The following is a 143413-nucleotide window of genomic DNA, read 5'->3' on the forward strand; positions in this document are numbered from 1 at the left end:
GACAGAGCAATCATGTGTTGCTCAGCTCTAACGCAACAGTAATTTCACCACCTCCTTGTTACACGATTGTGATAGGCAGTCTTGTCTTCTTGACATCTTCCAGAGGATTCTTGCTTTCTGTAGGAGAGGTTCCCAGCTATGCAGTATTTACAAGCTGCAAATCCACACCAGACCTTTCAGGACACTTGCTAGACCACGCAGGGATGGAGGAAATGGATGTGGTTTGATTTGCCTGAGCTGGGTGGGGTCTCAGTGGATCTCAAATGGAATTGACAGAGCAAAGGGAGACCTTTGCGTGCTTTTCAGTCTCCAAGTGAGATTTCCAGCATTGTTTCCAGGCTGCAATCGGAGAATTACCCGTCATTATAATTCCATTATAATAACTGGAGGCATGTTCAGTAGCTCAGCGTGTTTCCCATTCTGAGGTGGAATGTTTGCACACCCGTGGGTGCTGCTGGCCAAGGTGTTCCCTGGGACACAGGAGCTCCCCCAAGGAGGGCTGGGAATGCAATCACATGTGCTTGGATGGAGCATCCCAAAATTCCTGTGCGGCATCCTGCTGACCTCCATGGAGCCCTCCCTTTGGAAAATAGAGCCAAAAAACTCACTAAGAAAACTGGGTATCACCCTGATCAGTGTCTCCTCTGTGTTTCTTTGGATTTTCCCCTCCATCTGCACCCCCTGCCCTTTGGACCATACCTACAGTGCCACAGCAAGGCCACACTTGCAGGAGGGCCTGGCAGGTCCCTGGGCACTGCTAAGGTGTCCAGGATCATTAAACCACCTGGGTGCTCTTGGAATGGGGAGCAGCAACATGATTTAGAGAGAGCAGCAAAGGGGAATTGCTGGGATCAACCTCTTAGGTGCTGCTTTCTTATTTGAGCTTCAGCCAATGCAGAGTATGTGGCTTTAGCAGCCCCAGGGTTGTGCTGATGTGGTGTGTTGGAAGTTTTACAGAGTAAACTTTAATAGATTAATGTTTGTGCTTTGAGTTACCACAGGATGAGGGGCTGTTGGGGGAGCCTAACCTCTGTGTAAGTGGCCTGTGCAAGGCACCACTACAGACAGTAAATTGCTCAGCTTGGGAACAGATGCCAGAGAATCTGCATCCCAGTCCTTTCCCTTCATGAACAATCAGTTTTTCTCCTTTGCTGTACAGAACAATTTATAGCCTACCAAGAGGCACTGTGTCTGATGCTGATCAGAATTCTTTTCAAAGAGTCTTGCATAACACGGATGAAACCAAAACTACAGTGTGCTACAAACAAAGGTAATCCCAAATGCAGTAAAAAACAGAAACACTGGGATTTCCCTAAGACAAGTCTCACGTGTCCAGGCTTCACAGGAGTGAGATGACAGCTAGAAAAGAAGGCTGTGATGCCTCTGAGAACATGACAATAACCAATTTGTTTTGAATTATCTTGCATTCAGTATTTTACAGTAGAAACAAGACAGGGCATAAGACAGGAAGTGCAGAGTAAAAGCCCACTAACCACAAGTTTTCTCAGCAAGAATAAATAAATTTAAAATAAACCAAAATCAACAGCATTAAACCTCAAAATATTTATGTTTAAATATTATATTTATCCTCTCTTTTGAAATATTCTTGTTTCAAACTCAAGAGGCAGGGCTGCTCACATGCCCAGCTGGCAGCATCTGTCCTTACTAAAGCAAGAGTTGTATCAGTCATCTGATTCCCATCTTACATAACCCAGAGCTCTGCCTGGCCACACTGCAGCTGGGCAGAGGGAAAAGAACCTGAGCTTTGCTGAAACACATTGTCACAGTGCTGCAGCAGTGTTGGCTCACCACGGTGTTTCCAAAAGTCAATTTCAGTAAAGATGCACAGGGTGTTCAATCGTGTCAGGAGTTCTCTCCTCCAGCTGTAAAAATTAACAGGAGCTTGATTGCTCTGAAGTCTCTTGTTCTTGGACTCATCCTTCCATGTGGGCTATCCCTTTTGGAAAGGCCGTGTGCCCCAGGTAACCTGAAAGGTAAAGCAAAGGTCTCCAAAAAGGACTCAGCTGTCTCTTGCACAAAGAATGTTTTCCCAAGGCAGTCTGGCCAGCTCTCATGCTCCAAGATCCCTGGTCCTCAGAGGCTGAAGGACAGAGCCAGGGCCCATCCCTGGGACAGCTGAAAAGCACAAAAAAGGTTTCTTGGTTTGGCTGCTGCCCAGGACCTCCCCTCGCTCATAGTCTCCCATACCACTGCCATGCCCACAGCTTGTACCCAAAGTTTCCCCATTTTGGTTAACAAAGATGGCCTGACCAGGAGGAAATGAAGCTCTTCCTTTTTTCTTTTGTTCTTTTATGCAATCATGCATCTGTCTCTCTTGTCCTGTCACCACAGAGATGTGGTTGCTGGATCCTGCAGTTGCCTCCCGCTGCCCTCTGAAGCAGCCATAGGGGACAGTGCTGTGACAGCAGGAGGAGCAGCAGGAATTCCAGTCCAGCCACAGTGTGGTCTCACAGCCTCCAGATACACGTTCCTCAGTGGTCCTTGAGAGCCCTTAATGTAGGTGTAGGTTTGTGAACATGCCCTGTTACATTATTTGTAAGAGTCCCCTTTACTCTTAGTGCTTAGCACTTTCTAGAGATCTGAATTTTGCTTGTTAAAAAACCCAGCTTGCTATTGTGTAGAATCTGCATAGGAGCATCCCACTTCACTCTAGAGTTGGTTATATTTTAAATTAGAAAGCATTCATCAGGAGTAAGGAGAAGCATCTTTTCCTTACTTCCATTAGCTTCAAGAGCTCAAGGAAATCTTTCTCACAAAAGAAGAGCAAGACTTGGGGCTTTCTCCTAATGCTGCCTTTGAAGTGCCAGCTCTTTGTCTCATCCACAGCAGCACCTGTACTTGTTGGTGTATCCTCAATTGACTAATTTGTCCTGGTATATGAAATTCAAGCCACCCTGACTCACCTTCTGCCTCATCACTCAGATATGTGTCCATACCACAAGAACTGAGCACTTCCCAGGGCTGTCAGCCCTGCACAGGTAAATGCTGCTCAGCTCATGGAGCTCTTCAATCCCTCTCCTTTTCCAAGTGGAGGAGACTTTACTCAGGAAAGGTTTGCACAAGGAGGGGTTTACATCTCAAGTTTTTTCACTCTCTGTGAGCTTTTGCTTCTCTCTAAACACAACACTGAAGCTCTGCACATTGCTATTCTACGGATAAACCCAGTCTCCTGAAAAACTTGCTTCTCCATTGACCTTTTCAATCCATTGAGCTTTTATGTGACTTGGATGCTTTCTTTAGCTAAATATTTATACAGTAAACATACAATGTATGGATGATTGTTAGAATTGCAAGCTCTGTGGGACAGAGGCTGGTTCCCTGTTTTGCACCTTGCACAGCCATTGCCAACACAAGGCACAGCTACAGCAACAACATTCCTATGGCTTTGGAAGGCACAGACTGTGACTGGCTTTGTCAGGCACAATGGAGCTGCTATTAACAATTCCTCTGAGAGAGAAGTTTCCAAATTCACCTTTCCTGCAACGTCTGAGGAGAATGGAGGGGGTGTTGAATTCTATCACGACAATATTAGAAAGAAGATGAGTCAAATACGCCACAAGGGTGTCCATCAAAGAGCAGAGATAAAAGTACTGAATTCCAGCAGCAAATTGTGCCTGGCAGCCAGGATGAAATAATGCTGCTTGAAGGGAGTGAGGGGAAGTGTCAGGGCACCCCAGGTGTCAGGAGTGCCTCTGTGAGCTCCACAAGAGTGGAGTTGTCTTTGCTGCGGCGCTGCAGACTCTCTGTCTGACGCTGAGTGAGTCACTGGCGTGTGGCTCACTGCAGGAGTGCAAGTGCCTGGCTGCTGTGGAAATCACTGCAGGTCAGGTGCTGAAAGAAATGTAAGGATCTCAGTGTCTTCTCTCCTATGACGTGCAGATAATACTTCCTCTATTCCTTTGTGTGGCAAGGTCTTTGAGGAATTAAGTCATTTATGCTCAACACTGAGCTTTGGGGATATTCTTCTCTGCTACTTTGGTGCAGCAATAACTGGGGAAGTCCAAAATTTGTTCTGCTGTTTGTGGAGAAGCTTGTGGACATTTGCAGCCCCAGCACAACCTCTTCTTGCCCAGGCAGAGTGGGTAAAGGCCCAGCGGGGTCCAGGTGATGCCCAGAGAAACATGACCTGGCACCCTCAATGGCCCTACCTCTGCTCTGGCACAAAGGCAAGGGAGCTCCGCTGTGCCCCACTTCATCAACAGGACTGCCACGCTCCTGGAGGGGCAATGCTTGGGTTTCTCTGTTGCAGAATGATGGCAGAACCACTGTGGCTGGGAAATCCTCCCCAAGGGATCATCCCTGTCTGCAGGGCACACGCCGGGCGGCCCAGGCCTTGCCAGCCAGCCCCGGAGGAAGCTGCCTATGCTGTGAAATGAATTTTTTAACCAAGAAACAAGGTTTCCTTTCCTGTAACCCCAGACTTATGAGTCAGCTTTTCACACATCAATTATTTACAACAAAAAGCAAGAAAAGCAATTTTAAGATTTTGTAGGATGGAGGGAAAGTGGTGATATAGCCCACACCACTCCTAAGTTAAATGTATTCTCTTTCACTGCTTTGCAGGTCCCCAAGAAATTTTCTTTATCTTTGCACCATCTTCTGCGTGTAGCAGCTCCAGGCCTCCATTTATGTTTAGCCCCAAGGTCAGTGCAAAGCAAACCTGTTTTACTGTTAGGGAAAGGGGTCTGAAATAAGAGAGGTCTGAAATAACTTGGCAATTCCTTTAATTCCCCATACCAGCTATGTCAGGATCCAAAAGCAGCATGTGTGCATTCCCTCCTAGGAGACACAGGAATTCATATAAGGACTCCTATCCTGTTTGTGAGAGGTAACTGAAGGCTTTCATTTATGCACCCTTGGTAATGAGTGCTCACTTCTGGACTGTAAATGAAAATTGCTTTGAGTCACAAGGAAAATCCATGCAACCCTCAAGCTGCATGTCTGACTGTGCTGCTGAACGTGGAGCCACAGGGGCTAAAGGGGCCTTCCTTAAGTGGCAGAGGGATCCTTTGCTGCCTAATGTATTTTCCAGCTTCCAAGAGCTGTTTGGCTGTGGTGATGATGTTGTGAGGTGGTGACAAAGGATGCAGGAAGTTCTTATGAGGAGGACGCCATGATGAGGAAGCAAACAAGATGAGCTGTTAATGAAAGACAAAAAGCACTGAGATCCCTCAGAATATGTGGGGATTTTTCTGGTGAGTAATACCAACATTTTAGGAACAGAAAAATGAGTCACTCATACTCCACATGAACTCCTCTCATCCTGCCATGATTCAAGAACAAGTGTATTCCCATAGAGTCTTTCACCACGGGATAGAGTAAATGATCTCTCCTGCAGAGAAGACAAAGTTTCAGCATTTGCCTCAGTCCCCTGTGTCCTGAGATACCTGCAGGTGGGAAGAGTCATTAGCAGCCCTAAGGGAAAATGTGAAACACCTGTGGGCTCTGTCCAGTGAGAAGAGCAGCTCCCCTGTTCTCTCCCCACCCAGCTGGCAGCAATCTGCACCAAAAACTACATAAGGGATTATGTTACAAGCACCTTTCCCTCTCTTCCTCCAGCCCTCAGTTGCTTGGGTGCTGTTGGATGCTGTGGATGTGAAAACTCCCTGCCCCATCTTGCTTGGAGAGATGCAGCTGCTTGAAGTAAGTTGGGTGGGTGAAGGTCTTTGTTATGATGAGCTGGTCATGGGCTCTTGCACAGGCACTCACGGGAGGGCTGTGAGCAGTATCTGTAAACAGGTTTCATGCAAACATCGCTATCCTTGGCAGCTGCAGTGAAAAAGCTGTGGCTCAAACGAGCGTCTGGTTCCTCAGCCTTTCCTGTGCTATGATCTCATGTTACAATGTGAGCAAACTTCCTATCTGTAAAGAAGGGAAGTAGAGAAGCCTCTGGGGAGCTGAGGTGGATTTTCCCTTCTTCCCATCAGGTGCTACTTTTAGCACAGGGCTGTGGTATAACCAGGAGCCTGGCTCAGGGTTAATCAGGGCTCCTTGCAGCCCTGCTGGTGAGATGCTGACCCTCCATGCTTCTTGCTGAGCTGCTGCTGTGCAAGGTGCAGGTGGTGTGGCCCCAGGGGTCCTGCCTGCTTTGGGACCCTGCCCTGCCTCATTGGAGCTGGGTTCCCTTGAAGAGGAAGGCGTGGGAAGAGGTCAGCATGTCCAAATGGAGCCTCCAAGAGGCACGGAGGGGCTGCATCAGGCTAGCTGTTCTGGCAAGCTGCTTTGTAGCTTTATTTTTTTCCCTAGCCCAAGATCTGGGGCTTTTATTGTGCTTAGGGGCACCCTGGTCGTTCAGGGAAGAGGGGAGGGTCTGTGTATTCCCATACAGCAGGGATCCTGGGGACCCATGGCTTCCCAGCTGGGCACAGTTGGGAATGGGTGAGTTTCATACCATCCTGTGCCAGCCAGCTACAGCAAGAACAGCAGGAACTTGTCGGGATACCTTTGGGATCCAGGTGTTTATTTTGATAGCGTGGCTGTGTTTGGATTTGTGCTCTTGCAATTTTTCTTTTTTTAGAAGCAGAGTGGATTAGTCCTGGCTTGTGCAATTGTTGTACCACATTCTGGCTTTGTGTTGTACAGGGCTCGGCAGTGGTGTCAGGAGACGTGCCCCTTAAGTACTCTTATTATTTATCCTCATTGTGCAAGCTGCACCAAATAAGTACCAGGCATTTCCAGAAATTGCTATTGATTGGGCAACTGCATTTACAAAGCTAATCAATAAGTTCCCCCCACCACCTATTTATTTGTGATACAACTGCTCTCTTTGTGTGCCTCGTGTGCTTTCCAGAGTTTGTAATTTGTCCAGTGTAAATAGCTGATTTCATTCTTTTTCCTGGGGAAAAAATAGCCCAGCTATTATAATGCCATGTCTCTTCTGGTGAGGGAGGTGTATGTGTCTTCCTGCCTTTAGGGTGGGTAATCTCACCCTTCACAGGAAGAAGATGAAGGGATGGGAAAGAGCCTTGTTGTTTCCTGAACACCAGAGTTACTGAAGTCTCCTGTGGATTTTTGTCCTTTGGCCTTTTCATCCTACTTCTGTTTCTACCATAATAAGCCCGGCTCTTTTCACACTGCTCTTCCTGTGGCTCCGTCACACGGAAGATAACGTAATGCTGGAGCTGGGACAGAGCTGGGCAGGCTCGGCTTGGCCAGGCAGGACACACGTGTGCTTGGCCAGGCAGCTGCTCCCCAGGGCTGCTACCACGTGCCCTTCCACACTGGGAACTCCTCTGGATCTCTACCTCCCGTCCTCTGTGGGTTCTGCCAATTCCTGTGGACACTTGTTGGTGAAATTTCTACCACTCTTCCAAATGTGACCCAATTGAGTCAAAACCTTCCGAAGTTCTTTGATAAGGATGGATGGTGGATTATCTGAGTGTCAGTCCAAAAAGAATCCTTTGTGTGGATGGCTGAATTGCCAAAATATTTAGCGTTCTAGTTAGGTTTCAAATTAAGAAGAATTTGGACATCTTCCTCTTCTGGCCTCAAATTACTTTGTTTATGCTGCCCCTCCAGGCCTGGTTTGCCTATGGTGAGAATGAGAAAGCACATAAAGCCCTTCTAAAGGATTTCCCCACAAACTGTAAACACTAGAATTTTGCAAGATCTTATTCTGTATTGTGGGACTACTACTAAAGAAACATTGGCTTTTCCTGGTCCACTCTGACTGTGCCCTGTGTGAACTTGGATACATGAATGTCCCCAGCTGTCTTCTCCATTAAGGAGAAACAAACCTACATTTGATTTTCAAAACCCCATGTATCCCACATTTCTCTCTGAAATTTCCCAGTTTGATCTGTGCAGTCACCACATTCAGCCCTATTTTGCACAATTCACTTTACTCTCACACACAGATATCAGCTACTGGATCTAGGATGGGATTTAAATCAACAGGCTCACATGTTGACAATATTTTTCCAAGATTTTAAGAGATTTTCTTAGGAACTACTGCCCTGGCCACAGTAGTAAGCAAGGCCAAAACCAAAGTAGTGTAGAATGTGGTGCGTAAGAATATAAATTATTTTCAAAATAGTAACACTGGTATCTTTATTGTGTTCTTTCAGAAATTGTAGAACCAGTTGATCAGCCAACCTAAACAGGGCAACCCAAATAATCCTTGTTACAAAAGCATCTTGAAAATCGATGGCAAGGCAATAGAGTGCTCTGTATAAGGGACTCAGGGAGTTTTCAAAAGTTATATGTGCTGTTTGGACAAGTGGGTGACTGTCCAGCTAGAGCACAAATAGCCTAAAACAAACCACAGTAAATGCTGTTTCTTCCCCAGATGATCCCTACAGGACATGGGAAGAAGTTGAGTGTCTTGGGAAGGGGCAGAGTTTTGAGGATGCTGTGGGTACAGGGCTGTACCCACAGCATCCTCAAAAAGGAATCTTGAACCACTGAGCAAAGGGAAATGTGGGGGACAGTAGAGTACATGTGCTGGTGGAGGGAAAGAATGTGGGGTGAAAATTCTTAGATTGTGGAAAGAAGAATCTCAAGGCCTGAAAAAGCTTGGAAGACAAACAAAGGTGTATGATGAAATACTGTGTTTCTCCTTCTAAAAGTACTCCTATTGCCCATTTTCATGAGGTTTTTAAACAACAAAAAGAGCTTTCTTTGGCACTAGGTACAGTATAATACCATGTCCTGAAAAAGTCAAATTGACCTGTGTATAATTAATGTTTCTTTTTAATATACATGAAGGCTTGCAGCCAGTGGAGCTAAGCTCTTAAAATGTGAACCTTTGTCTTCTGACTTTGGTTGAGATTACATCAATTCAAGGCTGTAGACACAATTAAAATTAACTCCAATTCCTTCCTTCTGCTCCTCTGTACACTCAGTTGCTTGTCCACACCCTCAGCTTCTTGGATCATTGACTCAGATGTTTAAATGGAAAAATACTTAGCACAAGTTTATTGCAATGAGCAGAAGCAAAGAGGGTCTCTGCAAATATCTTGGTTCTTTGTATGCAGCTGGGTTCCCCTTTGTTTACTTGACTTCCCAAGTTATTTTCAAGCCTCTAAGGTCATTGCTAGTTAATAGTTGGCTAGAAATCAATAGCCAGAGAGATGGTTAAAGATAAGTTTTAATAATGGGTGCAATCAAATTCTAGCAACTTTTTATCTCTCTGCCTCTGCCAGTGGTGGGTGTTTTTTGTGCATTGACTCCATTTATCTTCCAGCTGTACAAACTCCAGGCAGGATTTTTATCTTTGTAAAACAAAAAGTAGAAGCCCACCCTGGTGCTTAGTGCCCTGCTGCAGGAGAGCTGAGCCCAAATGTGCTTCAATGCTTTCCATCAGTTTTCACAGGATTTTCATCCCATGTTCACCATCACACTGAGGAAACAAAGCCCCTGTACGAGGGACTAAGAGCATCATCATCTTTGGACTGCTCTCTGAATGCATGGGGCATCTCAAAGCCTCAAGGAGCTTTGCTAGTCAGTTCAGTTGTTAAGTGGCTTCTGCACCTCTAAATGAGCATTTTGAAGCCAGATTTTAAAATCTTCATCTTGGAAGAGAAAGTGCTGTGATTTGATTTATGCCTTTAAACACGGGGCTTGCTTAATTTGGAGTGTGTGCAGGGCACTGCAGAAGTCTAATAGTTATCTCTTGCCAGCTGGACATCACCACACACAAAGCAGATCTCTCACAAATGCCTCTGGTGTTGAGTGAACCCTTGAACAAGTGTGCTCGAAGTGTGCTGCAGACAGTGGCTGCTCTGGGCTCACATCAGGTGCTGCATGATGCTGCTTGTCAAGAGTTTCCTTGGTGCCCACAGCTCTCCTGCTGATCCCATGCCTGGCACCAGGCTCTGTTCCTGAGGGCTTTGCAGAATTTTATTGGGCTGTGATGCAATGGCATCCCATCCGTCCTGCTGCAGCACATTCACCCACAGAGCTATGGCTGGCACTTCCATGCCTGCTCAACCAGGTGAGAGTCTTGCACAGTGCACCTAAAGCCCTGCCAGGTGTTTTCACAAATATGGCAAGCCATTGGCATGGCCTGGGCTTGGGGTGCCTGCAAAGAATTTGAGAGACTTGTGCTCAGTTCCCTGTTCTGCCCCAGACTTCATCTTCTGTCCCAGGCAAATTACAGCAGTGCTGTGATTCAGTAGGAGTACAATGGGAATAGCAGGAGTGCCCCAATTTGTGGGATTATTGTGGGGATAAACTCTTCTTAGACTCAGGATCCTGTGATCAGGACAGCCATATGAGCAAGGGTATAAAAAGTTACTTGATATGCCAAATCTTCAGGGAAGGGTTTTGGGAGTGCTAAACCTGCCCCAAGGTGTGGGAAGGGACTCTGTAACCATCTGGGTGCTCAGGACCTTCTCCTGTGAAACCACTGGCAAATCCTGAAGGCGTTGCCATGCTTGCACGTCAGCTGAAAACTTGCAGAAGCACCACAGGCACCTGAAGTTCCCCTGTTGTAAAAGCTCTGTCCAGGCCATGAATCAGGGAAATTAATTTAGCCTGTGAATTCAGGGCTACGGATTCATTCTGTGAGTGACAAAGAGCTGCAGGGCATTAATTAACTGGCCAAAATGACCTGCTCAGGAATTGCCAAGAGCCTGAAAATGTTTTCAGCTTCTCCAGAGTACTGAGACACTTCAATGAATGCAAGGGTTGGCAGGACCTTGCAAAAATTACCAGTGGCTGCACTGCCCTCTTAAAGCTTGCACTCTCCTTACACGCATCACATCTCCAGAAGAGTTTTTCCTCCTTCTTGCCACCTCCACCCCTCCCTCCTTTCCACAAGAGTTGTTCTGCTTGCAGAAGCCAATGGCACCACTTGTCAATCCACTACGGGCAAAAGCTGGTTTGGCAATTTCAGCCAGCCCAAGGGACACCTGTTTGGGTAATTGAAGAACACCAGGGCATTACTTCCAATGATTTACTGGTGGATAAGATGTGGACTGTTCATTACAAGCCCTCCTGGAGATGCATGTTCTCAATTATTCTAGTAGTAACCTCTGAGTAACTGCATAAGGTATTAGATAAATGCAAAGTGGCACAACAAAGAATGCTAGAATGTCTTGGGGGGTGACTTGTTGAACACCCAGACAGCATATGGAGTCTATTTTCATTATGACACATAAATGAAAACTGTTCACACATAGAGTATTTCGCATTTATATGTAAATAGAGTATGCCATTTCAAAATTATTAGGTGAAAGCTGAGTTACCAGTTTGTTGTTACTAGCTGGCAGTAACAGGACACCTCAATGGATTTGAGGTAGTCCTGTTTATATGGGTATCCTAGGATGCAACCTCTCTGCAGTGGCATTGTCTAGGAATTATTTCCTAGGTAGCTTACCTCTTGTGTATAATTTTCAGTCCACTTTAGGAGGTAAAATCTCTGCATCAATGCTCTTGATAATACATTAGAAGAGACAAATGTCTTGCCCCAGTTTTATCAGCCTTTCTTCACTATGGATTTTGGCCATAAAGCAGTAAAATCAAAATACAGCTGAGAACCTATTTCTGCTTTCAGTGGGCAAATCATATCATACCTCTCAATCAACATGCTAAATATAATTTAATTCCTCCTGATCCATCTTCTGAGGCTGTTTGTTTGTCCATGAGGATCAGCAGGTGAGAGCAGAGTTTCCTGGTGCTTCTAAAGGACAGCCTGTAAGCCTGTGCACGCTTCGTGCCCCTGCCTCTGGTGCTGTGTGAGTGCTGTGTGTCCAGTCACACCTGGCACAGAGCCACACCTGAAACCCAAACCTTTGCTGGGCTGATAAGCCAAGTCATGTAATGAGAAAGGAACGCTCTGCCTTGCTTTTGAACACACTCAAGGACACACACAAAGTCAGCTTGTCCAAAGGCAGGAAGGATTTGTTTGAAAAGAGATGCAGGGAAAAAAAGTAAAACCCATATTTTTTTTATACTGAGCAAACAAAGTGAGGGTTGGGATGTTTGTGGATTAGGACTTAAAATCTGTGAGCATTAAGCTTTCATTTGTTTTGAATAAGGCCAAGGTCACAAACGACCTGAAGTTGTGGTTGTGTTGCTTTGCATGAAGAACTGGTTTGGGTTTGTGAATGAGCAGTAAATTTGGCTCAAAACTGCTTCTCAGAGCCCAAGCCTATTTGCTCCTTAGCATCAAATACGGTTTGAGTTTTGGTCAAGGCAAGAATAGGGATGTTGGTACTAAATGCTTTCCCTGGTTTGCAGACAGCATTTTGACTTCTGTTTCAAAAGGATATTTTTGATGCACAGAACTTTGGTTTGAAAGTGCGGAAAGAGGGAAGGCAAACTCCAAACACACAATGTTGCTTGTCAAATTAAATGTTTTGTACTGAGCCTCAAGTAGGTTTCCCAATAACCATTGTTTGTCTGAAATGGTGTGTTTTCCGCTTGGTTGTCAAGGCTGAAGAAAGGAAAGTCTTCCTTGTAGTCCCACCTTAAATGAGAGTATCAGGTAGGAGATCACATAAAGGTTCTGGGCTCATTACTTTGGGTGCAGCACAGGCAAGTAGCAAAAACAACCTTCCCCTCCCTGATGAACGCCTGAACAGGAATTAGACAGGATGCAACAAGTGGACAAAACGCAAATGGGAGTGCTGGAGGAGGATGAAATGAGGAGGAAGCTGTGCCTCGCCATGGGCGAGCCCGCTGCCAGATGGGTGTGAGGGGTAGGCTTGTGGCAGAGAGGTGTTCTGAGGAGCTGTGTGAGATGCTACTCTGCCTGTTGGTGTGAATTTTGAAGCCCACATGGTAAAAAATAATCTCTGCTGTTTTTGGCATTAGTGACTGGTAGTTTCATCAACAAGACCTGAATGTGAATGCTGTCATGGGAGTTTCTGTTTTCTTCACTGTCTCAGATAGTGCTGTAAGTCATGCTCAAAGCTTGTTGACGTTGTCTGGGCCCACTGCCAAGGCCCATGCAGGAACTATCTGGGGGCAGGGGGCTTTCTCTCGTGGGCAGTCAACCCAAAAGCTTTTCATCTTCAGAAAATGTCAGTTAACAGATCGAAGATGCTCAAAAATGCCGATTGCCCCTGGTTCCTGTTGTCTGCAAACTGGAGTGCTGGGTGCTCAGGCCATGACTTGAATAAACATCAGAGTAGGATTCCCTGCAGCAGGCAGATGCCTGAGCACTGTGCAAACCAGTGGCTCTCAGACACTCACAAAGATATTCTTGTTGATCCTTCGGCAAGTGCTGAGCTGGAGACTTAGATCAGACTCCTGCCTGGAGCCTGTGATTCTCAAAGCAGCTCCAGGAAGATAAGGCAAACTTTTAACTTGGTTCAACTCCCTTTGACACCTCTGGAAATATGCAGCCAAGGCAGAGAACAGGGATGAAATGAGAGGCAGAGCAAGGTAGCACTGCAGCTACCAAATAATGGTTCAACACTTTTTCTTCCAGGGTAACCCACAGCTGATCAGTAGAATCAATTAAAACTGTGGTCATGATGAAGCAGGTGATTGATACCTGCCCCCTCAAGATTTCATAATTCTGTTGCCATTCAGGGGAGGACCCTCTTAGTGTGTTTCTCCAGAAGAAATGAGAAGAGTTGCTACTAAATTAGAGGAAAATGTTATTTGCTAACCACAGAATCTTGGGCTGATAATTAAGAGGAAGTTTCTTGCAGAGTTTGAAATTTCTTCCCAGTAGGAGCAACCAATGTAAGAATGCCCTGCACAAGGATTGAAAAACTTCAACAGGTTGTCACAATTATAAGAAAAGGTTTGCAATAGCAAAAGCTTAAAAATAGTAATCTGGGGGTCTTTCCAACCTCCTGTTCCAGTTGTGATCATACTGTGATATTAGCTTTTTTTCCAAAGCAAACTGGACTAAAACTGAACTCCTTTGTATCCTTTTTAGTCTATTCCCATCCCTAACCAAGCTATTAACTTGTAGTATTGGTTATTAAAGGCACCTCTGATCCCCTACAAATCTCCAGAGCCAACTGACTGCCTACTTCTCCTTCCTGATCTGGTTTGAGGTCAAGATCTGAATATGCTCCAGCACTCCAGTCCAATTAAAAAATTCAATTTGTGTTTAAAATTTGTTTGGGGGGTCTTTAATTCCCTGCCGTAGATTCCTCCCTCCTTGCAAAGTTGTAGGGAAAAGCATGTTCAGTGTTATTAAATGACTCACCAAAGTAGCCCAGTGGCTTAGAGGGCTTATGTGAGGCTTAGTGTACTCAATGGAGCACGGTGGGATGCCCAGCACTGTCTGCCAGGTCAGGAGTTGAATTGGAGCTATCTGAGTGATATTATCAAGGATGCCTGGGGACAGAGGAAATTAAAAGTCACTAACGCTCACTGCCCTGAGCCAAGACTCAATTGCAGAAGCACCTGCAGGGTTGGCCTGCACACCTCCTGCCTCTTTTTCTTCTTTTTTTTTTTTTTTTCCCTTGGTTGACTCTTAAATGCGTTTTTATTTCCAAGCCAGTGGATGGCATAAGGCTGGCTCTGGATGGCTGAAATAGTCAGGGATGAGGCAGAATGGGATTCACTGATGTGCAAAAGACCTTGGACACTGTTGGGAGTGAGGGAGAAGAGTGATGGGAAATGAGCAGCTCTCTCCCTTTTGACTTGTGATCTCTAAGCCTACAAAAAATAAATGTGGGTGATGGGCTTTGCAGCCTGACCAGGAAGGGGTGAGGGAAGCAAGGCAGAAACAGACTAAAGCTGTCCCAAAATTTTTATTACAAGGTTTTTTAAAGGAAAATCTGGGGTTTCAACTGACCATAATTTTACTGGGAGAAATATCTGCTCTTGAATTCCTTCCCCCCCGCTTCTTTTTTAAGCTGGAAGTTAAAATAATGGAAATCATTTTGGATCAAATGAAACATCTCTCTTTTGTTTTTTGCACTTTTTAGAAGATAATAAAAAGTTTTATTTAAAAGATTAGTGTAGAATGTGAAGTGTCAAGGTGAGCTGAAAGTTCTGGAAAAAAAAAATTCTTCAGTTTGACTCAAAATAAAACCTTCAGATTATTCTGAACTGCCGGTGAACCGAAAAATCAGTCATTTGCACTAATGATAAGTAACTGGCAGGTTGTTTTGCCTGTCAAATTCTGTGTCTTGTGGAGTGAGCACATTGTTGTCTGCTGACATGATCTACTGAGCTGTTAAAAAAAAATCAAATGTGGCTCCTCTCTGTTGGCAATAAGGCTTGCTGACAGGTGCAAGGCACTCACATTCTCATGTCTGGGCTGTGGGGATGAGGGACCCCAATCTCAGTTGTGTTCTCAGAAACCACCCTGGCCTAATAAACACACCAAAATTTTCCTCTGAGTAGTGATGTTCAGAGACTGTCACAGCAATAAGCGCTGATTATCTGGATGGCAGTGGCATCTGCACGCAGCCACCCGTGCCAGGGCAGGACACAATACCACAGTGTGTCCCAACGGGGAAGTCAGAGCACAAGGTGCTGGGGGAGGAGGAGTAACTGCGCTTTTCTCAGCCCTCTGCTAAGGGCTGGTGTCACCCACCATCACAAACAAGGGCAAATGGCAAAAATCAGCTGGATTGGCCAGTGAGGTAAAGAAAAATGAAAAAAAAAGAAAAAAACCCTGTGTGTCTCCTCATTCCCCTTTCTAGTGGGAGATGGATCTGTGTGTTGGGAAGAAGACCAACTTTTCCCACAAATATATGTTACATACCCCATGTATCTTGGTACTTGTACCTCGGTGCTTGTACTTGTTTACCCCTGGGTGCCTTTCTGGTAACACTGCCAGGGGAACAGGCTGCCTCACAGACTTCATGGACAGGAAAGAACAGGGGAAATGTAATAACTGTAATTTCATGGTACCTCTACCAGATGACCCAAGACTCACTGAGTGAGGTGGTGTCTGAGCTGGAAGGAAGTTCTGGGAAACTGTATGAAGGTCTGGGTTTCACCTGAGGTGCATCTGGTGGTTGTGGTTAAGGCAGAAATCTGGTAGTTTGGCAGCTAAACCAAATCAGAGTTTAGGGTTGTGTGTGAAATGAGCTGCTGGTGTGGGCTAGACCTCTCATCTTCATATGGTTCCTCCTGTCTGCTGTGCTGGTCCCAGGGGGTTTGTGGCCCTACAGAAGCAGAGCAGCTCAGCAGGAGCCTGCCCAGGGCAGCTCCAGGACTGGCTGCTGGTGAGGCTCTTGGCAGCTTTGCCATGGTGTGGGCACAAGCCTGAGGCTCCCATCTCAGGAATGGGAGCTGTGGGACTCAATGGTTTTGATAGTATAGTGCATTTAAGTGCTCCAGGGCTTAGGTTCTGTCTGGTGATTTGGTGTTCTTGGTCTGTTAGACCCTGCATGGCTGCTGCCCTAAGGAAAGGGAATCAGTCTGGCGAGCAGAGCATGCACAGGAGCCAGGTCTAGATCTACCACCAGCTTGCTGTCATCTCTGGGATCCTCTTTTGTTGGTAAAGAGCAAAACTCAGTAACTATAAAGCTTATTTCTCAGAAAAGTCAGGCCATGGTACAAATAAGTATCACTCTAGAAACTAAACAGGCTGCTGCAAATCGGAGCAGAGTAACACATGGGGCTGTGCTCCATCCCCTGCTTGAAGAACACAATTCCTTTCATTTTCCTTCCTTCACTTAGCTTTATTCTCTAAAACATGAGGTGCCAGGTCCATGGGATGCCTGTGAAGAGGCACAGTCACAGCTGGTGTGGTAGGGGAAGGGAGGGCAGGGCTGGAGCAAGTACCCGTGGTTCATTTGCTCAGAAGCCATCATGCGCAGTCTTCTCTGTTTGTTGGGGTTTTTTTCCTAACTTAAAAAATCCAAACCACTGTCTTGGGTCCTTGGTGCCTGTTTTCCCAGAGAAGCTGGGTACCAAATCATGGTGCAAATAACACCACCAGTAAATGGCTGCTTTCCCGGGTGCCCCCATACTTTGTTCCCAGGAGAGCAGCATGAAGGCTGCAGGAGCATTGGTGCTCTCTGCAAACCCCATCTGAGGCTGAGGAGCTGGGTCCAACAGGCAGCTCTGGCTGCCAGGTCCTGCCCTGACTTTCTGGTTGCATTTCCTTATCTGGGGATGGCTCCTGATGCCAAGTCCTGACTGCCCTCACGTACGCTCGCAGCTTCTGCCACGAACATGACCCGTGCACGTGCTCCTGCTGGGACCCGACCCTCGTCGTGGTGAGAAAGGACAACAAGAGCCAGCCTTTCATCTTCAGAGGTGCTTGGTATTCACACCCTGGGTGCTATGTCATGCATGATAATTACCATGCCCTCCTCAATCTCACTCCTGTTGCCTTCCTCCTGTTACACTTGTCCCTATTGGATTTTCAAGCTGAAGACATAATTTCTGGTTTTTAAGTTACATGGGTTAACACAGAACAAAAACTACATCTCTTTTTACCTCTTTTCTGTTAGTCACTCAACAGGATTCATCTCCAAATAACCCTCTAGCCCTCAAGGATCTAACCACTTGTCTCTTCTGCTTCCTACCCTGCCAGGCACAGGCTGCCCACAGTCCCTTTCTGACTCAGCTCTGCTGAGGGTGAACCAATAGCTGCCTTCCTTGGCCACTTCTGCCAAAGGTGGAACTTTCCAGATGGATTAGAGTTACAGCTTAAGAATTACAGCACAAAGTGTCTGTTGTGCTTTGGTAGTCTCTGGAAAAAGAAGCCGGAGCAAATTAGTTTCATTTGTGGAAGGGCCGTTTCTCTACTGTATTTCTAAAAATCAATACAGAATAAATCCCATGTGTTAGTGGAGAGGTATATTAGACTGCAGCTATCACTATCCCAGCTTGAGGTCAAGAACTCCCAAAGGGTTTGGTGAGTTTCCTTAGTTACATTGGGCAGGATAAAAATACTTGGGGAATTCGTGCTCCAAGAGAGAAATCAGCTGCCCCCTTACCAGTGCCACCTAAGGCTTCTCTGTGCACCAGGTGCTTCATGAACAGACAGTTTGCACCATCTTAAGAGGCAGCAGGTATTGACCATGCAGGTCCTGGGTGGCAATTTTCAGGAGAGAAAGGAATAAGCTGTCCACAGCAGCCAAATAATTCATGACACCCAGGACAGTGTGCTGGGTCAGTGAAACTTGTAGCATCTGGTCCGTGCCCTGTCTCTTAAAATAATAGGCTCTGCTCTGGAAAACAGATTATAGGATGTAATTCTGCACCACCAGGAAGAGGACAAGGCAGGATTACTGGGTCTTTTTCACTTATCGTAACCTGTGACCTATTTCTCCAGAAAGAAGGTGACTAGGTCAGGCCAGAAGGGTGACAGCTCTTTCCATAAACCTTACCCAGCTTGGAAGAAATTGTCTACACAGCAACAGGAAGGAGTTAAACCCTAAAATGCAAAAGGGATGCAAAAAAAAATCTTCACTGGACAAAAAAAAAGTGTCATGCTCTTTAATTTTTAGCTTTTCTTTATGGAATTTGCAGGACTTTGTTTACACTCAATGTAAAGCCTAACCAAGATCAGCATGTCCTTGATTTTGCTTTGCATGTTAAGTGCTGCATATTTACCCCTTGCCACCTAATTTGTGAATTTGCCAGGAATCAAAACATCCATTTAAACTAGCCTGGCAGATAGCAAAATATGAATGCAGCTAGATCATTATCTAAGGCATGGTTATGATGTACTGGGGCTGGCATTTCAAAGTCTTATGAACTATAAAAATTCATCTAGACATAGGAGAGCAAAACACACACAAAAAAAATTAAAAATAACACCACCACTATTCCCTTTCCCTGTGTAAAAAAAAAAAAAAAAAAAAAAAAAAAACCAACCAAAAAAACCCACAAAAAAGTGTTATTTGGTCCAAAAACTGATTATTGGTAGAAATTAAACTGGAACATTCCAGGTTAAAAAAAAATCTTAGTGGAAAAGCAGTAGAGGCTTGGGAACTACCCAAGGTTGGATGTTGCATCCTGCTTGAAGCAGGCCCATGGGTGAATCCCAGCCTTTGCTGAAACTCTCTGGCATATTCCCCAGGGGAGAAGGAGGCTGTAATTCATCCTTGGGCTAAAAACCTGGTAGGAAATGAAGTCCTTCTGGAGACCAGGGGAAGAGAGACCCCCTAATCTCCTAATCTCCAAATTTTGTGCAAGTCCGGGGTTTTTAAGGGGCAGAGGAGTGAGTGGCCAGCATGGGGTGGATGTGCATAGAGACTTCAGGATTATCTCTTTTTGTGGGTGCAGTTGGTCTGATTTGCCCTGAGTTGTCTGTCTTGATGAAGGTACCATGACCACGTAGAGAAGAATCTGTCTTGTTTAAATTGTTCTTTATATTTGGTGGGTTTCCCCCTAGGAACAATCTGATAGGGAACAGCAGGTTTTGAAGCTAAACCAAGTCTTTATGAGAAAATACTGCTAAAAATGGGGTTTTTATACAACTTTTGGTTTTAATGATCTTGGAGGATTTCTGGCTTTTCGGTTCTTGCACGTTAATATAGCTCAAAGCATAATGTTCAACAGGGGATAAAAAAGGTAGTCTTTGTTAAATCTGAGACTATCAACATTTTATTCTGTTTTTCCCAGGTATCAGATAATGCAGGTGTTGGTCCATTAAAATACTGAACTGGGAATAGCTGCTTGATCTGTGCAAGTGTTGGGATGTCTTATGACATCTGGTGCCTTAGTTTCCCCACTTGTAGAACACAATTTTTTATGGTTTTCTTCTGTTTTTCAAACACATTTGAAAGCTGGACAGCTATGCCCATATGATGTTTTAGTAAGCAATTCACAAAAAAAAAGGGCAAATGAAATAAAATAAGCTAAACGCAAAGTAAAGGAGATTTTTACTTTCTTGCTGTTTTCATGACCTGTCTTACAAAGGAAGGGGAAATCCTTCTGCAGCTCAGGTTGCAAATTGAGCCCAGCTGCATTATTAGACATCAGAAAATCCAGCCTGGCAGGAGCAGGAGGAAGCCAGCCTTCCTACGCATCACTGTCAGGCAGCAATTGCCTTCACTCCAGCATGGTGGGAATGAATTATCTCTGGAACTCCAGGCTTTTATTTCTGCATGTAGGCTCTCAGGAAAGGAAAGTGCACAGGATTTTCAGGGTTGCTAAGAAAGCAGCAAGTGACATCAATCTGAATCTTATATTGTTGATGCACCATGGAAGTTAATAAGGTTAGCTGGAAGTGTTAATTGTTCTACACTGCTTGCTGTCTATGCTTGCTCTGGAAAATTCATGCATAGCAGCAGCTGAAAACTCAGCAAAAAGTGCTTTAACAGAGGAAATGGGCAACATTTGGCCCAGTAAAATCATAATGCAGGTGGCTGAGAAATCACTCACTCAATTATATGCATGAGGGGGACTCCATTTAAGAGCAACATTTGGAGCTTTATGGGCAACATAAAAGGAGAGAGAATGAGGTTTTTATATCGCTGCGCTCAGTTGTAGAAGAAGCAGGAGGTTGTTTCCCACCCTTTTGCATATGCTTGGACTGTGCAGGGAAAATGAAAACGTCTGCTCAGAGATTTGGATGACACCTGGGGAGGATGGGCTGGAGCTGTTCCAGAGACCCCCTGTACACACCCTGCTACACCCCCTGTTACACAGAGATTTTGTGTGATCATGACTGGGTAATGTCAAAACAAAAACCATACTCAAAAAGTAAAACCTTTGGCTCCTTTACTAACAGTCAACCCTCAAAGCAAAAAGAAGTTTAAAAAAACATGGTCATAATTAATTGCTGCTTTTCTTGTCCCATGGCAGTTGTTACAGCAAGTGAAGTTAGATTATCTCCCAGCACACACAGCTCCTCCCATTTTTATCATCCTTCTGTCTTCTGTAGGGACCCTGCCCCTGGAATTCACAGCTAAATCTCTTTATTAAAGTTTCTTTTCTAATGCTTATGTTGGCTGAGGGAAAAAGCACAAGTAAGAGCACACACCTTCTAAAGCAAAGTATTTGTATTTTCCTTTGCTTTAAATTCTTCTAGTGCCTGAATCCGTGATTTTTGTGAGGCTGGGCTGACAGCGTTGCAACTTTGACACGGCAGCATCTGTGTCCATCCTTTCCTCCAGGCATGCCAGTACCTGCACTCTCCCCATTGCTCCTTCCTACTGGGGATTAGAAGAACCAAAACATTTTATTTTCTGCTGCCATAGATAGTCCTTTTAATCTGTTTAGAGAAGGTTCATCCACTAGCTCAGTGCTGTCTTTGCATTTCTAACAGAGAAGTGCCTAATTTATTTTTCTATTAAACAAAATACAAAACTACCCCAGATACCTTTTTTTTTTTTTTCTGTAAAGCTTGACATCTGGGCCTGTAACAGCTCATCAGTGGATTTGTGAGATGAAGCAAATGACATTTCTATATAGAGCACTGGCTGCTATAGGAGTCAGATGGCGAAATGGAACTGCAAAGAATTTGGTATTGAGTGATGCTCTTCATGCAGGGATCTGGGAGTGCAGGAGTCCCCAATTTGCTGACACAGGTGATGGGTGGCTCACTCCAGCCTGCACGGCAAAATTGGCCTCACAGCTGAGTATCTCTGGAGACCTGCACACAGAGCACTCTGGAGCAGGTCTCACATCTCGGTGTTTCATAAAGCTCTTTGTTGTAGCAAGCCTTTGACCCTGGTGTGGACAGAAGTGCATCTGCAAGCGGCTGTACATGAAACACCCATTCCATCCTTGGCATGCATGCAACCCACTCGGGTGTCTGCTTGCTCCAGTGCCTTGGCACAAGAGAACTTGCACTTTGCTTCCCTACACATGTGCTGTTTGAGCTCTATTCTGTATAAACATTGTTTCTGTGTGTTAAAACACAGCATGAGATCACGGCAGCGCTGCCCTGCCCTGCCCTCGGCAGCCCCACTCCAGAAGAAAGGCTGCAAAGCAGTTCCCAGCAGAGCTGCTGGGAGCACAGAGCCAGACCAAAACCCGGTGCCCTGAAGCAGCTTGAAGATGAGCCTGGTAAAGTCCTGGGATGTGTTTACTTCCAGCACCAGGAGACTGGACTCAGGAGCCTGAGCCTCCCCTCCGTGCCCTGTCTGTCCTCCTGGGGGCTGGTGGCCAGGTCTGTGCCCCTGTCTGTCCCCTGGGGGCTGGTGACCAGATTTGTGCCCCGGGAGCTGGTGGCCAGGTCTGTCTCTGTCCCCATAGGGGCTGGTGCAAGGTCTGTGCCTGTCTGTCCCCTGGGGGCTGGTGGCCAGGTCTGTGCCCTGTTTGTCCCCCGGGGTCTGGTGGCCAGGACTGTGCCCTGTTTGTCCCCCGGGGTCTGGTGGCCAGGACTGTGCCCTGTTTGTCCCCCGGGGTCTGGTGCCGGTCTGTGCCCTGGCCGCACCCGGTGGATCCTGGGGCTGAGTCCGGGCTGAGCTTTCCCCTTGCCGCTGGTGCTGAACGGCGGCCCCAGCCCCGCTCCCCGGGATAGCTCCGTGGCTGGAGCTCAGGGAAGCGGCCCGGCGGCGCAGAGGGAGGGAGTGCTGCCCCTGACTGCGATGCCCTTCGCTGCAGGAGCCTCCCGGCGGGGGAGCACGGTTCATCTCCCTGTAAGCAAGCTCAGCGAGGAGGCGCGCTGCTGCTGTAAGGATTTTGTGTTCCCCGGGATTGCTTTGTTCCTCCCCAAGTGCCCAGCAGGGCTGTGGCTGTGATGATCCTGCTGTTGCCTCTCCCGTGGGATTCACTCTGGCAATGCCAGGCTCTTCACAGCATCAGTGGAGCTCAGGGATGCTCCTTACACAGGCATTTACCACTGCGTGGATGGCAGGAAAGGTTGGAAGGAATGGGACACACAATTAAGCTCCCCTCTTCCCAGTACCAGCAATCTTCATGTGATGAGACCCATGAAAATATTTTGATTATCACCAATTACAGCACCTCTGTGGTTGTGGTGCTCCTGAACAAATCCTCCATCTCTCCTTTTAACCTCTGGAGTGGCTGGGCACTGCCTGGCAAATTCTGCCTGTGATGATGTGCATAAACCTTGTGCAGAGGTAATTAATGTGCTTCAGTGAAGGCTGGAAATCTGGTTCTGTGCTCCAGCTTGTACATTCAATAGCAAAGATATTCAGATCCAGCTGCACCATCTCAAGCCACATCTGATCAAATATAAATCAGCAGTGAGAACTTGCTGACTCCCAGAAACTCCAAGCCTTGTAAAGAGATAGTAGTGATGGCTGTCTGTCAGCCAGTCAGTCAGCACTGCGCTCCAGACCCTGGCAGGACATGGGGCTGTTAAATTGGTGTCTTAAGAGGAGTCCAGGATATTCATGGTCATCAGGAGCTCTACGACACTCTGCTGGAGAAGGAACATTTGCATGCTTCCTGCTGCCCTGCATTCTGGGGAGTTACACTGGCTTTTTGCACTTTCAGCTGAGCCTTCTGTTGCAAAGAATTGAAAAGCTGTAAGAGTCCTGTTGTTACTGAGATTTTGATTTTGCTATGATACAAGAAAAGGTTCTGACAACATTCATCTTCTATTTTTTTAATGAAACTTTTCAACATTGATTGCATATAAATATATGTGAAAACACAGGCATGTGTATATGTGATCTATTGGTAATTAAACATAATCATAAAATACAGCTGGTTGGAATTTATTTTCTGGAAGATATTTCAGTGTGGTCCCTTTCTGCCTGGAGCCCATGCTGTGCTGTAACACTTCAAATTCTCCTGTGGTGCTGAATACATTTCTTTACCTAGCATGCAGCTCACCTGCCTGTTAAAGGCCTGGATGGGGCTGAAGCAGATTTATGGCTTCAAAAATTACTTCAGAAGCTGTTAGGAGCTATGTGGGTATTAATGGCAGCCATCTCAATACCTGTGAAGATGTTTGCTTGCTGTTGGACCCTGCTGTGTTCTGTTGAACTGAAAGGGCTTTCCTGTCTATACTTGGTGCAAACACAAAGTTCAGCTCAAGCACAGGCACTTGGAAGCAGGAAAACTCAGCTCTGTTCCTGCTCTTGTTGTGAGCTTTCAAGTGGCCATTGCTGTTTCATTAGAGAATCTGTAGGCGAAGGCATGCTCAGAGTTTGGTGCTAGAGGTTCTTTGCAGTTCTAAAAGCAAATCAGCGAGGAGCCCAGGACAAACTGGGTTTGCTTTCTGGAAACATCCACAAGGACACTGCACCGAAGGGGCTCTGAAATAAGTAAGACCTCGAGCAGCATAGGAGGAGGCATGACAGCTTGAGCCTGTCTAGAGAAGTGCCAAGTGATCTGTCAGTGGAAATCCACAGAGCTGCTGTGAGGTGTCCCCTGCAACCCAGCACTCAGGCACTCTGCGCCTGACAAGGCCCCATCACTCCCCTAAGAACAAGGGAGATAAGGAAAAAAAAAAGAATGCCAGAAAATGGCTTTATCAACTGGCAACTCTGTGTCAGGTTTTCATTAAAACAGTGGAGAGTAGGGCCAGCAGTCTGGAGCTTTGCTTGATGAAGAGATTTCTAAACATATCAAAAGAAAAAAACTGTAGCAAACGCATTACCTTTTGTCTCTGTTGTACAATAGCACCAAGTGGAGAGTATTAGTCACTTCTGGAAGTGGGAAAGGAATTTTACAACATAGAATCACATCTTGCTTCTCTCTTCCTTTTTCCAAGATTTTGTCCATCTGTTCCCTTTTTCAAAAACAAACAAACTATTAATACATTGCTTTGATGGAGCCTTCTGTTCAAGGCTCTTAAAGGGCTGTACAGATATTCATTATTTTATTTGTCAGGAAAGGCTCCAAGAGATAAATATTAAATTCCTTGCTTCCCACAGGGCAGATGCCAGAGAGGTTGTGTGTGTGTAGTACTGACATCATGACTGGCGCCCTGACTTTAGGCTCTGGAGAACTTGCTCAGTCCCTGGCTTTATCTCAGCATTCCTTTTTCTCAGCATGTACTCAGGATTGTACACTAGCTGCCTATTCCATCTGTGTCTCAGTTCCCCTATTTGTAAAACACAGGCATTTCTTTTCTTTTGCTCTTCCTTGCCATCTGCACACCGTGACCTGACTTCAGCTGCTGCACAGGCACACTGTGATCCTCTCCCTGTGGAACTGCCCTTGGCTGGGAGTTATTTCTGCAGGGTGGCATAACCAGAGATTTTTATTAACAAAATACCTGGTGCTGACCTGGCTGGGCTGGCTACCAGTATCAGTGTAGTCCTGGCAACAGCACTCGCTGCTACCCTAATGCTTGCTGGGATTCCTAGGCAGGTTTTCTGCCAAGGCCTTTGCTGCTGTGTTGGTCCTACAGGTAGCTCAGAGGGGCCTGCCAGAGCCGCTGCTGCTCCTCCATCTGCATCCACACCTCTCTAAATCCCATGTGGTGCAAGGACATGGGACAGTGCAGCTTGTGGAACCAGGACCCCTGATCCCAAACCTTGCTACATTTTCTTTAATGAAGGCACTAGTGGCACCTGTAAAGCACCAGAGAAAATGTACATGTGTTGGGGACTGCAGATTGAGGATCTCCCCTGGAAATTACTTCCTGAAAAATCTCCTTGTTGCCTGAAACATCAGAGCTAGGGACTGCCAGCCTGGGACTGCAGCCCAGTCATGATGTTGTCTTAGTCATTTTTTTGGTCCTTTTTGTTGGTGGAAGAGACAAAAGGATAAATTGCATAAGGTGCCCCAGATAGAAAGCTTTTGTTATCAGGGAAAAAGCAAAGGCATCCAAGAAAGGAAGGAACCAAATGTATCCAGCACTGAAATGCATTCAGGAACATCCCAATTGCTGCTTATCAGAAAACAATGGCATCTTAAATCCTTTAATGAGAGAGCAGCCAATGTGAAGTTTTGGGTTTTATAATGGAAGATACTCTTCTCTTCTGACTCTGTTTTGAAATAGAGCTCATGACGGTTTCCAAAATTCACTCTGCAAGTCCAAAGAAGTTGGCTTGTGAGCCATTTATCCCAAACATAGACTCATAAATCTGACCTGACCCAAATGAAAATGGTTTTCAGCAGCACTGGCCAGTTCCTGCATTCCCCTTTATTGCAAAATTCTTACAGTTGGGCATAAGTGGCAGCTTCTTCTCAGGAGCCTGGGTTTAGGGGTGTGGTGGGGACTGTAGGATGTGGTCAGTGTAGCAGACAGCCCTTGGGACAAGGAGAGTAAATGGGCAGAACATGTACTAACATGGAGGGGAGGCTGCTTGGATGGTCAGAGTGGCCATGGAGGACAGCTGGATCATTTACAGGAGGGCAGATACCAAAATGTCTCCAACCAGGATGAGTGCAAACAGTGGTGGAAGCACTCAGTGTCTGTCTAAAGCAGATGTTCACGGACAAAACCTACTGGATAAGAAGACACTTGTCTGGAAGGATCAAATGTTTCTCTCTTTGCCTCAGTAAGAGTCAGTCTTGGGGGGAAGTGCCTTTTTATCACAAGGTAACTGGGGGAGGCAAGGCTTCTTTGCTCCAGCAGAAATCCCAGCCTGCAGGACTCAGGTGCCTGCATCCACACTTAAAGTGCAGGGATCTACCCTGGTTTTTGGTTTTTTTTTTGGCTTATGAATATGCCACATGTAGGCAGAGAGGACTGAAAGAGGGAATATGGGTCTGGTGCCATTCCAGAGTAAACAGAGAGGCACTGCTGGAGAGCAGGGATGGAGAGACTCCTGGGCAGCGTGTCCATCCCTGCAGGGGTGGGAGGAAATGAGGCTTCAGAGGTCAGCTCTGCTCCTCCTCTGATCCCTCACCACCTGCCACCACAGAGCCATGAAAGCCACTGAACCTGTAAGCAAAGTCTCTCTTTTATGAGATCTCATGACTGCTTGGTGGCAAATGACAAGATATTCTCTTGTTCCATGGCAAAACAAGGTATTTCAGGACAGGTGGAGAACAGTGAGGGCTCAGCACAGTGTGTACTGGAGAAATTAAACTAGACACTGTTGTGCAATTTCTTGTCATGACTTGGCATGACCTCCATTATACCCATGAGATCACCTCCAGTGAGTATCAATAGTCTCTTCCACTATGTCTTAATGTATTTTTAATACCTTGTAACTGCCAGAAAAATCATATTGTTTCTGGAAGCTTTCACTGCAACATTTAGTTATGCATTTATCCTATTGTCTGTGAATTCAGGATCCTTAGTTACCTGCAAACAGAAAAAGAAGTTTAGGAATATAGCTCCACTCTAGTTTTAAAATGACACTGAAAGTCTTAATTATCTGTCCTTGTTGAGTACAAAGTCTGATACAAATGATGAAAGGCAATTCCCAGCACCTTGACTGGGATATTTTGACTGGGATATTTTGAATTATTGTAACTTAGTCATGAACTGGTCAGTTAAACCTTTCACATGGCTTTAGCTCCACCTTTTTAAGTTGCTTACTAAATACCACACCTTATCCTAGCACACAGATATTCTGTAGCATGTAAATTTTATGCTCTCCATGAGATGTAAGCTCTTATAGGTTTTTTTGCTAGGTCTTTGCTTAGCTAACACCTTAGGATGCAGTGTTGCTCATCTGAATCAAAATTAAGTGGGATTTATGAGGCTGTATAAGGGCCCGAAATGTTCCAAGCAGTAAATATGGATTGGTGAGAAGAGCACACATAAAATGAGTGATGATAAGGACTGTGCCATAAATATAACTAATCATACAGCTATTATCTCTAGTTCAGTTGACTATGACAATAACACTTAACACTCTGGATCAGGGGACCTCAGGTTGCTCTGTAAGGAATTCTTGCTCACATTATATTGGCAGTGAAAATTCGTATCTGGGATATATAGTGAACATCTGAGACTTGAACAAACCACTGCATTTTGAAGAATCATGGAATAATTTGGGTTGGAAGAGACCTTTTGAAGTCACCTAGTCCAACCCTCCTGCCAGGGGCAGGGACACCTTCCATTATAGCAGGTTGCTCAAAACTCCATCCAATCTTGTCTTGAACACTTCCAGGGATGGGGCATTCACAAATTCTCTGGGCAATTTGTTCCAATCTTATATTACTCTCATTATAAAAATCCTTCTGTCTAATCTAAACCTGCCCTCAGTCAGTTTGAAGTCACCCCCCTTGCCCCATTGCTATGTGCCCTTGGAGAAAGTCCCCCTGCAGTTGTTTCATAGGCCCCTTACGATATGGAGGAGTGCAAATCTCATTTCCCTGTACTTCCAGAGTGATGTCCTACTCACTGGACCATGGTACATGACTGGGTGGTATTACAGACACACCTGTAAGCAGAGACAGCTTCAAAGCAGAGCAGAAACATCCCAGGCATCCCAGCCAGGGCCAGAACTGCCTAGCTGGATGGCATGGGAAAGAATTGGGGAGATAAAAGAGGACCCTTTTGATGGTTTTCCTGAAAAGGTAATGATCTGGAAGGCAATTTTTTCATTTTCTCTGAGCTAAAATCTCACAAACTTGGGTGTTCTGGTCTTGCTAGAACAATGTCAGCAGTGGAGCCTTGACCTGAGATCTGTTTGGGCCTCCCATGTCTTTCCCTGGTCTTTCTCTGTCCTGTCTCTTTGGGAAAGTACTGCTTTCTGATGTCTCCATGCCACTGTGGTGTAACCTGCATCTTGTGACCAGCTCAGCAGATGCTGAAGGGATGAAAAATTCCCTGCACTGAGGCCTGGAGTGGCTGGCAGGAACAGGTTGATAGCCTGATTCAGCAGCGACAGCACTCCACCCTCCTTCTGTAAATGCCTCCCCATCTCCTGCTGCCAGTCAGTACAGAAATAGAGACTTAGCTTTTCTCAGGAGGATCTAAATGTCCTGGTTGCTGCTTGGTAAGGGGCATATTTCTCCAATTAATTATTAAGTGGAGCTCTGGCTGGAAGAAGGGGTCGCAGAGATGTCAGAGTGAAAAGGGGAGAGTGTTTTAACCTTTCTGGAGCTCTCTGCAATCAGCAGCAGGTTTGCCTTGTGGGTGCTGGCCAGTTCTTGTTCTACAGCCCATCAGCAGGGCTGGCCAGCAGAGAATGGCCTCACGGGGACTCTGCCAACTTCCATGGCCCCTGGGCCATCTTTTTTCCCTCCTGGCAGCAGAAAGATGCTGCAAGGAACCTGCTGCCTACAACTCATGTCTTCATCCTGCCCTTGTTCTCCTGAGCTGCATGGAAAGTCCTGGCGGTGTAAGCAGCAGGGGAAGCAGACTTGGAAGAGCAGTTGTAGGCACAGGGGGAAGATTCATCACCTGAGAAGGAGCAATGGGAAGGGTCCACTGGACATGGTGTTAGACTGGAAATCCAGAGACCTGAGCTTTTATCAACCTGGTTTACAAGGACAAAGAAGAGTGCAGTGATCAACTCACACCATGCACTGGCCCTCATTCCTTGGGAGTACCACGAGAATCATGTGTATGAACATTTTGGTATTTTTGTGCATTCAAATATTCAGTCTTCCCTACCTGTGCCCAGGAGAGGTGCAGAAGAAGCCTTGACTTGTCCCTCAGCATGTTTTTCATAGTTACATCCTGGCATGATTGAGCTTCTTGCTCCTGCAGTTTCTCTTAAAACATTTCTGAAAAGGGAGCACAGAGGCATGACGGGGGTGAACAAGGTGTGCAGGATGGGTATGAGCAGAGCCAGGAGGATTAAAACCTTTAACCATTTTCTGGGCATTTTGGACAGAATGTCAACTTCTTTGAGAGGGTGGAATCAGCTGCAAGTGCCAACTCCCAGCCAAACCTCTACAGCTCTTAGGGCCAGTGCTTTGTCATGTATGAGAATGAGCAGTCACAGGCTGGCTTCACCTGGGGTCAGCATCGTGTTCTCCTCAGAAATCCCTGCTGGGGCCATCCTCCACTCACCCAGCTCAGGGGCTTCCCCTAGGCTCAGCTCCTGGCTGGCTGTCAGAGCACCCCTGTGCTGCTTCCTGGCTCCAGCTGCTGTACCACATCTGCACAGACAGGGCTCACCACTGCCTCATCTGTATTTTTGTAATGCCAATTTTTCTAATCATGGGCCTGTGGCTATCAGCCAATCGACTCCATCTTTGAGACTCGTTATTGGACTTTGGATGTCAGGCTGAATTTTTCCTAACTGTCCATAATAACAGTAATAGCTTGACTTCCACCATGAGACAATTAACCTTCTTAAAGTTTAGTGCCTCAGGCTGTACCTCAGAAAGATTCTCTCTACAAAGCAGACAATTACCTTTACTTAATAACCTTTCTCTTTCTAATCTGATATTAGTGCCAAAGTAAATGTAAAGGGCAGTGCTCTATGTCCCCTCTTAAGTACTTTAAATGCCTGCCCATGAAAGCTAATGAGCTGCCATTTTGCTTAATCTAGATTTGCTGTGGATCTAACAGTACTCTGCAGCATCTTCCCTTTTTAAAAAACTTCATAAAAGGATATAGAACTGTTTTAGTTTGTATTGAATCTTCGTATGAAAAAAGGAAAACTGATGAAGCAGGAAGAAAAAAAAATGATGTCCAAATAACAAAACAAGACAAAGTGTGTTTAACACTGGTCAACTGCTGGCTTAAGGCTGGTTTCAGTGGGAAGTGCTGTCAGTATCTGTAAAGCAGGAACTTGTGGCTGGAGCTTTACAGGGTTAGTGGCAGCCCCTCCTGTCGACTGCAGATGTGGGGTGGAGAGACAAGACTGGGGAGTTTTTCTGTGCATCTCTCTGTCCCACCAGCCAGGAGCACTGACCTCTGCTTATGGCTGCTGCAGACCTACAGCAGAAGCACAACTGCTCTGTAGATGTAATTTCTTCATGGATTGCTGCTCACAGTAATTAATATGTATAATATTAGTAACTGTTGGGACACAAAACGCTCTCTCAGCAAAGAAGTTATTGCTCTGCTGACCCTGTGTTTTGCACTTTCAGTGTGGGTTCTCTACTAATATTGAAAATTGCTCAAAGATTTCTGAGATAAAGACAAAGCTGTAGGCATTTCTCTATCATGTGAGCAAACACCATTTTTCCAAGAATGCCAGCTAAAAACAGCAACCAAAACCAGGTTTAAAATCCAGGAAAAACAGGGCAATGGCTGCTCTTAGCAAAGATGCCTAATTCCTCAGTGTATCTTAAAGCTGTGTCTTGGGATGCTGAGTATTTCCCCACACAGCAGAACGTCACCTTCATTTGCTTCATCATTGTGCCCCTGCTAAGTCCATTCCCTGCTGCTGAGCCAACATTTACTCTCTTCTCGTAAGAGTGCTCTGGTTTCATCATCTCAATATAATGAGGTTTGTATTATTTTTTTATTATAATAAAAGCAGCCTCAGGTCTTAATCAAGATATTGGGCTAATTGCTATGGAAACCTAATTAGGCAGACCATGCCTCAAACTCTGTAAATATTTATACATGCACTTAACTGTCTGCGTGCAAACCAGCCCTGCCTGGCCATGGGAATGGGGCTCAGCACTTGCAGAAGTGTTGATAGGGGTGGGAGGCTGCTGTGAGACGAGGCTGAGCTGTGCTGCAACACGCAGCGAGGAGCGGGTAGCGGAAATCAGATTGGGATCGTGGCCCTGGGATCAGATAGGGCTGGGTCATGGGGCTGGGTTCAGAGCTCTACAGAACTGCTGCAGCTTTTAAATTATCCTATAGAATAATGACCAAAAATTTGTCAGTCTCTGTACCAGACACAAACATGCATAGAGAAATACAGGGGTGTATGAAGTCTCCCTAGCCAGAATAAACTAACAGATGCCCTGTGCTGTTCCCCAGCGCAGCATTTTAAACATTATTTGGAAATTGTTCCTGAACTCAGTCTTGGAAATAGTTTGCATGCATGAATCAGTTCATATTTACATGTTTATTGCAGCAGAGAGAAAATTCAGTGTTAGCTTTGGTACAAACACTTTAGACCACTAAGGTATTAACTTTAGAAGCTGAATATATGGAACTAATCAAATCCCTTTCATAAACAGATTAATGAGGAGACAAAAATGCACAAGTACAAGCTGCTAGGCTTTGAACAGTCACATCTTCTGCGCGTCTTTCTTTATTTATTTAAGTTAACAAGTATTTTAATTGGTTTTGTTACATGTCAGGTTTGGGAACAATGAGGTGGGGTGAATTTGCTGAACAGATAGAAATATAATAATGTAGCCAGAGATTGCTGCATGAAACCCCATGTTGATCTTTTATTTATGGTTTTTCTCTCTGTCCTCCATATTTGCTGCACGCTCTTTCTGAGCCCTGCTCTCTCATGTGGGGCTCTCCAATTTTGTGTGCAATATTTGGTCTCCAAGGTATGAACAGATGTAGAGAACAAGGGCATTTAATTCAGCATAACCAGTATGACAGCATCCACCCAAGAATAGTTGATGCTCTACCACAAAAGCTGAGGATCCCCTTCCCAAGATTTTCTGCCCAAGCACGTTGTCCATTTAATACCATTTATTTCTAGTAAATAACCTTGTACACAGAAAGCAATAAAACACTCCAAGAAAAAGAATGAAAAAAAAACCCAAAAGCAAAATCAAAAGAAACTACCATGACTTGTTTATAAACCTTGTGCTTGGAGCAGAGGGGGAGAGGAGATGGGGCTGCTCAGAACAAACGTTTCCTGTGCTGGCTGAGTCACTGCAAGGTTCAGCAGCTCAGTCCTGCTGGGGACGTCTCGCAGACCTCACTCCCCATTCAAGACTGTAAATTTCCTTCCTGAGTTTGTTAGCAGCAAACAATGTGTGCAAAAAAAAAACCAAAAAAACCAAAAAAAACCTCAAACACCCAAGCCCACTATAATGCTGTTATTATGCAAAAGAACTAATGCATAAGCAATCTGCTGCCCTTGGAGGAGCGAGCAACATGACACCAGCCACCACAGAGAGCAGGGCAGCAGCTCTTCCAAACCTGGAGATGAAGAAGGGATCTCTGTGGGGCAGGCTGAAAATTTTCCATTCAACACTTTTCTTTTCAACTGGCTCTTGAGTAACTTTATTTTTTTTCCCTCCAAAGTTATGTCATTTCTGTACAAAACATCACCTTCTTACTAAACCAACCAAACAAGAATCTCCTCTCCCTTTGCTAATATGAATAATTTTGACCCTGGGAAAATGTCATGGGATATGCCTCAGCAAATTTTTAGTGCACACACACCAAGTCCTCATCAGGCTCCAAGGACAGGTTTCCAACCTGTTGTCCTGACTTCAGGAAAGGCTCCCAGGAAAAGGGGATTAGTGGGCAGGAGTGAGAGGTGCTGCATGGGAAACCAAGCCTGAGCAGAACAGCAGGCTCTGGGGGAGAATGGGGCCCTAGAGCTCCAGCTTCACTGACAGCACGCCTTAATTTCCATTTCCTATCTTTCAGTTTTTCACTGAGATGCCATTTTTTTTTTTTCTTATAGGAAAATTACATTCCAATCACTGCTGATGTTAAGCCTTAACCTAAGAAAGTTCCAACTTTTCTTTCTAGCTGAGACGTCTCTTTCAAATTTTTCCTAAAGCTTCAAGAAGAAAGAATAAAAGCCATGGGATTCAGAGAAACTTGATATTTCTCATGTTTAAAGGGGAGTTAGTCATATTAAAGTGAGCTTCTCTTTATACGTCAGAAAAGAGAGTAGCAGAAGTGACAACAAAACACACAGCTATTTTTTGATTTCCAGTTCACTGTGAAGAGTTGTTTTCACCCTCTCCCCCTTCTCCCTTTAGGAAGAAGTGTTAAATTAGCAATAAAAACAGCACATTAGCTGACAGGTACTGCAAATAATCTGATCATGAGACAGCATTAAAAAAACCTATTCAGCATGTTGTGGATATTGGGGTTATTCTCTTCAGCAATTACATCTCAGGGAAGCTCTCCCTAGATATTTAATGGGCTGGAGCTAAAGAATGTTTAAAGCACATTTCAAATCTGCTGGTATTGAAAAGGATCAAGTATTTCATAGTCACAGCTAAGTTTTACAATTGTTTATGGCACATCCTAAGCTAATCTCCTTCAGAAGGAAGCTGACAGTACCTAACACGAATTTCTGCCAAAGAGAGTCTGCGCAGGCATAAAAGGAGAAGAGGCAGAACGCAATGCTGGGCATCATGAATAAAAAGCCTTATTCAGCCAGGGCCCAAAAGTGACTTTTTTAATGCTTATTTTTAACTAACTGTGAACTTCTGCAATAAGCAGAGTGCTACTTGGCTCCTTAAATAGCTGCAATGATGAGCTGGCGCTCACTTCTGTTACTATGTGAATTTATGGAGCTGTTGTCACACGCTTTGTTGGAGGAAATATATGGTGGTTCTGTCATAGGGACTGGACACCTATAATTCTCACTTTCTTTGCCTGCTCATAAATCCGTGCAGCTCAGGCACACCATTATTATCCTTGGGTTGTTGCTATAATCCCCTGGCTGGAGCAGAGCCCTCGCAGTGCCCTGCAGGGGATGTGCTGAGTCACCAGTATCGCTCCAGTGGAGATTGAAATGCTGCACGGGGTCCGTGACTGCCTGCCTGGCAAAGGAGAGTCAGGCACACACATCTGCCCCAGGGGCATGCTGACAGATAGATCCCTGGCTGAAAGGCATTGGGGTGCCTTGGAAATGCCACTTTGAGTGGGTTTTACCATATTGAATAAGGTTTCATGGGTTTTGGTGCCTGACGGGCATCAAAGCAAAGGTACAAGCTTTGCTTCTTGATTTTTTCTGTAACATCCTGCCCAAGAAAGGGCATTTTCTACTTCTTGTTGCTTGGAGAAGCACTTGTCTTAATGGAGTACAAGTCTAAGGAGGAGCAGCTGATGGAGCTGGGGTTGTTTAGTCTCAAGGAAAGGAAGATTGGGGAGATCTTACTGCTCCCTACAACTACTGGATGTTGTAGACAGGTGGGGATCAATCTTTTCTCCCAGGTGACAGATGATAGATCAAGAGGAAATGGCTTCAAGGTGTACCAGGAGAGGTTTAGATTGTATAGCAAGAAAGGTTTCTTCACTGAAAGAGTTGTCAAACATTGAAACAGGCTGCCCAGGGTAGTAGTGTAATCTCTGTCCTGCAAAGTGATCAAACAATGCATAGATGTGGTGCTCAGGGACATGGTTTAGTGGCATTGTCAGGTTAATGGTTGAACTCAATGATCTTAGAGGTCCTTTCCAACCTCAACTATTCTATTCTATTCTATTCTATTCTATTCTATTCTATTCTATTCTATTCTATTCTATTCTATTCTATTCTATTCTATTCTATTCTATTCTATTCTATTCTATTCTATTCTATTCTGTTCCGTTCCATTCCGTTCTCCCCCTCTCTGTGCTTTTCACCCAGGCCAGGGCAGCTGCTGCAGAGGACTTGGTTGTATTCATTTGTGTGCATGACGCCCTGCCTCGCCCCGCAGGGCTCGAGCTGCCGGCACGGAGCGGTGTGAGATCCTTTATTGCTCAGACACTCTCAGCGTGGCTGGGCTGGGGCTGGGTTTGATCTCTGCGCTGCTCTCGGACCCTGTCTGTGCTTTGCTGCCGCTTCTTTGTGTCCAGCGCCGGGGCCGCTCCGTGCTCGGTGCCTCTGGCTCTGCCTTTTGAGTCACGGCCGCCTCTGCTCCCCCGGCCTCTGAACCCTTTCATCTTGGCCCGCTTCGCCCTCTTTCATCTCCTGCTCTGTGCCTGTGGGGATGCCCGTTCGGGAGCTGCCCTCTGCCTCTGCCCGTGGCTGCTGGAGCCCCTGTGCGGTGGGACAGTCGCTGTCGCAGCCCGGGTGGCAGTGCCACCTTGCCGAGCCCCCCCGACCCACGCCACTCTCTTGCCTGGCCCTGGGAAATTCCTGCTCTCCCCTGTGCCTCTGTTTCTCTCTCTGGCTTTCATCTGTCTCTTTTGCTCAGGCCAGAGGCTGCTGTGTGTGACAAGCCCGGCGGTGCCACGGCAGCCTGGTCCCAGCTGGGAACGCTGCTGTGGCACAGATAAGAACCACAGCGCTGTCCGCGCTGGGAGCCCCGCTCAGCCCCTCGCCTGCACAAAGCCCATCTATCTGCCTGTCTCTGTGTCCGCTGCTTGGAGACAGGTGAGCCTTCCCAGGGAGATGGTTTGGGTTGTGTAACCCTTCCCGCGCCTTTGTGGGAACAGTAGAGTCTAAAATGTGTCTGTGTTTTACCGCCAGCACCAGGATGGCTCAGTCCTGTGATGGAGGCAAGGGTTAGGCTGTGTCTACACCCACCTGTGACATGGATGGCAGTCCAGGAGCCACCAGGAGCAGCACCTGGAGGTTGGGACAGCCCTGTTAGGTGGGCTCCTATTGCTCCAGGTTCTTTCCAGGCTCCCAGGGTGCTACAGAGCATCTGTGACTTATCCCAACAGCTTGCAGGGAGCCCGACTCAAGGAGAGCCATACCCCAGAGGAAGGGATAGTCCTGAGGGCAGAGGACCACCACAATTGTTGTCTCATGAAGCTTGTAGCCCACGGGAATGATGCTGCATTCTCATGAGTGGCTCCTGCAGGGACTTTATCCATGGCCCATTCATCATCACAAGGACCAGATTTTGGCAGCAGCCACGCACTGAGTGACCCCTCACCCTCTGGGAGGCTCAGGGGTGTCCCCCATCTGTGCTGTAAGCAAGCATGGGGAGAGTGGATGGAGACAGGGAGTCTCTGTCCTCTTCCTCCAGCCCCGTGTGTCAGCCCATTGTGCAGGAAAGCCCTCTATTGATCAGGATCCATTGCCAGTTATTTCCCGGAGAAGCAAGCAGTGATTGAAGAAAGGTTGGTGCCTCTGAGACATACTTTTCCCCCTGGAGCAGTGCACTTATCTCCTGTTCCACCACCAGAACCAGAGGGAAGGGCATAAACCAGCCCAAGGCCATCATTCCTTATAAAAGGCCATGTTGGAGGTGGTCAATGATGGGCACCAACTAGAGGAGCTTAATCCCTGCTCATCCCATTTTGACAATAAAATCACATGTTTTGATAATAAAAGCTTCCACCTGGAGAGCTTGATGAAAAGCACAGGGAAGTGTTGGTTCTAGGCAGGAATTTGCTTTACTATTCTGCTCCTCGGGAGCTTTCATAAGCAGGTTTCTTTGCTACCACAACAGAAAGAACACCCCTTTCATAATGAATTGCCTTCAACTACTATGAGCCAAGCTTAGGGGGTTTTTTGTTTTTGTTTTTTTAAATGTGGGAGCATAGAAAATTAAATCTCTGTTGGATTTTTTTAAAGCAATTATTTTAAGCACTGTGAATAAACAGGGAGTGTCTTACAAACACCTGTTATTTTTCCCATCGTGAGTTTGGCTGCTGCTGAACAGTCAGAAATGCTGCTCTTTATAGGATAAAGCATGTTTATCTGGCAGAGAAGAATGGGGTTTGTTTTCACCACAGAATAATGCACTGGCTGCCATATAAAATGCAGCACCAACTATTATTGAATAGGAGGCATTTGTTCCCCAGCTTCCTCCTGGTTGCTGACAGATTGGTGAGACTCAGTTGCTCCCATCCTGAAAGAGGCACCTCAGACCTGGGCAGAAGGAACTGGGGCCATGTCACTGCCAGCTTCTCAAAGCTTCTGGGTTTGCTGTGAATATGGAGCTGAGCTCCAGCATAAGAATTGATTCAGATCTAGCTCTCAACCTTCTGAAGAAATCAGAAGGTGCAAAGTCTGGACTTCTGAATTTCAGTAGGAGTAAAGTCAGTCTCAAAGTCCATGCTTTCAAAACACACTGCCAAAGAAGGATCTGGAAACAGTTCTGGGAGATTCTCATGATCAGCTGCTTCCTCTTTACCCCTTTTCCCCATCTCCCTGTCTGGATGCTGCAGGCTGACAGTACCATGGGGACAAGGTTGCTGCTTGTACAGCAGCATTCAGAGCACGAACAGAACAGCACAGGGACCTGAGGCAGAGGGATTACAGCAGCAGTTGCTTGGCTGAGCTGACCTGATTGAGCTGACACTTCCTTCTTTTGCAGCCTTAACCTTTGCTGAAGGTTGTCACCTCCTCTCGCCTGTCCTCCCTCCGGGTGGGGGAAGCTGCAGAGCAGCTGAGCAGGAGCCTCGTGAGCAGGACATGGCCTGAAGGGAGGGAAAGCAGAGGTCAGAGGTGGCTGGGGCTCCATAGATGAGACAAAGCACAAGGGCTGACAGCCGTGGATTTGCAGCATGCTCTTGGTATTGCAGGTCAGGCTGGAGGTGACCTGAGCAGTGACCATTCCACAGAGACAGCCAAGATCCTTTGTCCTTCTTCCCTCAGGTAGCACCAACCACCAGCATTGTTTTTCAAGTACGTGTCTAAAGACAGCAAGGCTCTCTAACAAGCTAAGACAAGCATCACATTAGCCCCCAGCAGGGATGATTTTAGTAGGGACACTTGCAAAGCTCTATTGTAGCCAGCCAGCAAGTGCTCTGCCTCCTGGGTTTTGCTGGCTGATAGTATGGGAGTAGGTTTTGTACTCTATTTTCTTGCTTCTCAAGAGTTTCCAATAAATCAGGGCTATTTCTGAGGCTCAGTTAAAGACCAGGAAGAGAGTGCAGAAGAGAGGTGAGGGGGCAGTGGGATTAACTTGCTCCTGTTGGTGCTTGTGCTTTTGAGCAGTTCAGACATCCATCTGGCCAGTTTTCTCCCTTCTCTTACTGGTCTCTTACTGGTTCTGCACTGGATCTGTGCTCTGCCAGGCTGACGTGTCCTGAGCAGGACATGGTGAAGGGACAGAGGGGAAAGATGATGCCATATGTGAGGCAGAACAGAGGTTCACACACCAGACGTGCTGTTTTAGCAAAGCACTGCGAGTCAAGCAAAGCTGCCTGGGTTCTGAAGAACTGAGAAGGAAGCAAAGAAATCTCACCAGTTTTACTCCTGCTGTTGCTCTTTAAAAGTCTCTAGCTGAGAGCACGTAGGCAGCCAGCCTGCATTGCTAACTCTGAACCTCTGCATGGCGAATGGGGACACTCAAGAGCCTCCACCAACTCTTGGCTAGTGGCAGAAAGGATGTTTTCAGTGGTTAAGGTGTAAGACAGGTAGCAGAGACCAGGCTTCCATCCTGGGCGTTGTTACCAGTAAACTGTGTGTGAACAAACCCCTCAGGCCAAAATTTTCATTGCCCTGCCCTTCTGAAAATCAGGCCACGAGTTGCGTAAATATGGGTGTAGGTACCTAGCAGTAGGCAGCCAGCTTGGAACATTCTGGCTTTAATCCCTGTGCCTGAGTTACCTCATTTATAAAATGGGGATAATTCTTTGCTACCTCGAGGGATGCTCTGAAGCACAGCCCTATTGATGCTGGTGGAGCATGTCCCAGCTCGCTGGATAGCTATTATTCTACACTTGACAGAAATTGGATATGGCAGAGCTGAACCAGTGCTCTTGGTGTAGTTTTCTGTGTTTCCAGTGGACAGTCTTTGAGTCACAGTTCCTAGCCCCCAGCAATCACCCAGAGCATACCAGGGACACTTTTGGCATTGCCACAGCTCCATGTTGCAGCTTTAAAAAAGCCAAGTACCCCAATAGTTCTGCCCCTGCCTGTCACTGCCCCAGGGTAGTCAGAGTGAGGGAAGATGAGTTGCCAGGACACTGGGGTGTGTGGCTTGGTAACTCCTTCTGTTATGAGCAAATTTTGTTTATATCTCCTCAAGTTTATGTGGTTGGTTTTCATGAAGAATGAGCTCAGCATTTCTGCTGCAGAGACAGACGTCTGCACAAGACAATTAAAAGAGCAAATTGATTCAGAATAGCTCTGGGTTTTGACACTCTTCTTCTGTGATAAAAGGATCTCTTCCTCTGTTTCACATGAGCTGTTGATACCAGGAAGCTTTCCCATCAATTTTCCACCACGGAAAAATATTTAATTCAGCCCATGACTTCTATGTCATTTTCATAATCACTATCAAGACATTCTTTCCAACAGAACTCTGCTCCTTCTTCCTTCTTCCAGCAACTTATCCCAGATACTCTTAGGAGAAACATGGATGATACGTCATTTTATGCTAAGAAACATGTATTTATATTTCAAAAACTCTAATGCTACATGATTAATATTTGCACAATGCTGGCAAAATCTTGCACTTAGAGTCACTTCCAGATTTAAATCATAAAATGCAGGGAATAAGATTTTTTTAAATTGAAAAATGCCTTATTGGTTTTCATCTTCTGTACTGTTGGAAAGTAAAGCATAAAGGAAATCTTGGGAGAAGTGTGCTATCCTAGGATTGTCTCTCCGGACTCACCCTCGGGGTGAGGTGGTTTAAGTTTGGGTGCCTATCTGTAATGACAGCTGCTGTATCTTCTGAGTTTCAACCCTCGACACAATGACAAATGAACCTCCATGCCCACCTTTGCACCCAACTGGTTTCATATCAGGCAGTTTCACTGCCCACACATGGGTTAGATAAAAGAGGAGTCTTCGACTCTTTTGCAATCCTCTTACCTCCTCAGAAACCTTCTGCAATCTGCATTGTCTTGAACAAAGGGTGAGCTAAAGGATGAGTGGGATACTTCATTATAACCTCTGGCTGTGCAATGAGTCACACCTGAGATTTTGAAATTCAAAATAATAAATTAAGAGGGCAGTAGTGAGATTGAGCTGACAACCTGATAATAAAAATACTGGGCAACTTGTCAACTTCAGCTGAGTAACCAAAGAACGACACTTTCTGCCAAGCACAGGCAAATGAAAGGCTCTCTTTGCTGCACTGTTTTCATGATGTGGCCAACAGCAATGTCTAGTGGTTCAATAAAATGTAAACACTGACTACATTTTCTGGAGCCAGTTTCTCTTTTTGTCCTTACGGAGAAGGAAGGTTGGCATCCAGGAGTCTGAAGTAAAGATTGAAAGCTGGGACTCTGCCTTGTGTTTATGCCAAGAGAAAAATCTCTATGATTCTGTTTACCTAAATGTAGATGACTTTACAGATAGGATTTAGAAAAGTATAATTACTATTAGCCTGATTCTCAGAGGGAAGGCATTCATAAATATTCTCTATTTATTAATCATCATACACAGTCATTTTCCTACAGCTGTCAAACTAACTGTCAGACTCTTCACTGATTTCTCTTGCTCGGTGATGGTACAAGGGTGTGGGGTATGGGGCAGCTACCTGGGCCAGCTCACTGTCCACAACACTGCAAAGCCACACTGCAGACCATTTGGGAGACGGTTTCATGAGCCAGCTTTGCAGGAAAGGGAACAGCACAATGCCAAAAAACCAACCAACCAACCAACCAACCAACCAACCCCCAAAACACCAAACAAAAATGCCCAAACAGAACTTGGGTAGGAAATATTTTTCCCTATGGAAAGAACAGGGAGAAAAAAAAAGGGAAAAGACTTGTCACCAATATGTCTTCTCCTTTGGGTGACTACAGGAATAGGTATTTGCTCCCAGGAAAGCCTCTGTTATTCTGGGCAAAGAGCTCACCCTCTTTGTCTGAGAGGGGGAGGAATGCTCTTGGTGTTTCTGTGGGAAAGGTGGGGCTGCAGCTGTGTAACTGAGATGCTCACGTGGAGGTTTGGCATGACTCAAAATTGTCACCAGGACAAAAACATCCCCAAACAAAACAGAAAACTTCTCAATGGAGTAAAATCCCCTACTGAAGGCCTGTGCAGAAAGACAATCTCAGTAGCAAGGTGGCACAGCTCCTACCAGAACCAAAAGATTTCTGGACTTAAGAGTAAAATGTAAACTTTAAAAATAAATACACAACAACAAAGAAAAGCAATTGTTTTTCCTTTCCTATTATTCCAATGAATCTGGTGTTAGGGAATAGACATTCTGGTATGAGGGAGAGCCACTGTGTCGCTTGTAAATGGACAAATTACAGGGTACTTTTTAATGTTCTAAACAGGATAACTTGACTTTTGAGCATTGCTCATATAAAATAAAGCACTGCAGTTTTTGCCCATCATTACAACTGCACATTTAGTTTCATGATTGGCATCTGGCTGAGCCTGTGTATACTCTAATATCAGAAAAAACAACATTTCCAGCCAAGGAGATGGTAGAGATTGAACTGCCAGGGACGTACACTTTTGTACCAGCTGTGAGCTGGAGGATGTCTTGTGGAGTGGAGAGCTGATTTCTTTGCACCTCTGACCCAATCAGCTCTGTTCCATTGGTGATTTTGTGTCTTCAGTTTCAGAGACTGTGGAATGATTTGGCTTGCCAGGGACTGGACGATGAAATGACAGAGACAGATCTAGATTGAGTGAGGCACACCATTTTTAGCAGGAAATAGATATTTTTAAATATTGCACTGAGATAGTCAATGTGTTACAGTAGGTCATCACTGTCTTGAGGGATGTGGGGCCATGGGCAGTCTGTACCCCAGTGTCAATCACAGCCCCATGCTCACAGTACCTCCTACAATAGGACATGCCTGTGTCTATATTTTATAAAAAAAACAGCTCCAGGTCAGGATGCCAAATTGTTCTTGAAGCAAGTAAATCTGGCAGCAAAGAAAGAGCTCAGGCCATCTTCTTGGCCATAAAGCAGTGATGGAAAGGTGAGGAAGACAGATGGTGATTGCTATATCAGACACTTGGCACTACTAATCCTCAACTCTTCTGTCAAGTGAAAACCTTAAGAGAAACCCCCACTTTCCCAAGTATGTCCATGAATTCAATCCAATGGGGCCTGGAAAAGCCAATCAGCCATATGATTCCCACAGTGAACAACCCTTCAGGAGGTGCCATGGCTACACTTGCAACCTGTCACCTGTAACTCCTCCAACTCAATGGCCACATATTTATTTACATTCTGAGACTTGAATTCATACTCTTACCTGGGCAGTGAGACATGTCTCTTTCTCCACCACTGCTGCTTGCCAGGGAATGCATAGATAAAGCAAGGTGCTCCCTGCTGCCACCAAGGACAATGTGCTCTTATTAGCCCCGGAGGCTGGACATGCTTCTTGTTTCAGCATCCTGGAGTGAACATGGAAAGCACCTGGCTACAAGGGCTGTAAACAAATAGAAACTTGACTGGGAGTTGCCACATAGCACAGGAATTTAAATGAGATACAAAGCCAGGCACCTCCTATTACTAAGGAAAATTCAAGCTGCCATTTGTCCCTGCACGGTTCTGTTTTCCAGTGCCAACACACCCCAACCAGAGACAGTTTGGCATGGAGGATTCTCTGGGCCTGATGCAATGTTCCCAACCTGGGATCAGATTAGTCCTAACCCAGGATCTTATGCAAATCCAAGGCTGAAGGAAGCTTGGGAATGAAATAGGAGTAAATCCCCATGATGAAGGGTGCTGATAAAAGCAGCCGCCTCCAGCCGGCGAGCAGCACCGCCTGCAGCCCAGCTCCCGTGTGCCACCCTGGGCAGGGGCTCGGGGCTGGGGACAGTGCAGCACCGAGGAGGGGGCCAGGATGCTGTCCCATCTCACACAAACAGCTCTATCTGAGCCAAAAACACAGAGCAGACCTGTATTCCACCGTCTGTGAGGAGTCCTTGTGAAGCTGCGCTGTGAGGGCTCTGTGGAGGGGCTGAGAGCAGGCACCATGCACTCTCCATTTTCCTGGGCTTGCTAGAGATCCTCTGTTCCGTGGACATATATGTCTACTTTCTACCGTGGACAAGATTTGGGAATTAGGAGGGTCACCAGAGTGCCTGTGTTTCCTACCTGCTTACAGACAGTACTCACAGAGTGTTTGTTGTCGTGCCCCTTTAGTAAGAAGTGATCTACTCTAGTTATCCCAAATATTAGGAGTGGAGCTAGGTCCCAAAATTTGTTTCACACAGATAAATGACATCCAAACGGCAGCAACTTCTCTCTCCTGCTCTCTAAGCACAGGGTACACAGTAGAAAGCACCACAGTTGCAGAAACAACTTCCAGTAGCCACTGTGATCCCTGATAATTACTCTTCTTAGCCTCCCCTGATGCTTGATGGCTGCTCAGCAAAGCCAGCCTCGTGTCCTACCTGCACAAGACTCCTGGTATCTGCTACCAACGTGACTAAGACCGACCTGCAGGTTCTGTCACCTACCATTCCCAGGAAACTCTCTCCCGGAGGCAGTCAAGGCACAGGGCTGCCACAGCAGGTATTTTGCCCGGTTAAGCAAGTGAGCAGCACTATGTGGCTGCTTGACATTTAGAGCAGAGCAGAGGAAGACAGACTGGAGGGAGATGTTGCAACCTTGTTTGTGTTGGCAGTGGATGGGGTTGCGAAAAAGCCCTAAGAGAAAGTAACAAACAAAGGGTGTGTCTTGAAAGGAGGTTGAGTTCAGAAACCTTTGCACAACACGTGCAAGAGCCAGGTGATTCAGAGCCGCCTTTCCTTCACTCTTGTGACCTAAATCCCCCAACAAAAGGGACCAGTATGTGCAAATACAACAAGAGCCTCCTGGCCTCTGGACCTGGTTTTCCAGGAAGAAAACCTGCCCCTGTTGTACAGAATGACACACTGAGGTGCAGCAAGGGATGTTTTTAGGGTTGTGTTTAGAAACTCAGGGACTGTTTAGGATCAGACCTGGGAGTAGTGGCCCAATATTTTAGTTTTCATGTGGCTGAGTTTCTTCTAACATAAAGCTCCTCTTTACATTGCCTCTTGTAAGTCAACCATTATTATGAGTATTTCAGATTCTTTCCATTTGATTGTTTTGTTCTGGTTTTTTTTTTTCAAAATAGGAAACAGCTTTTGTTTGTTTGGGGGAGAGGAGGGTTAGCACTCCATCTGTGTGATGCCTTCACAGAATCATGGAATACTTTGGGTTGGAAGGGACCTTAAAGCTCATCCAGTTCCAAACCCCTCTTTGTGTGCAAGGGCATCACCCACTAGGCCAGGCTGCTCAGGGCCCCATCCAACCTGGCCTTGGACACTCCCAGGGATGCTTTAAGGAATATTCTTTCAGTCCAGGCCTCTAGAAGAGTACAGCAAGCATAATCAGTCTGTACCTGTTAGTTACAGAGGAAAACATACTTTGCAGCTTTTTTGGGGCTCCAGGAGTGAAGTGTGAGTGTGCCTTGCTCCTTTGTTTGAACACGCAGTATGAATTATTGTTCCATCTGCTGTGGGAGCTCTCCCATAGAACACTGCTGTGTTACTGTACAGTACATTTTTCTGAGCCCATGTTATTTCCTGGGAGGGGTGCTCATAAGATGTCCATGAGTTTTTTAATCCCTTTGGCGACCTGTTTAGAGGTCCCTCCGTGCTTTCACCATCATGGGCAGCCTTTCACCACATCTTGCACTGCCAAGAGGAGATCACACAGTGGTGCTGACTCAGTGCTATGGAGAGGGGTTGTGTCATGAGGCACTGATGAGGCAGATGAGCAGTGATGTCAGAAGGGTGGAATCTGCATATCCTGTTGGGATAAACAGATAAATGCCAAGTCAAGCTCCTCCATCATCTCTTGTGTTCTTGGATTTTTTCACTGTCTTGTTTGTGATTCAGCCTTTGAGGCACCTGGTGTTTGTCTGTATTTTTCCCACCACTGAATCATGTTCTCATTTGCACATTATCCCTTGCCTGAATTTCCCCAATAAGTGTCTAGACACAGATATCACTGCTTTGTGAGGAATACAGGTAGAAAAGCATACTTTTATTCCTGAGGATCTCAGAAGCTTTTCTGAGAGGCAGAAAGTTTGCTCTCTTCTTTGAACAATACACAGACTATCAAAAATCAGACCGCGGCATGGGCAGAGATAGGAGCACAATGTGTAGGAAACACAATATTCAGGTAGGGTGGCCAACACTGTGCTCGTCTGTGCCTTAGTCTCTATAAATCAACCAGATGTCTTGCAGGCAGAACAGCACAAATAAGGTCTCCAGAAAGCACTCAAATCCAGTGAAAGAAGAAACTTTATGAATCAGCATGGTGTGTATTGAGGTCAATGAGGAGGAAGGCAGAAGGACACTAACATGAGAATAGTCATTTATTAAAACTCTGCGGCCCTGAGAAAGAAGAGAAGGAATTGCTTTCAGAGATTGTGTGCAACAACTGTCAGACAGGGCGCTTCCCTTCTTCTCTACTGGAGTATGACCTCCATTCATACTTAGCTGCTCTGGTTTATATCTATATGTTGTAGCTCTAAAACCCTCAGAGCCGAGTTCGTCTGCAATATTTTTTACGTAAAGCATTTATTTTAACAGCTTCTCTACATGGACTGTGTGCAGTTCTTTGGGGACAAGGCCATTTTTCAAAGTTAGTGCTGCAGAGACAATAAAAAAGAGCTAAAAGAGATTAGAGTTTTGACTCTTACTATATATCAGGGAAATCTTACTGGAAACCTCAGACAGAAGCACAGTAAAAAGGCTAAGCATGCTGCTTCTGTGATATATTTGCCTGAAATTGCTATAAGACTCATATAACTTTTCCCTGTTTGCACTTGAGAAACAGATTGCTTCACTTCCTGATCCAAAGTTTGAGCAGTTCATGGTTGAAAAACTGCAAACCAAGGGGCATTGGCTGATAATCATGTAATTGTGCTGCTTTTCTGTCCTTTTTTTTTAGCGTATGTTGACAGCACATAAATCATCGTAGCTTTCCAGATAGTTATATTGGTAGAGCTCTGCTCCCAGGATTTGAAGGCAAAGTCTTGCAATATGAGGACTGAACATCAGCTGAGCCATGGCCACTATCACTGTCAGCTTAGGTGACAATGAAAGGAGGTTAATCCAAACTGCATCCACTGTAGGCTGTGTACAGCAAAGTCACACCAGTTTTGTTTATTACAGGCTAAGAGGGAGCACATGGAGGGTTACCACAGCTCAGCTAATATATGGTAAGTTGCTAAGCTTGCAAGCCTTGAGTCCCTATTTTCTGATTCACATCTGACACAGGAAATGGAAGACAATAATTAATGAGTGGAAGAGGAGATATGACTTTACAATAGAGAGAGATGGTGAGATAACCTTATTACATATTTCACTGGGTCTTTTACCAAACAGATGATAGACTCATTATAAAGGGTGCACAGAACAAAGGGAACATTGACATTTAAAGAGATTCTGCTCCGGAAAGCAGGCACAGAATTGGCATGATGGGTTTCCGTGACTTTTATGTTTGGCTTTCGGGTGAAGGAACAGCTTTGTGTCTATTAGACCTGCAAAGTGTTGCAATGTGGGAGTTACACTCATTTTTAGTCTGACAAGAATTTGGTCTTGAAGTATGTGTCTGTTCCTTCCTCCACCTCTTTTTTCTTTCTTTTTTCTTTCTTTTTTTTTAAACTTCATTTTCCATGAAGACCAGCTAGCAGCAGCTTTTGTTTTTTCTCACTTGTTCACAGGGCAGGGCTGCTTTTCCCACTATGCTGTTGCAGCTTCAAAGTTGCCTTCACACAAGCTGATACCACCCTAGTTTAACCAGTGTGAACTTTTGCATTTGGTGATGTACATCGGCTGTAGAATGTCTTATCCTTGTTCATTTACAAAACTCTTCTAACCAACCAGAGATGAAAAACAAGCTCTATTGATACTAAAATAAGAGGGTCTGCATGGTCTTGTGCCCTGATTTAGTTAAAACGTCTTAAATAATTAAATTTTAAAATAGCGCCATTGAATATGCACTCGATATGTTGGAAATATTATGCAGTACAAACTATTGAGTTATATCCTCAGAGATATATTATAAAAGCCTTTGTTTTCAAGGAGCCTGGAAAATAAGAATTAAAATACTTGTAAGCTTGAAGTCTGTGACTGCAGCGGTGGAATGGGAGCAGTGGCAATACTAGAATAATGCATGGGGTGAGAGAAAACCATTTCTGGCTGTGTGTCACCTCTCTCTTGCAAAGCACCCTTGTCAGACACCACAGCTCCCTGAGTGACTTTGGGAACAGTGGGCGCTGCCTGGTGGCATTTGGGATCACTTGGAACATGATGTGTTTAAAGCCAGCTTAAGTCTCATAAAAACCTGTAGATAACAGCCAAACAAAAGGCTGTGCTGGGGCCATTTTGCTCTTTCTGAAATGTTTCTCAGAATTTGGGTTCACAGGAAATTGCAACTTTCCGATCTGATTCAGGAAAACATGAAATGTCAGATTTTTCTGTGGAACAGAGATTTCAGCACTCATTCAGCTCAGCCAGCAGGTGAGGAGAAGCTTAACAGTAGCGCATGGAGTTAGTGTCCACCACAGTAATCCCTTGAGCAAAGAGCACATGAGGCTGGAAAACTCTGAAGGGGAAGTCAGAATGACCCTAACAGAAAACCTTTCCTAAAGGAAACCACATCTGTTCAAGCTGGCATGGAGGACTGTTCTCAGGAGGAGCGAGATGCAAAGTTCAAGGGAACTGCCTGTGAAGACACACAGTGACGGTGCTGGGTTATATAATGTGCCTTGGTGTGAGGAAGCTCTTTGTTCTATTTACAAATCCCTGTATTACTGACAAGGAAACTTTGATGGCTGCCTTCCAAAGACAACAATGAAGAAAGAAAGAAAGGTGGGTTTTTCTTTGTCTTGCAGCTCCCATAAATCCCCTCCTATTCTGAAATGTGATTTTTAAAATTATTTTTCTTTCCCCCATGTGTAATCCCATTGCAGGTTTTACAAGTATAATTACAAAGCAATTAAATGTGGGAGCAGTGAGGAAGACTGCACCAAGGAACACTGAGCCTATTTGTTTGAAAACTCCACAGGTGCTGGTTACAGCTTTGAAACACCAAGGTTATTGTGTCTGAAGAGTATTGTTTCATCCACAAAGAGGTCAAATACCAGAGAACATTCTTGGATATTATGTGAGATTTAAGCAAGACTTGTTCCTCAAAGACTACCTTATAAACCAGTTTATCTGATACAAAAGCTCCCAAACCCGGAGAAAACTCAGGGTGAAAGTGGAATACCAAGGGAGAGGATAGAGCAGAGGCCACAAAATCATGAATAATGCAGAGTAGAGGGATGGAGAATGAATAATCACTATTTGCCATAGCACAAGAACACTGATTTTCGTTAAAAAACAATCACAATCATTTTTCTCTGCAGAAACAGGCTTGTATTAAACTGATTTCTCTAAGCCAATCTCTGGGACTCTGCCTCTACCATTCACTTTTCTGCACTCCTCGGTAAATATTTAGACTGAATGGTGGAGAGCTGTAATGTCCTCTGGGAATAACCCTTGGTACCTGTCACTAAATCCATTCTATATATTTGCTGGTGAACAGTTTGGCTGTAGACTAGATGCTGTTCTTGCTATTCAATGAAAAATTTCCCTGGGTTCTTTAGGGAAAAAAGACATTTATTTGGTAAAACCATGTTATAAAGAATTATAGGGTAGGGATAGTCCTTCCAAGTTTTGTTCAAACTCCATTTCAGACATCAGGAGTTCTTTATCTCAGCTGTCTATCTAGGAAAATATTTACCCATTATAATGACCTAATCACAGGAAGGGGCCAGGGCCCAATTTTCTCGTTTGCCTGCCTGTCTCATTGTGGGGTGAGGCTTGATGCAGGGTGTGTACCAGTCCCAGATCCCTGTGCAGAGCCTGCAGTTGGTGCTCAACACCAACAGCATTCACCAATGCAATGCTCTGGGTGCTGGGGACAGAGTCTGGGTGCTCTCAGACGCTGCCTTGTGATATTCACCTCTCCATCAGGGCCTCCCTACTATTTGGGCAGCATGGCCATGTCATCTAGGAATCTGTGGAGCAACACCAATGTGGCTAAAGCAAGGCTGAGTAGGTTGTTGCTCCCACCTGAATGTAAAGAATGAGTGAAAGCTCTTAACTGAAAGAGATGTGAACCATTCTGCTTAGGACAAAAGCAGAGCAGGAAAAAGCCCAGATGAAGTCATGGACATTCAAAGAGTTGAGCTGCTGTGTTTCCACAGGTGAAGATGCAAGCTGATCCCTCTGTAATAAGATAGGGTGGGAAAGGTTATATAATTATGTTGTTTGCCTTAAGCCCTCCTTCTCTGTAATGCTAAATAAAACAAATGCTTCAAGGATATAGGTCATTATCCCTGATCAGCTGCCCAAAGGGAGGAAACAGAGGGTGGTAAACAGCTGACACATGGGTGTAGACAGCTTTTGATTTAATAGTGGAGAAAGGCGGCATTTTTCAGTCTATGCTTGGGAGGGGTGAGATGTTGAACAGGTGAGATGGGCCTCCAGAAATTCTGCAAATGCTGGAACCTTGTGGCTGAAATGTAGACAGGATAATGCAAATACCAATTGAATTTTTTTCCTCGTTTCCCTGCAGTAGGCGTGGGACTAAGAAACAAAGGTGGCACCAAAATATCAGCTTTCCTGAAGCTTTGGAGCCATTTTACTATCTCTAAAAGCTCTGTGCAGATCAGGTATTTGTAAGCATATTGCTTCAGGCTCACAACCTCAGCCAGCCCTTGCTGGGAACCTCACCACATTCCTGGAGCTGGGGTGGCTGTGGTGTGTCTGTAGCATCAAACAGATATTTAAAGTGTTCTGAGAGAGGGGACAGAATACTCATCGGTGGCTCTGACATCTAAAGGATTTGCCAAGGCACCAGTGAGATCCTAAGGTCTCTCCAGTGCAGCCACAAACTCAGTGTTCTCAGGTTATTACTTTGAAGGAAAGATGGTGCTTCCAGCACACATTTACTCCCAAATTGTCCACTAAATTAGAGACAATTTGGAAGAGATCTATGAGCAATCTGGTTTAGCTCTCTGCAGACATTCCTCTCCAGCCACAAGCAGCTCATGAGCAGTTTGAGCCCAGCTCTGGTGCCAGGGATCTGTCACCTCACTGGCAGCGGGGCTGGGCTGTCTCCTTGGTGATCCAAATTTTTGATGGTGTGAGGAAATGCGCATTCAGGGATGGCTGAGCTCAGGGATACTGAGGTGCCCTGCATTGCCTCTGTGTCCCAAAGTGGGATGGAGCAAATGGAGCAGCCTGTGGGCAGAGACGCTCTTGGTCAAGGTCAAACGCGGGCTGAAATGGGTCTGTAAAAATTCTTGAGTCAATCCATACTAATGTGCTGTAAGATGTACAGAGTTCTGAGGGTAACTAATAGAGGTAAGGAGTCCATCACTTTCATAGCCCAGAGTGATCTCCCAGAGCCTAGGGAAGGGCTGTTGTCTTCTTTTATTGATGGTGCACTGAGGCACAAAGCTCCAGAGTACTGGAAAGAAACATGTTGGACAAATGTTTCTCATTAAGAAATGTTTATTTGTCAGACATGATTCCTTTCATGTAGTGTGTGTGGGAGTGTATCCATTTTAGCAAGATACTCTAGGAAATGTTTTCTTGGAGTCAGCATGGAATTTCTGGCTGAGATGGTCTGTTGTGGCATGGTTATTCCTGGGCTGGCTGGGAGTCACATCTCAGAGCTGAGGCTAGCAAGGTGGGAAATTAAAACAGGCAAAACTGATTCTCAGTCACTTCTGGCACTGTGATTTGCTTTTCATTGCATGCTTTTTGTCCTTTGTTACAAGGGAGAAAGTCCTCCAAAATGTTGAGAAGTTCTGTTTTTGTCACAGTAGAGATGAGAAAGATTCCAGACTCTCCAAGATATTGGCAAATGATGGAAGCTTTTCCAGTTCAAGCTGCAATTTTCCCCAAGTCCCACATCTGTTCTACTGCAGAGCTGCATACTTAACCCTGCTTTTTTGGATAGAAAATTATGTAAATAAACCAATTTGCTTTCTAAAACTATTATTCTAAAACTGCCTAATCATCTCATGGAGAAAGGGCAAAGCTGGCAGCCAGAAACTGGAGACCCAGCAGCCATGTCCTCTCCTTTTGACTTCATTGTCCTCTGTTTACAAGCTGGTATGTCAGATTGGTCACAGCTCTCAGTTCTCAAGGCAGTTGTTTTCCAAACGAAATACTTTTCTCTACATAATTTTCTTTGTATATATATTTAGTATAAACCACATTAACCTCTTGCTTCTTCAAGGCTTTCAATCATTTAGGACCTCTGTAGGTGTTTTGAAACACTTCACACAGACACCTCCTGAGCCAGCAAATCCAGAGCTTTGCTGTTGCATAGGGCACTGTCTGATGGCATCATGGAATTTGGGCTACCTAACAGCCCAACAGCAACCTCAAGTTACTGGGAACATCCACCTCAAGTTACTTGTCTTTGCCATTACCAACTGCACAGCTTTTGATTTCTTTAACTCTTCTCATCATTCCTGTTCTTCGCTCAAGTCTGCCCAAAGGCACAGAAAGGGAAATGGAAATGTCCAGGGGTCAAGCACAGAAATCAAGTTTTGTTCAGATGAAAACAATCAAGAGAGAATGTACTGCCTCTGAGCAGGGTGGCCAGAGGGTCACTGGCTTATTTTTCAGTCTTGCCCAAAAACTCCTCTTGGATCTGTTCAACGCAGCTCAGACTGATTTTCATCCAGAAGAGCTCTTCATTTTTTAATTTTGGTTTCTTTTTTCTTTTCCTTATTTCATTGTGAATTATTTATCCTGTGTTTCACCAAGGGAGTCTAATTTTCTAATCTTCTCCCTTCCTAATATTTAAGATCTCTCTAGGTGTCTCTGCAATACACCCATGTTCCCTGATTGAAGGAGTTACAGACAAAATCCACAGTTGGCATTTTTAGCTTGCAGAGATAATATTTTTGTGGCTGTATACATTTCCATGAGCTGTAACTCTATTTACTTTAGCAGAAGAGTCCTTAAGATTGACGAATGAAGAAACATATTTAAAATATGTATCTTGCAAATGTGTTAATGCCTATATAGGCTATAGGTCCCTGTGGAAATAAGAAGAGGCATTCTTTTAATAAACAATGGAGTGCATCCAGTTTTTCTTCCTACTTATTTCCAGCACATTCACTAAAATGCTACCAGATTCAATAATATTTGTCTTTTTCTTGGCTTCTTACACATATAGCTTTCTTCCATGACAACAAGTCCAAGATTTTTTGGAGCTGAAGCAGGAATGATGATGTGTTTTTGTTGTTGTTGTTCTTCTAACCAGCTGTCTTTGCTCATCTTGCTGTCACTAGGAGAAGACATCTGCTTAGTACATTCAATATTTTCACTTTGATTCTCAACGGGGAGGTCAGAACCCGTGCAAAAATGTCCCCCAAAATATTTTGTTACCACAAATATTTCTTTTAAGACTGGGGTACTTTGTTTATTCAGTGTAGGCTCCATAAAGTATTTAACTGATTCTCTTCCTGTTTGGCAAAGTATTCATTATTTCTGTGTTCAAATCTGGACATGAGACATTTACCATTAGTGAGATTCTGTGCAAGATACCGGATGGCATAAAATACAAAGTCTGGCTTCTGCTTTAATTATTACACATCGTTCTGATGAGATACTAGAAGTTTGGTTTTTCCCCCACTAAACTGAGACCCAGAGTGAGGATTGTTAATGAAATTATCAACTTCTTTACCAATTCTTTGTGTTAATTTCATCAAAATTCATTAGAAGAAAGGAGTAGTGCTAGTAATGGTTTGGATGTGGCAAAATGCTTCAGGTAGTTCTTTCTTCTAGGCACTAGCAAGTCCCTTCCTCATTAACCAAAGATACAGTCTAGCAAAACACTTCAGTCCTTAAATTCACCCTGTTCAATGGAACCCTTAAATCTAAGCTGAAATCTCTCTGGGCTCAAATTGGATTTAAGCATGTCCTTAAAATGAAGTATGCTACACTAGCACATTGCTCAACTGTACTTATCAGCACTGGAATATAGCAGTTTTACAAAACTTGACCATTCCTGAGGCACAGGCTACTGTGGCTTAGACTGTGATGAAGTAGAGCAGGGAGGAGACCCTAAGATGTTTGCAGGAAGGTTTATACTTTCCTGAGCTACACCAGATTCACCATGGCCAACAGTGAAATGATATGGAATTAGACAGGACTGATGGCCTGGTAAAACTGAGCATCTTGAGAACCACTCGCAACTCCAAGATGTGCCCAGAGAGGGAGGGTTTAATGAGGGTTACTATCTCTGATACACTCACAGAAAATTGGGGAGTTTGTTGGTGACTGTGTTTCTCACCAGTGAAGATTCCCTTGGGGTTTTGGCCCAGTGTCAATTGCTGTCAGAGATCTGTTACTCGCTAAAGCCTGCTCAGTACTGTGTCTTGCATTCCTGTCTGGGTGCAAACATACCTGCAAAAGTGGGGAGTGACAAAGCTTGGCCCCACTGCTGTTTCTAGATTCATTCTACCAGGCAGCGCACGTGTATCTCTCAATCAGAAACAAGCACCCTGCTGGGAAATTAATTCAGTCTTGCAGGATGAGTCTTTTCTCTCCGGTCTGCCTAATATCCATGCTGGTGCTTCCTCATTCCTTCCCAGTGCCACAGGAATGCTGTTGCTGTGAGCTCAGGTTTTGCATGTGCTTCCAAGAATGCCCTTTAGAGACGGAAGGGTCAAGTGTGACACTGCGTGTCTGGGTGCAAACTGGCGTCCTCCTGGCGAGGCGGGTGAGGAGTGCTGTGGTTTGGGGCAGAGGAGTCTCCACTTGATCTAACACTAATTGCATCTGATCTTTGTCTCTAAATTAGGTGGCAGCTCTCCCAAAAACACATGCTTAGTGTGTTTTCCAGCCTCTTTGGCTTTTACCCACAGAAGAATTAGTTCACCAGGTGGGTGATTTTCCTGTTGTTCTGGAATTGTTGCTAGTGAGGGAATATCTCAGTTCCCCACAACTTCATCTGATTAAGAGCTGACTTGCAGCAAAAGTGACTCGGGTTAGAGATAAAGCAAACATATCCAGCTGTGAAGTTCTGGAATGGATCCTTTACATATTCTTATGAGCAGGGTAGCTGAACCCCTGTCAGTTTAGGCAGCGCTGCTTCTGCTTTATTGCTTGAGAGGTGGAATTCCTGCGGCTTCCTAAGGGCTCTTCCCATCCTGAGTTTTTTGTTTCGTGATTTTTTGCATATGAAATCACTGAAAAGGAGAGACCCAAACTCTGAAAAGAAGGTTTCACTTGCTGACTTCTGGAAAATTTGCACAGAATGGGGTTTGATAGGAGATCATGGTGTGTGATTCCCTGTTCTAAACCTTGTGCTGTGGGTTTACTCCAGACATGGAAAGGTGAACTGACTGGTTTAAATCACACAATACAGGGAAAGTAGGAGCAGAAGCCAAGTTTCCAATCTCCTAGTCATGCACCTTAAACACTAAAAAACTTAATTTCCTTGAATTAATACTGGCCCAGGCTGACTCCTGTATTCCTGCCTCCTGACTGGCCTATGCAATGTCAGGCATTTCAGTCTTTTGCTGTTTAATTCATTTTGCTGCTATGGTGCAGGGTGCGGTAGATATTACCAAAGGAATGATTGTATGTTTGCCAGTATTTTTGATTCTTTCCAGGCAAAGAGCAGATTTTCACAGCCAGGCTCAACACCTTGAATTTTCTACTTTCATTTCCAAAGTGTATGATATCGGTCATGATAGGAAACTGAAAAAAACCCAGAAAATTCATGCTGTGTTTGACAAGGCAGTGACCATTCTGGGCAGCACGTTACAAGGGTAATGGGCTGCAAATCAAACTTCTGCTGCTGTGCTGCAGAGGATTAGTCACAGTTCATCTACCAGCAAAATGGAGGTAGTAGTAGTTACTATCTCAAACTCTGGAGGCTCAAAGCTTAAAACTTTTGGGATCATTTAAAGGACACTGCTATGGATGGGCACGGTATTCTATCTTCTGTTAACAGCACTGGAAAATTTCATAAGCTTGATGGATAAAGAAGCAATAATTGTTGGATATGGGACCAGGAAAATATTTGACCACTGGTTTTGTCTGAAATACTAAATGAAGAACACTTGTCTCTCATCTCGGGCCAAAGGGTTTTTTTCTAGTGTTCATATACTTCCCCTAGACACCAGTTGACACAACGCAAGGGCTGTGGCAGCTCTGCAAGAACACTTGAAAAAAGAAAACCAAAACAGGCAACAGTTCCTGTGTCTGTCTGCCATGGAGAGCTCCACCACGCTGAGATTGACAGACATGGGTGCCAGGAAACCCCCGGTGATGACCACCTGCTCCTGGAGGAGGAAAATCCCATTGTGACTCATCCTCGGGGCACAATGCAGGAGCACAATCTTGCAGCCCAACACTCAGCTGGCAGGAGACAGGTGAACTGTAGGTTCTGCAGGAGGGAACTGCACCTGGGTTTACAGGGCCCCAGGCAAAGGCTTTGGCTGCTCAGCTTGAGCTGGTGCTGCAGTCTCTTCCACCTGGGAATCAGCCATGCCCATCTTTCACAAGAGGCCAGGTTCACAGAGCACTGCTGGCTCTCCAGGTAACACCTACGGCACGGGGCCCTGGTGACTCACAGTCATTCGGCTTTGCTTTAGGATCTCAGCAGGGTTTGAACACCAGGTAGGCGGCTAGGACAGGGCTGGGGTATTTCTAGTCACAGTCCCAATGCTTAGAAAACACCTGCAGCCATGACTGCTCATGCAGATTTAGCTGCAGTGCTTCTAAGGAGCCAATCTGGCCCTGACAAGCCTCTGTTCCTGGGGGGAATTTAGCACCTCTGGTACACAACGCCAGCACAAGACACCAAATCAACCCCGGAGGGAGGTTTGCACTGAGGATTAAATTTGGGAAATGCGATGCTTTCCTTTCTGAGGGGGTCTGCCAGGGTGGGGTGAAATCTCTTGGGGTCTCTGATTGGGAAGTACACTGGTTTTGGCAGCCACGGAAGGTGGAGAGAGACTGAATCACAATTTTCTGCTACAGCTTAAGTATTTTAGGCACTGACTGTCCTTTATTTTGCGTCCAAATGAGCAATCTTGCCCTCCTGGGGCTGTCAAGCACTGACTGTGGACATTAAAGCTGGTAATGGGATAAGATGTAAACATCTTCTTGAAAGCACACACCAGAGCCCTTTATTTTAAAAATGAAATACATTTGAAGTGCCTGCAAACTCACCCAGAAATCTCTTTCCAAATGAGTAAGGTTTGGCAAGGCTCCCCTGCACAGCCTGAACACAATGTAACCCTCTGCCTTCCCGTTCTCTTCAGGGCAGATGCAGATACCGAACAGCTACTTAAAGGGTAACATTCCATTATAAAAACAATCACACTCAACATCCCAATTTATTTTAATTGCAGTCCTTAGAAATAGCCAAAAAACAATCAAACAGAAAGCAATCAGAAAATAGTTTCCCTTCTCCCTGCCCTTAGTATTTGCAACAAGTCTTGTTTTGAATCTGTGAACAGGCAGCTCCTTTGGAACTCCCTGCACCTTTTTCACCTCCCCTCACCTTGTTCTTTGCCCCAGCTGGGGAACAACAGATTAAAACTTGGTTGGAGAAGCACGCAAAGGCTCAAAAGGAGCCCTAGACAAAACTTCCCTGTGAAAAGTTGGATGCTGCAAGGCACAGGCTGCATTTCTGGGCCTGCGGCTCTCCTGGCTCCGGGATGCAGAGCACAAGGTGATGCTCACAGGCTGGCGGTCCCCGTTCCTCCCCGCCCCGGTACCGGGAGCCGCTGCCGCCCGTCCCCCCCCAGCGCAGCCCCCTCCCGCCGTGCGGCCGCCCCGGCCCCGGCCCCGGCCCCAGCCCTTACATGGACAAATCTGCCTGCAGGGAAAGGCAGGAATTTGGGCCCTTGACGTCAGCCGCGGGCAGAGCGCGGCAGCCCGGCAGAGCGGGAGGCAGCGGCCGCCGCTTTCGCTTTTTGTTCCGGGGCCGTCCCGCCGAGCTCGGGGCCGCGGCCGCCCCTCCCTGCGCCCCAGGGGAGGTAAGGGCCGGGGGGGGCGCGGACGGAGGGATGCGGGAGGCGGGAGCGGCGCGGCCGGGGGGATGCGGGAGGCGGACGGGCCGGAGGGAGGCAGGCAGGGAGGAAGGCAGGGAGGGACGTGCGGGGCGGAGCGCGGGAGGGGCCGCCCGGGGGACGCGGCGGGAGCGGCGCGGGGGTTCCGGAGCCGGGAGCGCGGGAGGGGCCGGCGGGGCACGCCGCGGGGCAGGGGCGCGGAAGGGGCCGCCGGGCGGAAGGAAGGGGCCGGCGGCGGGGCCGGGCGGTGCGGGGCGGCCGCGGGGGGCGGTCCCGGTGCCGCCCCCGGCCCGCCCCTCGCCACCTCCTCCCGCCGCCGCCGCCGCGCTCGCCTCCGCTGCCTCCTCCCCCGAGGTATTGTTGCAGATAATAACTTGCCCCCTTCCTCCCCCCACCCCCGTCCGCCCGCCGAGGCAGCTGTGCCACAGCTGGAGCCCCCGGCCGGGGCGGGGAGCGCTGCCGGCCGCCCGGGGGGGCCGCGCTGGCTCCTCCCTCCGCCCGGGGCGCCGCGGCCGCCGGAGGGGCCGGCCCGGTGCGGTGCGGGCTCGGCCGCGGGGCGGGGGCAGCTTCCCCGGTGCTCGGGCGGCCCCGGTGCCCGGCTCCCGGCCGGGGTCGGCGGGCGGGTGAGCCGAGCCGAGCCGGGCCGGGCCCCCCGGGCGGGCGGACGGTGCCGCAGGTGCACCTGGCCCGGGCGGCGGCTGCCGCGGCCCCGCCCCGCCGCCCGCCGACCCCCGGCCGCGGCTCGTAGTAAATAATAAGTTGAGTAAAGCTCCGGCAGCTTTTTATATGCCGGGGGAGGCCCTGCCTTCCCCACCAGGTAAGGACGGAAAAGTTTCCCACACCCTGACGTCACCCACGGCTTTTTTTTTTTTCTTTTTTTTTTTTAGCATAAGTTTTTTTTTGCCCTCCCCCTTTCTTGCTCTCCTCTTTTGAACAGGCAAACCTTACTCCTGCCATTGCTCGGGAGCACTCCCCGCGCCCCGGGGCTGTGCTGGGGAGCCGGCAGTGCTCCCCAGGAGGCGGTGATGAAGCAACTCCTGCCTAATTGCCCTGCCTCCTGTACCTCGAGGTACAGCTTGGCCCTGCCGCTGAAACAAACGAGAGTTGGCTTCTCCTGCTTTGTTTTGATTATTTTTTGTTTCTTTCTTTTTTCCTACAGCTGTAGGAATTGACTTTTTAGCCCAGTTGTGTTGTTCTTGATTTAGTTTCCTGTCTATTTCTGTTTTGCTAGGCAATTGATACACAAAAGTTTAAGGAGCTTGCGGGAGCCATAAGACCTGCTGATGTGTCTCCCTACACATTTGCAACACCTTGGTCCCTCTGCACAAAGGGGTTTTGACCCATGCAAAAAAGGAAGGTCTCACATAGAGCCACAAGTGTTTTTGGAGACATTCCAGGATTTCTTTGTTTTCATGAACTTACTTACCTGTAGAGTTTATGCTTACACATTCCAGGAGTGATTTCTGGGGCAAGAGCTGAGGGAGTGGGGAGTGCCTGGGAGCTGGGTGATACAGCAGATGCTAGCTCACCAAGTAATGAGAGAAATGGGATATTAGGAAAGTATGGGAACATGCAAAGCTGGAGAGGGGGACGCAGCATTTCATCTCTATGTTAATAATGTGGCTGTGTTCTTGCTGAAAAATGTTGGCGGCTGTCCTGTGTGTAATTCAGCCTGTTGTGCACCAGGACAGTTTAAGGGATGTGGGGGACTTTCTAATTATTCCCCACTATTGCTGAAGCAGGACTGGCCCACACAAGGCTAGATAATACTCTGTGATTTCCCTTGGGAAATATGTGTGTCTATGGATAAAGATTTATTGTTGAAAATTACTCTCTGTCTCCTGGCTTGGTCTGTCTTACCCTGCCCACCCTATGACCTTACAGCCTATTGCTCCTAAATTTATTAGCTCTGTTATTCCCCTATTTCAATTGTTTGGCCTTTGTTGGAGGTTTTTCCCTGTGGGATGGACTATCAGCAGCTCATGGTGTGGGTGGTGGCCACAGAGCCACCTGTCAGCAAGCTCCTACCCTCCCTGTCAAATCCTGCCTTTAACTTTGTTATGATGCAGGTGCTGCTAATGGGCCCTTCAGGCTTGTTGCCATTGTTCCATAGATGGTTTTCCTTTAATTGTTTTATTCAGGTTTTCTTTTTCCACCTGGCTCAGCTTGTGTGGGCTGGGAAAAGCTGCCAGATCAGGGACACCTGGGTCCAGCAGAGCAGCGGCAGTAAGTTGCCATCAGTGATGGTCCTGTAGAGAGATGCTGTGTAGTGGTGGGAGACCTGCTTCCCAAAAGTCACTCCCACCCTGTGTGGCTGTGGGCACATTGGCTGTGTGTGTCCCATGTTGCCAGCAGTCCTGGTTGGTGGCATGCAGCCCTTGTATGCTGTCTGGGTGAGCTCCAGGTTGGAAATGAAAGACATGTCCAGGAAAATGAAGCTAGAACTGTCTCATTCAAGTTTCTTCAGGTGCAGCTCCAAGCTGCTCTGAATTGCTGATGTTCAGTCTCCATGGTGCCTGGGTCAGTGAGAATTGCTGCTTTTCTTGCTGTACAGCTGTCTCTGTCTTGCCAGCCCTGATTGCCTGGTGTGGTTGGTACTGGTGGGGCAGAGATGCTGGTATCGAGCTGGGAGAGAAACTCCAATTCCTGTTTCACAGAGGTGAGATTTTTACCTTTGGAACATATTTGTTCCAAAGAGATCAGCCTGGTTATCAGGGCAGGGTGCTGGTGAGCTTGCCCATCTCAGTGTGGGTTCCAGCTCTGTGAATCCTTTCTCTTATTCGTGTTTGGTGGAGAGTCACCCAGCTTTAGGGGATAAAAGTATTGAATGGTGTTTTCTGTGGTGTGCTGTTGTGAAACAGGAAAAACAGGCAAAAGCCTGGCTCTGCACTGCCAGGGTAGAAGTGATATTTGGGTCTTGGGAATTGTGTTTAGTTTACCTGTCTTGTCTCCTGGAAATTTGCAGAGCACATTGTATTTCCAAGTTGGATTCCCCTGAGAAACACCTTCAGCTGTGCTGCATTAGTGAGGTAATGGGCACAATGAGGGACTGGTGTAGTGTAAATCAAGCTTTCAAGCAGTCTAATGGCAAATTCAGGTGTGTATCCCTTGTAAAGCACTTGTTTCTCTTGGATGTTCAGGGATGAAGCTCCAGAGCTGGACTAGTGAGTTTTGCGAGGTACCTCATAGTGTTGGTTGCAGTCTCACGGGAGCTTGAGTGCTTTTACATATATTATCATTGGTATGTATTTTTAATTGTAACTTCTAGTAAGAATTATGGTGTGGAGGTTCATGTTTAGAGACACCATTCTGTTTTGAAGCCTGGCTGTTGCCTTGTTTGTTAAAATCACCTGCCTTACTATAAAACTTAAGCAATACTCTTGTGATAAGTCAAACTTCGTGTATGTAGTTTTGGAGAGGGATAGTAAGAATGCCTGGGAGCTGGAAAACTTGAGAGAGTTTTATGAGCAGTGTCAGATCACTCCTGTTAGAAGGACACAAGTTAGAAGGGTGTCAGAGAAACAGTGAGTGCTGTGGAAAAGGGATGTCTACTCCTCTGTAAAAATGAAAACCAAGGTGAAAGTGGTCGATTCAAAATGAAGAAAGTACTTTTCAGTGTAACTGATGGTGGCATTTATCATGCAGAATGTTGTTGAGGACAAGTTTAGCCAAGTCTGAAAAGAAGATGGGATGATTGTATGAGTGTCAGATACATTGAGAGTTGTACCCAGTTTGTGCTGGTGCCCGTTGTATCATAAACATCTAATTGGAAAGAAGAGACAGTTTCATGTAGGTTTCCATGAAGCATCTCTGGCTGACACTAGATAGACACAGATAGAGAAAAGCAGTAGCTTGGGTGGATGACAAATTGTTCCAAGAACAGTTTCCGTGTGTCTGTGGAAACAAATACCCTCAGGGTGCCCGCAGTGGTTTCTCTATTGCTCTGCCCATCGTGGTTGTGTGAACAATACATTCTCAGTGGCTTTTTGTTGCTCCTCAAGCTTCTGAAGGCCTGACCCTACAGCTCAGCCTTTCTCCTACTGAGCTCTTCTCTCCCTGACATGGCTTTGAGAAACACTTGCCCACTCTGCTCTGGCTGGCCCCAGATGCTGGGTTCCACCTTTAACTGATTGTCCAGGCTCTGGTGTGCTCTGGGGGAGCCCTGCTAAGCTGGAGCTAAGTCCCTCTGAATGCATGGAGAGGTTTTAAAGATGGCATCAGGATGGTGGGGAAATATACACTGGCAAAGAGTAGGTCCCTTCCAAATCAGGGTATTCTATGATTCTTTAGATATGTGTGTGCTTTTTAGGTACTTTGTTTTTGATGGGGAGGAACCTTCAGGAAAGTAAGACGAACGCAGAGTCCATGTGACCCAGCAGAAGTCTGTGATTCAGTGACTGTGTTTGCTGTGTGCACATGTGAGTGTGACAGTGATGCTCCTGTCTGCAAGACAAGGTCCTCCACAGCCAGTCTTTCACCCCAGTAGCTTCCTCATCTCCCTTTGCTCTCGTTCTTGTACCAGTGTAGTTCTGTAAAAAGCCAGAGAGATTACTGCAATTGCAGCCAGAGCAGGGGAGGAATGAGCAAAGGAGATGGAAACCATAAATTATGAAAGGATGTGGGTTATCTGATGCACAGATTCACAAGGAACAATGCCTTTAAAGAGTGTGGGTTATACATAGGAAAATACTTGAAATAACTTTACAAACGAGGGTTCCAGAGGAGGGATTGGAGGGAAGGGCATGTGTTGGGTGTCTGTGTGTGCATTGGAGGAGAGAATCAGTAAAGTTTGAAGAACTTAGTGTTTTCCTCTTTCTGATTTAGGAAGCTCTTTGTTTTGCAAAATAGAAACAAACAGAGAAAAGAAAACAACAAATCAAACCAAAAACCACAGACCAGAAAAAACCCCCACAAAACATTAAAGCTTTTGAGAGCTTATGTCTGCCTGAGAAGCAGAGTTTAACAGGGTTGGTTCTTTTCATTCATCCTGCTGCTGGGCATGGCAGGCCATGTAGGGCTGGCAGTGTTTTCCAGTCCAAACATGAAAATAACTAAAACCCATTACCCACACTTAATCATTGCAATTAAGGTTATCGGCAGAGACGACTCAGTGGAGATTCTGTTTTGATCTCCAAGAGCTGGTTTCGATCGGGTTCTGAGCAACTGCAAGCGCTGGCATGAAAATGATCTTTTTTTAAGTCACTGTCAGCAAGTCTCTGTCATTTTAGACTGTCAGTATCTGTTGTTGGGATCTGTGGGTGACAGTGACATACACGTGTGAGTCAGAAGAACTCCCAAACTATCACAATATGCTCAGGGAAGGAAAACAAACATCGGTGGAGTTGTGGGCTGCTGATAACCTTTTCTTAGACAATGTTATAAGCTTTGGAGTGTTGCAGGCTGTTAGGATGTTTTCTGTTGCCCTTGATGACATAAGGGAGCCTTGGAGTACTGTGATTCCTCAGCAAACCCATCAACCACTTAGGTTGGATTTGGGGCAGAGAGGGATGCATGAGGGTCTCTGGCTTATGGCAGTTTTGTTGCTGGGTCCATCAGCCCTCTTTGGGGTTTGCAGATCTGGCTGGGAGGGATCCTGTCTTGTGCCTTAGAGAGTTTATGTACACGAGCACCCTCTAAGTAGGTGCCATTCAGCTCCTGGCTGCCTTCCTCCCCTTGCTCCTGCTGCTCAGTGATGCTTCAAAGCAGGAAAACTTCCGCCAAATCTTGGATGATTGTGCTGCCAGTGGAATAGTTAGTTGAGATTTAATATGGCCATTATCTTTAGGTAATAAAGTATCAGCTAACTTGCCATAACTATCTTGTTTAATGTCTATTAAAAGCCCCACATACTTCACTCACTGGGTGAAATTTAATAGAAGTTCATCTAAGCATTTACTGCTTATTTAATTTAAAAATAAGTTGATGTCCATGACTGGAGTAACAGGCACTAAGGATTTAATTAACATTTAGTAAACTGCCCTGTTAGCTCTGAATTGCACAGTCAGGTCTTGTTTATGCATCAATTTGTAACTACCCTCTCCTTTTTTATTTTTATTTTTTTTTGGCCATTTGATCTCATTGTGGGGAGCTGGAGTCATCTTCTATTCTCCCTCTGCTCCTGATCTCTTCTCACATGGAGAGGCTGTGTCAGGGCTGTGGGCTGGAATACTGCTGAGGAGCCAGGACCCAGCTGCTCAGTTGAGAGACCAGCCCAGACAGCTGGGCAAGGGCAGGTGGGGTGGAGGAGACTGAATTGGCAGGTTGTCCCACAGGCCTTGAAAAAGGGATCTATGGAACCCCATGGGCTGGGTAGAGTTGCACTGTGTGGTGGGTTAGAAATGGTCCACCTTCAAACCTTCCCTTAAACTGGGCTCTGTTATGTTTAAGTATCTCCTGTAGGGCTTTTTCAGTGGTGTGGCTGCTGCATGGAATTCAGTGGAGGGATAGAATGTAAGAAAATAGTGCAGAAGGTAATCTCACACCTGAGGAGTTGCAGCTGTACTAATCACCAAAGATGAGGAACAGGCCTGCTCTTAACAGGCCTCAGCTGTGTCCAATAAGAAGATGAGTGCCACAAAAGAGTGGGTTAGCTGGGTGAAGAGGGGAGCTGGAGTTTGTTGGTTGTGCTGTGAAGAAGTCAGTGCTGCAAGGAGCTGACCATGAGAAATCACCGAGAAGGTATGGAACTTTTGCAATTAGATAGCAAGAGGTGAGGTTTGCTTTTTGGACAGAGAATGTTGGGGTGTTGCTGCAGGTCACTTGTGGGTGGTCCTGCTGCAGAGGCTGTGGTGGTTGTAGCTGGGTGGTTTCTGTGTCAGTAATGTGCATGTGCATTTTCAACGTGCTGTGTGCACGCACCCTAAGGAGATCTCTGTTTCAGCAGTTTATTACCTCACCTTAACAGATTTGTATTACTCCACTTAGTGAGGCATGAATGAAAGCAAGGAGCCTCCCAGATAGTGCAGGCAGCAGCGGCTGGGCTGGGAGAGTGATTGAATTAGCAGCTGATAAGTGGTTGTAGCTCCAGCTGCTGCATCATCACTGCCTCACTAGCCTGGGTGTCAGTGCAGTTCCTGTTCAAGCTCTTTGCTGAGGCACATCAGCTGGCTTGGATTTGACACGCCTTGTTGTTTGAGATAGGGACTTGATTTGCTTATCGTGGGTTTGGGCAAACCTTGAGAGATACTTCAAGGTATTAGTGTGGGCAAGACAAGCCTATAATCTGGATAGCCCCAGAAAAAAATGGATAGTGATTGTGGCAGCCACGTGGGAAACCTGTAGTTGTTAAAAGAATGGTGTTAAAGTTGAAAAGTCCCAGTGCTCCAAAGCTATGAAATGCCAGAATGAAGGTCGTTGAAACCTTAATTTCAGCCTCCCCTGCAATCAGGTTTTATGATATACCTCTTAATTGCCAGAGCACCTACTCTTTGTGCCCAGAGTGGAAGGTGATACTTAATGAGCATCTATTCAGTTGCTTTTCTCTTTGTGGAGTGTGTGGCCCCAAGCCTTGTTTACCATGCACTGTTCAAATTTGAGGCAGAATGCAGAGTTATTAATTTTCTTTGGTGCTTTTCTGGAGCACTCTTTGCTCTTTCATTGGAGCACTTTGGAAGTTGGAGAAACTATTTTTGTAGTGCCTTCCCAATGTGAAGGAAAATTATTCTTGCCATTTTACTGGTGGAACACTGAGGCTTGAAGAGGCATGTAACTAGCTGTCTCACATCACCCTTGACTCTGAAATCTTGGAGTAAAAAGGAATTAGACCAGGATTGTTCTCTTAAGTGTGCAGTCATAACTGATAATAACGCAAAAGAATGGTTGGGAAGAATTGTTTGTAATTACAGACTGAAGTTAACATCTTTTCTGCTCAACTCTGGAGATTACTCTGAACTGTTCCTTGCACTTATGCTTATCTTCTCCTATATTTCCTGCTGTACCTGCCTCTTATGCATGATCATCATTATCTTTGAGTGGGGGCAAAGCCTGTACTTACCTTACTAATAATGAGTATTAAAATACCTCGCTTAGTGTGGAAGCTGGTCTTTGCCTCTGGCATTTGGAGGCTAGAGCAGCTTAATGCTGTTGGAACTGAAATGTGGTAAGGAGGTCCAGAAATGAGCCACAGAGATGGTTAAGGTCCAGGGGGTATATATGTATAAAAACATCTTTCAAGGAGTAGAAGTAATGAGGGCTTCACATCATCTGCTCCATGTTTCCTCAGTGACTTGTTTTACCATGTAAAGTGTGACTGACATTTGTCAGGGTTGGAGCTTCTTTTAAAGCTTATTTATCACTTCTGATCCTGCAGGCTATTTTTTTGGAGAACGAGAATTATGCCTTCCTTAGCACAGTTTCACTTTGGTGCTTTTTCAGAGATTCCATTTCTTTTTCGAGTTCCTTGGGATGCAGAGCTGAGCTTGGAAAACACGACATTGCATCTTTACCATTTAAGGAGGTCTTGGTGAACCTTCTGCATAGTAAGTTTGAAATTCAAGTGTATGAGTAATCCAGCTGAACTCTGCAGTTACTTGTGTGCCTGAAGATAAGCGAGTGTTTTATCACTGTCCTGTACCCAGATTCTAACCTGTTCCCAAGGCAGATGGATGGGAAACAACAAAGTGCGGTAGAGTTAAAGTTACTGGGGAGATGTTGGGCTACTGTAGCATGCAGAGTGACCAGAGCCTCACTGCAGTGAAGAGTCAGCCTTATACAGAGCAGGAGATCCTACTGGGAGTGGTGCAGACCTCTGCAGACTTTTAGCAGTGGCATTAAATGAAGGACTGTGGGGCAGAAGCATATTTTGGAAATTAGGAATGATGTCTTGGACCACTGCTGCAGGAATGAGTGTGAGGTTCTTGGCATGCATCTCCTCTTTGAGTGTCTCCCTCTGCATCTGAGGTTTGGGAATGTGGCCAGAGCAGCAGGTGGACTTAAAACAATATAAATGAGTATGTCTTTCTAAAGCACTGCAACCACCCAGGTCCTTGAAGTGTCTGGGTGAAAGGATGGCAGCTCACAGAGTGCCTGTGTGTCTCCTTCCGTGGCTTGGCACGGCGTGTTTTGCTCTGTTGTGTGGGAGAACTGTGAACTTGGGGTGTGTGGAGGCTGGGGAAGTCAGTTGAGAAATTTTTAAGGACTACATCATAGCCTGAGAGAAGGAGCTGTAAGAGCAGACTCGTTGCCTTACTACGCACGAGGATCCCTGCAGGGTGTGTTCATTTATAAGTCATTCTGGATGGAGTTAGTTACTCCATGCCCTCATTGCACACACAGCCTACAGGCAGCGTGTTGTGGGCACTGTTCCTACAGCTGGGTATCAGATTTCTCTGAGGATGCAGGGCAGGTGGCTTGATATCACCTCACCTTTGCACTGTGGGGTGTATTGCTGTTCTGTGCTGTGCCCTGGGATAGGATAGGGGGGATTGCTCCAGTGTGTTACAGCGATCACCTGTGCTGCTTGTCCCCGCCCCGTCTGCGATCAGGCCACTCTCTGGGCTCTCCTGCTGAGATCCACGTCACCCTGCTTCCCTGGATGCCATGGCCTCAGCCTCCAATCTGCATTCATTTGCACACCTGAGGTGGTGTGTCAGGTCTTGGGTTATGCCATGAAGTGCCAGAAGTCCAAGTGAAACTGATCTGCTCCAGCTTTGTTGGCTTCAGGACTGCATGTGTTGGTGTTCCCCGTCCATTGAAGTGCAGTGAGGCACAAGCAACCTGATGGGTTTTTGCAAGAACTCTTGATAAATTTCTCGTGTCTCAGGTGGTTTGATTCATGCCTGATTAAGGGTGTGCCCACTTTCATGGGTGGAGCTGAATGTGCAAAGGTAGCTGTGTTATCAGAAAGTCACTGGCTCATCTCATTTAGTTTCAACTCCCTTGGCAGAGGCACCTGCTAAAGTGGGAATACATTTTGTGTGTTTTAGTTGTGCAAATTCTACCTGATGTAGAATGAAAGCGATTCCAGGTGCTTTTGATCCCCAGAAGGACAAGACCTATCCATCTTAGGAAAGACATGAGTAATTCTTGGTATGGTATTGCTATACTCCTGGGTTCCTTTTGCCCTTGTTTCCATATCCCATAGCCAAGATTTTCTTGTGTTGTCCATATCTCCAAATTGGACCAATAGCATCTTGGGCTGGGCCTGGCACTTGTTTTGCTACCTGGAGGAGAGTTGTGAGTCTGGCAAACAGTGTGCATCAGATTCCTGTGAAGGCAAGCACAGAGCACAGGCTGCACCCATGAGTGATGTCTGGGTCTGAGGAGGTCCTGCCCTGGGAGGTGAAGAATGCTGAGAGAAGAGCAGAATGATTGACTTGTGAACATGGTGACTGATTATGAGCAAAGATCAAAAAGATGTAAAAAGTGCTTGTTAGCAGATTGTGACTAAGATAAAGACCTGGTAAGTATTGAAATGTGTGGAGGAAAGGGAAGCAGTAGCTTCTGACAGAGAGCAGAGCTGTACATGTAGGATTTGCAACTTGGTGCAAAGCAATTCTGGGTCATGGGAACGTATGGCTGCTGTGGGTCTGCCACTTATGTCCCTGTAACAAATGTGCACAGTTCAATCTGGAACTCACTTGGGCTCTTCCTGTCCTTCCTGGGGAGTTCATCTCCCCCATGGCTGTTTATTGCTGCAGTTTCTGAGCTGTGCGTACTCGCTGTCTCATTCCTCAGCCCTTACTCACAGGAGGCCGCTGTGTGAGGGAGGGACACCCAAGAGAAACATGAAACTTGTAAAGTCCCTTGCCACGAGGAATTTGGGTGGCTGATCAGCTGCAGCTGGGTGTCGGGGAGCCTGCTGGAGGTCTGTGGGCTGAGGGTGTGATCTGCAGCACTCCAGCGCGTGGGATGAGCTTGGGGGAAGGTGGTTTTCCCCTGCAAAGGGCAACCCCCCTCTGGGGGCTCCTGGTAGAGCTGTGCTGGCCCAGCCTGTTAGCAAAAGTCAGTTGTGCATTTGGATGGGGTAAAGTGGAGGAGGGGAGCAGTATGACTCACTGAAGTTACCAGCGACCAGAAGTAGGCTGTAAGCTATAGGGGACACCTCGTGCCTCCATGCTAAAGCAGTGAAATGTGTCAGGGGAGATGCAGCCCTATGTGCAAATACAGTGTGTGGGTTTGGGTTTTGGTCCAGCATTCCCAGCCATAAATAGGCCAGCCCCTTCCTTACACTAGCGTTTGTGTGCGCTTCTCAAACATGAACCAGCTAATCCCAACAGATGTTTGGCAGCCTCCAGAGCCCATAAGGAAGTCAAATATCATTGCACTTTGCTAGAGAGATGCCCAGGATTCCAGTAACACCTGCTAGAGGATCCCATTGGAGCTGAGTGTGTTGGTGGCTGCGTGGGCTCAGCTCAGCAGGGCACCTGCTGCTGTTGCCTCAGGCTGCTCTGCCACTGTGTGAGGCCTGCCTGGGCTTCCATTGACATCAAAGACACAGCTTCCTTTGGTTGGTGAGGGAGAATGGGATTTAGCAATATGTTTATACACTCCCACTTTATTACAGTCTAGTTGAAAGGACAGAGCTGTGGGTTTTGTTTGCTGCCTGCCTTTGTCCATGTGTTGACGTGTCCACCTCCATAGGGGTTGTGTGTAAATTCCTGGTTGGACTGTATCCTTTGCTTGAGTTCCTCTCTTTCCCCAACTGTCAACATTTAGTTGCAAGCTTTAACACCTCTGAGAACAATAAAGTGGTGATTTATTCTGGAGTTGTCTCTGGACTCTCCAGTTTGTGATTCAAGAAGTCTTCAAGAAGGACTGGGGCTCGTATTAATTTCTGCTGGCTTCTATTTCTGCTCTGGCTGGGTGGCTGTCCTGATTTTTAGACAGTGTTGTAATTGTAAAGCTCTAAGTGAAGTGCTTGGACAGCAGTAGGATAGTTGTGGATTACTGATGGGTAAAGTACTTTCCTTAGGTGTTTCCCCACTCCATTCTTCATCAGTCTCCATGAAATAGAAATGATGGCTCTGAATACCTGCATGTAGTTAAAACTTCCTGGAGTCTCCTCAGGGCACAGACCTCACCAGATTTTGCCATTCAGCACCTCAAGGACAAGTCTTGGGTGTCTTCTGTGATGACAGGGGCTGTGGGCTGCTTGTCCTGTCCCTCCGTGCTCTGAACCTGCTGCAGTCCCTTCGCTGCTCCAAGTGTGTACATCTGACTCCAGCCCGTGCTGCCAGTGGCTGCTGCCCAGCCATTTTCTCTGCATTAGTTTAATTGAGTGAGGAGCTTGCAGGAGCAGCTATTCATTCCCCTGGTAACTGTGCTTGACAATCAGGAGTTATTCTGGGGGTGAAGGACTGGTACAGATTTGTTTACCTTGGTTGGGGATCCATAACCCCTAATAGTTTCTTGCTCATAGGAGCTGAGTGGATTTGGTTTGTTGCTAATTAAAAGCCAAAAGGGTATGTAGTCTTTTCCAAAATAATTACCATTTTTGGTGAACAGAGCAAAACTATGCTGACTTCCTATTTGTTTCCAAACCCCTTGCTTATGTGCGTGTTTGCATGTTACTTTGCACTGGCCCTGATGCATGGGAGGGCCCCATCAGGGCCAGCAGCTCCATCCTGGTGCACAGGGAATTTGTGCTTGAATCCTTTGTCTAATGTTGGACCAAAGGATAAATATAGAAGCAGCACAGGGTTGTTAAAAATGCTATGAAGTTAATAATTGCATTTGGGATCGAGGATGTGTTTTCTTGGTCGGAAGCCATTAAAGGCAATAGAAGTGAATGTGTGTACCCTGTGTGCCAGAGCGTGTTTTTATCTTGGCTTTTGAGGGCTAAAAACCAACAAGAAGGAAAAAAAAGGTTTTGAATGTGTGTGTACCAGGAACCTCAGTTCTTAGATAGTTTAGTTTCTACCAGTAATTGGTTTCAGCTATACATCAACTTTGATTCATGTGTTGAATTGGGCCTGCTGTTGCAGTGGAAGATGCCTCCTTTCCTTTCTGTTTGCCCAGTCTCTGCTTCTGTCAAGTTTTTGCCTTGACAGAACTGTATGTGCAGCAGGAGGGGGTCAGAGGGTCTTCTGCTTTTTCAGCTAGTTCCGAGTGTCCATGCAAGTGTTTGTGCTCTTTCTGTGCAAATTGGAGGGTTGGCTGATGGCACTGCTGGGTTGAGGGCTGAAGGATGTCCAGTCCAAAGTGGCTGGGCTCACTGGGTGCCGGGTCCCGAGCTCTACAACTGCTCTTTGCTCTGTGTGAGAAGAGCAGAAGCACGTCTCCAGCCTTCTGTTTATCCTCACCATTACCTCATGGTGGGGTTTGGGCCTCTGAGCTCCAGCTGGGGTGGGAGGAATGTCTGGGCAGCAGTCAGTGCTGAAAATCCATCCTCTCAAAGGAATGGTGCCAGGGTGGGCATGAATGCTTCAGGACTAGGTTCAGAGGCTGGGACACGATCAGCTCCATTCATAATGCTCTGGAAATGGATGTGTTTGACCTGTTGTAGAGGCTGGTGGTGGCAGCTGTGCCCACTCATCTGCAATGCCCCCGTTTGCTTTTGCACCCTGGGTACAAAAGTGAGTTGTGTTCACTTTGCACAGGGAGCATTCCCAAAATTGCTGTGCTCTACTGTGGCATGTGCAGGGAGCAGCAAAGGGGCTGTTATTTTCTTAATCTGCCTGTTTGATGAGGCAGTATCTGGCTGTGCCCTTAGCAACGGGTTTTTTAATGCAGATCAAGTCTCCTGTTTTAATTGACTAAGAAAAAAGAACTTGAAGAGGGTATGAACCCATGACCTTGAGATAAATAGTTTCTTATTGAGTTCCTGAGCCCCTAAGCTGCCCCCTCTTGTGAGAGTAGCATGGTTTAATCAAAGGTCAGAGGCTTTGCTGCCTCTGAACGCCTCAGAAAAAGAGGGTGACAGGAGAGAGTTCTCCCTGGTCCTCTGTGACTGCAGTAATTTTTGGCCTGTCAAGTTCCCTTTGAGCTTGCTGTGCTTGTCCTCTGTTCCTGGGTGATGGCTCTCTTGACCTTCTGTGGTCTCTGTGAATGCTGATAAAGACCTGGTGGTCAGGTCAGCTGTGTTTCTGGGGGTTGGAACTATATATATGGTGGCTATAGGCAAATGGCTTTTGCAAGGCTGCTGTGAGCTGCTGTGTGCAACATGCAGATACGCAGCCCTGATAGGACATGGCCTTTGCTTGCCAGCTCTTCCCACACTGCTCCCACGCGTGTCTCCTGTTTCTGGGCTGAAGGCCAAGTGTGGTATCTCACACATTTCTGTGTGGTCAGTCTTGGCATGTGCTGACTTGTGCTTGGCCACTGATGCCTAAGATGTTGCAGCTGATCACAAAGGTCCCCCCTCATTTTATTCTGTGTTTCCTTCTTGGGTGGTGACCATATGTCTGTACCTCTTGTGAGAGGAGCAGTATTAGTCTGTCTTTCTGTCTCCTCCGTTTTCCCAACTGCAGTCACTAATGCTCCTTGAGTCTGGCTGATGGCTGTCATGGAGCTGGTCTTGCTTGCACATTGGATGCTGACTTCCTTTATTCTCTGCCAATTCTGTTTTTGAAAGTACAGTCTGGCAAGTCCTGGAGAGATCTTTGCCTCCAAAAGCTTCTGTGGTTCCCTTCTGTTTTTCCCCATCACCGAGTAAAAAATAAAAACACTTGGCTGGGTAACAAATACTGGCTTCAAATGCTGGCGACAAAATTCCTGCTGACAAGCTTAGTATGGTGGGGTAGGAGTAGGTGAAGACAGGTGTGATGGTTGTGTTATGCTGTGAGGTGCTCCTGTGAATCTCACAGTGAGACAGAAGGAGGTTGAAGAGCCCTTTGCTGGTCTCGAGAGGTTTGTACCTTCGGTGTGATGTTGCGATCGCGCGCTGTAGCGAATGTTTCGAGTGAGTAGATCTCAACTCTTCCACAATACAGCACCCAGGTGTAGCAGGTTGGAGGATATCACGTGGAAAACTCTTGGAAGAACAGAGAAAATTAGTAGCCAAGAAAACTTTGTGCTGAGAAGCCATCAGGTACATGGGAAGAAGTGTGATCTCTTCCTGCGAGCACCGGTGAGTTCCAGTAGGGCTGCTGGGAGATGTGTAATTGCTAAGTTTGCCACTTTGCAAACCATAAACTTCTTTCTTTTCACTGAGAAACAGGAATGCAGACAAAGGGAACCGAATCATAGAGGTTCAGGGATGCAATTTTGTAGTAATTGTTGGTGGTCTAGGCAAATAATAAAGGAAATACAGTGAAAGTTCAGTGTGTTTACTTCTCCAGGTCAAGGTATGATGCCATGGAAGGTCTCAATCCTTTTTATCATCTATTTTTAAGGAGAGTAAAGAAGTGACAATACTTGCCCTTACTGTGCTGAAAAGTTTTGTGATAAATCACAGTCTCCTTTTACACACAATTAATTAAGCCCCTTTGGTGGGAGAGTATTCCACAGAATTCTCATGGAAGTCTGTGAGTGCTGGTTTTCTTGCACAAGGTGGTGAAGGGGTATCCAAGCTCTGCCTCCTTCCCTTTTCTTGTGCCCAAGTCCCAGCTGGTAGGATGGGAATGTGTATAGGGTGCTGGATGGCCATGTGCTGTCCCCACTCTGTCACTTTTTGGGGGAGCAAGTCCTTTCCTGTCAGGCAGGGGAAGTGCATGGAGCTGTGTGTCATCCTGCGGGCAGATCACCAGGTCACCGTGCTGGATAGATGGGTGTTGGGCAGCTGTGCTGTGGAACAGCAGAGCTGGGGTGTTGGGATTGCCTTTCCTTCCCCTTGCTGTGCTGCTGTGAGTGCAGGAGACCCTCTCATGCTCCGTTTTTCTGGTTATTAGTGTCAGGCTGGAGTTTGCACACCCCAGGGCTGGTGGTGGTGTCGTTCAGATGTCCTTTGGGGAAGGAGAGGGGCAGCAGTTTTGTCTGCAGTGAAGGCCCAGGGCTCTGTGTGCTGGTCACAGCAGGCTGTCACCCTCAGCAAAGTAAACGACAGCTCCTTTGCCATTGTCCCTCCCCATCCCTACCCTGGAGTGGGACTGTCTGGGAGCAGCCCAGTTTCTCCATCACATGGAGGAAAAGCAGAGCTTCAAGTACTGCCCCTACTATTTGTTTCTTTTTTTATTCCTTTGGCATAAGGGCCACATTCAGTCAGGAGTCTGGCTTCCAGCAGAAGTGAGGGCAATTTAGGAACTAAACCAGCCTTTTAATGTATCTTCTGCATGTCTCAGTCCCCATCTATGATGGAGGTACTCTCTTGTTCAGAAGGCAGATGCATACACAGACATCTCTGGCCCTCGTGCTTTTCAGATGCAATAAGAGCAGGTATTACAACTTCTCAGAATTGCTCCAGAAATTTTTGTCTATATTTGGAATAAATGGGTCCTTTCTCAAAATTGAGCTTTCTGAGGGAAACGTCAGCTTGCAACTCATTTCTTGTAAAGAAAAAAAAACCACTTGGGTTTTTTCCTATTATTCTGTTTGTGATGGTAAAAATATTTGTTGAAAACAGAAATATTTTTATGAGGTGCAGTCAGTGGTGAGGCTGTTCCACATGCTGCTGGGTGATTGCCACATGACCACGTTTACCTGGGCCTCTCTGCCCCATCCAAGCTTTTTCCTTTTTTTCTTGAAGGAATAAGCTTCTTTGGCCTCTCCCAGCAGCTCTTTGGAAAGGGGAGCAACAACACTGAGAAAGTTTTGGTTTTTTGTAGTTTATTTTTAGTACATGCTCATCATACCTGGAGGTATTTAAGTCTGAGATGGGGGCTGGCCAGCCCTGGACTTAAATACTTCTGATATTAAGGTATGAAGGTGAAAAGAGATGGTTAGTGCTTGAAGGGGCAAACATTTCTTAACCAGAGGGATTTACTAATCCTGGTTGATTCTGCTTTTTTAAACATCTCTATGGATTATAATGTTTTCAAAAAAAGCCAAGTCTGACCACGTGGGCACAGGAGTGAGGAATCTTGTTGTCTGCCAGCTATTTGTTACTATTTTCAAATGATCTGGCCAAAAATGTAAGCCTTGAACAGGAAGACTGTCTGGTCATAAAGGCTCCAAGTTTTAAAAGTTTCTTTTACAAATGGCTTGAAGGACCACGATAAGAGAGCCTGCCATGCTGCCAAGGGTTTCATTGTGGTGGCAGCATGGCAGGCCCTTTTCTCTGCCTTCAAATTTTGGCCATTTAAAACCAAAATGGTGAAGGGAACCTAAAGCTTTACTATAAAACATTACAATAAACCCCTTAGACTGGGCACAGCAAACATGTGCCACCTCTACCCTAGGGGATTTCAGCTTAAAAGCAGGCTGCAGAGACCCTGGGCTGGGCTCCTGCCTTGGGGCACAGCCCTGCTCTGCTCCCTGTGCTCCTGAGCACTCTGTGTGTTTTTCTTGACCAACCACCTTAAACACAAGAGGTGTATTAGGGCACCGTTCTGCTGGAGCTGCCTGGGGAGGATGGCCATTCCTGGGGAGTGAGGGAATGGCATCTTTCATGTTTTGGGCTGAAAAACGTTATCTGTTGTTTGAAACCCAGGATCTGTGGTACTCTGATACTGCATGATCTATTGTCCTTCTTTGATCAAGAAGCTGGGGTGAGAGTGAGAAAGTGAAGTGCCCCCCTCTTGCTCAGGGGGTCTCTGACCAGGCTTAGTGAAATGCAGACAGCAGTGGGGGGGGAAAAAAAAAAAGAAAATATAAAACTCACTGAGGCTGTTTTGAAAATCTTCCAGTAAGCTGGGGGAGTGTGAGGTCAGTAGTCTGTGCTTGAAAGTACAGGATCCAATCCTGGTGTTGGTTACAGACGTGTAAATCACAGGCAGTGCTGCTGGCAGTGGCAGGAGCTGCTGAAAGGCTGCTCCAGCATGGGACCTGCAGGCTTTCTGGCACAGACATGCTGATTCCTCTCGTTCCTTAGCCACTCTCTTTTTCTAGCTGTCCTTGGGCATTTAAAATAACAGCAGTGCAGCATGGCTGGTCCTGCTTTTGGGTTGGTTCCTGGCCGTTGTGGCCCAATGACTCCAGCTCAGGGTGGCTTCTGGCTGCTGGGATGCCATAGGTAGGGCTGTCTCACAGCTGTTTAGATCTGTTCTGCTCGAAATGATCTTTTCATTTCCTATACTACACCAATCTCTGGGGCCGCTGGATGCCAACCCTTCTGTGCTGAGGTGTTCTCTTTTCCCTCCTGTTCTCCTAACTCATTTTCCCCCTCTTGTTTTAGTCACGTTTAATGAATGCCAGGACAAACCTGAAAATCAAGTGGGACTGCAAAGACAAAAATATATATCCTGGTCCCAAAGTCTGCTGTGCACTGCTGGAGGACCTTGGGGCTCCCTTGGGGCAATGCTTTTAGCACCAGGCTCTGCACCCTGCAGCACATAGGGGCTTCCAGGGAGTTTGCTCCCTTATGGGAGCTCATTGTCCCCACCCAAGCTGATGGTCTGTGCTGTGGTCAGGATCAGCTTTCCTCCAGGACGAGAGCTGGACCTGGAGCTCGGAAGTGATAAGCCCCATTACAGCTAATTTTGACACATGGGGTTATGGTGGGATTGGAAGCAGCTCTGTCCTGAGTGCTCTCTAGGAGGGGTGTGTGCTTCCTTGCAGACTGAAACCATTCACAGAGTCGCTGCTTTTCACCAGCACAGGATCTGATACCCCAAAAGGCAGCAGCCGGGCTGTTTGTGTTGGTGACTCCCTGAGCAGGTGCTGTGCTGGCAGCAGAGCAGGGGAAACACTTCCCCAGCTTTTGTTGTCTCGTGTGATCCTTTCATTAGATAACTTCAGCAGTGTACTGTTGAATCGAGCAGTTTAATTTCAATCCATGAAACCTGAGAAGCACAGATGCTAACACAGAAAACTGTTAGGGCCAGATCCTGCACGTGTCACTGTCCCAGCGTAGAAAGACGGGTACCTGTCTGTGTATGGCTGTGTTCAGGTGTAAAACTACCAATGCTTAGAAGCTGAATTTTAAGTCAAAGCTGGACTCCAAATTGAGGTTTGCGTGAAAGGGGTCTGATTTTTCCAATGTGTGAGAATGTGGAGATCTCAGACAGCTCCCTCAGTGCTTGCAGTGGCCAGAGTGCCTGAGGGTCAGGGCTCTGGTAGTGGAGGAGATAACGTGAGAATTCTGAGTTGGGGAACTTTGGCCAGCAAATAACACATATATTGGCACAGAGTGGGAAAGACGTAAAAAGACATATGTCAGAGCAGGGCAGGCTTTTAAGTGGTTTTCATTTAAAGTGAAAAGGTCAGATTGAATGAAGTTGGCATCTGGGGAACTGTTCATGCACCTGCCAGTCAAAGGGGGGGGACCCATGTCAGTTCGTGCTGATGGGTGACTGGCTGAGAGCCTGTCTGTGTTTAAAAATTGGTGACTGGAACAGTTAAAATGACAATTTTCCTTGTGGCTGTCAGGTTGAGCCATCTGCTTCTTGAAGGAATGGAACAAAGGATCCCAGCACGAGGCCGCTTTATCCCACTTCAACTGGTGTTTGCACTTGGGCTTCAACAAGTACAGCTATGCTGATATAAATATAATAATAGTAATAAATAGACTCTAAATATTGGTGACACTTTCAAGTGTAATGGAGATTAAAAGTGAATGCAGCTTTTGAGTAGTCAGAAAAACAGATGCCATTCAAACCAGGCTGTTCTGGGAGAAGTGTAATTAGCTGAAGTCATTTTCACTGGTAGATTTTCATTTATAGGGACTGTGGTGTCTGGTTACTTCTATTTCTACGTGGCCACTGTGGAGTCAGGGATGCCTGTTTTTCTGAAAGTGCTGACTTCTGCTCTTTAAAACTTGGAATTATTGCAGAGGTTTTTCCACTGAAAAATCTGAAAAATCTAAGAAAACTTAAGCAATAACACAGGACTGATTCTTAAATTCAGGCCTTGTAAACTACTGGTTTTAGATTTAAATCTGCAAACAGAAAAAGTTGCTTTCTCTACTTGTGTGTTAAGTTCATATTTTTTTTCTTGAGAAACATTGATTCTTACTGTCAGTAATACAGCACTATTGTCAGCCAGTGAGTGAATGAACTTCTGATCATTTTGTCTTTAATGGAGTAGTCTGATAGACTGGCTTGGGTGAGGATTGCTGTGGATGTGCTGCCAGGATATAGTGCCTAATTTGCTGCTGGTTTCACAGCATGTTTTCAGCTGGGTGCCTCAAGGAGGGTATGTGGTGTCCTGCTCACCTTGCTGCAGGAACCTAGTCACAGGTGACAGGGACAGCTGATGTGGGAAGCAAAGCCAGGAAGATGCAGTTCGACTGGCCAAATCCTATCACTGATCTTGTAAATGTTTTGTGAGTTAAACCTGGTGAGAGACAATCCTGAACCAAGATTTTTTTTTTTAAACAAAGGTTGGGTTCCAAGAAGTATTGTCTTACCTGGAGCTCCTGGAGGGGTTGTTGTGAGTTGAACTGAAATAGTGTTGGAATCAGAGGGGAGTGTTGTTGTCTCCTGCCTTTGCAGATAAGACTGAAGGGCATTTTGCCAGAAGCCTGTGGGAAGGACCTAAATTGTAACTCTACATCATTTTAAAATGAAAAGTAAACATGCACAACCATAATATTTGCTTGTTCTTGTCTCCTCGTTGATGGATGGAGAGAAATTGCTCTTTGGCTGAGTTCATCAGCAGTAAACCTCTGCAGTTACTCATCTTCATCCCTGCAGGGAGAGGACCATTGGAATTTCCAGTTGGTTTTCTCCTTATAACATCTTAGGGGAGCTCTGATGGTCCTGGGGACTTTCAAACCTGCTCATCCCTGTGGTGAATCCGGGCTGGGTGCCAGCACAGGGACCATGGGACTGAGCTGGGCCAGAATGAAGCTCATTGTGCTTTTGTGGTGTTGGCACAATGGACTTGTGCCCTTTGCTTGGGAGAGGCAAAAGCCCTGCCCCTCTCCTGAATGTTGTAACCTCAGACATTGCATGGGGGACAGGGGGTGTTGGAAGGGCAGGAAGCCATGTCACTGTGTCACGGGGAAGAGGGACTTGGACCATGAGCCACCAACACATTTTGCTCCTTGTGTGTTGTAGATTTGTGGACTCATGTGCACCATCATGAACAGCACAGGTACAACCAACAAGTCTGAACTGAGTTTTTCCATAGTGACAGCAGCAAATAGCAGAAACTTTCTCTGCTGAGCTGCAATGACAAGCTTGTGCTTGTCATGGGCAGAGATAGGGCATTAGAGTGGCCAGGATGTGGCTGGGACGGGATGCTGGCCAGGGGCTGATGGGGACAGGAAGGAGTGTGTGCTTCAGATGCTGCTGGTCTCTATAGGATGCACCCTGACATGTGTCCTGACGTGTCCTGTGCCACGTGGCCTGGTTGTCCCCTCTGCTCTAACTTCATCGTCTGCAGAAGGGGAATGCTCAACCTTGAGTAGGTTTTGCTCTCTCACCAAGGGAAGGTGGTGTCTGCTTCTCAGCTTCAGGAAAGGGTGAGATAGTCCCCACTGGGAATTTTACAGAGCTCCAGAGAGAAAAGGCTGTGCTGAGGGAGAGGGCTGCTGGTGTAGCTCTGCTTGCAGTAATGGTAAACCCCATGAGCTTCAAAATGCCTTAAATGGTGCCTTCTAGCTCCCTCACTCTGCCCAAGGCCAGAGAAGAATTATGTGGTTCACCCTGTACTCTTATTTTATGCCTCATTTGGTATCTCTTTATCCGTTTCCCTTCTCAATGGCATTAAGAGCAGTAAAGGAGCAGTGACTTGAGGAGGTGTGAGTTGTTGGCCAGACTCTGGCAGCTGACATTTCTGGTCATTGCTGGTCACTGGCCCAGTTCAGGGTAGCGGGTCTTGCTTTTGGGGGTGCTGAAAGGAGTCAGGAGTATGGACATTTCTTCTTGAGAAAGCTAGGAAAGAAAATGCTGCATTTCCCAGGAATTGTGTGGGTTAAACTGCTGGCTTTGGAGACAGGCTGTTGGGAAGCCCATCCAGTGTGCATTACTTAAGTCTCTCTCTTTTCAGGGCTGGGAAAGAAACCCAAAGTCGTGAGTCTGGTGGAGCCCTGCGTGTTTCCAAACGCCCTGCTCTGAGTTCATCCCACCAGTAAGGCTGTGCAGCGTGAGAGCTGGTATGTAAGCAAAATTCACAGGCACGGGGGACAAGAAGGCTTTTCTGACAGTGGCACCTTGTTCATGGCTCTCAGAGTTTGGAGGGAGAGTGGGATCACTGGAAAATACAAGACAAGCTGATGGTTCCCTGGTGGTGCTTGCACCCAGAGGCTTTGGTGGGGAAGGGCTCAGCAGTGAGAGGCTGTGAGTGTCCAGGAGTCATCCCAGGCTGTGGTGCTCAGGCTTTAGACACGCTCTGTGGGGAGATGTGTGGTGTCACAGCACGCACAGAGAGGCAACGTGGGGGTAATGACAAATGCACCCAGCAGAAATGCATACACACACACAGACACAGGCTGTGCAAGTGTAGGCACATGGAAACAAAGATGGCAATGCATATATAGTATATACTATACAGTGGCATATGAGAGCTCGGGGGTGTATATACCAAATGTCTGTATATACTATATATGGCGATTAAAGAATGCATATGCATTCATGTTCTCTTTTTTTCTTTCTGTCTCTTCTGTCTTTCTGTGGAGCTGTTGCAAAACTACCAGATTCAACCTCCTGGGGAGCCTTTCTGGCCAAGGTTTTACAAGCCAGCACCTGCTTTGCCTGCCTGACTTCTTTCTATATTTATTCCTCTGCACCCGGTTTTTGCCTTTGCCTGTGGAACTGTCACAAACATTTGTGCTGGCTTTTGACTGCACAGGACTTCAGCTTGCAAGTCCTAAAACTGCCTTTGTGCATGGTAGAGGAGCAGGCATTTGTGTGCATGGTTGTGCATCTGTATGTCTGAGCATCCCTGGTCCTTGCTGTCTGCATTACATGGCCTGTGTCCCTGTGATTCTGCAGCAGTCCCTCTGTTCTCTGCCCCTTCAAGATGTTTATATGAATCAAATATTCTCAGTCATCCTGCTTATGTAATTTGTAATCTTTCATTTAAATTAGCCACCCGTGACCCAGTGGCTGCTTTATAATGATCTGTACTGCTGTGCAGGAGGCTTAAGTCAGGTTTTATCCCCAGACCCCCAAGGTTTCGCTTCCCAAGCTTACTCCTGTGGCAAGGAGGAGGATTTGTGTTGCCATGTAGCAGGGAACTCCTGGCTGTGGTTGGACATGGATGTGTCCATCCCTCTGCTTTCCCTGCTCTGTGTTGCTTGGGGTGGGAGGTGTTCTGAAGCAGAGTTGCTGAACATAGGTGCATAGGTGCCTCTGTTTAAAGTGAGCACAGTAGCAAGGGAGAAGGTTTAAAGCCATTTCAGCTGGGAAAAGGAGGGGAGATCCTTGTGCTGTCCTGGGGAAAGTCAAGCTGGGGGAGTAGCCATAGTGTGGGTCTCCCATCAGCAAGTGCAGCCTGAGGAGCCATGTGCTCGTGCCTGGTTTGATGGGTATAACTTGCCCACACTGGAGAGCAGTGCTGGGCTGCCTGCCAGGAGCTGGGGAATGGCTTGTCCTCATCTGCTCAGGTCCCTGTGCTCCCACCCGTTCTTAACAGCTCTCCTCACTGCTGGAATGGGAGTCCCTCTAAGGTCACAAAAGTGTTAGTCCCAGGTTTCAACCCCAAGAGCCATCAAACGTACCCTGCCCGACCCCTCTTCCAAGGCAGAGGCAGTGTGAGCAGCCCTCTCTCCCCTGGGTTTGGTGTCCCTGTCCCCACCGTGTGTGCCACTGCAGCCTGCATTCCTCTCCCATTACGTAAGCCCTCTGCCTCTCACACTGACACAGCTAATATTTCTCTGCTGGCAGGGTAGGCAAGGTGGTGGCATTTAACTCTTAGGGAGAACTCTGATCTGTTCAACTCTGGTGGGACACCAGAGCTGTAAGGGCTGGTGTGTGCCTGTGATGGGGTTGTTGCTCTTCCAGGTGTTCCCCGTCCCTTTTCTGCTGCAAAACTTGAATCAGAGTTGGTAAAACCTGCACAAACCTGACACTTTTTACATTGGTTTTGTGAGTATCCTCCTGTTTCTGACCATGGAGAAATCTCCAGGTGACCCTGCTGCTGGCTGGGGCACACAGCTCCTGTGGGAGGTTTTAGTAGGCTTTTGGAAAAATAATTAATCAGCTACCCATGGAGAGCCAGTCCCAGCCTGCAATGCATTGGGGTTGTCCTGGTGTATGACTTAGTGCCACTTGGACTGTTGCCTCTTTAGAGCTGCCTTTATGACCACCAGTGTAATGAACGTGTGCTGGTGCTGCCTGGCAAGGTTGGTTTTTTTGCAGTGGTCGTGATGGATCACTGAGTTAAATGTGGGTGTATTCTAAAAGGCAGATAACTTTGTTACCTTTTAAAGCAATGGTTTAAATGTTTTCTGTCACCTGTGGGTGCTAAACTCTTGTTGCCACGGGCCCAGACCACTGCTCAGTTCCTGGAGGTAATTGCAGAGCCTCTGTTGCTGCAGGATTTCAGCTCCTCCCAAAGCCTGTGCCTCAGTACCAGTGAAAGCCAGATGTACTGTAATGTTGCTTTTTTACAGTTTGTTTTGGCCATACATGGGCAGAGTCAGCTCTGGAATTCCTTCCCTATAAATTCAATAGCATCTTGTGGGTGGTGCTGGGGAATCACTCTGGTCTGGTTGGATCGCCTGGCCTCGGCAGCCTGTTTGCCTTGAAAATGTCCTGCTGTGCACATTCCTGAGAGGCTGCCTGCCCCAGGAGCCGTGGCTGCAGCTACCAGGAGGCTGCTGGCCCGTGCTGGCAGGCAGAGTCAGCTCCTGCTGCCTGCAGGTCAGCCTTTGCTGCTGAGGACTGATGCTTGGGGCAGTGCTGGCATGGGGATGTTGCTCTGGTGTGCATGCAGGCTCTGCAGGAGTAGTTATACCCTCTAAGAAAAATGCCTCTTAATCTCGGTTTGTGTGTTTGAGCATTGACACTCAAGTCCCTTTTCCAGGGGTGGGAAGGCTGGGTGTTCCCCAGTTCCCACCTGACATGGGATACAGAGCTGTGGTTCCAGCAGGGATTGATGGGTGCTGCCATCCTGGGGCTCCTGGTACCTGCAGGGATCTTGTGCCGTTCTGCAGTTTTTATTCCATAATGCAAGTTCAAATACATGCTCTTCATAAAGCACTAGCTTGATGAGCCAGCTCAGGGGAGATTTGCCTGTGCCAGGTGAGCAGCCAGTGTGGGATGTGGTGTGACTGATGGCTGAGCCTGCCTTTTCTGGGCCAAGCTGATGTTGCTGTAACCACAGCCTGAATCTGCCTATTTGCCTTCAGAGAACACTAAAAAGTAGTTCTAGGAGGTTTTCTGCTGGTGAGTTGAGGTAGGAAAGAAGTTTGTTGCAGGGGTTGAGTAGCAACAACTCCTGGGGTTGCTCCCATTGAATCTTCCTGTGCATCCCTGGGAGGGGACAGAGATGCAGTGTCACCCATCGTGCCAGGAGCCTCTGAAGCACAACTGAAGGTGATTGTGTGGCCCCATGTCCAGGCTCTGTGTAGGTCAGCAAAGGCAATGTGCTCAGCTCATGCTTCAGAGGGGCAAGTCATCCCTGTGCCAAAGCCAGGGAGAGAAGGGTGATTTTTTTTTTTTTTTTGACATCCTTTGGAGTTTTGATCTCCATATTTGGAAATGTTTACCCATTGCTCTGATCTATTGCAAGGGAGGGGAGGTGACTCAGGGTCTGGTGGAAGCAGGATTTGAATTCCTGTAGTAAGGTTTTTTTTTCATCCCCCCCTTTCTTGTTTTGGAAGCTTGTTGTGGTCAGTTTTCAGTTCTCTCTTGCTCCTGGACCTTGTTCCAAATTTGATGTGCTCGAGAGGGAAGCATGTTAGCAAAGGAACTTGCCTGAATGCTGGTAAGTGCATCATTGCTGTTATAGCAAGCAACTTGGGATTTTTTTTGTTGTTTTGTTTAGTCAGATGTGTTGCATCAACGTGTGTGCATTGCTGGTGGAGGCAGGCATGTGGATCAACAGCAAGGGATCCAATGAAACCTTCTGTAGCAGGGAGAGTTGGCTTAGTGGATTGGTCTCAAAGGCAAAATGTTTCTTCAGGAATAGGTATAAAGATAATTTAAGCCAGCTCCCATTCAGTCACGCTTTTCCTTTTAGTTTCACTTGGTAGTGCAGCAAGGCAGCAGAGCACTGTGGAGTAAAGAAGGATATATTCATGTGGTCAGCAAGGAAAACACAGCTTATGTGTGATTTCTGTTTCTTAAGCAAGAGTGTGTGATAAAAGGCTGTATAACACATGGATATATTTCTCTCAATTGTTAATATTTAACTCTGTTCTCTTAGTTGAAGTTTAGCTACTGTAACTGGATAAACTTTGAGTGTCTGTTTTTTTTCTGTTGTTCTGTATTTTTCCTTAGTGTTAAGTTTTTAATCTGTCTGATATTGTTGTATTGTAGCTGGCTGCTTCTTTTTTTTTTTTTTTTTTCCCTTCCCCCCCCCTCCTGCTCTTTCCTTTCTATTTCCTGAAAGGAAGCTGCAGTTCATCCAGACAGTCAGGGGTGTGGGGGGAACCTGGAAGATGCTCTGCTTCCTGTTTTATTCATGGCAGCTAAAACCATGCTGGGGAATCTGGAGCAGAGATCCACCATCCTGCATTCCTCTTGTCATTTGGAGCATGTAACATGTACAGAGTGCTTTTAACACTGCTCTGGGGGTCACGGAGCAGCCAGCCCTGCGCCTCAAATGGGAGGCACTGCATTTCATCCTTTTACTTTGGAAGGGGCATTGGTGAAAACCCTTTTATAGTTCCCAATGCTGGTTAGTAACCCTTGTATCTTCTCAGCTAACTGGCATTTTTAGGCTTCTTCAGACCTGTTGCTTCATACTCTCCCTCTTAAATTTAAGACCTTTGTTGGATAGGTAAACCTCTTGTTGATTTTAATATGCCCTTTTAAACAGGGCTTTAATACCCTTGGTTTTTCCAGAGCTGTGGATTTGCAGCAAGTCCTTGAGGTACAAAGCTGTCCGGATTGTCTTGAACAGGGAAAGATAGTTAGCATGAGGATGGATGTGTGATAGAAAACACTCGGGCACAGAAAGTGATGAAGGACTGCTGGAGCCTTTTCTGTGGCTGAGCCGTGCTGGGGGTTTGTAGAGTTCAGCTGTATTTTAATCTTTGTGGTTTCAAAAGGCTGATTGGATTACTGCAGCTTTTGGGGTCAGCGCCTGGCTGGGTGAGCTTGGTGCAAAGGGAAGAACTGCTGTCCTAAAGAGTGCCCAGCCTGCACGAGCAGGGAGGCGATGGCTCAGGAAACGGGGCCCTGGGACGTGTATGGAGCTGTCACAGCACCTGAAGCCTTGGCCCAAGGACTCCCCCAGCAGACACTCATCCTCTGTCGTGCATGGTGGTGCCAAGCTGTGGGATTGTGGCAGTGGGGCCGTGGTCTGTGTTGCTCCTTGCGTGCTGTGCTTTGCTCTGCTGTGCCCACGTGCCCCTGTGTGATGGCCTGTGCTTCTGGAGGCACATCCAGGCTTCACCAGCTGCCTGTGGCCGAGCTTGGAGTTTTGGGAACAGCACGGTGGGACTGGAAATGATGATCTTCTGTTCCCCTCGCAGTTTCTTCCCTTTCCTGCCCATCAGGACGTGCTGTTTGTTGGAAGACAAGGATCGGCAGTGCCTGGGTGTCAGGGTTAGTCTGGCACGTCGGGGAAATGTTCACGTGCTGATCCTTCTCTGTGCAACACCTCAGCCCTGCGAGGACGTGACTTGAGAGCTGGACAGACTGTGCAGGATGAGCTCCCCACGTGCTGCCTGTGCCCCCTTTCCTGGAGGGTGCTGGGGCAGCTCTGGAGGACGAGGCCATGCCCACAGCTGGGACTGCAGGCTGCCAGGGCTCTCCATCTGGTGTTTCTCCAGGACCTGAGCAGATTCAGTGACCGCTGACGCTATCCAGGATCCACAAAGGATTTTCTCCTGCTCCAGGAACAGAGCCATTAAGGGCTGACCTGTAAATTAATACAGCTGTCTAAAGATTTTTTTTTTTCCCCTCCTCTAGCCTGGCACCTAGTAAACACTCCAGCCTGAGAAGCCTTCCATGGCACTGGCCCTCAAGAGCGTTCAGAGAGCTCCATGCCTGCCTTTCTTAAGCTTCTCTCAATCTCTTTTAATGATGTGTTAAACGCAAAGGACTTGCTTTAGCTCCCTTGTAGGGAGGTTTGGGTTCACAGCCCATCCTTCATCCTGGCTGTTGCCCTGGTCAATCCAGAGCTGGCACTGCATAGCTGGCAAAGGGGTTACACCAGCACTGTGACTGGAGTGCTCAGAGGGAGCTCAGTATGCACTGAGGGCTGGGTGTGTGTGCCCATGGCAGGTAAGAGAAGCTGCCCCAGATAGCATGGGACTGGCACATGGGGGCATGGAAGGGATGAAGGTTACCAACCTCTGTCCATCTTATACTTTGTGTTTCTTTAGGCAAAGGTTTCAGATCCCTTAAGTACTAAATTGTGCATGAATGCTGAGGAAAGTAGTGTTATTGTTGTGTGCAGGCACAGAAATTAGGGCACTGTGTAGCAGATTAGGGAAAAGTGCAAATCTCTGTATTTCATGTGATGGTTTGTGCTCAGCTCCTGCAGACAGGTGGGTGCTTTGTGGCCTCGGGCAGAGTGATGCTGTTAAACCCATCTCTCTTACTCTAATAAAGTCATACTTTTCTGAGCACGAAATATTTCTGCATCAGTTGCTTAAAGGTAAACCAAGAGGCATTGAGCATTTCATAAAGCTGCTCTGTGTTGCTGGTGTGTGGCATGATCTCAACATGTATCATTAACATTAGAAATTTCCAGATGGCACCTCACCTAATTGTATGGCTGCTCTTTCCTGGGATCTGAGTGGAGTGCAGGCTTTTAAGAAATGTCTGTTGCTATTAGCTTTATCATACACATTCTCCTGCACCAGCTGGTCACACAGCAGGAAGTCTCAGTCACAGCTTAATTCTTCAGTCAGCTTTGGGGGGGACTTTGCTCCTGTGAGTTAGGTATTTGCATTTGGGATGAGATCTCCAAGTGAGAACAACTTGTTTGCCTCCAGTGGGTGTGTGGGTTCAAGGACTAACGTGCCCAGAAGGAGGTAAAGGAGTTGCTCTTGTTGCTTTACTGATGTCCTGGAGCAGTTAACTGTGCTTACTGCTTGTCCTGGTGAGGGAGGACAATGTTTTAAAGAAATATCAGGTTTCAGAAGCCTGGCTACCTGTGGTGGAGAGGAAAAGAATCCTTGTGCTGAGTTGTCTCACACTCCTACTGCAAAAATATCAGAGGGATGAGTTCTGGTGAAGCTCCCTGGTTTTGGCAGCCACTTCCCTCCTACATCCTTGTTCTTCAGGTAAATCCCTCTTCAACTCCATTTACCGTTCCCCTTTCTTCCCTGAAAAGTCATTATCATCCCTTGAAATTAAGAAAAGGACAGGAGGAGGGAATAAATGGATGTTAAGAAGTAGAAAACAATCAATTAAATAGTACATAGCATGTAATTTTGCTTGGAAACTTACCATGAAATTGAGGAGCACTTTAACAACTAGTAATTTAAATTGCATTTGAACACTGCTAATGAGTTGTTTGCATAGGAATTTTGGTCATTTCACAGCAGGTTGTTGTCTTCACTACCCTTTCCTTCAGTTAAAAAAAAAATTAAAAATTTCTTGTTGAGGAAGATGCTGTAGTCAACTGGCCCAACTATTGCTAGTAAAAAGTGGTGCCATGGAAATTCTGCAGGGCTCTGTTAGATTTGGAGTCGTTTACACCCTTAGCATCAGCACTTCCAGTGTTAAATACATGGGAATTTGACGCTTCTTATTTCTAAAAGGTAGGAAAATATTATTATCCCGTTGCAGCATAATAGAGTTGAGGAGGCTGAAGAAGTTCCTCCAGACTCCTGGGGTTGGGGTTTGCAGCTGTGAGACTGACCCAGGAGTGAATCTCTTGGTTCACTCCTTATCACCTCAGACAAATCAAAACAACTTTAGGATCTGATCCTGACTTGCTCCATCCTAAGAGGAACAACAGAGAGGTGCTGATTGGCTTTGCCTGTGGGGTATTTGTATTTAAGCTATTTGTCTTGTTTTTCCAGTGTTTAATGCTCTCCTCCACCACTATTTTACTTGTAAAATGCCAGCAATTTTCAGCAAAAGGCAATATCAGCCTAATCATTTTGCTACTGCTCTGCTGGTTGTGCTGGGAGCAGACTCTATAGGAAGGCAAACGCCAGTTACTGTGTGCCTGTTGCTGAATGAACATCCCATTTTGAGAGCAGGGTTTTTGCAAATCCGTGGGTATGCTTAGCATATGGAAGGGGGTTCCAGTACCAAAACAAATCTGGCCTCCTGTTTCTGAATGTGTAGGTTGTTTCTTAGAAGATGGAACCTTTAAAATCTGTCCCTGCAAACATGGCTGTTAAATCCTGCTATTTCTAGAGGTGTGAGGCAGCTGTCTGCACTGAGATAAGCTATAAAAAGGCAATATTTTCCAAACCCAGCTTTTTAAGCTATACCTGCCAGACAGCTTGGCCAGCAGGAGTTCACCAGGAGTGTCACCACTGCTGCCCTTTCATGCACAGGGTGCTGAGTGGTGTAAAAACTTCTGGGCAAGTTTCCAGGGTCAGCATTAAGCACCAGCTCTTCCATCCCTCTTGGGTGAAATGCTGCTATGAGCATTCTGTGTGAAGGAAGGGGTACTTGTTGGCTTGGTGGTTTTACATGGTCTCCTGTTATTTTCTAGGCGATTGTTTGATTTCTGTTCTTAATTTTCATTGTGTCTTGCTTGTTGCTGATTTGGTGACCATGTCTAATCACAGGGGATTTGAATGGCCTCGCTGTTATTTACTTGGGGGCATTCCTGTGCTGTGTAGTCTTGCGGGTAGCCAGTGAGTTCAGATGGAACCAGTAACAAAAATTGTAATTTTTCGTGCAGATCTGGATGAGGTTTCTCATGGCACACTGGTGCTATCACATGGGCTTCCTGACACACGTGGTTCCTGCAGTGCTTTGTTAGTTACCAGCTAATCCTCCCCCAAGATGTGTGAGGGTCAGAAAGCTGCATGAGATAGCCTTGTAGAGGCTGCTAGACTGCAGGGACAGAGAAGGATGTGGCTTTTGAGCATGGTGCCAGTGAAGTGTTTCTGAAGCTGGGAGGGCACTGGGGGTGGGTGTGCTGCAGGGGCTGGGGCAGTGCCCTCGTGTAGGTGAGGGGCTGGTGTGTGCAGGGAGATGGGGTGAGATCCGTGGCGTGGAGGAGTGCAGGGAGCCAGAAACCGCAGACAACCTAGGTTCTCATGGTGCTAACAGCTGGTTCTTTATCTCAGCTCAGTGAGCTGTCTAGGAAGTACTTTTCCCCTCCTATTTTAATTGAATGAGCACCTTGATTCCTGAGAAGTGACCCCTGAGGAATCACCTTGATTCTTGGGAAGTGCTCCACCTGTTATGCAAATCCCTCATCCTGCATGGCTGTGGCTGCCAGCCAGCCAGCCCAGCTCCATGCATGGGCTCTGACATGGGTGGAGGGTTTTGTTTTCCCTGTTTTTTATTCACTGAAGCCCAGGCTACCTCTGGATACCCTCTGTGTTGTGGGTAATCTTTTCTTTGTAGATTCTATTTCCTTACCCTGGTTTTCCATTTCAATGGTCTACTCGTCTCTTTTCCAGCTCCCTTCCAAAGGCAGACACACACTCAGCTGGTGGAATTGGATGTAGATTTGATAATTGCTCCCTGAGCAAATAGCCATGTGTGTCTGCTTTTCCAAAAACTACTGAAGACTGAATAGAAGTAAGACGTGAGGTTTGAAATAATCCCAGTGAGTTACTTCTGGCTGTGGTCTCTCCCCGTGGCGCTCCCACAAGCTCCCCTACATCTCAGGGTTTGAGCTGAGGTTGAACTGGGCTGGTAAAGGCCCTTTGTTTCCCCACCTCCTTGTCTCAACTTTTTTTGAAAAATGCAGATAAATTTAAGTGATAACCTTGTAACAGAGATAAGGAAGAAAAAGTCTTACAGGTAGGTTAGTTTCAGTGGAGGGAGGGCAAACACCAAGGGAACCCACACTGAGCTACCCTGAAATGCTGAGGTGGCTTATTTATCACTTACTAGCCCAGTAAATGTATCCTGTGCTTTACAGGTGGGAAAGATGACAGTCCTTGTCCTAAAGATTCTGCAAAGCAAGGCAGACAAATGTGCACTTTGAGGTCTGTGGAAGGGTTAGCACAGGTAATTGCTGGAGATCAAACACCAGATAAAGCAGATTCCTGGAAGAGAAGGGCTTTTGCTGTGGGAGTTGTGGGTGAAGGATTTTTCAAGTGCTGGAGGAGTGGATTGAGAGAGGAAGGTAAATGGGTATGGAGGGAGGTGAGAGGACCTGAAAGGAAAGAATGTTGAAGGGGAGGGAAGAAAGTGAGAAAAGGAGTAGGAGGAAAAAAAGAGCAGCAAGTCTGCTGTGGGAGGGGATGGTGTAGATGAGAGTCAAGATGACCTTAATGTCTCTTCGTTGTGTGTTAAAAGCTGTGCCATAACTCAGCTACTGCAATTAGTCATCTGCCAGAGTTTGAAGTACCAGTTTCTTCTCTGAATGGAGTGTGCTGGTCCTGGCTGGAGCCCAGTGCTGGAAGATTTCTTGGTCAGGCTTGAATGCCCCATGTGGTGGGGTGCTGGGTGGTCACATCCTGTCTGTGTCCCACTGCCAAATATTAATAGGCAAGTGCATAAGCAGCTTGTCATCTTCTGCTTTATACCTCAAAGTTAGTTAGTCCCCTGGAGACTCAGACAGCACATCAGAGATTGGGGTGTGCGTGTGTGCATATGTAGAAATCTACCTCCAGCTTGCTTATCTTTTTCTGGGGCTTGGGTCAGATCCCCATCTATTGTTTCTGTGTCTCCTTTTACCATTGATCCTGTTCAGATCTTCCTTCTGACTCGTCATTTCTTCCACAAAGTAGTCTCCCATCCTTCTAGTTCTTTCCTAATTGCCCATTAGTTAGACACAATTCTTTTGTAGCCAGTATAAGGCGTGGGAACATGTGGGACCTCTCTGGAGCTCAGTCCATCCGCTGTCATGGCATGCTGTTCCAGCAGGAGAGAAACCTGAGTTCAGAACATCTGAAATTGCCCATTATCTCTGCTCATTTCTTGCAGTCCATAATTTGGGAGTGGGGAAGTGAGGGGAAGAGGAGGCGAGTCACTCTAACCATGACTCATCCCACAGTGGATCGATACAAAATGTTCCATTACATTTTCATTGTCAAAAATTACTTCCCTCTCCTACCCCCCGTCTGTGAGGTGCTGCAGAGGCTGCTTTGCTTGGCCTGTTGGTGATGGCATGGCCAGCCCAGACAAAGGTGTCTGGGTTTGGGTTCAGACTTTACTCTCTGGGTGGGCTGAGGTTGAGCGTGGTGGAGGTGACCTGATTTCAGAGGGGAGAGAGATTCCCTGGCTGCTCTCAGGAGATTTTGTGCTGCTCGAGGCATGGAGCAGACCTGTTTGACAAGAGGAGGCACTCCCAGCCTTCCCCTTGGGGAGGGAGGCCAACAGATGTGCGAGATGTAAGGCAATATTAAAGGACATAATAGAAAGTATCGTGGGCTATCTGCCAGGAGCTCCTCTGGGCTGGTGCCACGGATTGCTCCCTTGGGCTCCAGAGGCGTTTCACTGGTGTGTCCTTGCTGAAGCTTCCTGCTGTGTGCAGTGATGGGGAGGAGATGGAGCTGCTGGGTGTTCTCTTGCCTCCAGGTGTGGTTTTACAGTCTCTCTACTGACCAGGAAGGGTCAGAGCTTGCCCAAAGCTGCACAGATGTTGCCACGTGTATATAAACATTTATGTGTAGGTACGCATATGGTAAGACAAAGAATTGATCCAAGTTTTGTGATTCCATTTGTCCTGTCCTCCTTCCTGGCTCTTCATGAGCAGCTTTATGGGCAGCTCTGCTGTAGCAGTTGGCCATGATCCTATTTGTGCCCAGGAGGCTCTCTGCCACTCTTGCCTGGCATGGGATGGGGATTATCACTGGGCTGACCTCAGCGGCCTCTTCAAAAGGCTGCAGAGTGTTTGCAGTTATTTCACATCTTCCACCTGCCACAATCAAGGCCTTGATCTGTGGGTAAACTTGCAACAGCACTTTAATAAACAAACCCCGTGCTCACAAGGTAGGGTTTCGTTGGGAGAGTTTCAGCCTGCGAGGGAGCAGGCTGAGATGGTGAGCATTGCTCCTGATAGTGTTATCTGTTGGTACAAATGGCACCAACGACACCTTCATCCTGGGCTGGGAGAAGGTCCTGCCAGGAGCTGGGCTCTGTGGTGCATCATGGTGTGCTGTGATGGCAGGGGCAGCACCCAGGACATTCTGCACTCCCTGGTGAGATGTATGGGTTGCTGCTGCTCTGTTTTGGAGGTGCTGTCGCTGCAGCGGAACGTTACAGGATCCAGGGTGCACACAAATGTGTTTACAGAGCAAATAAAGGTGGGAGAGAAAAAAAAGGAAGAGCCTCAAAGTGGCTTTGGGTGGTTTTTAAGTGGTAAAGCTGAGAAATTCCTGAGCATATGCAATTAATGTCTGTTTAAACAGAAACTTCTTTAGTAGCTGAAATATCAGCTCCTACGGAAGAGCTTTCCTGGGGAGTCTTTTTCATCTCCAGCCACCTGCCCTGCCAGGGTGTGCAGGGGATGTCTCCAAAGGTGCTGGGCTTCGTGTTTTCAGTTGGGCTCGTTGGGTGTTTGCAAAGGGCGATGCCTCCTTCTTTCCTGGCTTGCTTCCACTTCTCTGTGTGGAGGTAAAAGTGGTAAAATTCTTATGAAAACTCACCCATTTGGGTCACGAGGGTCCCATGCCTGATGCAATTTGTTTTTGTGAGATGTTATTTATTTGGATCCTGGAGGAATACGATGCAGAATAAGCTAAAGGGCTTCTTCTCTCCTGTTGGAGCTGTGTGTGCTTTATCTGTGAGCAGGTGGCTCTCTGAGCAGCAATTCTGGTGAAAGCTTGTGAAGTTCTCAGAGTAAAACCACTGGGGAATGGGGTACGTTGTGGAGGCAGGAGAGGGTGGTAGCAAAGTCTTTGTAGGCTTGACCTGCCTATTAAAACTTCACAGGGTCTTGCTGGCTGTATGGATGTCAAAGCAGCAGCCTGCTGCAGACATGATGCTGTTTGTGTGTATTTTGCTTGATTTAAAAAAAAAAAAAGTCATGAGGATGTTTTGAACAGTCTTGCTGAGCACCCCTGTCGCCCTTCTCATTAGCTACAGCAGTGACCTGGGGCTTTCTTCTTGCGCTGGAACTTGCAAAGGTATGCTTTTTCCCTTTTTCTTTTCATCTTTTCCTTTTAAAAACACCATTGAAGTGCCTCTCTTGTGCTTCAGCAGCAGTGGTGCAGCCTGTGCTGTTGTCCACGTGCTTGTTAGAGGCTCCCTCGTTACTTTGAGGAGTGGTCTGCAGGACCTGCTTCAGTGGGGCTGCACCACACCTAAGCTCAGTGATGCACAGGGCCAGATCCACAGCAGGTGTGAATGGCAAAGTGTGGCACCTCAGCCTGTTTTGTCAAGGCTGTTATTCTCTGAGTATAAAGAAACCATGTTGACCTCCTTGCATTTTATAAAGCTTTGAAAGCATTACATGGACATGATGTTCCTCTCTGAGCTATAGCTGCTGGATCTCTTGATGCAGTTCATTTGTTGCTTCTGAGTGCTGGAAAAAATGTTGTGCAGACTCTGAAATGTTTGAACAAGTTGTGCTCCCCTTGTTATATCTTTTTCCCTAGAAAAACAGGTGGAGATGTTTATCTCTCTCTCCCACTTTACCTCCTCCTCCCAACCTTGTCGCTGTTGTCCCACTGTTGTGGATCACTTGTGTCATGCACCAGTGTAGCATTTGTCCCTGGAGAACACACCAGTCACTGCTGATTTGCCTCAAATCATTGTCCTTGCAGTCCTGAATAATACCCACATTAAGCAGGTGGAGCTGATACAATCACTTCCAACGTAGCTGAGGCAGCTGGGTCAGAGTCTTTCTCACTGTTTCCTGCCAGAGGAGAAAATAAAGCACACGTGAAGGCAAAATACATGAGTTTTCCCCTTTGCCTCCCTCCCCAGCACCCAAGTCATGCTTTCCACAACAGTGAAGGAAGTCTCAGCTAATCTGTTTCACAGAAGAGGCTGAATTTCTTAGAGTCAACGTTTCCATGTCTGACAAAGTTAAAAAACTTAAAAAAACAAAAAAGCAGAAAGGGCAGAGAGTCTGCATGTGGTCTGGCAGGCAGCCAGGCAAGGAGTGCTCTTTGGGTTATTATTAGGCAGATAACTGTATCAAGAGCTTAAACATCACCCTGGCTCTGACGGCTGCTGCGGTGCTCTTTTTGAAGTGCTGATGCACATTTCATACTCGTGAGAGAATGTATTGTAGGACCTGAAGCCACCTTTAAAAACAATTTTTTTTTTTTTCTCCTACAGTAGCTAGGGTGCCAGCAGAGTTCCTGGGAAGCAATTACAGGTGCTCCATGGGGAGCTATTGCTAGTTTGGAGCTTGCAAATTCTTTTCCCTCTAACACCTCTGTGTTCCTGCCTCTGACAGGAGCCATGCCTAGAGTTTGTACGTGTCAGAGGTGTCCCTGAGTGAACTGGACTGCCTTGGAGATTTTTCTAAGCCCTTCTCAGCACCTGTCACAGCACAGAGGAAGTTTTGGGGCCCGTGTGTTCTGGTTTGGAGGGTGTGTGTGCACAGGGGTGCTCTGGGGGGACCCTGTCACCTGCCCTGCCCTGTAGAGGAGGGGACACGTGGGAAGAGCAGGGACAGGCTTTTGATGATGAGCACTTTAACACACTTGAGGAGCAGAAGCTGGTGGGGAGCTGCACAGGGTGGGATGACACGGGCGGAGCTGCCGGCTGGGAAGTTTCTTCTCAAGTCCCCGAGACCAGCAGAAGAGTGTCTGTTTGTAATGCTGCTAGATACCATGTATCTGTGTTCCCATCTATAGATGGTATGTGCAAGGCTATATATAAACGCTGTGATGGCTGGTATTTTGGCTGATACACTCACAGTTTTGTGCCACATTGAGGGATTTAAAAATATCTCCCTGTTCCAGGAACATCTATACCATGGCAGATGTCATCTGGCATGGGGAGTGGCTTCTGTAAAGGGAGCTCAGCATTATTACTATGAGCCTTAGTAGTCTATTAGAATATTTATTGCTTCACTGCCACCACAAGACATGTGAGGTGTGTTATTTCTGCCTGTCAGAGTTTTTTCACACATGCAGGCAGGCAGCATCTGTCACTGCTCACTGCGAGTCACTAGCTTTCATTCTCAATGAACTTTCTTTCCAGCTGGAAGGAAGGCAAAATAAAGGCATCAGAACTACACAGAGCTGATGAGAAAAGGAGTTCATCAACATTTATTTACTTTGGAGTTGTACCTTTGAGGACTGTCTTGAGTCTGGGTCCTTCTTGGCCAAGGCACAGTCACCCTGTGCTTGCTATTGTTTGATTTCAAGGAGAGTCTGTCGGCCTGTTGTGTCAGGCCTGCGGAAGCCTGCTATGAGTCAGAAGTGTCTCTGTTGCAGGAGACAAAGAGTAGGATGGGAAACACGTAGAAATTACGTGCTCAGGACTTTCTTTTGGGAGCAGCTCCCAGGTTCCCCAGGCCTCAATTCATCAGCCAAGGGCCTGGCAGCACTGCCTCATCCTCAGTGCGTGTCAGAGTGTGAGCAAGTCCTGCTCTTGTGTGTCCTCACAGAATGGTGGTGTTTTTGTGGTTGTGAAGCACTGGCTGTGCCAGCCATGTTGTGATGGAAGTGCTCAGAGTGTGAATGCTGCATCACTCACCAGCAAGCTCTGCTTGTACACACAGGGATAATTCTCCCTTGCTCATACTTAGACAGGGTTTGGATGGAGTCTTTCAGACTAGAAGGGCTGGGGAACATGTTGAGGTTTGGCCCTCCATTGTAGAGAGTTACTGGTCCTGCAGAGAAAAATGAGGCAGTAAAAACGAAAAAGGAAACAGAGGTCACACGTGAGCCTTGACCTGGGTCTCTTGTTTTGGGTCGCCCTGTGAGGTGTCAGTGCTCTGTTCAAATCCTCCTCTGTGAGTTGGCATGAGATGCTTGTCTGTAACTGGAAGCAGGGGAGCCAAAACTTTCCCTTCTGTGCTGGGTGAGGATGGATGTGGGTTCATTCCCTGTGTTCTCTAGTGAGGGGGGAAAAATGATCAGTGGAGCAGGAAAGGTGTGGAAAGTGGGATTAGATGCCTCACGTGAAGATTGGCCAGGTAGGAAACTTCCCTGTTGGGCTCCTTATTTGTCTGAGCCCATATGGTGTTCCATGTTGCCTCCCCAGTTCCCAGTTTGCCCCTTGTTTGTTAGGGTGTTGTCAGCAATGGCCAGATGTCTGTGCAGTCGAGGTGTTGTTTGGAGGTTTGCTGCAGAGGCTGGAGGCAGCCTGGAGCTCCATGGAACTGGCCCAGTGAGTTACCATGGTCCCAGCGTTGGTGCCTTGGTGGGTGTTGGACAGCCAGAGGGCTTCTGCCTCCTGGTCAAGGGCAGTCCAGGAGAGGAGTATTGTGGGTTTACACCTGCTAGAGGCACAAGGGGCTCTTGGGTCTGGACCAAGGCAGATCTTCACATTTTTCTGTTACTTTAAGGACGGACAAAACAGTGTCAGAAGCAGAGGGCTGTTTGAGGGTTTTTCTATAGATCTCCTGTTTATTGCGTCTGTCCCTGACCCACTCCCTCATGCTGGGCCAGTGAACACAAGTGATAATTAAAATAAGTCTGGTACATCCTTCTAACCTGGTGATGAACTTTCTGACTGAGGAGGAATGGCAGGAACATGTCTTGGGACTGTCCCACTCCCTGCTGCAGCTGGGGATGGGGCTTACGGCAGTGACCTTGGGTTGGTTTAGACCCTGTCCATCCAGCCCAGGGTCCACCTCTGCTGGTGGCCAGCAGCAGATGCCAAGGGAGGGCTGTTGGCTTCCCCAGCTGGCCAGCAGAGAGGCTGGGCTGACCCTGCTCACCACCCTCCCCACTGTGGCATTGCGGGAGCCCCGAGCATGCCCAGCTGGCAGATGAAGCACAGAGCTCACAGAAAGGCTCGGCGGCGTGGGCGCGCGTTGGGAGAGCAGAGAGGAGGAGGCTGTGCGGGAACATCTCCGGTGTCGCCTCTCGGGGTGCCAGGAAGTGGCCGGGGCCGGGTGAAAGACGAGCAGGCTGGGGCAGGGGGTCGGCAGCCGCGGCGGGGCGGCACATTCTGTACATTCTGCAGCCTCCCTCGGCCCCGTGCTGCCAGCCCAGCTGGCGTTTCAGTGTCCTCACAGCCCCTGAGCCTCGCTCTCTGCCCTGCTGCTCCCCTCCCCCTGCCCCGCGGTGCCTCTCACTGAGGTGCACTTGTTTATCCATCGGGCTCTACAGCCTATAAACAGGATGTCTCTGTGTTTCCTTTCAGCCCGGTAACACTAAACCACTCCGGGTGCAGATAAGGCCTTAGGAACCCTCCTCCTGGCTGAATGAGCCTTGTGTTGGTCATGGCCAGCTTAGATGAGACAGCACATGCCTGTGTGTGTGTGTATATATATATATATATATATATACATATATATATGCATATGCATTTAGTAGGGATGTGGTATGAGCTGACCACGGTGAACAAATTGACGTTGCTGTAAAGGAAGTGCATGTTTTAGGCAGGGTGGCTGAAACAAGACACTGATTTCAACCGGATCCTGAATATACAGTTTGTGAAAACAAGCTGTTGTATAAAACCCTAAGCCTGTGAAACCTTTTAGGGCAGAAAATTCTGCAGTTTATTTTGGTTAAATGATGCTTCCCAAAGATTTTCTCACTATGCCGGAGTCTTGAATACAGAGAGCCTGATAGTGAAACAGAGCATGTGGAAAGGCATTGCATTAACTATTACTTGCAGTGCTGAGTGAAATTTTGAATGGGGGAAACAAAATCAGAAAAGAAAAATACTAACACACTATTTCAGAAAAAGTTCTCATTCAGAAAAGCAGTGTTCAGGCTGTGTAAAAGCAGTGAGGATAAAGGTCATTCTTCTGAACCACTTTTTGATCTGAGACCTTGCAATCACAAGTGATAATAAGCAAAATGGAGTTTTGAGTTATTCAGTGTCTTAGCTTTAATGTTCAATATGTTCAGTGATTTCTATTGATTGTGGTCTTGTTGTAAGCTGTGCTATAAATCAAGTCCTTGCCAGCCCCTGCTTCCTTAAATCTGTAATTCCTTTAATATCTTGTCTTCCATTTGAAATAAACTTAAGGTTCTGGGCCTTGTGGTCATGTAAGGAAAAAGGAATTTCTTTTCCCAAACAGGAGGTAAACTTTCAGCACAGTAATTTTGAATGTATTGGTTTTTAAGCTACTCTCACCAACACTGGGGCTGGACTGATAACTTTTGAACTCTTGAAGATGCAAAGCAGGTCTCTAGAAAAGAAGTGAATGATTCCTGTTTTTTTTCCCCCCTTGGATCGATGCGCCCTTACTTCAAGGGAGTTGTCAGTGAGAGCTCAAAAGTTTTAAGTTTCTACCCACCACTTCAACCAGGTTGTCAGATCAACATGTCTCGTTTACAGAGATATACTCTGGATCTGTTACTGAGACATGGTTCAGAATAGCTATTGAGGAACAAGTTGTTCTGCCACAGCTCTTCTGTGAGCACTTTGTGTGCATGCAGCTTCATTCCAAAATGAACATGCCTTTCTTGACTAAGTTCAGGCTATTTTGGAAGGTGGAGTAAGCTAAAACATGGAGGGGGAAAAAGTTCTGTTCTTCCAGAAATAAATTGATTTGCATTGGGTGTATTTTCTGTGAGCGTTTTGCATTCTGAAGCCGCTGCCTACCTGGGCGGGTGGATCCCAAGCCGTGTGGCTGGCCCTGAAAGTTCTGCAATTCATGTTATGGTGGCAGAGAGGCCTTAGGAGATCAGCTGTTTTCTATAAAAAGCTGGGTGATGGTGATTTTAATAGAGGGTCAGCGTGCTTGGCACAGGATCCTTTTGTGTGAGCAGGCTGGGTGAGTGACAGGGCTCATTTGCACGGGTTGTGTAAGGGCTTGACACAAATGGATGGGGTGACGAGGCTGATGGCACCTGCCATACAGATGCCATTTAAATAAAGATGTCCCCCTGATCGCAGAAGCATTTACCCATCACAGGGACTGGCAGTGCTGGGTAATATTTGAGCTGTTTTGCTTAGCTCATGGAAACAGGAATGGATTTCAGTGTTGCCTTTCTGGGTGGGCAGTGTGACATTGGCAGCGGTCATGGGTCCCTTGGGCAGTGAGCAGCCCTCGTGGAGCTTATGGTCAGGGAGCAGGCAGTGCTGGAGGGGGGTGGCTGATGCTCTTCTGCAGAGCCTGGGCGTGTGCTAAGGGCCTGGCCCTGCTGGGACAGTGGGGACTGCTGAGATTGGGTTTTGCTTCACCATGGTTCTGTGTCACCCCTCCTCCTTCAGTGTGGCCAACTGCCATTGCTCCTTTGGTAAGGTGTTTGCATCCACCCCATCTCATGTTTCCCAGGAGAAAGTGGAGCCAAATGGTGTGAGACCTGTACCTGTGCTAATTGCCCACTCGTGTTGGCAGGCAGATCAGAGAAAATGCTGGATCAGTGGCAAAGCTTTGTCTTCTCTCTTCCACACCTGGGTGCTGCAGCAGGGCTTGTTGCTGCTCTCACACAAGCAGTGTGTCACCTCTGGTGTGTACCCATTTTTTTTTTTCTCCTTTTAGGAAAGGGGCAGAGCAGGTCTGAAGGGGAAGGGTAAAGCTGGACTTGGTGGTGAGTGCTTAAAATACTGACATGTGCTGTAGGAGAGAAAGCAGCATCTCTTAGAAACTTCTGTGGCTGTGAGGAGAGCTCCTGAAGAGGGGAGAAACCAAAGTGTTGCATCCTTGTGTAGGAGATGGATGTTAGAACAACCCTCTCACTTCCCCCACCTAGAAGTCACTCTGGATATAAGGTGGATCCCTTTCCTGTTTTCCCTGTGTCCAGGCAGTTCCTTGTTGTCCTGGCCACCCTAAGTGGTCTCCATGGTTAAAGTTGCTCTGTGCTCCCTTCATTGAGGCCAGGAGCTGTGCATTTCCCTCTCTTCTATAATGTAGGGAAGTTCACTTTCCCCACTGCTCACTTTGGCAAACCTGAGGTCCTCTTCTCTGACAATACCAACCACTGCGTGGTTTGTGCTTGAGCAGGAAGATAAACTGTGCTAAAAATGATAACTATTGTCATTGATGTGCCTGGGAGGGGACAAAAATGGCCTTTGTCGTGTTTCAAACATTTTCTGACGCTACAGAGCTTGAGGAGGTGATGTGGTACCATAATCTCTAAGTGCTCCTACCTTCATTGGGTTGGTGGCTGACTTTTGTTGACAACACAAGGAACTTCAAAAATTTTATTCCCAAACCTTGCACTCCTGATTTCTGTGTATCATCCTGAAGTGGCTTTAGAGGATTTGTCTGGTGTGTGTTCCAGGTGTCTGAGCTGCTCTGTCCCTTGGGGCATTTAATAGCAGCAGGGACATGGTATCTCATGTGAATAAGCTTGGCAAAATACAAAAGAGAGCAGCTATTTTTGATGCCTTCAGCAGTGGTAATTGACAGGTGATGGAAAATAGAGAATGTATAGGCTAGGCACCTTAGTAGGTAATTTCTCTGCAGCATTTAAACATTTTGGTGGAAATTATATTTGAAAAGTGCTGCTGCTGTGTAAAAGTAAGGGCAGTGTTGGATCGAACTAGAGGAGAAAGATGAACTGATTAGTTTCCTCACCACATCCCCCCATTGCTTTGCTAACATTTAGAGTGGAAAAAGTCATCTGGTTTGAAAAATGTCACTTGGTTAAAAAGAAAAAACAACCAACCAAAAACTGAAAGCAAGCATTTACTACAGTACATGTGGGTGGGATCAAAAACAATGATTAGAAGCTGACCTGGCCCAGAAAGGAGTGGAGGGGAGCAGTGTGCTGGGGCTGGATGTGGCAGAGTCAGTGGTTCTGTTGTGCAAACAAGGTACTGCAAATGGTTCTTCCTCCCCAAAACAAGATGACCTGATTCAGTCCACTGCTTAGTAATATATAAGAGGAGTAATGATTAATTTGATGGAAAAAAAATGAAAGCTAATGTGAGCAAAAGATTAATTTGGAGTCTGGAAGAAGGGCATTGCTGATCCTTGACTCCTTCAATGGTTTGGGTGGAAAGGAATGTTAGGGATCACCCAGTTCCACCCTCCCTTCCATAGGGCAGGGATGCCTTCCAGGGCATCTGCTGGACAGCCCCATCCAGCCTGGCCTTGGACACTTCAAGGGGCGATGGAATTCTGTCAAAGCACTTCTAACAATCACTATCAGAGCAGAGCTTGTTGCTGTGCAGAGTTCAGAACTATTGTCTGGGTGGAAAATGGGAAATTCTTTTTTACATGGAGGAAAAATTTAGAAAGAACCCCTGCCTCCCGTAAAATCCACAGGCCTTTCAGGATCTGAACTTTCAAGCTTTTGAGTAACTTTTTGGTGTAGGAAAAATAATACAACACAAAGTTTCCTCCCCTCCAAAACACTGAAATATTGACTGAAAATTATTGTGCACCAGTGCTGTTACGTGGTGGTGGGAGATAACTGGAATACTCCCTGAGAATAAATGGATGGTGACCTGCAGGTGCTGCCTGGAGTTCAGATGCTCTCTGCTGCTCCACAGCACTGTGTGGGTTTGCTGGGGAGAGGTACCTTAAGTTTCTTGACGATATTTTTTTTAATCCTGGTGGATGCTGTGTAATCTGTATTTTAATGCAATTCTCATGGTCAGTTGTGCCAGTTATCTGCACCTTCTGTATTTTGGGAACCTTACAGTATTCATCCTTCCTTGGTGTTTTTATCCTCCTTCTCCTCTCAGTTGCATAACTGGGTCATTCTGTCTGGTTGGTAACCCCTGGCTTCAAGCTCTTTACACTTTCCTGCTGACTTAAGCTATCTCCTCCTCTTCCTTCCCCAGTTTCCTTTTTGCCTGCACCCTGCAGACGTGCTCCTAAGGTGCTGGGTGTGGGGAGCAAGTTCCTGAGAAAATCTGTGGGTAAATGATTAATGTGTTGTAACACTAAGTCCCCCTCTCCCCTCCCTGGGGCAAACTGGGGACAGTGAATATTCACCTTCTGAGCTTGTCACGCCTGTACTAAACAGCAGATATCCTTGATTGGGTTCTCGCTCTCATTGTTTTTTAAAAAAAAATATTTTATTTTATTTTGGGTCCTCTTTGTGAGAGAAAATAATGCTCAAACTGCAGAGATGTGGAATTGCAAAGGAGGAGCTAACTTCTAAGTCTCTGAGCTGGTTACATCCCTGCTCAGCAAGAAAACAGCTTCTTGGAAGAACGTAAAGTGAGTTCTGACTGAAACTGGTGCAAGGATAGAGCCACTCTGTGCAAACAGGTGCATTTGATTGGGGTCTGGTTTGAGCTTCAGAGCAAACTTGCTTTGGGAGGCAGCAACTCTCAGACCTCCATGGTGGGATGTGCCTTGTGTGCTCACCTTTCCTACCTGCTTCCTCCTGACCTGAGCAGGGTGAGCGCTAAGAAGAGAAACAGCGCTCCACAAAGTCTTCCATAGCCAGCCTGGGCTGGAACAGAACATCACTCTGGGTGAACAGCTCTTCCTCTGGCAGGAGGCACACCTGAAACTCATTCTGGCTGCTGGAAAGCATGAGTCTCATGAGTTGGACCTGAGGAGAATGGGCAGGAAGGGACAACAAGCAGGGTTTAAAAGCTTGGTGGGAGTAATGGCCTGTGAAGAAGTGGCTCAGGAAGTTTTGAGGTGGGTGTCACAGTGCAAGCTCTTAGCATGAGGTGGTGACAAAACTTCCTCCTGGGTGTTGTACAGCGGATGCTCAGCCAGTGAGTTGGGCGCTTACTCTGGCATTGATGGCTGCAGAAACATGTGCTGCTGGTGAGACTGAGAGGAAGAAAATGGGAAATACACAATGTGTCTGCAAAGAAAAAGAACCCAAAGAGTCCTTTGATCTCAAGCTTTTGTGGGTTTCTCTTTATTTGACTTGTTCATTCTCGTTGGAGGATTTCTGGAGGAGCTCCAGAATTCAGCCTTGATGAAAGCCACCTTCAGACTTGCAGGCAGCATCCCCAGTGGGGCTGAGTGTATGTGGGGAGAGGTCTGGCCGTGGGGCAGGCACTGCTGTTTCTCTCACTGCTTGGACCAGTTCCTAAAGTGAAGTACCAAAAACAAGGCCAGCCAGATTAAGTGTTTCCCCTACCCAGTGGTATTTGTTGTGATGTAAAGCTGGAATGGTTCCTAGAAAGCATTAAAACACAAATAATATTAACCAGGACTGAGAGAGAACAGGCAGTCACTCGGAAATGAGAAATACGTTACGGTGTGAGCAGGTCAGTAGCAATGAGGCCGTCTGGCTTTTACTACTAAATCTGCTACTCAATCCCTCGAGAGCCTCAGTGGAGCCTGGTCCAGCAGGAAAGGGCATGAGCAGGGTGCTTGTCTGTACCAGTTGGGACTGGGAGGGTTCAATTGCAGATATTGCTGCTAAACTGGAGCGTACTGGGCAAGGCTGGCCCTGCCTGAAGATTGTGATATCCTGGCTGGGCAGTTGATCCCTCTGACTCAGCTTATTTGCCTCTCAGCTGGGACTGATCCAGCCCACCCACCCCAGTAAGGCTTAAAAAGAGCATTTCCTTGTTTGACATTCAGGGATCCTGGGAGGTTTCATGCTAATCACATGCAAAGTGCTGTCCATCAAACACTCAACTGTTTATTGGGATATTTACCTGGATGATAACATCTCTTCCCCTTCCCTCCAATAAAACGTGCTTGGTAACTCACATGAGCGCTTGTAAGGCCAAAGGGACAGTCAGCCCTTTTAATCTGTGCTGTCATGGAATAAATAACCCACTGAGCTAATTCCCTCCAGCTTGCCCTAATCTCACCTCACCCTCATCTTTGTTCACATGCGCAAATGCACTGTCAGCAGTGTGTAATGTGCTTCCCTTGCAGCTTTAACAATAAATCCTATAAGACCAAAGCTTTGGAGATGGAAATTGCATCGTGTTGGTGGTCTTGGGCATGTGATTCAGGTGACTGAAGGTCAGCTTGAAGGGACAGCACTGACTTCAAAGAAATGTTATCCCTTCTATTGAAATTTCACAGTAAAATTTGGGGAAAAACATTTTTTGAGTTTTGCTTCATGCTAAATAGATGTGTGCAATCACGTTTGTGTTTTAAAGTATTTAATTTCTACCATGGTTTCTGCAAGACTTTCTCAGAGCAACCACTGGAGAAAGAAACTACTGAAAACCACTGGGTTTTTAAAATATTTTTTTGACATACTGAAAAGGTTGGCAAGGGACTCAGCATAAGTGTAGATGCTGAATGTACCTGTGTTTTTCTCAAGTCTTACCCTTTGTTGATACTCAAATAAACTTGATGGTAGAAGGAGTTTGTTGCTTTGAAGTGAGAAGTTGCAATGTCCTGCAACTCTTCTCCTCATATCTTTTTGTCACTTCTGTTTTTATTTTGTCTCTTGTCACCTCTTGAGGAAGATGATGTCTTTCCCTGCAGGGGCTGAGGGAGGAGGGCAGGCAGGCTCCTGGTGTGTTTCTGTAACAGAAATCCCTATTTAAATGACAGGCAGTAAACTTTTCTGTTTTCTTTTTGCTTTTGGATGGTGTTCTGTTTTATATGTTGGGATCCTGCACTTCCCTGGGGCAGGCTTGCAGCAGTGGCTCTCCTCCCTGCAGTCACTATGTGTTCTCTGTTTCTGTAATTTGGCTGATCAGCAGATATTTTGACATCCATGTGTTTTGAGAGGGGAAGACAGGCATTTAGCCTTCAGTTGGAACAAGGCTTGGCACTACAGTACATTTCATATTCAGTGCAAGACTCCCACAGAGACCCTCCGGCTCAAACCTGTTCCCCTCGGTGTGGGAGTGCATGTTGAGACTTCTCCTCAGCTCCACGAGCCGCCAGGCTGCTGGAGATGCAGAATCCCCTGTCACAGGGTGCTGGAGGTCCCAGAGTGGGGGGAAAAGCCCTGAAGTTGTGTTGCAGTAGGGAACAGTGTTGCTTGCCCTCCTCAGGGTAAGCAACACCTTTGATCTTGGATTTTTGCACAAAGCAGGAGGATCAGGCATCCCCGCTGCTTCTGGAGCCTGTTCCACCACTTTGAGGAGAAGGAGTTTAAAGGCTGGTGTGGGTTTGAATCAGACCCCAATCTCAGGCATAGAGAAGCTGTGGATGTGCTGGGAGTTTGTGGTTTGCTGTCCTGATCCTCTCCTGATTCCTGGCAAAGGGTTTGGTCTTCAACTTTGATATCTTGAATCTGCAGAATCTGTCATCCTAATATTTTCACTGGGTGGCATCAATAAGAAAGTAGAGGATTTCAAGAGGTAAAATACATTAATCTTGCACTGCTGAACTGCGTTGTGTTTTGTTCAGTTGGGGCTTCCCCAAATGCAGGGTTGGGTTGAGCTATTGGGCTGGTGGAATTTGATGTTTTCCTGTGAAGTGCTCCTTCTCCTGTGCCATCTTCAGCACGAAGAGCTTGATTCCTTGTTTGGGCTGGATAGTCATTGAAAGAGAAGAGAAGGTTCAGGGCTTGGAAAAGATAGTGTGCATTCCTCTTCTGGGTGAGAAACCCCAGAGGTGGGTGAATGTGGGAGCAGCTGGACTGTAATGTGGGTCATTGAGGAACAGGGAGTGCTGAGGCCATCTAACCTAGAGGGGTTTGGGCTCTGCTCCAGGCTGCCACAGTAATTATCAGTATCAACATCTGGCACATCAGTTTTTCCATTAGAAACTCAGTTCTTTGTGGGATTTTAATATCTTGGCTATTTCAGATCACACTGAGAAACAGCATGCCCCTGTGCAGGCACACAGGATGCTTTAGTTGTTTGCAAAGCCTCCATATATAATAATATTTATTGCACTGCCTTGAGAATAGGCAAGATAGGAAAACCAAGCCCCTACATAGCAGGAGTTCTTTTCTATCAGCCAAGCTGTAGGAACGATGTGCTTGCAATTAACTCGAATAGCAAGAGAGTAGCTGGTGAGGGGAGGGTTTGGGCAGAGGGGCTGTTTTTTTTGGCTGAGGTTCTGTTTTAAGACACGAGAGCTCTTTGGTAGTAGGTCAGGTTCAGGATAGTTTAGCAGTTGCCCATGCCCAGTGAGGTAGAAGGCTAGGGGGAAATTGCTGTATTCCTCACAGGTAACATTGAGAGGGATTAAAACCGTGTGCCATTTGATGCTGAGAGACTTCCTGCTTGTAACTCTGAATGTCTTCTGTGATGTGGACAAAACTTGGTGGTGTTTTGAGGCACAACTCCACCAGGAGAAGTGGTTCAGAAGGGACCAGTGAAAGATCCTTCTGGTCTCTGCTGTTCATTCACAGCCTGTGGCTGGTCCACAGTGAGATTTATAGCAGCTGGAACTGCATCTAGGAAGATTTTCTCCTCTTGGAAACTTCTGCGGCTCCGGTATATTGTAGGCTCTCTCCTGAGTCTTAGCATCACTTACCACGTCTAAAACTGAGAGCTCAACCTTCACAAAGTCTCTGTCTGAGATAAAGCACTTCCAGACTTGAGCTTTACTTAAAACTCTGGGTGAAACACTTTGGTTCACAGTGAGGCACAAAATTCAGGCAGTCTGGTTTACAGCCAGAGCTTTCTTGGGGGCATGAGCTGCACGTGTGTGTGTGTGTAGTGACCCTACAAAACAGGATCTGATTTAAGAGACTATTTCTGTACAGGAAAGAATCTAAGTATATGCTTAAGTCCTGCGGAAGTCAAAGCAACTTAAGCACGTATTATGGTTAATCAGGAGCTTAAGCGATTTTCTGAGTTGGCCTAGATCTGGAATGACACATAAGGCTCTCCTGAGTTGGGATTCACAGCCCTATTCTCTAGTTCCTTACCAAGGAAAACTTATTTATTTATTTTTAATTTTTGCCTTAAAGAATGGTCTCTTTTGGCCTTACTCCTTTGCAAATTATTGGAAAGGAAGATATGAAAAGGTAAAGCACTCTGAGCAACACAGTCCTTTTGAAATGACAAAGAGAATTTCTACCATTAATTTCAAAAGGACTCTGTGCATCAAGAACAATGCTGTGACAAGGATGTTTCACTGAAGGATACTGTTGGAGTGGAAATGCCATCTGGTGTGATCAGAATGACAGCCTGCCTGGAATTGGTGCTGTGTAATGTGCTGCTATACATTGCTTCCCTTTAATGTGATTTTTTTTTTTCCTTTCTGAAGTCTCTTTGTTATGAGTGGGATACTTGCAGCATGGATTTGAATTGAATGCAGTGTTGTGTAATAAGAACAATAAGCAGGTGCATTGTATAAAATTTAAGTGGAAAGCTACTGCCTAGAAGGGAAAAGTAATGTGGTTACTGCTGCATCTTTTTCCGCATATGAGCATTGTTCCCAAGCACTTATGGGTTTCCCAGTGTGATAGGTTTATTTAAGGTAAACTCCTATTCAGGTGAATGGGACGCTGTGCTTCTCAATTGGTTTTTTTTGTACAACTTTTTATGGTTAGAACAATAGACAGTGCTAATGTATAGGTTCTTTGTAAGAAGACTAACGTTTTGCCTGGAAGTAACAGGATCATTTGATGAATGCTTGAGTGTTGCTAATGAAAAGGGGTGGGAGAGGAAATTACCTTTAATAAGGAGTTTAAGTGACTTTTTTTTTTTAATAGAATGCCACTGCTCTTGATTTTCACAGAAGCAAGGAACCCAAGGTGTTTGTGAGGCAGGTGTGGAGCAGCTGGGTGCCTGAGGCCTTGCCTTGGCTGCCCTGTTTGTGCCTTGGTGCTTGCCCCATCCTTGCTCATCTTCAGGTTGGTGCTTCCTGGGGCACACCAGTCCCGGCCAGCAGGGTCCCTGTCTGTCCGAGGACAGCCCAGCAGATGCAGTTCTCGTGGAGCTCCAGCCCATGTGTGCAGAGCACTGTCTGTTCTTGTGTTTCGTGTCCCCGCTCAGCCTGGCCGGGAGTGAACCCTCGTCCTGACCTGCAGCATCCTCTGGCAGGAAGGCTGCCAAGCGGCTTCCAGCTGAAAACACAGTTTGTTAGGAAAGGGAATGAGTTACTTTTTGGCTTGCCTTTTGGACCCCTGGCCTTCAGACTAGGCAGATCTTCTTTCTAGCCCTTACTGTAGTTAATCCAGCCTTGCCAAGACCAGCGGTGACCTCAAGTGCTTTTCTGATCAAGTCCTCTCCTTCAGTGTTGGCTGGAGCAAAACCTTCCAACTTTAGGTCGCCCTAAAGAGGAAGTCTACTCCTGTGAATGTGCCTGAATGACCCCTTTTACTGGGGAAAGTTTTCAGGTAATGTTTAAAATCCACACTAAGTCCAATTAATGCAAATAGTACTTCAGAAATAGGAGGACAGGATCTCAGGGCTTTCAGCTCCATGTATGATGTGTTGCTGAAGGCTTGTTTGTGCTGTGCTGGCATCTCCTAGCTGGACTGCTCATGTTTCTTTGCAGCAAGGGTCCTTTATGTTTTTATTACAAAAATGAGCTTTCAATCTAGAAGGGTCATAGACTTCCTTTTGGAAATCAAGGAAATTGGCAGAAATTGGAAAGTGCCAGCTTTGAACTACTGAGAGCTGTTGTTCAGGTGTGTCTGGTGTCTCTGAGAAGCAGCAGCTCATAGGTCCCCTTGGTGCTTTATGGCTTGTGCATGCTAAAATGAGAACAGAACCCAAAGCTTGTGGTGTCACCCCAGAAGGGTGATTCATTCCTCATTTAAAGGGGAAAGGCTCAGGTTCTTGGCATCATGTATCTGTGATAGGCTGGAAAAAGGGACAAACCAGAGTTCTTTCCTTGACTTTAGTACTTTGTCTCTCCACTGTAGGTGCCCAGATTTCCGTCTCTGGAAATGCTGTTATGGTTTATTGTTAATGACATTTGTAACGAACTTGCATTGTACAGGTTTTGGCATTGTACAGGTACAAAGTTTAAGCCCTTTGTGATTTTGAGATATTGGCATGCTTAATCTAATAAATTCCAGTAGCTCTCCAACGTAAGCCTTAGAGGAGTTGTAGTTCATGAGAACTACTGGTTCTGATGCTGTTTCTGCCCTGAGCTGCAGTGGGTTATTTCACTGATAAGTTGAAGCTCTGGAATCTGCTCAGGGTGTCACCAGCAGCTCAGCTATTAATGGAGAAATATGGGCATATGCCAGAGGAGGTGAGGGAGGACTGAGTTTGAACCAGATACATTTTAGGAGAAGACTGTGCAGATGGCCTATTGTAATTCTTTCACATGTTAGTAAAGCTTTTAGGTAAAGGCACTGCTCAGCACTTGTCTGATTTTGGCCATCTGAGCACATGGGGATCCTTCTACTGGAGCTGGAAGCAGTTTTGTAAGAGGAGGAGCAGTGCAGTTTGACATCAGCCACAGCGTTGGTTCCCATCTGCCTATGAAGGGACATTACTTGTGTTCAAAAAGCTGTGACAGGGATGGTCACAAATTCTGAGGTGAGAAGAGGAATCTTTCTCAGTGCAGTCCTATGTAAGAGAAAAACGCTAGCATCTGTTTCTAAGGACAGGATCTGAATAATCTGATCTTTTTTTTTTTTTTTTTTTTTTTTTTTTGCCATGCCTTGTGGCCACATCACCTTCCTTGCTGGCTGGCACATCCTCAGTCCTTCCTGCTTCTGTGCACTTCCCTTAAGCCACAGCTTAAGACTGTACCTGGTGCAGGTGTCATCCCACATCCTTCAAACATCCCTTTCTTTTCCATCCAGGAGTGAGTGTGTTGGGCAGTGCAGCTCCAAACTTCATGTCTTGTGTTGGATTTTTTTTCCCCCCCCTATACCCTTTTCAGGGGGTTCCGTTATTTTGTGTGTGGTTGGTTTTGGGTTTCTTTGGTGGCTGTTTGTTTTTTATCTTCCATTTCTCCAGTCTGCAAAGCAGGGGATAGGATATGATGCTTTCCATGGTGGGGCTGTGAGGCTGCCTGGGGTTGGTTCATTCTCTCAGCTGAACAGTGGCTGTGTTGTGTTGGCCACGTGCTCCCAGCCTGCTGAAAAGGCAAGGCAAAGCCCAATAGCTGAAACCACCAAAAAGTCATATCACCCACATCTGTTAAGCCATGGTGACTTTAGGTTGCAGTCACCTTGGCATTTAGAAAGTGCTGTGGTGTCTGGGAAAGTGTGTTGTGGGGCTTGTTTTAATTTAAATAGTTTCGGAATACTGGAGACTTCAGGGTAAGAGTAAAGGAGATTTTGGTTTTCGAAGATACTAAACCTGCCCTGGAAGTGCTGCAGAAGCTGTGTGGCTGCTGGAGACTTGGACCTTAGCTTTGATATTTTGCAGACATGGCTTCAAGTGCAGTTCTGTTGAAGTCATTTGTACCCTCCAGTGAAGGGAATTGCAAAGGGTTGGCACAGGCTAGCTTGAATTTCTGAGTTTGTAGAAGCCAACAGTATAAAATGCTTTTGGCTGGCTTTTGAGGGCAGATGTCTGAGCACTGCCATTGTCATACAATGATGGATCTTCTTTATTTGGGTTGGATGTCTCTGTCTTTCATTGCAGCAGCAAGAATTTTTCTGAGTCCATGGTTCGGTCTCCAAAAATGGCAAAGATTTTTTTCTGTTAACCAACAGCTTCCTTGACAGGGATGTGACTTTAATCCCTTATGGAAAATGATTCTGCATTCATCCCTTAGCATGGGGATGAATGGAATGGGGCTCAGATCTGTTGGGTGTTCCCAGCATTGCTTTTACTGCTGGGTTGCAGCATCCGTGAGGACCAGATTTGTCCAGTGTGTCCTCATGGGAAGCACTGGAGGAATCTGGATCTGTTGTCTTGGTGAAGATGACCATCATTGTGTCAGGAGGTTGGCTCTGGAGCATTGCAGCTCTGTGGTAGATGCAGGAATTTGCCCAGAGCATATCTCTGGGAATGTCCCGTGGTCCTTGGGTTAATATCCACATAGTGCAAAGGGCTGCCTTGGCTTTGGTGGATGGGCCAAGTTTGGATTGAGTTTTGAAGGCTTAACCTTCTGCAGCTGTAGGTCTGGCTGTGCTTGTGACAAAACTGATGTGTTTGTGACAAAAGTGCCTTCCTGCTGTGCTTGGCCCTGAAGGGAATTGTGGTCCTCAGTAGTTTAGCAGTAAATGTAGGTGATTGCCCTAAAGGTGATGTCGCCAGGGAATGCTTGTATCAGGAAGGTGGTGAAAGAGAAGGGAGATAGTCTTTCTCTTTCTCGTGAAGACATTGCTTTTAATTCTTATAAAGCAGAATGAGTAGGTTCAACCTCAGCATTACTGGCCAGGCTCTCAAAGGCAGTGACTGTTGTGTTGAGACACAACAAATTGAGGTTTCCCAGTGGCAGCTTATCTCAGCTGGTGCCAGAGAATGTGGAGTCAATGCCTTCAGGAACCCTTAGGCAACCAGCTCACCTCCAAGAGACATGGGCATGCTGCTTCTCAGCTCTTCTGAGCTGCTCACTGAGACTGGTGCCTCCTGAGAAGTTCAGGCATGTTAGTCATTTGTTGCAAGACTATTTTCTTCCCATTTTTGTTCTCAATGCCGTGTTATTTAGAGAGCAGGAGTGAGGAAGTGTCTAAGCTGTCTGCTTGGAGCAGGGTGACTGTAGACCACCTATTCCTGGGCAGGAGGTGCCATCCCTGGGGAGGTTAATGGTGGCTGGTGCTGAGCCACAGGGCACTGGGTGGTTTCCCCCAGGTGGGGGACAGATATACTTGTCAGGGACATGTGTGGGCCTGTGTGAGGAAGGAAGCATTCACTCATGCTCCTCACAGCACACAAGTGTTTTTTGCTAATCATTCCAGCCCGCAGGAATTTTTTTTATACTGATTTTTGGTGGTGGTGGTTCTTTCATTCAGTCATTATTTTTTTTTTCTTTTCCCTCCTTTAATTGTTGAAGCTGTTTTTAATCCCGGACCATAATAAAGCCACACTGTTAACACAAGCAGCGGGGTTGCTGAAATTGCAGCTGTACTACAAGCTCTGCTTTTAATTTCAGGCTGTTATTAATGAGGCTAGAAACTTTCCCTTCCCCCAGCTGAGTTTCAACTGTGTGTCTTCATCTAAGCCACTTCATTCTGTGCTTCAGAGCATCCCTGACTCCATCTGGATATAACAGGTGAAGGCTGAAGACTGTTTTCAGATGTCATGAAGGGGTTTCTGGCCACTGTCCTTCCCTTTTCCTCGTGCAGGCAGCTGCAGGGGCTGGGACAGACCCTCCAAAGAGAGGATGGCAATGGGGAGCTGCAGCCCAGGGTTGCTAGTCCTGGGAAGGAGATGGAACTTCACATGCTTGACAGAGATGGGAGAGCAAGACAGGATGGTTGGATGGGTTGGGGTTGCTTGTGAGTTGCTGCCCCTGCACTTTGGTCCTAGGGCCAAGCATGAGGGGCTCTGATGGTTGGTACTGCCATCCCATGGGGCAGCACCCATCACTCTCCATAAAGGGGAGGTTATGGGGTGTGTCTTTTCATCTCCTTTTTGCTCCTGCAGTGCCCTGGGTGCCCACAGGAATAGTCTGTTGTTTACAGAAGAAGCAGTAATGGCAAAAAGGTTTAATGTTTTTGGAAGGTAATATTGTAATTGCATTTGGGGTATGGAAATCCCAGTCTGCTGCTGAAATTGCTGCAATAGACTCAAACTTAGGGATTGTCAGGACTCTAGGAAGAATTCCCAGCAATTTGCATCTCTAAAGTGCAATCCCACACTCCAGTTTATAACCTGTGTGTGCTAGAGAGGACGTATTTCTGTGTGGCCAAAGGCACGTAATCCTCCCAGCCCCAGGTGTGTTCACTCCAGGCCAGGCTGGCTTTTATTTCCTGTGCAGGTATTGCTTGAGTGCTGCAAACCTGTGAAACAACCCTTTAGGACTGTAGCTTCAATAGTCTCTAGTTTTTAAGTTAACACCCCCACTCCCTTCCCTGCAATGTAATGAAGGTAATTACTGCCTGTGCAGTGCATGTGTTTGCAGCTCTGCAGGAGCACTTGCTGGGCTGGTCTCGTTCAGCTGGCTCCTGTTTGGATCCTGCATCTCCAGACCGCGGGGTCTGAGCCTGACGCTCCACTAGCGTTTTTCCTAGATGGATTTATTGGATTTCCAGTAAAGACAAACAAAGTCTGAGGTCTGACGGTGCTGAGCAGGCAGCGCTGCACTCGCTGTCCAGCCTGCTGTGCTCAGCTCCTTATACGGCCAAAAAAAGGAAGGGGAAAAGAGGGCGCAGCGTGAATACCAGACATTCGATGCATTCTTCCCAGCTGCAAACTTGGAATTCGCTTTTCCCTGGAAAGTGGGCCCTCTGTATATCCATTAATTCAGGCTCTGTACTGTTGAGCAGGAAGAGGGAAGCCAGCATTGAGCTGGCTCCGAGCAACGCGCAATTGTCTTGTGTAAAGGAATTTCTGTTCTGTGAGGTTTTTTTCTTGCTTTGATGGGAGACAGGGGTGGGACGAGGAATGGGAGAGGGGGCCAGGTTCTCCTGAAGCTCTCTCTGACTTGGCAAGCTGTAAGCAGGTAGGCTGCAATTACATCTATTTTCTTCATCTAAAAATCAATCTGATTCATCATTAGCCTCTGCCTTTAAATTATATTTTCCCTGAATAGCATCTTCCGGTTAGTGGGAGGCGGAGGGGAGGTAAGGCAATCGATTCTGTTACTTCATTCATCATCTGGCTTCAGCATGTGTTGTTTGAATCACTGTGGGTGTGAATGGCTGTGCTCGGGCTGGAAGTACAACACACAGGTTCTCTATCTGCTGGATATGGGCCCTGCTGTCTCCAAGTGGGCTGGGGTTTCCAAGCACTGGTTTGTTCTCTTGGGTGCTGCACCCTTTTGAGAGCTTGAATGAGGAAGGTCAGGCCAATCCCTCCCCTCTCCTGGTTTGTCACTGGTTCACAGGGTGCCAAGGCACTGGGAACTGAACTGCCATGGCAAGTGTTGTGGTTTCTAGATTGTTTGGGAGCCCCTTTTGGAGCTGGAAGCCACAGCAGGGTGAATCCTGGTGCTACCTGTGCACTGGCGGCTCGCCTGCCTGCAGCACCTGGGGCCATGTTAGCAGGGACACCTCCAGCCAGCCCTGATTGCGCCTGTCACCCAGGGGAGAGCTTTTCCAAGACCACAGATGTGGCTTGTGCTTCTGTGGACGCTTTCTGTGTTTCACGGGGGCCAAACAGGTGGGGGAATTGGGCAATTGTCACTCAGCCGAAAGGCATTTGAAAAAAGCAGCTTGACAACCTTGAGTCATGTTTTACTGCCTCAGGATCAGAGTGCCTGGAAAGCAGTTCTCTATTGTCTCTTCACAGGCCTTGTGGAGGTGATGATGCTACTTAATTTCACAAGCTCCTTTCATCTAGCTCCTGCACCGTGCTTTCCCATCTCGAGTTGGGCTGTGACAGCACTTGACTAAGGCAATCTGTGTAGCTTTGTGAGGATCCCATCTGTTCCTCTCCTTGACAGCTGGGTTGTTCCATGTTACTTGCCTTCTTTCTTTCCTGTAAAACCCAGCACGTTATTAGGACCCAAAATAGTAGCTCCTCTGGGCCATGTTGTAATAGAAGGTGTTTCATGATGACAAGTTCCAGCATTGTATGAAGGCAAAGCCCTTTTATTCACACAGGGAAATAGTAACAATCTGCTTGCAGGTCATGCATGGCTCAGCTCTTTGAACTTCTACATTGTCAAGTGTTTGCTGTCTCTGTTCTTAGAGACTGTACTTTGCAACAAGCACTGTAAATTATCCAGCAAGGATAATAAAGGAGTTTGATGGTAGAAAAAAGAGAGATGAATGGCAAATCTATGCTAATGGAAACATCTGTCGGGTATTCTTGTTATTCTTTCCCTATCCATCCCAACATGCATCCAGAGGTTGTTTAAAGCCAAGTGGAATAAAGACTTAATTTTTTTCCTCTGAGTGGACCTTACGCTCTTGTGTCTAGGTTTAGGTTAGAACTGTCAATTGTTTTTTTGGCACTATTTCATAAAAGTGCACTCTTGAGCATTTGGCTATAAATGCAACTTAATGATGCTCCTTGTTCATTTGCTCCACAAAAAATTGGGTAGTGGGCTTGGTGAGTGTTGGATTTGGGGTCCCTTAATGTTTTGGCTGTCTGAACTCTTTCTGGTGGTATTGATGTGGATGATAGCTGCCAGTTGAGAGCAGGAGACTGGCAGGACTCCATTCGTGTGCCCACAGATGGGTGTATTGCTTGCAGAGGGCTCTCTGATGCTGCAGTTACCTGAAATGTGTACATGGTTTAGGAACATCGTGAGTTTTGTGGATGCTGAAAAGTTGCAGCCTCTCTATCTTGCTTCCATTTCTGCTAGGTTTAAATGGGTGTAAATTTCCACTGGTTGCTTTTCTAATGCAGTGAAACACTGAACTGGTGGAGAAGGAGAAAAAGACAGGTGACTGGTAAATATTTCTTTAAGTGTTGGGGTGGTTTTGTTTCCTGGATGTTGTCTTCTTGTTGGGAAAAAAATGTAAGACAATAAGCACAGTGCACCTTCCAAGTGTAGGGGAATGCTGTGCTTCTGTTCTTTTTATGTTTTTTATTTTTGTGGTACTGCCTGGAGGTGTCTTACCAGAAGTATGGGCTGTCATTATTAGAGTATCCTGTAAAACAGCTGTAATAATTGCACAATGTTCTTTATTCCTGTCAAGTTTATTCATAGACTTTTTTTTTTAAGACACACGAGGGACTGTCTCTGCACACATCATTGATTTTGCTAATAAAATCTTATATTTTGATGGTAAATTTCATTGGAAAATCATTAACTGCTCTATAAGACTTACAGTATCGTGGGATGGAAATGTTTCCTGTTGCCTTCATGGAGAGATTGATCTAGATGGATTTCTTTGATTTCTGAACAGCTACTGGGAAAGGGCACAGAATCAGATGCCTCATCTCTGCTCCAGTCTCTCTTACCAAGGCTTTTCTTCCTGTGGGGAGTGGAGAAGGTGCTTAAAACCTGTTTGAAGTTATTCTAGTGCAAAAGGTGGGGAGAGGACACCTGTTGGACCATGGCCATAATTTTGTCCCCAGTGGTCCCTCCATGTGAGGTTCCTGATGGCAGCTGTGACCACAGGTCAGCTGCTCAGGTGGAGGGCATTGTTCCTATTCAGGGTATTCAGGGATCAGGAGCAGCCTGTGCCTGTGTCCAGTATCAGCCAGGACGTGCTTGAAAGCCTCAGGCTGTTCTTGCTGCCCCTTCTGGCTGAGTTCTTCAGGAGCCTGGATCAGCAGCCCATGGTTTTAGATCTGCAAGCCCAGAGCCCGTGGAAGGGCCCAGAGTGAGGTGAATCTGGGCACTGCTCTGGTTTATTTGGCTGTTAAAGAGCTTTTCCCCTGGAAGGGAGTGTTGGACTGGCAGTCAGAGAGCCACCACTGAGCCAAACTCCAGTCCTGTATTTAGTAGCAATTAGTAGATTTGAGTGCGTCCTTCGTGCAGCCAAAAAACCTGGGAGATGGCACAAGTCTGTATTTCATTGTATTCATTAATTTAGTGAGAGTGTGTGTGTTGTGTTTGAGGGAATGTTTCGTGTTCAGGTTTGTAGAGCTGAATCCGATTCCGTTTTACAGGAGACAGCCCAGTTGTCCATAGCAACCTGAAATTGATTTTTCCCCCCCTGTCTGCTGAAAGCTGTTCCCTCTTGAATCATCCCTTTAATTTAATACAGTGAACAGGATGTCCCTGCATGCAGAGCCTTTTTTTTTTTTTTAACAAGTAACCTAGGCAAAAAAAAAAAAAAAAAAAATCTTATTTGAACAACAGCCCTGCCTCTGTCTTTATTGCCACTTGGCATTAGTCCTTGCTGTGCTGTTTCCTTGTGCTTTGTTTCAGGCACTGGAGGCCATTATCAGTATTGGTTAATCACCACTGCTGCCACAGGGGCATGTCCCCCTGCACACCCTGACCAGCATGGCAGTGGGTCCCTCTTTGGCATGAAACCCTTCAGGCTGCCCTGCTTTGTGCTGAAAAATCTATTTTTTTGTAGCGTGTATCATCAGCCCTGTGCTTTCCTGTGATGTGTGGTGTTGCCCACATGTGGCACTGGCCATGTCCTGGCTCTGGCTCTGACCTGCCTTTCTTTGTGGGTCTTTCCAGTGCAAGCAGTGGACTTGCTTCACAGGAGAATGGTTGCAAGGTGTTGCCTTGCTGTTTCATTCCTATTTGCAAAAGAAATCTTTGTCATCTGTGTGGTGCTTGAGGACTCCAAGGGAGTGATTACCTTGTCAGAGGAGTGCCAGGGGTGAGGCATTTAGGACATTTGTGCTTTTACTACCTGGAAGACCACTCGAACACCTTTTGGAAGAATGACGGCTTGTGTGTGGTCAGTGCAGAATGCAAACTCTTTCCACATTTCCTTCCCCCTGGATTTTGCACAGCGTGGCAAGACAGCAGAGATTTTTTTCCTGTGTTCTTTGTTCTTGCCCTGCTTGTTGGGAAGCCACTGGAGGAGGAGGTGTTGCTGGGCTGGGGCAAGGTGTGCCGTGTAGCAGTTGTCCCACCAGACTTGTCCCTGTTGGTTGTTCTGCACAAAGAGAAGCAAGCTGCTGCTTGCATCCATGCTTGGGCCATTAATACAAATTGCACCAATCTGTGCTGTGAAATGTCTGCCTTTCCCTGGCTTGTTTTATGAAAAGTTAAAGGGGTAAAAAAAAAAAGCACACTAAATCAATATGGCAGAGGCTTCAGTTGTGTGTTCACCTGCTGTCACTGTGGGATGAAGCCATGTCACTTGACATGCCTCGTGTATGGCACTTGTTGAGAAGATAGTTATTTCATCTCTCTGGCTTTTTTCATGTCAGTCAAAAAATGGTTTGTTTCATGTGCATCATCTGAACATTGCACTGAATAAGCTACCCAAAAAACGTTAATCTCCAATTCTGTACTGCTTTTACTGTCGCATCCAACTGCTTCAAAGACAGCGATGAGTGTATCTCTAATGATGACTCCCAGATACAGAGGTAGCATAGGCTTCTACTTCTTTCAGGTGCCAAAACGCAGACTTACAAGGCCTGTTTTTTCAGAACACTTCATGTTTTGTAGTGCTGTACATGGTTATAGTACAAGTCTTGATTAAAGGTTGAACACAGAATCTCAATCCTTGCCTGCTAGTTCTTGTCTCTTGTGGACATAGTCCTTCTGTATCTTTATTCAGCCCCAAAAGGCACAGCAGTAGTAAATATGTGGGAAATGTTGATATATGTGACTTTGCTCTTATTGTTCAGAAGGTTTATGGCAGGGGCATAAACAGGATCTAATCTTTCCAAGTGACGCTCAGCTGCCAGACCACAGAGCTTCCTTTCTCATCTCCTTACCATTGCCTGCCCTGCATGCTCTCCCTCTTATGAAAACTGAATGAGGGGGAGGAAGCCACTGTCCCACATGGCTGCAGCCTCCTTTTTGACATGACTTGGCTTTCATACAGAACTGGCGTGTAGAGTGGACATTGCTCCAGGTGTCAGTGAACTTCCTTGTGTCTTGTTGTCATTCCTCCCTTCAGTGGGAATACTGTCTGCCTGAGAGCTGGGTATGATCCGGCTGAGTTAGGCAGAAGTTCCTCAACTGTTGTCTGTAACTTCTGTCAGTGGGATATTTGTAAATTTAAACGCTTCCTCCCAGAAGTATCAAAGGAACTGAGGCCACTTTTCAGCATGGACATGAAAGGCTTTCGCGCACTGGTGCAGCCAGGATTGCCATGGAGAACAAAGGCTTTTGCTAATCGCTTCTAATGCCTTTCAAGTTTATGCCTCATTTTTTTCCCCTTTTTCAGATGGCCTCCCAGAGTACTGAGACTTCACTGACTGACTCACCAAATAATTAACAGGAGGAGGACTCAATCTCTGAAACTTTTGAACACCTCTTTTAATTTTCTTGAATAAGCCAGTACTCTGGCCAGGATCCAATTTGTGTAATTACATTTGACCTAACTTAATCCCTTGGCAGTTTCAATTGCATGTGGTAGTTGTCTTGGCTCCCTGTCCTGGGCTGCCATTCAATGCTACTCCATGGTTTTCAACAGCTGTCGTAATTCAGCTGTACAAATGGGTGTATTTTCCTGGTGGAAGCATTCCTCATATCTCTATCCCTTGCTAAACATCCTTATCTCACTAGTATTTTGGGAGGTAACGTGTCTGATGCTGCAGATGATCTTGCTGAAGTCCTTGGAGCTACTTTCACCCTTTAAGATGGGCATGCATTTAGAGTCTTTTATCAGTTGTCCAACATACATTTTGAGATTACTTTGAGTTTTTCACCTTCAGGCATTTATTGCTCAGTCTCCTCAGCTACTATGTGGTGCTTTAGGGACGTTATTGGTGCGGGTATTCCTCTTTAGCCTTGGGAACAGCACTTCTGCTCTCCAATCAGTGCTAATCAGGAGTGCGTCGCCTTCCTGTGCTGACAGCAGTTGGGCTGGCTGGCTGTAAGTGTTGGCATTGCTAAGAGTGCAAGTGATGAAGGAAAGCAAAAGCCCAGGACAGCTGGGTAGGATTACAAAGGGTGAAAAAAACCATCCCAAGCAGAAACTTGGAGATGGACAAAGTGCAGTAGCCAAAAGTACAGTCAGATGGGTAATCCTTGCAAAAGACAAGACACTGAGTTCTTGCATTGGCACATCCTTAGATGTGCAACAGGCATCTTGTTTTCACAGCAGGTGACAAATTGAGGGTTTCTTGGCTTCAGCCATCGGAAAAGGAGTATTTGTTACAAAGCCACTTGATCCTTTGGGGGTAGGAGCAGCTCCCTCTGAGGGGAGACAGGAATTTAGATGAGATGTGGTGCAAAAGGTGATCTACTGGTGAAAGGTGCTGTTGTTGCAAATTGTCTGCTACCATCTAACTCTGTTTTTCTGAAAGCCTTCAGAAGTAGGCTGGCAAATGTATCATTGCTGCTCTCCCTTGTTGCCCGTTATCTTTCATGAAATTTGGGATGTTTTTGTCATTCAGAACTCTCCCCTGTGTTTCTGAGCACTGTTCATGTAGATCCTTTCTTTACCTTTCTACAATGTCACCAAACACTTGGGCTCATGAGAGAATTCATTTTGCTAGGTAGAACATCCTGAAGATCAGGTAAGGAGTATGTTGTGAATACAAAAGCCATTCATCAGACCTGACTTTTACCCTCTGGATCTATCCCATAATTACACACATTTAAATGTCAGAGTAGACTGGAAATGTTGCCTCTCTTGGTTTCAGTGACACTGTAAATAAAGTCACCAGTGGTTACATCGAAATTTGTCCTCCATCACAGAGCTTAAAAGTTTGGAGTCAGAGCCATCTGATTTGGACATGTGCTGGGTATTCCTTATATCTTGGCAGAGCTCTCTGCAAAGTCCACGAACACTTTGTTTCCTAGAACACAAATTTATCAAACCCTTATGGTGGTTGTCAGAGAAAATGTGGCCAACTCCGAGCGGTGGTGCATGATGTATCTACAGTCAGTGATGATGCTTTTGAAGATCTGTTTGTGTGCTAAATAATGGGGTGCAGAAAATTGCACTTCAGAGTTGCTGGCTTTTCCTTTATTCCTGGACTGGACTCTGCCTGCCATCCTGAAGACAAATCTTTTATTTTTCTTGTTTCAGAGTACTTTGTAACTGTGTGTGCCTGAATGCATCAGCCTTTGGAGGTGAGCGCCTTCCCTTGAAACAGCCTCGTGATAGCCAAGTGCCTTCTCTCTTGGGGTAAGGAATGACACACACATGAATGCAGGGATTGAGGTCAGGCAGTTTCAGTCATGGAAAGGTTTAAGGACAAGTTGGAAGAGCAACAGCAGACATGCTTTTAGGAGAACCGATCCTTCCATGTAGTGAAAAAATAGACTAGGTGATGTCTGGAGAGTTCTACTAACCCACTGATAATTAAAATGAGAATGTGTGAAATTCTTATCTTAACAACCTTATTCAAAGCTGATAAGGTGAAAGGCAAAGCTGGGTGTATCTGTGCAGAATGAGCTGCATGGTCTGGTGAAGAACTGAGGCAGCAGCAATTAATGCTGGTGCTCAGTGTCTTTGTTACCTGAATGGTGATGTTATTATGGAGGGAAGTATAAACTCAGGGGAAAGAAGAAGTTTAATCCTGTGTTGCTGGCATGTAGTGTAAACTTGTGGTAAAAACAGGAAGTGGTATCAATTCTGGCTCCTTTGTAGTAAGTTTCTGGGAGTTTGGGTCACTTCCATGGTCCATGTAAGGGATTTACTCTTACTCTCAGGGGTGTAATCTCATCTGTTTTATTGTGACATCAGAACACAATGCTACCAATATAGGTATACTGGGCAAACCACAAATATCATGTGGAACACAGAGAGAGGAACCAAGTGATTATTTTTCCTCTCTTTTTCCAGGGCTGATGAAGTTGAGGAGAGTTTCATTTTTCTTCTCTTGCTCTTCTGTTCATGTTCTCCATTGTGTTTCTTTGTCTTGCCTTGACAGCAAACACAGCAGGCTTTTCCTGAGTTTAAAAATGCTGGCTCACTAGCTAGGTCTTGAAATTATGTCCTGAAGATGTCTGCTCCTTTAGTTCCCTTGCTTCTTCCTCCTTCATTCCTTCCCTGGGAGTTGCTGATGGCAAATGGAGCCTGGGCTCAGGCAGCCTCCAAACCATCCTATGACAAGAGGAGTGTTCAGGTGCTTTGTCTTCCTTGGTCCAGTGAAGAAGATCAGAGAGATATCTGTCTTATCTTGTAGGACATCTGAAATTCAATGGGAAGTTCTTCAACCTCTTGTTGGACTTTGCTTTCTCTAAAATTTACATTTCATCCATAATGTCAGCAAACACTGGTGTCTGCCCTGGAGTTAAACCAGTGTCTTATTGTTCCTTATCATCTTCTGCTTAATAGAGATAAGCTGCTGTGTCTCAGGGGTACAGGGACATGGAAGGAGCTTGCAAATAGCTCTAAGAAATGCAGATGGTGTCAAGAAGAAAATAAGGGATGCCTTTCTGAAGTCACCTTTGTACATGTTTTTTTATTTTTTCCTCTTTTATTTTTTCCTCCTCTTGAGCTTTTCAATTCCTGCAACTATCTGCTCAAATCTGGAAAGCAGAATGCGTTCGTGGAAAGATGCAATTTACTGTGTTCCCCCATGATCTTTTGATCTCAATCAATCAAATAAATCCAAGACCTTGCCATTCACCTTGTTGCAAGGACAGTTAATAAGTTGAGGGGTTGTGCCAATGGTAGTGATGGTTTTCCAGCCTTGTGCTTTTTTTTTAATTGTTATTCTTTTTTATGGTTCTGACCTTTTGGACTGGTCAGGGTAAGATTATTTGCAAAGAATAGTCCATAAATATGCCTGTCAGGACTGGAGTTAACATTCAAGCGTTGCTGCTTAGCAAAAGAAAGCAATATGCCAAAGTTCAATTTAGATTTCCCTGCAGGGTTGAAAATAATGACAAGACTCACTTAACGTGGCAGGGATGAGTCCTGCCACCTCTGTGGGAGTGGCTGCTGTGTGGTCCTGCAGCACTTTGTAGCTGTGTGCCTGGTTCAGTTGTCTGCTTCTGAAATTTGGTGTCTGGCATCTCGTGCTGGGGCTTGCTTGGGGTGGAGGAGCCCTGGATGCATCTCCTGGCTCTTCTATTGCCAGCTCAGTCAGTTGGTAGCTTCCCTTGATTTAGCAACTGAATTTTTTACCAAATGCTGCGCTCCTTGCAATGAGCACTTGCAATGCAGATGAGGGTGTGTGGAGCTGCTCTAAGCAAGTCCTGCAAAGCCACCCTGTTCCCATCTTTGCACTCCATCCTGCCCTCAGTGCAAGCCAGCGTGGGTTCAGGCGTGGCTGAACACAGCCCATGAGTGTCCTGTGGTGTTTTGAGTTGTGTCCTGTTACCTGCTGTGAGCCCTTAGGGAGTCCCAGATATCAATGGAAAGCAATTTGGGTTTTCTCTGCTGTTACTATTCATGAAAATAGTTCCTAGATATCTCCCACCTAATGTTTGCCACCATGGAAGTGTGCATCATCCAGTGGTAAGAATCTTGCTTTACTGTCAGGAAATATCTGAGTGGTTATTGATGTTTCTGCTGTCCTGTCAGCAGAATTGACTCCTGGGGGTGAGAGCAGCATGAGGAGTGAAGCTGGAAACCAGCAGCTGCTATTTAGGTGTTAACCTGCAGCACTTGAAAGCTGCACAGTCCATTGTGTATAAATGGTCTCTTTAGAGCCTGGCCATGAATGTAAGCATAGTTTGTCTCAAGCATGTGGCTCTTCTGAGTTCATTTTTTCTTCCCTCTGTAGATGAGAAAGTGAAGGTGCTGAAGACCACTTGAATTTTACTCACAAGAAGTTCATGGCAGTGGAGCCCTGAGGCTGGGTCTGAAACCCATGGGTTAGGCTAAAAAATTCCCCTAGAGAAAGCCTATATGTGATGAAAAAAACGATGCCGTCAGTTGAGAAAGCAATTCCCAGTAGGCTGGGACTAGGTGGTGAAATCAAGGTGCAAAAAACAGTGCAGCTTGTGGAAAGTCACAGAGCACTTCCATGCCAGACCCCTGTGAGAACTCAGCAGCTCTTGGTCCCAATCAGCAGTGCTGTAACTTGTGGTGAAGCAGATGGGTCTGGTTCCCTGTCAGCAATCACTGAAAAGTTTTAGAGCAAAAGAAATAAATTTGTCTTTAGGACTATCTTAAAATCCAGAAGTCATTTCTCCAGCACCTGTAAATAACTGAATATAAAAGGAGAGGATATGGTGAAAATAGGTTAGAGGGTGGCAGGGCAGAGCTTTTATTGTCGTGTCACACCCTCACAAGCCTGGTGGCCAGGCTGAGAGTTGGGGACAGCTGTCCCCATCCCCACAGCTGCCATCCTCCAGGTGGCAAAGGAAAAGCCCTCCAATGTGCAGGAGTATTGCATGTCCCAGAAGGCAACACTCTCATTTCTTATTCCAAAAGGGACTGGCAATTAGCAGCAGGGGTAATAACCACCTGGAATTAAATTCTGTGGAGGCATGAGAAATAGTAGGGTATATTTGGAAATATCTATTGCATATATATATTCCTCTTAAGAGAAACATGTTGGAGGTGCCATATCCATAAATACTAATAAGGCTGTTTGATTCCAATTTTCAGGTAAGATTAACATTTTATTGAGTATTATATCTGTCACATTCAATGCTTTAGTGTACCATCCTCTCAGGCTTATTAGCATAATTGCAGTGCTTAAGCAACAATAAAAAATTCAACAGTAAAATAGCGGTTAGCACAGGCAATTTGTTATCAAAAGCTTTTACTTAAGGACAGCTTTTGAGCGTATTTATTATCCAGTTAGGGCTATACATTATTTTTATTTATAAAAACAAGAGGGAAGCAATGTAGGAATGCTTTTTCTCTTTTGGTGTCTCAATCAGGAGCCCTGAGAATTGGCCACCGCCTTTTTCTCTTTCTTAAAATCACCCAGCAAATTCACTTGGAGTGGGGAGACAAGATAACAAAACTGACTCTGGTCTGGAGCAGGGCTGTGACGTTAATAACTCAGCAGAACAATTCCAGTAAATTCTGATGCCAACTGGAGTGCTCTTTTAAAATTCCCTCATTGCATCCTGGCTCTGCAGATGCTGTCCTTTGTCCGTGGCAGATGGCACTGTCGCTGGGGCAGTGCAGGGACCGGAGTGGCCCAGGCTCACACCCCAGAGGTGGCTGCAGCCCAAGGTGCAGTGCAGCTGTTGGGGTGATGCTCCCACAGATGAGGGGAGGGACTGGACAGGACCTGCAGGAAAACAGACTTTAATATCAGTGCTGGTTGTCTCTGAGGCTGGAGCTGAGGAGCATGGCCTGTCTGTGACAGTGCTGTACATCCCACCTCCTTTCTTTTCTCACTTTGAGGACTCTTAGGGTGCTGAAAAGCTGCAGTATAGATGTGACTGCACCTGTTTGTGTGCCAGCACTTACTCGTGCCTGTACAAAGTCTCTGTTGCCAGCATGGCAAGATTTTGTCTGAGTGTTTATATTTTCAGAGCTTTTTCTGTGTGTACTTAAAATACAAAGTTGTACCTCATAAATGAAGAAGTAAATAAGTTTTAAGCAACTCAAGAAGTCCTTAGACTAGGAGGTTCATCAAGAATAGCACATGGAATTGGCAAGAGGAAGACTGCTGCTGTGATTGGTTGTGATTCCTTTGTTGGTAGAGGCTTTTTACAGACCCTCCCTTTGCCTGTGTTGGCTCTTCCAACATCCCTCTGCCTTTGCTTGAGTTGTTGTCGTTGTTCCTGAGATCTGTGCTCACTTTCAGCATCCTCCCTGTCACTGCAACCTTGATGCCTCTGCTCTCATGTGTTTTCCTCATTTCCTCCCTTGTTCTGGGAGACCTCCTTTGCCTTTTGCTGCTTTTTCAGAGGTCACTCTTCCATCTTCTTGATGACTGACTTAACTGTGGGCCTGTTGCAGTGTCATTTTGGTGGTACCCAAAGCCCAGGGTGAGGATCTGCCACAGCCCTGGTGGTGCCTTGATTGGGCTCACAGTCTGGATAAGCAAGATGGGTAAATCTGGTTTTGCTGGTGTTTTTGCTCCTATTTTGACTGGTGTCTGGGCTCACTGTGAGGAGAAGTGAAGGCAGTGCTGCTGCCCCAGGGAAGAAGCTTGTGCTCATAGTGAAACAGGATGTGCAAGCAGGTTGTAGGAATTGGGAAGGGAGCACATGGAGACAGGTGAAACTAAATTGGGCACATATTAGAGAAGTGATGTGCTTGTGGGGTCCTCTTCACAAACACCCTCTTCTGTGAATGTGTGAAATTTGAAAGGAGCTGATTGTTTCAGATCCCTTTTTTATTTCTTTGAAAGGGGTAAAAACCCTGATGTTATTCACAGATAAGTTTTATGTTTCAGATTCTGGGGTAGTTGTGAGTTTTTTGTTGGTACATAGCTCACTCTCATGAAACTTGCCCAGCACTGCATGGTGTTCAGACTTTGTGTCAACAGAGAACTTTGTAATGCTCCTGAGACTGTGAATACACAGAAACTGACTGTGGAGAGTTAAACTTTGTGGGAACTTTGCTCTTGGTGGAAATTTGACTGTGATTTGAATTGCAGTTGAAATATGTGCTCTCTGCCTCCATGATTACCTCTAGGAATGGGGTCTCATTGCTGCTGTCTTAGGAACAAGCAGGTTCCTTCCCAGCCCTGCAGCTCCCCATTGTTGCTCCTTCTGGCTCAGCTCATGTGGCTTTAGCAGCCCCCGAGGCACCTGAGCATCTCCTGCTTGCACTTGGCCTTGTAGCAGGGCGGTGCTGAGTGTCTTCTGCTACAGCCAGGGAAGGGCCCTTCTAGCTCCTGTGCACAGCCAGGGGGTTCCACATCCATCCTGTGCACAGCCAGGGGGTTCCACATCCATGGGAGGAGCTGAGGGACCAGGGAAGGTGTTTTCTTGGGGTGCTGCCATGGCTGAGGGCATTTCTGTGTGGCTTCTGCCTGAGATCTATAATCATCCAATATTTTAGGCAGAAAGGGTCGTGCAGGTCTTTCTTTCGTGCAGCTCCTCGCTCAAAGCAGGGTTGGCTTTAAGGTGGGATGAGGTTGCTCAGAGCTTGTCAAGGCAGTCATGGCCTGCTGTGGCCTTGAGGGATGATGATAGTGAATGCCTTGGTAACAAAAGGTACCTTATGGAGAGCTCTGTAAGCTGTACTCTGGTGTCAGGATAGTGGAGAGAGTGTGTGTGAAGGGTTGAGAGAGAGTGTGAGCATTGAGACTGATTCCTACATTAAATTTCCTTTGTGAAGTGGGGAACCCACTGCCCAGCTCTGCTGGGATCTGGCCACCACCACAGCTGCTGGTGGCACTACACAGCTCTCCTACTGCAGATGGGGAGGGATGCTGGGAGGGGACAGGGTCTGTGCCTGGAGACCAGTCCACATGTGAACACACCCTCCCCGAGGAGAAAAGTGCCTGCATGCTTCTTGTGGGGAAAAATATGGCTGAAAGAATTTAGCAGTGATAAATGTCATAAAAAATACTTATGCTGGAATTTGTAAAGCCTGGAACATCTGTTCTCAACAGTGCTTTGATCACGTTGTGAGGCTTTTAAAACGATACTTCCATGAATTAAGTGAGAGATCCTTATGGCTGCAGGATTCCTTTCAGTGCCCTTTTTTTCATGGAGCAAAAAGGCAAATTTCACAGGGAACATTACATGACTTGAAACACATATTTTAATGGTTAGTATCAACCAAACAATGTTTTATTAGGTGCTAGAAAAATGTTCCAGTTCCATACTCCAGGAAGCAAAGCACTCCCATTTACTTTTTTAGCTTATGGGAGCTGTACTTTAAAAAAAAAATAAATCAAGAATTCATTGCTTGTATGTTACTGTATTCAAAACCAAACCAAACATGGTGAAATGAGCTTAAACATTTCGAAGCTGTTGTCAGAAAAGGTCCTTTTTGGGTTTTGTTTCCAGGCAGAGCTGCAGACGAGGCAGAGGATCTGTGTTTTCTGAGGCACCCACAGCAAGGAATGGTGAGACACTGATGATTTACTTTCCTCAGTGCGCTGCCTTGGATTGAGCAGCTTTTGGTCATTCACTTTTCTCTGAGGACTTGTGCTTTCCCCATTCCTGGTTGTTTAGCAGGCTTCTGCCTGCTGCCCTCCCAGCAGCTGCGTGTTTGGGGCTGAAATGTTGTGGTGCCAAATGACTTTGGTGATCTGAGGAGTGCGGAGAGCCCTCATGGCAGTTCTTTGCAGTGTCACACCTGGCAGGAGGATTTCTGCTCCTCTGCCTTCCTGCTCTCTGTAGGGAAAAGAATACTCCTGTAGGTTTGCAGAAACAGCCTGTGGGATGTGAGGGGCAGCAGGAAGGAGGGAGAACCTGTAGAGGAGATGTGGAACAAGGGTTGGTCTCCTCCTGTGCTACGTTTGTGTGCTCATAATTGAGAAATCCTTTCCTGCTGCTGCAGCCAGCAAGTCTGGCAGCTCCCAGTGGCATGCTGGGCAAGGCTTCTTGCTCCCATCTCCCTTTCCCTGCCTGGGATGAATGAATGGGCCTCTGTGTGACCCCACAGCTCTACCCAGCAATCAAGAGCCTGGGAAACTTAATTGTTTCTTCATTTAAAGACTGTCCAGACTGTGAAAGGAGGAAAAGTTATGGTCAGAAATAGCAGAGAAGGAATATGGATGGGCCTTCTAGTAAGGGGCTGGGTGTCAGGGGTTAATTTATGAAAACGAAATTGTTTAATTCCTCCAGCACCCAACAGGTGAACAGGCGGCTTATTGCTGTGACATATCCATTTATAGCAGTTTTCCTTTGCTAACACCTGTGACTCAGTTCTGTTACATACTTATGCTGTCTGTTAATTATTTACCAGTGATTTACAAGTACAGAGTGCAAATAAAATGCTTTTATGCAGGAGACTGCATTGTACACCCAGGATTCCTGGGAATTAGGGCACTGTACTGCTGTGTACAATCCCATCAACATCCCTGGATTTCTGATGGAGGAGTCCTTGTATGTACCTGATGAAGGGGCAGCCCCTTGCCCTCTAGAGCTGGCACTCAGAGGGGCTGTGGTGTTACTGAAGGGCTTACTACACACAGGGCTGTGGTGTATGAGGAGATCTCTGTCCTTTGCTTCCTTTTGGATCGATTTTTGCCGTTTTAAATTACTTTCTTCCCCCTCAACAAAGGCTCATTCTTCTTCATAAATGATGGTAGCAGCAAACTGTTTAAAAAAAAAAAAACCCACAGCATGATGGGCTTTTTTTTTTTAAGAGAACAAAATAGTATAAAAGTCAAGTAGCAGATAGAGTTCTGACTCAGCTCATAACTTATGATCCTATGCTATTTCTGTAACATTTTTAGCTTATGACCAAATTTTTTTAGTATTAGGACATTGCCGTAGAAAGTGTGTCAGTCCCTGGCTGCCAGAATCTGTCACTGTACAGAATATATACACTTCTGAGCAAGTGTGCATGAGCAGGCCAGTGAGTTTATCTGTTGTGGTTTCAAATTGCTGAAAGTTTTTTTGTTTTTTTCCTCCTTGTTTGTTTGTTTTTGGTTGTTTTTGTTGATTCGCTTAGCAAACAGAGCTGTGCAGAACAACATAGCTGCTTTTTATTTCTCACACAGTCAGGCACTGAGCTCCCATCCCCAGCTGTGCCTCGTGCAACTGCAGTTCCTTTGCTGGGAGATTTTTCAGCCAGTGCAAACTGCTCTAAGTCAATTCAAGCTGTATCAGCTGTGTGGATCTGATGGAAGTTGAGGATCTGGTCATACAGCTCATGGTTTTAGTGAGGAAGAAGTTTGGGAGATGGTTGTCCCATTCTAGGCAGGCAAGAGAGTGTGTGCCAAATTTCTCTAACCTCAGGGAAGGCGTGTGTGAACAAATAAGCATCTGTGTTGCAGAGAATGTGATTGCTGAGGAAATCCCAAAGTTTATGAGTAGGAGTTTTTATAGGTTCAGATCTGCTGTGGTTTCAGACACTTAAGGACACTTAAAATAATGAAACTCCAGACAGGCCGGCCACACATGCATGACACACAGCAGCAAAGCCATCCTTGTGTTTAGCACTGCTGATCAGCTCGCTAATGCAACATCTGCTCTGGGATTTTGCATTTAAATTTTGTCTAGATAATGAAGAGGAATGCAGGGCTAATGATGTGTGTCCTGTTTCCCTTCAAAGTGCTTTATTTACTCTTTGTGGCTGCTTTTCATGGTTCTTTGCAGCAGCCCTGAAATGTCAACTGACCTGAAGAAATCGACAATGGATGCCTAAAAAAAATCCAAAAGAAAGGCGAGGAAGGATGTTGCTTTCTAGCTTTTCATGTGAGCACCTTGTAATCAGACTCCCTTTGATTAAGTAACCAGTGAAGCCTATTCATGTGTACTCCAATTAAAATTTAATGAAGCAAGAGGATGTATTTGTATATGCTGACTAATGCAGGAGGAATAGATTCCTGTAACTCTGCTCTGCAAGCCCTTTCCTTTGCCATCAGGGCTGGATTTACTAGAAAGCTCCTCAGCAGCTGTGGACCTCCCCTGGCATGAGCAATCCTCACAAGTCTGGGCTGTTGTGCTCACAGCAAGAGGTGATGATGTCCTGAATGTGGAAGAACACAGCTCCATGGTAGGGCACAGCCTTCTCAATGAAGCCCAGCTTGGCTAATTGCAAGAGGTGAGGCAGGGCTTCTGCTCTAATGTACTCCTTTGGAAAAGATCAGGGAATTGCTGGACGTGTGTGCTGTATCTGTCTTGCTATCAGCTGGATGAATGGAGCAACACATATCAAGAAGGGAAGCCTTGTGCGCTGTGATTTTTAAGTAGGAAAGTGCTGTTCAAGAAGAGGAGTCTGTATGACAGCTAAGCTGGTGTCAGAAAACAGCCAGGCTTTTAGTGCCCCTGCCTTTGCCATGGGTTCATTGGGCAGTTGCTTTGGGGCCTGTGTTCCCGAAGGGATGTGGGCCTGCTTTGCAGAGCATTTTGTTTCTGACATCACAGGGAATGTACAAACTTCTGAGTGGACAATGAAACCTGCTAGGAGGGGTGCAGAGGCTTGCTTCATTTGGCACTGTCTCCATCTCTTCCCATGTGTTTCTACCTCTGGAGCAGCTGCAGAGCTCCTGCATCACCTTGCACCCAGGATGGGGATTGGAAGAAAGACATTAAAGGATCTCACCTCCTCATGACACAGTGCCCTGTGACTTCAGCTTTGTGCAGGGACTAACAGCCCTCCTCTGGAGTGGAATGTGGCAGTGGGGTGATGCTGCACAGCTATGTTAAATGCCATTTTTGGACAAGCAATGAAAGATCCTGCTGTATCTACTCCCAGCAATGGGCTGGGCGACAGAACGGAAATGCCATGGTGGAATTTGCCTTTGCTGCTGACCCTTGCATGACACGCGAGAGCTCCTCATCACCAGACCTTTGTTTTGCCTTACCCAGAATACAAAGCAGTGTTTCATTGCCATGGCTGGCTGTTTTCCTTCTGTCTTGACTCAGTGGCCGAACTGCAGCAGGCTTTCCGGAGACAGGCTGAGCTTTCCAGTTATCATCTGCTTCAGCCCCACATCCGTCCTGCCAAGGCTCTCGCTCGTGCTGTTGCAGTGAAGTGCTCAAGAAGCCTTCAAAGGGAGATGCAGCTCTGGAGCTAAGATCTTGGCCTTCATTTTTGGCCTGGAAAGCTGCTCTTGGAACAGTAAGCATGAGATTTCTCTTGAAACCTTCTTTGTGTGCCTTTCTGAAGAAATAGCTGGAAGGAGAAGACCTGTCAGTTGAGCTCTAAGAGAAAAACCTATTGGCTCTGAATACACTGGGGACATTATTTAAGGTCAGTTGATCTGTGAGAAGGCACAACTTATCTAATGCAGCCTAAGGTTAGTTATGCAACAGACAGGCTGCTCTTTGTTGTGAAGAACAACTTCAGTGTGTGCCTGTGAAAATCAAAAGTCTTGCTGAAGGCGTGTTGTGTTCTGGCTGGAAGCTATTGGGTGTCCTCCTCTAGTGATTTTCCTTCTGTAGCAGATTAGCATCACGGAAAGGTTTCCAGTGGGAGAGGCACTCAGCCCTTGCAGGGTGGAGCTGCCAGCAGCTGTGTGCTCTGGTGGGTGCTGGTGCAGGGCCACATGCATGTGGTGTTGTTTCAGACCAGCTTTAACTTCTGTCTGTTCCCCCTGTGCATCTGTGTGTCATAGACCAGGTCACTGCATTGTCTAGATGACTGCACAGGACAGTATTTTAAAGAAAATGCTGCATGAGGAGTGTTTTCTGACTTCTAAAGAGAGAGATGTAATAATTTGTTATTTATATTGCTTTGAAATACAGCATTTGCAGTGTGCTGGCTACACGGCACTGACATCTCCTTTCTTGGAGAACCATTCTCTCCCCATCATCTCTTATTAAACATGCTGCCCTGCCAAAGTGCCATTATGTCTCCAGAGAGACTCAGCAAATAGAAGAAAGGGTATTTTTTTCTTTTAAAGTAGAATTGGTCTCCTGTGCCTTGTGGAGTAGCTAAGAGTGAGCAGTTCTGGGTGGGTATTTTTGGGTTTGAGTCTCTGTGTACAGTGAAAAATGCATTATTGCTTATGCAAAGGTAAGCATAATTTCCAGCAAGATTGCCTGATATGCTTGTGGATTGTCTTCTTTCTTTGCTTTTGATTTGTGTGGTATGTGCAGTGAGGTTTAGCATTTGCAAAATGAGGATATTTTAACCAGCTCTGCACAAATACTGGTCCTACGTGGTTTGTTAGCTGTGCATTCCTGGGTAGAGCTGTGGGGTTGGGGAAATAATCAAATACCTTGAGGTTTATTTTTTGGTGTTTTTTTTTTTTTTTTTTCTTTTCTTTTTTTTTTTTTTTTTTTTTTTTTTGAGGACTTTATGCAATACACGGAAAGATTAAACCTTAAAAGGAAACAACCAAGGTGGAAAGGTGGATAGTCATAAAATGCTGTTTTTTCTCAAAGTTCAGATTTATATAAGACACCTTGATGAAACCCATAATGTCTGTGATGGAAAGATGATTACTGTGGTGTGGTGTGGTGTGGGGGAGCAAACTGGGGTGGCTGCAGCAATCCCTGCTTTGGGCGCCTCAGAGATGCAGATGCTCTGAACTCAGTGGGAGTGTTCCCATCTCCCTTGGAGCAGCTTGGGACCAGAAGGGTTTTCCTGAGTTGCCTCTTGCTCTGAAAGTTTTTCTGTTCTTGTAAGCTCCTTTTGAAGTACACTCAGGAGCTGCAGTTAATAAGAATTTTCCTCTGCCTTAGAGAGATCAGGCTCTGCCTTCCCCCTTCTCAGCATCCAAAATGATTAGCAGTTCCTGTGAATCCAAGCCTATGGATTTTATGAAGACCCTGACAGCCAGGGGTGATTGTGTTCTCCCTGAGTGTTTCCTAAGCAGGAGGAAATCAATGCATGAAGGGGCACTGTGCCTGACATCTATTAATTACCCTGTCCCTTTACATCTAACACACTAGAAGAGGGTCTGAAAATCAGCCCCCTATGCTCTGGCTAATTGATAGAGAAACAAATTGATACAAATGAATTGAACTGGTTCCTAAAAAAAAAAAAAAAAAAAAAAAGAAAAAGAAGAGAACATTTATTTGGAGGAGCAGTTGCAAGCTCAAGTACAATATACAGCAGTGGGAGATATTTGGTTGCAGCAGCCCCCCTGAATGGTCCTAGCAACCCCACAGAGCCCCACACTAAATGCTTGGGGATAAAACACTTGTGCTGTTGATGCTGCATCAAATGGAGGCATGTGGTGCATGCCTGGGGCAGTGGGCAGGGGGATAATCACTGTGTCCTTCCCTTAGAGGAGCTGGTTTTGAAGCTTTACCATCCTGACTTTTGCAGCACACATTCAGCTGAATATGACATCAGAGTTAAAAGCTGTGGCACTTGTGGTTACGGCCTTGGGATTCCTTATATTTACTTTCTAGGGAACTAAAATTCAAAGCAGCTTTTATGGCTGTCATGACAATACTGTCAGTTTCAAAAGAGGTGGCTAAATGTGCATTGACCTTTAACTAATAGGCCATATCCTATTTTCTGTGTGTTTCCAATTAGGAGAAGTATGCTACAAATTTCTGAAAGAAATCATTAAAAAAGAAAAGTTACTTAACTGTGAGACTTCTGCTTTTTTTCCCAAAATAAAAATAGTGAATTCTTGTCTTAGTGCAGAAGGTTTCATACGACTACTATTATAAGCTGGAAATCAAGATTTAATAATAGCACATACCATCTGCCACCAGTGGTGGAAGAACAAGAATGAACCCTTGACTGCTGCAAGAACTTTTAATTTGCAGCTTGGAGTGAGGTCGCAGGGCTTCACATCCATCCGTGGAGGAGAGGATGGGATTCTTGCTTACCACTGCTGATTCTCTTCCTGAGCTGTTGGGATTTTAACACTGCAAATTGCAAGTGCAACATCTTGTTCTTGCTTGGTGTGGCTTTGTGCCTTCAGAGTAAAATAAAGGATGGTGGTGACTATGTCAGGCTTGACCCAGCTCTTTCTGAAGCCAGCCAGTTGTTACCAGTAAAAGCTGGAGCAGCTCTGTGGGAAGCCCAAAATGAGTTTTTTCATGTGTTTTGATGGTGGTGGGAGGTGATGGGCACACCTGGCTGAGATGTAGTTGGGTCTCTCCCTATGCTGCTTCTTAGAGGCCACATCCCTCCTCCTTGTTTTCCTGGATGCACATTGCAAAATAATTTAATATCTTTGTTCCTAAAACTTAGGCTTATTCTCATGAGCCATGGTAGATCTTTTGCTACCTTAGAAAAAGCAGAGCATATTTTTCCACTTTTTAAAATGTACTTTGCCAAATAGGTATTTTTGTCAAATTGCAGTTTCCTCCAAAACATAATTCTTTATATAGAAAATGGGATTCCACCTCTCCTAGACCTTTGCTAACAGCTGTTCTGCTAGCTAAATGTCACTGAATTAAAAAGAAACAAAAATAAGAATATGATGGCTTTGGATAGATTTTAGTTGACTGTTTCGGTCCTAGGTAGAAGTAATCCTGCTCTCTTCTGAATGTGGGGATATTCTGGGGATTACTGCCCTGCTATTTTACCCTGCAGAGCTCTGATAGTACAGCATTTTTGGAAGGCTGGGATATGTGTATAACGTGGACATGTCTTTTGCCAGCCCAGAGGAGTGCTGGGACAGCCCTGTGGACACTCAAGAACCGAGTGTGCTGCTGAGCCCTTAGAGCTGACCTATAACAAAGTTGATGCAATGGGATAGTTTCAGGTTGGGGTGTGTAGGAAAAGGGAACCCGTGCCAGCCTTTTGAAGGTTGCTTTGATTTGTTGCTGGGCACAGTGAGGACTCCTGGGGTATTATCTGAGGATTAAGTGCAACATTAAACATTGGAGCTCACTTGTCAAAGAAAGGGCAGGTTATCAAAATATGATTTATAACACACAGTTTACTACTAGCTACAGTAATTAATATGGAACATGATGGGGCCCATCATTAATGTGCTTTGTTGTCTCAGCTTGCATGACTGCTGCTGGCAAGGCCGGCTTCTGAGGCTAATGAGGGACAGGGAAGAAAGAAATCTGTGCTGCTGTTAGCTGATGGTAATATCTCTCCAGGTCACACGCTGCGCCGTGTGTTGCATCTGATCACAAATCTCAGCCACACATACCTGTCCAGTAAAGGCTGCTTTCCCAAATTCTTGCTTAGAGAGACAAGAATTACTGTTTGTGCCAAGGTCACTCAGAGCCAGTGACAAACTCTGTTAGTGTTCCAGAGGGAGTGCACAAACTGGTCTGGAGGATAAGGAGAAATCTTTGTCAGTGGTCCAAATGCTGCTCAGGTTGTTGATGAGGGAAGGCAGTTAATCTCCAGTGGTGGTGATTTGTGAACTTGTCCGAGGGAGGAGAAAAACAGAAGAGGCTTTTCCAACATTTTCTCATGGCCAGGTGCCCAGATGAGGGCAATGCCTGGTGCTGTTCTGCTGATGGGAATCTGTTGGCGAGGAGCTTGTGGTTGGTTTGAGATGGGTCCCACTTCCTGATAGCCCATCTCGAGCTGCCTGAGAGCCGTGTGACTTCAGCACAAGTTTTATTATCACGCTAGTTTCCAGAGAGATGTTTGGAGCCTTTCCCAGCATTGGGTTTAGCTGCAGCAGCAGCAGCTTGAGCTCCTTTCTGGTGTTTTGGGGAAGGGTGGGGCAGTGATGGCTTTCCTAAGGTGTGTCAAGAGTTCATGTTAAAATAAACAAAACTGTTCCCATGGTCTGTTTGCTGTGTCAAGTCCGGGTTTACGTGCATTCCAAAATCAGATCCCACAGTGTCATCTAAATTTGAGAAGTACCTGAGGCTGGAGGGGTGCAGGATGCAGTCAGGTCTCCTGCATGAAAATTGAGCAGTGGGGAAACCAAGTGCCTTTGAAATTTGATGTGCTTGAGCTCCATGGTCACCATGATCAATTGTGACTGTGATTTAGAATGTTTTTGGCTTACTCACCCTTACTTTAAACGTTTTGGTTGAACAGCGGACCTGCAGCTGCCCACAGTGGCAACACCTAGCTTGGGGCACTTTTACAGTAGGGTGTATTGTACCTTAGTTTAATTGAGCATTGCCCAAATAGTTAAGAATGATGTCCTAAAGAGTCTTATGATAGTCCAGTTTTAGCTGCTGGTATTTCCCAAGAGCATCAGGGCTGTCTGTAGGGAGACTTAAAGGTTTCAGCAGTTCTGCTTCAGCTAGAACCAGGTAAGCAGTAGTCTCATGGTCCTCTCTGCTCATCTCTTCCAAACATGTCCTTTTTGTCATGTTTGGTGATCTAATCAGATAAATTTATTTCATGTTAAGATAACATGATAAATAGTACATTTGCCAGTTTTGTTTCCATGGCCTTGGTTAAAATGGTTTTTGCTGTGTGCATTTAGTCATCCCTGTTGCTGACTGTAAAGGATTGGAGGGATGTGTCTTGTGGGGTATTATATACACCCATCATGTCATTTTTTATAGATCTCAGCACTTGACTGCCTTACTTATCCCATAAAGGAGTCTCTTGAAAATTGACTGATCCCACTGGGATTTATACAGTCTGGCTGAAAGCCAAGTCCTCCCTGGGTGGGTGCAAGATGCATCAAGGAGTTTGAATATTAAGGGAACATTTGAATGTCCCTTAATTCTTGCTTGAATTAATCTAAATCAAGGCAGCTGGGTGACTAGGTAGTGCAGTTGTAATGCCATCATTATTAAATTAATGCCAGATAGGGCATGATGATTTTATGACCATTAACAATATTTGTATGCAAACTACGAGGCTGGCCCAGAGAGATGTTGAATGGGGCATCACCGAGAAGTGGAGACTCTTTAGTGTGTGATTTAGTAGGTTCACACTAGAGACCTGACCAGATGACTTAACAAAGGGTTTAAAACATTGCTGCTGCTGGTTTACTTTGCTTCTTCAGAAATATTTAGTATTCTAGTTGGTTTTAGATTTTTGTTGTTGAATTGATGTTTGTGGTGTAGCAGCAGGAGAATTTTCTCTTTAGGACCTTCAGTATATTTGACAAAGATGCATTTCTTTCAGAGCCACAGGGACAGCACAGTCAAAGATTGTGGAGTAGAGCCCATGGCCAGAAACAACTATCTGGAAATTAACATTTCTGGCTAAAATATCAGCGCTCTTGTCTGTTGTGGAGAGGGCTAAAATGCTATAAATGGCTTAGTTTGGTTTGATGCTATAGACAGTACATTACCCATCCCCAGTAATTGCAGTGTCCTTCCCATTTTTGGAGGGTTCTTCAGAAATTTTTGCTAGAATTAGATTCGTGCTTTGCAGAGGTAGGGACAAATTTTAAATATTTTGAAATCTTTTGAAAATAGTAGCAATCTAATCACAACAAACAGCACAATAGTGATGTATAGACAGTGGTTCAAGTGTTGCTTAATAATTTTTACCCACTGCATGTGGTGGCTTGGGCCTGTCAGCATGAATTTCAATGGAATTCTAGTTGCTTTTCCAAACATAAAAATAGTCCTTTTCCCCCAAGTAAGGTTTGTGTTTGCTGCCTCATGTGTCTGTATAGACAGACACATGCACAGGTAGACTTGGTAGCAACAGTGATGTCTTGGGTGGTTTCGTGCTGTATTAACGAGGAGTGTGTTGTCAGTAAGTTTTCCAGTATTTGTTAAAGGTTTGCATGGGTAATAAAATCTTGTTGGGAAAATTGATCTAATTTTGAGATTGAGAGGTGTGAGAATAAAAGATCCTTTACTGTAAATTGTAGGTAGGTAACAACAGAAACTTGAATATTAGAAGAAACTGAGTATCGCACAAACCACACACTTTCACATCACTAAAACAAGAGCTGTGCTCACACAGAAACATGAACCTCTTTGCAAACCGCAGAAAGTAAAAGGGAGCTCTCCTGTTTCATTATTGATCTAATTGCTCTTTTCTTGATATGAGAAACGATATGAAATGCTCTTGAATATTCCAGTATGCACAGAAACAGACCATTACTTTTGGAAACTTTTAAAGGCATAGCACATAGTGGTAAATAGCAAAGTCATTTATTTCTGAGAGTCACAATTGCCTACCCAATGTCACCTAATTGTTCTACTGGAACTGTATATGTTATAGCTTTGATGAGAACTTTCTACTCGGGAGCGATATTAAATGCAGGGGGCCCAGCCCATCTTTTCATGTGATTAAATCAGTTTTGGAAGATCTGTTGGTGCAATCGTTTTAAGTAAGTCCTGTTTTAAGAAAAGGTCCTCTTTTTGGAGTACCTCAGTGTTGGAGTGCTTTAAAGCTCCCTTCTCACCCAAACTGCTCTGCAGTTCTTCGTGGTTGTTGCCTTTATCTATAATCTCTTTCCTTTGGTTTACAATCCCATTTAAGACCAAGTTTCCTGATTAACCTGAAAGTTTGGGCCTGCGGGACTTGTGCAAAATGTGTGTGGTTAAAACCTCGGCGTGTTTGCGTGTGAGAACAAACATGCATAGGAATGAGGTTCCTGGACTGATCCAGCGAAATCTGGACGTGTTTCAAAGCCGTGAGAGCCCGAGAGAGCCGTGCTTTTCTGGGGGGAGCTGTGAAGGTGAGCGTCAGCCTGTGCTCACCTCCGTGTTTTACAACACTCCTCCATTTATGATCTCCACCAGCTCCGCCTGCTCCTGCCAGCAGTCTCACCTCCCACTCTGCTGCCAGGCTGAGCAGACGCTGGAGTCTGCTGGCTGCAGGCAGTGCCAGCTCCCTGGCAGAGCCCTGCTCCAGCCTGTGCCGGAGCTGCCACAAGGGCATCCTTGGTTCTCCCGGGGTTTTGGAAGTGGCTTTCTCCAGTGGCACTGGACACCTCGTCTTTCCCTTGTTGAGTAACTTCTCTCTTACTCAGTTTCTATGACTGAAAAGCACCTGTATCACCAAATTTGGGACTCTGATAGAATGGTTTGGGTTTGAAGGAACCCTAAAGGTCATCTTCCAGCCCTTCCCTGGGCAGGGCGACTTTCCTGTAGACCAGATTGTTCAAAGCCCCACCCAGCCTGGACCCTCAACTAGAACTGCACAGTGGCCTTTTTCTTTTGTAGTGGGTCGTTCATCTGAAATACCCAGTGGTGAGAAAGAAGCACGATACAACCTTTAATAAAAGATTTTTGAAGCAGTTTAATTCCTTTTGAGAACTACTTTTCACTTCCTAAAATCTCCAGCACTTCAAAATGGTCTTGAGATTTGCAGAAAAGATCACTTCCAGCAGTAGCTAATAATAAAAGGTGGAGAGGAAGAGTGACTTCTCTTAATAGCTTGTTCTGAAGACATCTCAGTGACTCGTTTGATGAATCAGTGATGAATTTTTTTTAACTGAATCTCCTGGCAATTCCCTTTACCTGTATGGCATGTTAGGCTCATTGTAGTTTTCCTTTCTTGTTTATTGAGTTGTAGATTTTTTTTTCCCTTCCCCAACAAAACTGAAATTAATTAGGTCTGCTTAAATCAAGACGAGGACAAGTCTCCCAGCTGGCAAGAATATGATTGTATGGTTGGAGAGATGTCGTTGCTACAGAGAAAAGTGGCTTCGTAGTAGTTTTTCAAATTGCTGTTCAAATCCATGTTCATTTTAAAGACATTTTCCCTTGAATTGTCGCACAGTCCCAAGGTACTGAAGACAAACTCAAATAAGCCTATCCAAAAGTCAGCCTCTCAGAAATCTTAGGAGCTATCTCACTTTGGGTCTCTGCTCCTGAGCCAGTAGAAGAGGAAGCTGGCTTTTGGTTTAGGCAGATCTGGCCAAAACCAGATTTGTTTGCATTTGTGCACCAAGTTTTGTTTTGTTTTCTTTCTGGAATAGTGACTGTATATATAATGTCGTGGGAAAAGATTAAGTAAATGCCTTTTAGAAAAGCTTTAACAGACATTTGGCAGAAAAGTAAGAAAAAAATGATTTTTTTCATTGTTTCCTCAGAGCTCAGCAAACCATTCTTTTGAGTCAAGGTGAATTGTTGATGTATTTGCAGGACTAAATAGCTGTTTCTAAGATGCAGTTAAATAGTCTGCAAGCTTCCAGATGCTGCCAGGAGGAGAAGTAAACATTTAGCTTTGGAAATGTGCAGATCACTTGCTCAGATCCCCCGCCCTTGAAGGACTTGCGTTGTTGTTTGCTGCTGTTTCAGCAGCAGGAGGAAGGGCTCAGTTTGGGGCATTCTCTGCTGGACAGCTCTCTGGCAGCAGCCCGTGCCTGCCTGCGAGTGAGCCACAGTCCCCGCAGGTGGATGGCAAGGGCCAAGGGGCAGAGGAGAGAGGGTGGAAATGGAGTTTGTGCCATTGTTTCTGTACAGCTGAAGTGCAAGGCTGATGTTCATTAGCAGTGGTGAATGGTAATGCTGTGCTTCCAGCCTGTTCCTAAGAGTGTTGAATATTCCTGTGCCTGCTGGAGGGCAGCTGGGGAGAGGAGAAGTATTTTGCCCTTAACTTCATCTGGGCTGAACCAGGGGGAGGAAATCCTGACCCTTCAGCTCTGTGGGATGATAAGAAATTAATTAGTAATCCCCAGGCAGGTTCAGAAATTTTAATCATCTACCTAGCTGCTGTTCTCTTGCTTTTGAGTTAGAAGTTGGAAAATACCAGCATACATGAGTTGGATTTCCATCTTTATACATCCAGTCACTTCAATTTTAAGTACAACATCTTGTGCATGTTCATGTGCTTGCCCCACATGGCACATTGAATTGTAAAAATTGAAATTAAACCCAACTTCCACTTTCCAGAAGAATGGTGCAGTTCCCACTGAAGATCATGCTGTCCTGAACTCTCTCAGTTCCTACTTGATGACATTTTCCCCTCCATCATGAATTAAAACATAGTTCTACGTACCCATCCAGAGACAGCCATGTTTCAGTGGCAGATGAGATTATTCCTGGATCTATGAGTTTGTAAAACACTTTGGGATCTTCTAGAATGGAAAGTGTTGTTGTTTGTTTCTCTGAGGCAGTATTTTCACCATGTTTTATTTCAATTGCTCCTGTTATATGTGTTGATTTTCATTATATCTTCAGATAAGACTCATGTGAAATGGGCTTCTGTTTTCTTTTCTCACCAGAGGAGTGATTCATATTCAAATTGAAATGTGGTATTGCTCTAAGCCAACCTTCTCCCCATGTGCTAATGGGAGCAGAGGGAGAAACAGGCATGGACCAAGCAGGATTATGTTTCTCCTACTGCATTTAGAAACTTTCCAAATGGCTTTTCAGGAGGACACGTGGACTTGCCTCTCATGGGAGAATCCTGGTCTTGTATGTTTTAAGAATATCAGATGAGCTTGTATCTGCTCAGTTCTCTTTAGGCTGCAGACGCACATGCTACTAGCATTGTTGTCCAAAAGACACTAAAAAAGGTAATTTATGATCCCTTTTAAGTTGAGGTAGTTTTGTTTTTGCTGGTCCTATATTTTCTCTTTATTCCTAACACTAGTTTTAAGAAAGTTAACTGGCACTAGTCTTAGGGCAGTGACTCCACAGGCACCTTCTGCAGCATGGCCAAAGCCATCAGCCCTTGGTCTCTGCTCCTGCATGATGCTTTCTCCAAGGGAGCTGGTTGCCATCTACAGGAGAGGAAAACTGCACAGTGTAGCTGATGTTTCTGTTCTGGTTAGAGCTGGATAGCCCAGTGTAGTCTTCCTCAAGAAGTTTTACTACAGGTACTCAAGAACTGGAGAGAAGAGGTGCTGAGATTCCAGCTGGGGTCTTGTGTGTATTTAGGGCTGTGTTGCTCTGTTACCTGCAGCTCAAAGTGAATGTAATTGTAGGTCTTGTGGAGCCTGGTGCCTGTCCAATAAGCACCCAGACTGAGATAATATTGTATTTAATGGAAATCAATAAAATATAGGTGAATATTCTCATCTTAGTTAAAGTGACCTAGCTGAGCCTACTCAAGAGGATATTTACTGGGTTTTAAACTTAAAACACAGCTCAGTCTATCTTTTTTCTTGGTATGCCCAAGGTGGGCTTGGGCAGGTGAAATGATCCTTCCTCATTCAGCCTTTTCATTTTCACAGTTTATGAAACTATCTGAACATTCCTAAGGTGCTCTCAGGCTTTGAGATAAATGAGGAGACATTGACACTTCTAAAGTAGCACCTGAGGAGCTACTGAGCCTTGGAGGATCTGCTGCCTTGAATGGAATACTGGTGACCATGTCCTCTGTGCTGTGTGACAGTTGAGTTACACAACAGGCTGAGGGCATTGCAAGGGTCGAAAATGTTCTGCACTTTTGTTGGCATAAAATAAGAATTTATGAGAAAGTTTTCCCAAGGAGGAAAAAAAAGAAGTAGTTGTGACAGATCTTCATAGCTGCTGGTAGGTTCATTCACCACAGGAGAACTGGTGAGACAAATGTGAGACCTTGGTTACACGTCACCTAAATACTTTCTGACTTAAGAGCATTTGAGCTGGAATCACTTGCAATTAGCATGGGCTTGGCAGAAACTGGCACTGCTGCTGTTTGTGCAGAAACTGCTTGCACAGTCCAGTTGTGCCAGGGGAAAACTGCTGTTAGCAATTAGCACAGGGGCAGTCTTGAGGTGGTGTCTGCTGTGGCTGCTCTTAGAGCAGCTGATGTCCTTGATGGCACAGCAGCAGCTCTACAACCAGCAGCACAGCTGTCTGTCACCTCTACCCAGTCCGTCATGTAAACTTTATGTTCTTTAACCTATTTGTCGTCATAGCCACACATGTTTTAGGCAGCTGTTGGTGTCTGGAAGCTTTTAACTGCATTGCTTGTGAGAACCTAGGGTTGCACTTGGTCCAGGGAGATGTGACCATGGCTCTGCTCTTCACAGTCTGCTATGAGGCAGTTTCCTCAGCTGGCTGTGGTCAGGCTGAGGCAGACTGCAACCTGTTGCAGGCTCAAATGACCCAGCTGGGAACAACTGCACAATTGACACAATAAATTATATCTAAATCTGTTAAATTGAGTAAATAATGAGGACCACAGGGCACCTGCTGATCCCCATAACCTGTTTTGCTGGAGGTTGGGCAAAGTGTCTCCTGCCTGCCTGCTTGCCTGATGGAGCCTTGGAGCTTGTGAGTGGGTGGCGTGGGAACTGGGGACAACTGAGGGTTCGTTCAGGGATGCAGAGTTGCTCCTTGGGGCAGAACAAGAAATGTATGATTCTTGGCCCTAGAATGAAGAAAGCAAGATGCTGTGGACTTGTTGCAACCTGTGCAGTCTGTGAATGTTTTCTTCTTGTCAGATGCTGCTGTCACATAAGTTATTTTCTTGCCAAAGGGCAGGGAATGAGCTAGCGAAGTGGGAGAGAGGGCTGCGTGTTGTAGAAATCAGTGCATCAAATGTGCAGTTCTTTACTTTCTGCTTTTGCATTGTTTATTTACCTATAGGAGCTGGGGGGGCAGAAGGGGTGGTGGTGTAGGACGTTCATCTGTCTCATCCTGGAGAAGGCGTGCGTTCAGATGAGAAAGCATTATGCATACAATGCCTGAAATCAGCCCTTAAAATAGCACGCTCCACATCTTAGTAATGTATTGAATATATCTGGATAAGAAACAGTCTGATTGAAGTATTGAGCTTATTGTAGTGTGTCTGCCGTGACTCATCAGGAAATTGAAAGTCTTGGGACAAAACTCACCCCCCCTTTTTGGGAGAGACGGGAATTAGTCTTAGATGGGAGGTAATTAATTATTCTGTGATTGCCGTAAATAGGTACTGAACAACAAGCTTGTACCGAAATATTTATATCCTGAGCCCTGTCTTGTGAGCCCAGCTATCCAGAGTCTCCATCAGACAGAGACAGTGAAAAAGAAAGTTCTTTGGAATGAGCAGCACTTCCACCTACACGCTTTTAAGCGAGACTGGTTGGAGGTGAGCTGGTAGGCTGCGTGCTGTAATAAGCCATTTACCAGGATAAAGGCTGTAGGCTACAAATGCTGTTTCTACTTAGTCTGTCTATTCAATGCAAACAGTAAAAAAGAAAAAGCTCTCTCCCTCAGTAAAGTCTATAATACTCTTAATCCCCAGTGTACTCCATGAATATTAACCCAGCCAATGTCATAACACTCCGTGGAGGCAGACGATGCATGTGCAGCGTTTTTCATCCACTGGAGAAACTGAGGCAGTGGGAAGGACTTTAGGCTTCTGGTTTTGGACCGGGGCAAAATCCTGGGCAGCAGCTTGGCCTGATGGTGAGTAGGTACCTGCTGGTTGGCCCTTGGTGGGAGCATGGGGATTATGATTTTCAGGATCTAATCCCATAAATTTAGGGTTTCATTTGGAGAGATTTGCTGCTTGCTGTT

Source organism: Melospiza georgiana, chromosome 10 (genome assembly GCF_028018845.1).
Source record: "Melospiza georgiana isolate bMelGeo1 chromosome 10, bMelGeo1.pri, whole genome shotgun sequence".
Lineage (NCBI taxonomy): Eukaryota > Metazoa > Chordata > Aves > Passeriformes > Passerellidae > Melospiza > Melospiza georgiana.